The sequence below is a fragment of the Stomoxys calcitrans genome, chromosome 2 (genome assembly GCF_963082655.1).
Source record: "Stomoxys calcitrans chromosome 2, idStoCalc2.1, whole genome shotgun sequence".
NCBI classification, from domain to species: Eukaryota; Metazoa; Arthropoda; class Insecta; order Diptera; family Muscidae; genus Stomoxys; species Stomoxys calcitrans.
Genome location: NC_081553.1, coordinates 172,885,964 through 173,030,142, shown reverse-complemented (window position 1 = coordinate 173,030,142; position 144,179 = coordinate 172,885,964). Strand labels below are relative to the sequence as shown.

General features: G+C 40.8%; 1 protein-coding gene across 1 annotated transcript; it reads right to left on the bottom strand.

Moving 5' to 3' along the window:
- Positions 1 to 51,753: 51,753 nt before the first annotated feature.
- Positions 51,754 to 110,816, bottom strand: LOC106093496 (ankyrin repeat and sterile alpha motif domain-containing protein 1B). Its single transcript, XM_013260558.2, has 13 exons — positions 110,230 to 110,816; positions 73,235 to 74,318; positions 72,814 to 73,171; positions 72,655 to 72,734; positions 72,247 to 72,588; positions 65,939 to 66,143; positions 64,501 to 65,881; positions 64,224 to 64,447; positions 63,905 to 64,153; positions 63,608 to 63,782; positions 58,963 to 59,190; positions 58,711 to 58,842; positions 51,754 to 54,083 (listed from the first exon to the last, which is right to left on the bottom strand). Exons 2-13 carry the CDS (start codon positions 74,184 to 74,186, stop codon positions 53,904 to 53,906), a joined length of 4,506 nt encoding a protein of 1,501 aa, XP_013116012.2. The 5' UTR covers positions 74,187 to 74,318; positions 110,230 to 110,816; the 3' UTR covers positions 51,754 to 53,903.
- Between the last annotated feature and the right edge of the window lie 33,363 nt (positions 110,817 to 144,179).

The following is a 144,179-nucleotide window of genomic DNA, read 5'->3' as shown; positions in this document are numbered from 1 at the left end:
GGGCCCGCATTTATTGACCGATTTCGCCGAAATTTGGTACAGTGACTTATGTTAGGCTTTTCGACATCCATGTCGTATATTACCATTTGGACCTAATCGGATCATATTTCGATATAGCTGCTATGGGGCATAAGGTATGCATTTTTCAACGGATTTTGACAAGAAGTGGTTTTCATATATACCCGAGGTGGTGAGTGCGCAATATTCAGCCCGGCTGAACTTAACGCTTTTTATTTTTTTTTGTTGATATTCGATTATTTTGGATGTGTGTCAGTGCAGCCAACGTTAAAGTACGTTTTATTTATCCATGAGCTGGTGAATCCGCTGGATTGGTAAATAAAACAACCCAATTGTTATTTATTTAATGCCATGTTTTTGACTCCTTCGAATATAATGATGACAAGGATAACAGTTACTGCAGTAGCGGCAGCAACAACATTCGGCATCCGTAAATGCATTTGAGATTAATTCTTTTTTAATTTAATCATATCTTAAATTTCAACTTAATGACAAGGTTTGCATTTTTGTTCGTTGAATCGTTGGCCAATTCAATGTTCCAACCTTACAATTCAATTAACGTCTTGTGGCATCAACTTACACACAAATCAATTTTAGAAATTCCATTAATTAACATCAAGTGTAGACGTATTCGAGCCGACTCAAATCGATGCCAGGCGAATATGCGGCTTAATGCGTATTGGAAATGTTGGTTATTTTTGTGTAGTTTCAAAGGTAAACAGCGGATACACGGACGCATAAGCAATGGTGCTAAAGCCTGTGCCAGTACCAGTAATGGGCCCATGCATGCGTCCATTAAATATATCGATCGCATCGTTATAGATTTAAACAGCAACATCACGAATGGACCACATCAGCAAAAGGCTGCGGCAGCAGCAGCATCAGCAGCCAATACAGATTTAAGCTGTTTTTGTCGTTTTGCATAAATTTTGCGTGTATTACACGTTAACCTCGTGTTGCAAAGTTGTTAGCATAATTTATGGGTGTCTTGGCCTACGTCTGTGCACGACATCTATCATTTAGGCTAATGAACACAAGTCATCATCTCGGCATTTAAGCCGCTTTTTTCTTAGCATTTTCAATTTTATTGGCATGAAAAAAAATTTATTATTAAATTAAAAACTCTGGCAGCTATTGCTGGCCGAGTTGTCAATACAGGTGTTTTGATGCTTCAACTGAATGTTGGAATTCATTTGCCACTTGCGTATTCCCTGTAGAGTACGCAATCTACTCCAGTCCAATGTAGTCCAACTAAAACATCAATCATATGGTTGTTTATAAAAGGAATGAAAAGCAAAAAACTTGTCATCGTTGGCGGTTTGTTAATCCAAAATGTCCATTGCCTAGTGCTTTCAAAAGCTGCAAAGATATTGTTCCCGTTTTACACCATTTATATTGACAAACGACTGGAAGTAAGTTCCAGGTTTTAGGTTTTAGTTTGAATGGGAAGCCCCACCCCGAAAGGTGAGTTCACTCAGGGGCCAATCCGACCCATTGTGCCACTCTAGTAATAAAACGAAGAAAAGGAAAAAGTGAAAAGTTATGAAGATAAAATACACTGTCCCCGCTCCATCCCGAAGGGGAGACAAGAAGATGACGAGATGTGAAAAATACAAGAAACATAGCAATAGAATAGGGACCAAGCGCCTATCCCTCACGCTTCCCCTTGCTACCCCGGAGCGTAAGCCCACACTCACTCAAGTATTCACTCGATAAGTGCCTAACATTAGTGCTCCGCGCCAAGGCATGCCTGCCAGAGTGTCAAATATTTCATCATCATAGACCCGCGCATGAGCAAGGCTGGTATTCGATCATCTCCTCCCCATAATAAGTGTCCGTTTATGACTCCTCTAATCGTACTCAGTGACTCCTTATCAAGGCCAGCAACTCCTTCGTCCTCTTCCGGTCGAAAGCTGGCTAGAGTGTCCTGGCAATCCGTCATCAATTCACAGACTCCCACCGCGCCATCGCCTCCGCCATCTTCTCTTCTATATTCAGTAGTTCGACAAAAGGCATGTGAGCAAGACCGACCACAGATCTGCTTGCCGTGGACGATCCACTCTTGGCAGACTCATTCGCCTTTTCATTTTCCAGGACACCAATTTGTCCGGGAACCCAGGCCAACACAACGTCATGAGCCAGGAGCCAGTTCAGGGCCACCGAACACTCCGCTACGCACTTCAGCCTCATTTAAGGGCTTGAGGGACGCCATATTACCCACATATATCCTGAGTTTCAAAGGTGGCAGGTCCATCTTTCTGATGTCCTTTGCGGCCAATGTAATGGCACAGGCCTTAACCTGAAAGATAGTGCACTTGTCCAGCACTCTAAGTGACATCCCGATGTCGAGTGCCTCCGTCCCGTCGCTGACTCCATCCTAGAGCAGTAAGTGAAGACCAAGCTCTCATCCAACTCAAACACTTTAACCGCTCGAAAAGTCTTATACAACTCACTGTCCCAAATTTTGGCGAAATCGCACGATGAATGCGCATTTTATGGGTCCAAGTTCTTAAATCGAGAGATTGGTCTATACGACAGCAATATTTAAATTTGGACCGATCTGAGCCAAATTGAACATTGGTCTTTTTGGTGGGCATACCCAAATAAAGACCGATCTGAACCATATATGACACAGATGTCGAAAAGCCTAACATAAGTCACTGTGTCAAGTATGAGCGAAATCGGATTATAAATGTGCCTTCTATGGGGCCAAGACTTTAAGTTGAGAGATCGGTCTATATGGCAGCTATATCCAAATCTAAAACGATCTTGGCCAAATTGAAGAAGCATGTCGAAGGCCCTAACACTACTCACTGTCCCAAATTTTGGCGACATCGGACAATAAATGCGCCTTTTATGGGCCCAAAACCATAAATCGAGAGATCGGTCTTTATGGCGGCTATATCCAAATCTAGACCGATCTGGGCCAAAATGCCGAAAGTAATCGAAGAGCTTAACATAACTTAGTGTCCCAAATTTCGGCGAAATCGGACAATAAATTCGCCTTCCATGGCCCAAAGCCTTATATCGAGAGATCGGTCTATAAGGCAGCTATATCCAAATCTGGATCATTCTTAGCCAAATTGAAGAAATATGTCGAAGGGCCTAACACAACTCACTCTCCCAAATTTCGGCGAAATCGGACAATAACTGCGCCTTTTATTGGCCCAAGACCTTAAATCGAAGGATGGGTCTATATGGCAGCTATATCCAAATCTGAACCGATCTGGGCCAAATTGAAGAAATATGTCGAAGGGCCTAATACAAATTACTGTCCCAAATTTCATCAAAATTGGATAATAAATGTGGCTTTTATGGGCTTGAGACCTTAAATCGGAGGATCGGTCTATATGGCAGCTATATCCAAATCTGAACCGATCAGGGCCAAATTAAAGAAAGATGTCGAAGGGCCTAATACAACCCACTGTCCCAAATTTCAGCAAAATCGGATAATGAATGTGTCTTTTATTGGGCTAAGATCCTAAATCGGAGGATCGGTCTATATGGCAGCTATATCCAAATCTGAACCAAATTGACGAAGGATGTCGAAGGGCCTAACGCAACTCACTGTCCTAAATTTTGGCAAAATTAGACAATAAATGCGCCTTTTATAGGCCCAAGACCTTAAATCGAGATATCGGTCTATATGGCAGCTATATCCAAATATGAACCAATTTGGTGCAAATTGAAGATGGATGTCGAGTGGCTTAACACAACACACTGTCCCAAATTTCATCAAAATTTTATAATAAATGTGGCTTTTATGGGTCTAAGACCCTAAACCGCTATATCAAGATATAGCCCACCTTCGAACTTAATCTGCTTATGGCCAAAAAATCTGTGCAAAGTTTCAACTCAATATTCTCAATTTTTAAAGACTGTAGCCTGATTTCAACAGACGGAAGGACGGATAAGGCTAGAACGTCATAGATTTTTACGCTGATCAAGAATATATACACTTGATAGGGTCGGAAATGGATATTTCGATGTGTTGCAAACGGAATGACAAAATGAATATACCCCCCTCCTTTGGTGGTGCGTATAAAAACATGTAGACTCTCAGGTCGATATTTTGATGGGTTACAAACGTAATGACGGTGTAAGTATACCCAGGTCCTATGGGGGTGGGGTATAAAAGTAGAGGTTACATTGGGAGAACGGTATATATACGAAAACCTATGTGACCCAAGTTTGGCCCTGGATTAAAAAGGACTAATATACCTCATCTAATACAACCCTGGAGGCCACCGTAGAGCAGAGGTTAACATGTCCGCCTATGACGCTGAACGCCAGAGTTCGAATCCTGGCGAGACTATCAAAAAAATATTTTCGGCGGTGGTTTTCCCCTCCTAAAGCTGGCAACATTTGTAAGGGTACTATGCCTAATAAAACTTTTTCCAAACAGGTGTCGCACTGCGACACGCCGTTCAGACTCGGCTATAAAAAGGAGGCCCCCTATCGGACTGCACTCATTGATATGTGAGAAGTTTGCATTTGCAATACATCATTCATCGTTTGCATCGTTCTAAAGTTCAGCGAAATCGGCCATCTGGAAAACCTAGGCAGGCGCAGGCATGTGGATTTTAGCTTCACCGATTGAACCAACTACAGAGTTTGTCTCCTCTCCTTTACTCTAGATTTTCTAAAATTTTGGGCATCCGTCGACAAAAAAATGATCATTCTTTGTCTATGATTGTAGCAATACTTCAAGTAAGTTACCCATTAACTTCAATTAATGATGTTTCGGTCAAATTATACTACATCTTCATCAGGGCGTTATCAATTTAATACCATGAGGGCAACCGCTTCATAAATGCAATATTTAAATCATATAAAGACAATGAAAAACCATGGGTGGATGACCAGCGAAAAGCGAAGGACGGGCAATTATGGTTGAGAACCATGATATAACTTTATGTGAAGTCCGCTGTATAAACTTAAATTCATAGACTAAACATTTTATTAAGCATAGATTAACATCATAATTTGCTGCAAATTCGTTAGATATCCGAACAAAACAAATTGATGGTTTTATTTGTCTTTAAGCAGTTTCTCTAGCATTTAATGCTTACATTAAATTCAATTTACATTTCGATTTGGCATTAGGTTAATTTTCAGTTGCTTTTCATATCTACCAGTAACTCATGGATATTTTGTTATGTTTTTGAGTGACATTGAAATCACCAAATGATTGAAGGGAATTATTTACCAACAGAAATCAATAATAATGTAGTCGAATTTAGAAGATTGCACTTCGAATTGCAACTTTAGTATAACCGAATTTCAGTATTAATTTATATTGATGGTTATTAAAATATATTATTTAATTTTGAGTAATTTGATTACCTAAGGAATGTTTTTTATATACCCAACACCGAAGGAAGGGGTATATTAATTTTGTCATTCCGTTCGCAACACATCAAAATATTCATTTTCGACACTAGGTTTGGTTAGGTCAGGTTGAAAAGAGGGTGCAGATATTAATCCGCCCCATGCCACTATGGACATACACCTAAGCTAGTAATCGGCTTGTTGTGCGCTCTAAAAACTATAAAGAAACCTCTAAAAAGAAAATTTAAATTGTTTTCAATGCCACTCCCCTAAGTTGGTTCATGTCTGGTATTGTGTCTCCACCTAAGTACCGATATCTGTTGAACGCGAAGGCCGGGCAATGACAAAGGAAGTGCTCCAACGTCTCATCATCTTCCCTGCATGCCCTACACATGCTATCACTTGCCGCACCGATTTTACATAAGTGAGCTCGTAGTCCTATGTGTCCCGTTATGATACCAATAGCTATACTGACCTCCTTCTTGCTTCCTTTCAGTTATAGCCTCGTCTTCTCACGATCTGGATCCCCCCATAGGATTTACGCCGTCCTATCGACCGTTTCGCTGTTCCACAATGTTGCATGCGCATTCGTCGCCCACTCCCTTGGGTTGACCAAGTTTATTGACGGCACTCCTCTGGCCTTCATCGCCAAATCGTCTGCCCTTTCATTTCCCCTTACTCCGTTATGGCCCGGCACCCAAATGATGTGGATTTTGCCATCCTCAGAGAAGGCGTTAATCTCCTTCTTACACTGCAAGACTGTTCGTGACCTTACCGTCTTGGTTGTTATTGCCCTTATGGCAATTTTACTGTCTGTAAAGATGTTCAGGTGTGTTAGCACCACACCACTTCACGCATTCCGTGATCGCCCGGATCTCCGCCTGCAGGACCGTATTATGGTCAGGCAGTCTAAAACAGATGTCAGTCCTTGGGTTTTCAATGTAAACCCCCAGGCCCACTCTGTACTCTAGCTTTGATCCATCCGTGTAACGTGATCTTCCAGATGGCAATACTAGGGTTCCGTCAATCCAAGACTGTGCCGATGGCAGCAGTGCGTCGCACTCGACTTCAAGGTTCATCATAGGTATCCGATCGGAACCTTCTGCACTTCCTTCCAGGTTTCCAATCGTCTCCGCGATTATACCGCGATGGTATGAACTGCTCCCATCCTCAATACATTCTCCTATCGCCTTAAGTCTCATAGCCGTAGTGGCTGCCTCACGGACCACGCCCTAGTGGGCATGGTACACATCGCTCCGCCTATGCCAAGACAACATGTTCTCTGAACTTGTTGTTTGGTCCTTATGTTGCTCCTTTTCTCCATAGCAGTCCACCAAACTACTAAGGCGTAAGTAAGTATTGGTCTAATCACGTTCCTGTAGAGTCAGTGGATTATCTTAGTGTTCAGGCCCCATTTCGAGCTTACGGCCCGTCTACATACATGCCCAACATCTGTGAGCCTTCTCAGTACGCTCCTGAATGTGACACTTCCAATTCAGTTTCCTGTTCGAGATCACACCTACTAATTGACCTTGTCAGACATCGAAATCGTCTTATTGAGGAAACGTGGTGCGTTAAATTGGCCCACCTTCGTCTTCCTCGTGAACAGGCATATTTCAGTCTTCTCTGGGTTAACATTGAGACCTCTGGGTTTAGCCCAGTCATATGTCATATGCAAGACCCTTTCGGCCCTTCTGCATAGCTCGTTCGGATCCTTACCTCTTAGAAGTATTATAACATCGTCCTCAGTCAGCATCCGTAATAGGTCATTTATGGTGGTCACCAATAGGTTCTACCCTATAAAGTATATATACTATAGATCACAGGAAAAATCTTAGACGATCTTTCCGTCCGCCCGTCTGTCTGTTGAAATCACGCTACAGTCTTTAGAGATATTGAACTAAAACTTTGCACAGATTCTTTTTTTGTCCTCTATATATATATACAGGGTGGCTGATGAATATTGCTACAATGATGAATATTGCTACATTTTTTTTTCGGTGTATGGAATACATTTTTCTTTTATTCATGTTAAATTAAATTATTAAATTAATTATTAAATTATTATTAATTAAATTAATTAATTAATTAATTAAATTAATTATTAAATTATTATTATTAAATAGAAAAAAAGTTATTACATTTTTTTTTGGTAGCGGCTTTCATCAGCCACCCTGTATATATATATATATATATATATATATATATATATATAGGCCCCATATATACCGATCTGTCGATTGAAAGTCTAGCTCATTAAAGCTACATTTATTATCTGATTTCGCTGAAATCTGAAACAGTGGGTTGTGTTCAATACGGTTTAGGTCGGTCCAAATTTGGATATAGCTGCCATATAGACCGACCTCTCGATTTAGGGACTTGGGCCCATAAAAGGCGCATTTATTGTCCGATTTCGCTGAAATTTGGTAAAGCGACTTAGGCTCAAACATTTCAGCAAAATCGGGTAATAAATGTGGCTTTTATGGGCCTAAGACCCTAATCGGAGGATCGGTCAATATGTCAGCTATATCCAAATCTGGACCGATCTGGGCTAAACTGACGAAGGATGTCGAGAAGCCTAACACAACTCACTGTCCCAAATTTTATCAAAATCGGAAAATAAATGTGGCTTTTATGGGCCTAAGACACAAAATCGGAGGATCGGTCTATATGGCAGCTATATCCAAATATGAACCGATCAGTGCCAAATTTAAGAAAAATTTTGAAGGGCCTAAGACAACTCACTGTCCCAAATTTCAGCAAAATCGGATAATAAATGTGGCTTTTATGGGCCTAAGGCCCTAAATCGGAGGATCGGTCTATATGGCAGTTTTATCAAAATATCTACCGACCGGGGCCAAATTATCGAAGGGTGTTGAAGAGCCTAACACAACTCACTGTCCAAAATTTCAGCAAAATCGGATAATAAATGTGGCTTTTATAAGCCTAAGAACCCAAATCGGAGGATCGGTCTATATGGCAGCTATATCCAAATCTGGACCGATCTGGGCCAAACTGACGAAGGATGTCGAGAAGCCTAACGCAACTCACTGTTCCAAACTCCAGCAAAATCTGATAATAAATGTGGCTTTTATGGGCCTAAGACCCTTAATCGGAGGATCGGTCTATATGGCAGCTATATCCAAATCAAGACCGATCTGCGCCAAATTGAAGAAGGATGTCGATGAGCCGATCCCAACTTACTGTCCCGAATTTCAGCGAAATCGGATAATAAATGTGGCTTTTATGGGCCTAAGACCCTAAATCGGAGGATCGGTCAATATGGCAGCTATATCCATATTTGGACCGATCTGGGCCAAATTGCAGAAGAATGTCGAAGGGCCTAGCGCAACTCACTGTCCCAAATTCCATCAAAATCTGATAATAAAAGTGGCTTTTATGGGCCTAGGACCCGAAATCAGAGGATCGGTCTATATGGCAGCTATACCCAAATTTGAACTGATCCAAAATTTCAGCAAAATCGGATAATAAATGTGGCTTTTATGAGCCTAAGACCCAAATCGGCGGATTGGTCTATATGACAGCTATATCCAAATCGAGACCGATCAGGGCCAAATTGACGAAGAATGTCAAAGTGCCTAACTCAACTTACTGTCCCAAATTTTAGCAAAATCGGATTATAAATGTGGTTTTTATTAGCCTAAGACCCTAAATCGGCGTATTGGTCTATATGGGGGCTATATCAAGATATACTCCAAACTTAACCTGCTTATGGATAATAAAAGAATATGTGCAAAATTTCAGCTCAATATCTTTATTCTTAAAGACTGTAGCGTGATTTCAACAGACAGACGTACAGACGGACGGACATGTCTCGATCGTCTTAGATTTTTACGCTGAACAAGAATATATACTTTATAGGGACGGAAATGGATATTTCGATGTTGCAAACGGAATGAGAAAATGAATATACCCCCATCCTTCGGTGGTAGGTATAAAAAGAAGATTTTAAGTTGGGAATTACGTGCTATCTCAACTATCTCAATATCTAAGTTGTTGTTGTTATTGTAGCAGTGTGTTGCACACTGAGGCGGCAGCCCTTTCCGATGAAGGACTTCATCGGGTAAATCCTGTACGTACAATCAGCTGCCATGGGGTTGCAAGGCCGCAATAGCGCACTCCTTCAGTAAAAGCTACGTCTCGAACTCTCGTAGCTTTTCCTGGGGAAGGGAAAGTCTCTACCCACAAGGTAGTCGAGATGGCTTAAATATGGGTTGCTCTACATCGTCAATATTTTCACCCCATGAATTTTGTTTAAATGACGTTTATATGACGTGTACTACTTTCCCATGTGTCCATGTGACATGTCTATAACAAACACATGACGTGTGATAGCATCTTTAGGGAACCTTAATACAGAACGGTGACTTCAAAACCCTGCTTATGCTTATCAAAGTGGTTCTTTTTATATGATTGATTTTAATTATGGGCTGTTGATGGATTATTTCATTGCCATTGGCGCCATTAATAATTGTATAGGTTGGGTATATAGCCCAAACGAACTTTATTTGCGATTCAAATACTTTTGTAGAATATCACATGCCCGCAACTCTGTACTCTATGGCAATCGGCGCCTGAACTTGTTTTAAATTTTCAAACTACTTAAAATATTTCCCATGTCATTGGCTGATTTTAATCTCTTAAATTGTACAAAATTATGATAAAATAGTTTCAATTCTTCATTCAACCAGCAAACCGTGAGGCAATGATAAATGGTTAAATTCGATTTGTTACGTTCGAATGGATATAAGAGATTATCTCAACTAATTTTGTCATAATTTGATTGAAACCTACGAATCTAAGACTGTAGTCCAAAAATCAAAACACAGCCCAACATGGCCACAGCAAGTTGCCTCTGATGGCGCGAATTTGTACAGCAAATATTCAAAATAAACTCTAAAATGACACAAATTCGATAGACTCCAAAAAGAATAAAAAAATGTCAGTGCATTGAAAAAATAAACATCTCATCGATATAAATGCAATAAAACCAATACAAGCACACAAAGATGCAAAATGCCATTAACCATGGACACTATTTCATAATACATTGTCTGTGTGCCAGCTTGTGCGTGCAAATGTATTGGTATATAAAAAGATACACACACACGTATACACTTTTTTGTAGGTCTGTTCTCTTAAAATTACCGATACAATTAATTTAAATTTGTCAGATCTTTATCGAAATTTTCAATCAAATTCAGCAAAAACAGCGTTGGCTTTTATTCTATGGCCACGATATGGATTTGGCGGGATAAGTAAATAAATTTTTATCGCATTATGCATGAGAAACTTGAACCCAAATCTAGATGGATGTATGATTTTGTTTTTCGATTTTATTAGCCATAGGAGACAAATTGATTTGCATATTGTTTGCGGAGACTTGTTTACCAAGCGATACACTTGAACGATACACATGAATGGACTGCATGTATGGTAAAATGCATATGGTAAAAATTGCGAAGAATTTGGCAATACTTAAACAGAAATAAGTTATACATTGCTACAATGGTATAAATAGCAGAAAAAGTTAAATTCGGGTTGACTATAACTTCCTCAAAAATTTTCAAGGCTGGAGAAGCTTAATATATATCGTATACTAACTTCTCTCCTGATGCAGTCGACATTTGTGTGGTATTTAGCAATATTATCTACAAACCAAACAAATAAAAGTGAAAACATTATGCGAAAAAACTTTGCCGGTGGTCAACGGTACAGTACCGGAAATCTACCTGAAACCATGGGTTTGACAGGAACGCAATACCTTCAGGTCCCTAGCTCATGTGAAACAATTCATCAAAATACTTACTAACAACTAACATCACTCCGATTGGACTACACAAAATCGACTTGTCCACTTGCGAGAATACTTGTGATGGAATCTCGGGAGTTAAGGAAACTCAGCTTTATAAAACGAATGACAAGGATAAGGATGTTGTCCAACATAAACTGGATCCTCAACTCCTGATGGAGCGGCGAGCACATCGCAAGAAAATAAAAACAAGTAAAAAGGCGTTAAGTTCTTTGTTAACTTTGGATACCCACCACCTCGGATATATATGTAAACCACCTTTTGTCAAAATCCGGTGCAAAACTGACACTTTACGCCCCATAGCAGCTATATCAACATATGTTCCGATTTGGACCAAATACTAATATGTAAAAGTCATTGTTCAATTGTATATAACAAAATATTGGTCCTTTTAGAAGTTATATCCAAAAATAAACCGATCTGAACTATATACGACACGGATGTCGAAAAGCATAACATAAGTCAGTGTGTCAAATTTCAGTGCAATCGGATTAAAAATGCGCCTTTTATTGGGCCAAGACTTTAAATCGAGAGATTGATCTATATGGCAGCTATATGCAAATCTTGATCGATCTAGACCAAATTGCAGAAATATGTGGAGGGGCTTAACTTAACTCTTTGTCCCAAATTTTGGCAACATCGGACAATAAATGCGCTTTTTATGGCCCCAAAACCTAAAACCGAGAGATCGGTCTATACGGCAGCTATATCGAAATCTGGACCGATCTGTGCCATATTGCAGAAGTATGTCAAGGGGCTAAACTTAACTCACAGTCCCAAATTTCGGCGACATCGGACAATAAATGAGCCTTTTATGGGCCTAAGACCCTTATTCTGAGGATCGGTCTATATGGCAGCTATATCCAAATCTGGACCGATCTGAACGAAATTGACGAAGGATGTCGAAGGGCCCAACACAACTCAATGTCCCAAATTTCAGCAAAATCGGATAATAAATGTGGCTTTTATGGGCCTAAGACCCTAAATCGGAGGGTCCGTCTATATGGCAGCTATATCCAAATCTGGACCGATCTGGGCCAAATTGACGAAAGATGCTGAAGGGCCCAACACAACTCACTGTACTAAATTTCAGCTAAATCGGATAACAAATGTGGCTTTTATGGGCCTAAAACCCTACATCGGCGGATCGGACTATATGGCAGCTATATCCAAATCTGGACCGATCTGAGCTAAATTGACAGAGGACGTCGGAGGGCCTAAGACAACACACTGTCGCAAATTTTAGCAAAATCAGATAATAAATGTGGCTTTTATGGGCCAAAGACCCTAAATCGGCCGATCGGTCTATATGGGGGCTATATCAAGATATAGTCCGATATAGCCCATCTTCGAACTTAACCTGCTTATGGACAAAAAAAGATTCTGTGCAAAGTTTCAGCTCAATATCTCTATTTGTGAAGACTGTAGCGTGATTTCAACAGACAGACGGACAGACGGACGGACATGTCTAGACCGTCTTAGATTTTTACGCTGATCAAGAATATATATACTTTATAGGGTCGGAAGTGGATATTTCGATGTGTTGCAAACGGAATGACAAAATGAATATACCCCCATCCGCCGGTGGTGGGTATAATAACGTAAAAGTGTTCGTTTTTTTATTTTCCGAATCTTGGGAACCCACCACAATGGATTCTGCTAAAAATTTAAACGAACTTAATTTAGTTGAAGGGCATAATTGTATTCTACATACCAAACTTCTGTCAAATCAGTAAGAAATAAAGCTGTAGGAACCGAGAGCCAGAGACCGGTTTACATGGGAGCTATATCAGGTTCTTGACAGATTTGAAGCGTACTTGGCATAATTGTTGGAAGTCTTATTAGAACAATATGTGCGCAGTTTTAGCCAAATCGGATAAAAATTGCGGCTTGTAAGGGCTCATGGGGAGCTATAGCAGATTCTTGACCGTACATAACACAGTTGTTGGAAACTATTAGAACACTATGTGTAGGGCCTCAAGAAGTCAAATCGGGACTTCGGTTTATATGGGAGCCATATCAAGTTATAGACCGATTGAGATTGTAATTGGCAGTTATTGGAATCATAACAGAACACAAAGTGAAAAATGTCAGCCAAATCGGAAAAAATTGTGGCTTCCAGGGGCTCAAGAAGTCAAATCGAGAAATCGGTTTATATAGGAGTTTTATCCAAATTTGATCCGATATAGCCCATTTGCAATCCCCAACGACCTGCATCAATATTAAGTATCTGTGCAAAATTTCAAGCGGCTGGCTTTACCCGTTCGACCGCTATCGTGATTTCGACAGACGGATGGTCGGACATGGCTAGATCGACTGTCGAGACGATCAAGAATATATATATTTTATTGGGTCTTAGATCAATAGTTCGAGGTGTTACAAACGTAATGATTTGGTATGTATACCCCCATCCTACGGTGATGGGTATAAAAAAGACAGAAGACGGATGAGCAGAAACGGGAGGAAAGCATAAACCCTCATTACGATAACTGAAGAAGTTGGAAGGCCATCTATTTTAACGAGATATGGCAAGCGTTGGATGGGCAAAAAGAGGTTCCAAATCAGAATATTTGAATCAATGATTCATAGAACAGTCGTGGAACATATCCCTCGCACTGCTTCGTCGGACAAAACTTGAACAAATACAAACGTTAATGTGACTACTGGAACTACTGAAACTGCTGCAAACGCTACACACGGAAATGACACCGTACTGCCGAGTCCCTAGGCTCAAGGATTTGGGGAACATGAGCTGTTTGCTTCTAGTGCAGATTAATCTACACCAATCAGAGGCAGCTGCCGACGAGCTACTCAGAATTATGAGAAAATATGGTATTGACATGGCTCTAGTTCAGGAGCCATGGTTACGAGGTAACAAAGTTCAAGCATTCAGATCACAGAATCTTTAACTCATCTCTCCCCCGACACAAGGTATGATTGGAAGCTGTCGCGTAGCAAGTAGGGACCAGAGAACGACAAAGTTTATGGATTTGGATACAACAAATGTCTAAGAGTTCAATGGGTGCTAAATTGTTCATACATATTCACATACATCACAATACTCCAACCACCCTTTATAAACATCAACAAATACACATTTGCTACTGTTCGGTTGGGCACAAGTAGATGGTAGTTTGCATACACAAGCACATGATAACCTTCACACATGTTTGATAGTCTAATTTCACAGTTGTAACCCAAGCAAAGCGTTATATACTCAAATTATCCATGTATACTCAGAATATCCGTGTATATCTTTTTACAGCGGAATTGAGTAATAAGTAAAAGCGCGTTAAGTTCGGCCGGGCCTGACCTTATATACCCTCTACCAAGGATCGTTACATGCGAGTTCTTTGAAAGACTTTTCCAAATATATAAGATCTATATTAAGTCCGATATGGACCATACTAGTCATGGCTTTTAGAAGTCATAGAAAAATACCACCTCGAAAATATCTATCAAATCGAGTATAATTGCGCTCCCAGAGGATCAGGATGTACAATTGGGTGAACGGTTTATATGGCAGCTATATTAGGTTATAAACCGATATATCTTATAAACGCTACGTGCAAAATTTCAGCCAAATCGGACAAGATTAGCTACATCTAGAGGCTCAAAAAGTAAAATCGGGTTATGAACTGGTTTACACCATACTTGGCACAGTTGTTGGAAGTACTACTAAAACAACATGTGCAAAATTTCAGATAAATTGGATAATAATTGCGTCCTCGAGTCTAATTGGCAGATCGGTTTATATGGCAGCCATATCAAAACATGAACTGATTTGGTCCATTTACAATCTTAACTGACGTACACTAATGAGAAGTATTTATGCAAAATTTCAAGCGTTTAGCTTTACTTCTTTGAAAGTTAGAGTGTTTTCGACAGACAGGACGGACGGACGGACATGGCTATTTCAGTCTTGCGCAAATGCATATCTCAAGGGGAAGTCGGTGGAGAGAGGTCGAGATGTCTCTCCAACAGAAGGAGACTATGGAAGACCTGAGGACGGCAGCCAGATTCTTTTTTTTCTTTTGTACATAAGTAGCTTAAGTTCGAAGATGGGTTATATTGGACTATATCCTAATATAGCCCCCATTTAGACCGATCCGCCGATTTGGGGACTTAGGCCCATTAAAGCCACATTTATTATCCGATATGGCTGAAATTTGGGACAGTGAGTTGTGTTAGCCCACTCGAGATTCCTCTTTAATTTGGCCCAGATCCTGATTTGGATATAGCTGCCATATGGACCGATCTCTCGATTTAAGATTTTGGGCCCATAAAAGGTGCTTTTCTTGTCTGATTTTGCCAAAATTTGGGTGAGTGAGTTTACTTGGCCCCCTCGAAATCGTTCTGTAATATGGCACAGATCGGTCTAGACTTGTATATAGCAGCCATATAGACCGATCTCTCGATTAAAGGTCTTGGGCCTATTAAAGGTGCATTTATTGTCCGATTTCACCGAAACTTGGGAGAGTGAGTTGTGTTAGGCCCCTCGACATCTTTCTGCAATTTGGCTCAGATCGGTTCAGATTTGAATATAGCTGCCATATAGACTGATCTCTCGATTAAAGGTCTTGGGCCCATTAAAGGTGCATTTATTGTCCGATTTCACCGAATTTGGGATAGTGAATAGTGTTAGACCTTTCAATATTTTTCTTCAATTAGGCTCAGATCGGTCTTCGATATCTTTCTGCAATTTGGCTCAGATCGGTTCAGATTTGAATATAGCTGCCCTATAGACTGATCTCTTGATTGGAAGTCTTGGCCCCATTAAAAGCACATTTATAATCCGGTTTCGCTCATATTTGACAAAGTGACTTTTCGACATCTGTGTCGCATATGGTTCAGATCGGTCTATATTTGGATATAGCTACCAAAAAGACCAATATTTTATTCTGTAAAATTGAACAATGACCTGTACTTATACTTGGTCCAAATCGGACCATACTTCGATAAAGCTACTATGGGGGCATAAATTATGCATTTTTCTCTGGATTTTGGTGGTGGGTATCGAATGTTCGATCCAGCCAAACTTAACGCCTTTTTACTTGTTTATATCTCTTCTCGTCGTCTCCCTGCTTCCCCTTTGGTTGGAGCAAGGGTCAGGGTATTTCATTATAATATTTTTTTACCCAGTCTTCCTTATTTCTTCTCTTACCAGGGTATCGCAATGGGCCGGACTGTAGGTATCCAAAGTTCGGTCCTGTTCTTTATGCTTTTTATACCCTCAACCACATGTCCGTCTGTCCTTCTGTCTGCCGAAATCACGTTAACTTTCGAAGGAGTAAAGCTAGGCGCTTGAAATTTTGCAAAAATGCGTTTTAGTAGTATAGGTCAGTTGGGATTGTAAATGGGCCACATCGGTCCATGTTTTGATATAGCTGCCATATAAACCGATATTGGGTCTTGACTTCTTAAGTCTCTAGAGGCGTAATTCTTATGACTGAAATTTTGCACGTGGTGTTTTGGTATCACTTCCAATAACTGCGCTACCTATAGTTCAAATCGGTCTATGTTTTGATAGAGCTGCCATATAAACCGATCTTGGATCTTGACTTCTTGAGCCAATAGAGGACGCAATTCTCAGCCGATTTGGCAGAAATTTTGTACAACGGCTTCTCTTATGACTTTTAACATGCGTGTCAAATATGGTCTGAATCGATCCATAGCTTAATACAGCTCCCATATAAAGCGATCTCCCGATTTTGCTTCTTGAGCCCCTACATGGCGTATTTCTTACCGGAATGAACTGAAATATTACACAATGACTTCTACAATGTTCAGCATTCATTTATGGTCCGATACGGACTATAACTTGATATAGCTCAAATAGCATAAAAGTTCTTATTCATTACGCTTTGTTTGCCTTAAAAGAGATACCGCGCATAGAACTCGACAAATGCGTTCCATGGTGGAGGGTATATAAAATTCGGCCCGGCCAAACTTAGCACGTTCTTGTTATATTATGAACTCAATCTGTCAATTCTTCATTTATACAAGCGGCGCGTTTTTAAGTGTAACTATGCATTTCATAGGGTGATTGATAGTTATTGGCTTTAGACTTAAATTTAATCTTCAGATGTTTTCTTAATTGGGCATGTGCGTAGTGATTTTTTGCTTTTTGATATGATGTTCTAATATTTGTTCATACGTATGGATGTTGACACAAGACAGATGGGTGGTTAAATGGAGACACATGAATGCTCAAAGTTATCGCTTCTGAACTTTTGCATAATTTGAATAAACTGGAGCGTAAAAATTGTGAATACCAAATGTCAACGCTGCTATAGTTTATTATTGATAAGCAGGCTTATTGGTTGATGGTCACTTGCATAGCGTCGTAGTCCATTATATTTCAATGTAGTTGCGTTATTTCTGTGCCAAATAATTTTTAAATGCCACACGAAATGTTTATGCTGATATTTGGTTAATATGGCTCCGATATGTCTGCCGAATGATGAATGCAGTAGCAACCTTCAAACGAAGCTAAACACAGTGTTAAGATAGATCTACATATATTGGGTTGCCCAAAAAGTAATTGCGGCTTTTTAAAAGAAAGTAAATGCATTTTTAATAAAACTTAGAATGAACTTTAATCAAATATACTTTTTTTACACTTTTTTCTAAAGCAAGCTAAATGTAACAGCTGATAACCGACAGAAGAAAGAATGCAATTAAAGAGTCACAAGCAGTGAAAAAATTTGTCAACGCCGACTATATGAAAAATCCGCAATTACTTTTTGGGCAACCCAATTGTTGCAGTGGTCTCTGTATAAAATTAACTTTTGTCGCAATGTTATTAAAACTTGCTAGTCAAAGAAATTTTACAACTTTTAAAGTTTTGGTGGACTATAAAAATGGAATATGATTGGGACTTCCAAATTTTGTAAAACTTGATTGGGGACAGGGTAACATAAAAGATTTTAAGCATTAAGTATCGATGGCCTCTTTTTCACCTCAGTAGGGTACACTGGTCCTCTGCTATGACACCCATATAAAGTAATGAGGCAAGCATTCGCCTATTGACAAATTCTGTACACCAATCTGCCGATCTCCCCATTCGACTTTTAGATCCCCTGGAGGATCTTTTTCGCTGGACTTCCACTCGGCGATCTCAAGTCCATGGGGGAAGGGAGAACGAATGCTGAGAAACACAAATAGAGATACACCATAGAGCGATGAAAGACAGCAGAAACGAAAAAAAAGTTGAACCAATGTATAAGTCAACAAGTAAAAGCGTGCTATGTTCGGCCGGGCCGAATCTTATATACCCTCCACCGTAGATCGCATTTGTCGAGTTCTCTTCCCGATATTTCTTTTTATGCAACCAAAGGATGAAAGGAAAAAATTGCTATAATATTGGAGCTATATCAAGTTACGGTCCGATTCGGACTATAATTGATTTAAATGTTGGAGGCCATAGTAGAAGTCATTGTGTAAGATTTCAGCCAATTCGAGTAAGAACTGCGCCCTTTAGGGGCTCAATAAGTAAAATAGAGAGATCGGTTTGTATGGGAGCTGTATCAGGTTATAGACCGATTCGGACCATATTTGAGGCGTGTGTTGAAGGTCATGGAATAAACCCGTTGTACAAAGTTTCAGCCAAATCGGATAATCGTTGTACAAAGTTTCAGCCAAATCGGATAATAATTACGCACTCTGCAGGCTCAAGTAGTCAAGATCCCAGATTGGTTTATATGGAGGCTATATCGATTTGAACCATATTTGGAACAGTTATTAAAATTCATAATAAAACACGCCATGCGCCCTCTAGTGGCTCAAGAAATCTAGATTCAAGATCGGTTTATATAGCACCTATATCAGGTTATGGATCGATTTAGACCATACTTATCACAGTTATTGAAAATCATAATGTAACACGTCGTGAAAAATTTCAGCCAAATCGGATAGGAATTGCGCCCTCTAGACGCTCAAGAAGTCTAGACCTCAGATAGGTTAATGAGCTATATGAGGTTATGAACCGATTTCAACCATACTAAGCACAGTTGTTGAAGTCATAATAAAACATCTCGTGCACAATTTCAGCCAAATCGGATAAGAATTGTGACCTTCAGCGTCTCAAGAAATCAAGATCCAAGATCGGTTTATATTGCAGCTATATCAAAACATGGACCGATAAAGCCTATTTCAAGAAATCGAGATCCAAGATCGGTTTATATGGCAGCTATATCAAAACATGGACCGATAAAGCCTATTTACAATCCCAAGTGACCTACATTAAGAAGTATTTGTGCCAAATTGCAAGTGGCTAGCCTTGCTCCTTCGAAAGTTAGCGTGCTTTCGACAGACAGACGGACGGACGGACAGATGGACTGACATGGCTAGAACGACATAAAATGTCATGACGATCAAGAATATATACACTTAATGGGGTCCAAAACGCATTTCTTGAGGTGTTATAAACGGTGTTAGTATACTCACATCCTATGGTGGAGGGTATAAAAAAAGGAGTGAACCAAGAAAACCGGCAGAGTGTGGTCAAGTCATAAAGACAAGAGTTCTATGTTCCTGGAGAGAATCCAGACACCGAAAGGGGTGGTATCCCGTGTATTCTCGTCGTTATTGCGGTGCATTGACACATAAGTGCTTAATCATCTTCAACTCCTCCTCCTTATTGCATTCTCTGCAGATGCAAGTCATGTTTCCCCACCCCGGATAAGCGGCGTTCGGTGTTGTAAAATACTCTTCCACAGGAAAAGAGAGGCTTTACTAATCTGCAACAGCTTAGAAAACCCTACGTACGACAGCAAAGTGGGCTACCGAGAGTGGTATTGGCGAAACCTCACCTAAGAAGGAAGTTGCTTTTTTCAGCAAGAGAGAAGAGAATATCCCATTTCCTGGGAGAAGTGGTTGTTTCATTTACCGAAAGGGCAAAATACCCGGGTGTTTTGCTGGACATGAAATAGAACTTGACATCAAACAATTTGTAAAGGGAAGAAGGGCACTGTTTCCCAAGAGGCCTGCTAAATAGCCATTGGCAAAAGTTGGGGTCTTAAACCTCGTGTCATGCACTGACTGTGAACTGCAGTTGTCCGATCTATCATGCTATATGGCATTGTGGTCTGGTGGACAGCGCTTCAAAAGCCGAACTACTGGTCAATACTCATTCGGATCCATAAGATGGCTTGTTTATGCACTACAGCTCCATTAAGGACAACACCAGCTGATGTACTGAATGTAATGTAACACCTTTTGCCTCTAGACATTGTAGCTAGACAGATTCCTGCGACCACTACTGTGAGGCTAATGGAGCTTTTTATACCCTCCATCATAGGAAATATCTAACACGCCATAAGTTATATATTTTCTTGATCGTTGTGACATTTTAAGTCGAACTAGCCTTGTCCGTCCGTCTGTCCATCCGTCCGCCCGTCTGTCTGTTGAAAGCACGCTAACTTTCGAAGAGGTAAAGCTAGCCGCTTGAAATTTTGCACAAATACTTCTTATTAGTATAGGTCAGTTGGGATTGTAAATGGGCCAAATCGGTTCATGTTTTGATATAGCTGCTATATAAACCGATCTTAGGTCTTGACTTCTTGAGCCTCTAGAGGGCGCAATTCTTATCCGATTTGACTGAAATATTGCTCGTAGTGTTTTATTTTGACTTCCAACAACTGTGCTAAGTATGGTTCAAATCGGTTCATAACCTGATATAGCTGCCATATAAACCTATCGTGGGTCTTGACCTCTAGAGGGCGCAATTCTTATCCGATTTGGCTGTAATTTTGCACGTGGTGTTTTGGTATCACTTCCAACATTTGTGCGTATGGTATGGTCCAAATCGTTCTATAACTTTATATAGCTGCCATATAAATATATCTTGCTTCTTGACTTCTTTAGCCTCTAGAGAGCGCAATTCTCCGATTTGGCACACATTTTGTACAACGACTTCTCCCATGGCATTCAACATACACGTGCAATTTGGTCTTAATCTATCTATAGCTTGATACAGCTCCAATATAAACCGATTTCCCGATTTTGTTTCTTCAGCCCGAATTGGAATATAACTTGTTCTGGGATTATGTTGTCAGGAGACGACTCAGTAAGTGAACGCTGGTCTGAGGAACTACATCTCTAAAGTCTGGCGGATGGCAGAAAACTGAAAATCCTCCTGCTCTGATCGAAACAGGAGTGAAGGCTGTACTCGACAAACCCTAAGTGGGTCATCTGGATGGATTGGGCTCAAAGTGTGCGACTGCGGGGAAGGACGCAAATCTAACGGTTTTTCTACGGCTGCACCTATGTAGTTGAGCTTGCAAGGAAGAATCGCCAACACCGCAAATGTCCAGTCTCCTGAGGAAGAGCGGCTCCATTGATTTCTCAATTGCTCCTTGATGTATAAGAAAACTCATCATGACAAGATCGAACGGAACTTGTGGGGATGCACTCCTGGCGGACTCAGTAGACTAGACTAACGTCTACTGACTATGGTCCAGTATCTGGAGATACATCTGTATCACTGTGAGGCCGCTTCAGCGGTATTAAAGGTTCTTCTGATGGCAGGAGAATTTCAACCAGTAACCTAGGGTGTATGGAGGAATGGTTCGTAAACTAAGACTTCCTGGACTTAAACGATTCAAGGGTATGGGGAATGGGAGACTCAGAACCTGTATTTTTTCAAAGAATAGTCTCAATGTTTTTCTTTTTCCGTCTCTAAGCACTGAAGATTTATAAGTTGCCAGGATTTAAATGAATAAGTCTCATTACTGGCTGGCTTCCCTATATAAGGGACATGATTCAGAGACTAGCCCATATATTGTCCAAGATTATAGTGTAGCTCTCGCCCATTTAACCACAGTTAAGTTCTTATAGTGGAATTGGAAGTGTCACATTCAGGAGCGTACTGAGAATGCTCACAGGTGTTGGGGTTGGTTGGTCAGGCCCCACGAAATGGGGCCTGAATCCGAGGATAGTCTACAGGCTCTACAGGAGCGTGATTAGACCTATACTTACTTACGCCTCAGTAGTTTGGTGGACTGTATGGAGAAATAGTGCAACATAAGCACCATACAACGGGTTCAGAGAATATGTTGTCTTGCCATAGGCGGAGCGATGAGGACCACGCCCACTAGGGCACTGGAGACTATTCTAGATATCCGACCCATTGACATACAGATTAAGTGTGAGGCAGTCACTGCGGCTATGAGACATAAGGCGATGGGCGAATGGATTGAGAATGGGAGCAGTTCACATCATATCGGTATAATCGAGGCGACCATGGGAAACCTGGAAGGAAGGGAAGAGGTTTCCAATCGGAAATCAGAAATGAACCTTGAAGTCGAGTGCGACGCACTGCTGCCATCGGCACAGTCTTAGATTGACGGAACCCTTGTATTGCCATCTGGAAGATTATGTTACACGGATGGATCAAAGCTAGAGGACAGAGTGGTCCTGGGGGTTTACATTGAGAACCCAGGGACTGAGACCTGTTTTAGATTGCCTTACCATAATACGGTCCTGCAGGCGGAGATTCGGGCGATCAGGGAATGCATGAAGTGGTGTGGTGGTAACGCGAGGACGTCGAGTCTGAACATCTTTACCGACAGTAAGTCTTTCAGTGTAAGAAGGAGATAGACGCCTTCTCTGAGTATGGCAAAATCCGCATCGTTTGGATGCCGGGCCATAACGGAGTAAGGGGAAATTGAAGGGCCAGACGATTTGGCGGTGAAGGCCAGAGGACTGCCGTCAATAAACTTGGTTAACCCCAAGCCTTTCGGGTCGACGCAGTCCGAGTTAAGGGAGTGGGCGACGAATGCGCATGCAACATTGTGGAACAGCGAAACGGTCGGTAGGACGGCGAAAATCCTATGGGGGGATCCGGATCGTGAGAAAACGAGGCTATTACTGAAAGGAAGCAAGAAAGAGGTCAGTATAGCTATTGGTATCATAACGGGACACATAGGACTACGAGTTCACTTATGTAAAATCGGTGCGGCAAGTAATAGCATGTGTAGCGCATGCAGGGAAGATGGTGAGACGTTGGAGCATTTCCTTTGTCATTGCCCGGCTTTCGCGTCAAACAGATACCGGCACTTAGGTGGGGTTACAATACCAGACATGAACCAACTTAGGGGAGTGGTATTGGAAACCATTAAGGTTTTTGTAGGTAGCATGGAATTCCTAACTTAAAATTTTCTTTTTCGAGGTTACTTTATAGGTTTTAGAGCTCACAACAAGCCTATTACTGGCTTAGGTATATGTCCCTAGTGGCATGGGGCGGATAAATATCTGCACCCTCTTTTCAACCTTACCGAACCTAACCTAAGTTCTTATAGGAAGAAATATGGCAAGAGAAACTTTGTGAATACCCATTTTGTAATTGTAATATAGGGTTATCAAAATTTAGATTTTGCTTGACTTTAATCCTCCTATACTTATGTTTATTATAATCAAATTATGATTCTTTTGTATGAATACATTGTTGGGTATAAACTCATTCCTAATCTTCAAAAGATTATGAAAGTAGACTAGAAAGTTGAATTGGGGAATCATTGCAATTGTTATAATCAATGCTTATTGTGACCGATATCGGTATATAAATGTGTTTTTTTTTTAATAATATTTCACCTAATTGTTTATTCGCATTCAATGTAGAATCAGCAAAAAGCCAAAGAAAAACAAACATCAAACGATTTCACCACAAAGGCAAAATTAAAACTAAAGGCTGGTCAATGGCAAGAGCAGAAGTCTCAGTGGCTGAGACTAGTATAGAAATTCTTTTGTGTTTATTTTTTGTTTGATTGGCCCAAAGGATGTCGGGAAATTCGTTTTCTTTTGACCGGTAAAAATTTTCAGAAAAAAAACCAAACAAATATCCCAATTCAAATGAAACTAACTGAAATTGTATCGCAGCGATACCAACAATCGATGCGATACGATTTGAAATGGAAGGAGACCGCCGAAGCAAAAAATCGAGGGAAAAACTGTTAATTGGCTATTCAAGTGTCAAGTTCATTTTGGCCACATTAGCGTTAACTATAAAAGGGTTTTTGGACGAACTAAAAATGGTCAATGTTACCAGATGCTTTTGAGCAATGGCATAGTAGACTGGCCGGCCGTTCGGTCGGCGGACTAGTCTATCTATCGTTTGCTTGAACTGCTGCTTGTGTTGCATTTACTTTTTGGCTGATGGTGCATAAAATGAGATTTATTGCTTATGTTGGCGGTATTTGGTGCAGCGCATAAATTTTCTATTATTCCTTGCCCCGCTCTCTCTCTCTCTCCCTCTCCCGTCTTCCTGCATTGTCATGGGATGGCCATCTCACTCTCCCTCTTCTTCTCACTCTGGCAATTGGTCAAATCAGCCAAATGGAAAATAGCAGCAACAACAATAAATCGGCCAAAAGCATTGGCCATTGATAGGCATTTAAATGAAATGTGTTACCATTAAAACAAAAACGGTTTTTTATGTGTATCGAACGGAGCCAGGGGCAATCAGACTCAAAAGAGCGACAATAAAATGAAATTGTTGTTGTCTTAGGAGGCGGCAATGTTGGGGGCAATTGAAGCTGTTGATCGTGTTCAGTTAACAGCCGCTATCTCACAATTTGGTTGCACAAGCGTTTGTGCTGTTGGTGATACTTTTACAATTACACCGAGTGTATGTCCTTACGAGGCACTCCAATGTGAACTACTTCTAGCTGAATATAGTTCGCTGTGGTACATACTCGTATAGGAGCTTCTACTAAGGATACATTTGTAGTCAGTAGATCTTTTCTTTAGAAAATTTTGAGTATTCGAGCTGATATTATGTTCTGACTGATCTAACAGTGGATCTAACTTGAATAAATTTCAACTCAGCATCAACAAGTAAAAAGGCGTTAAGTTCGGCCAGGCCGAACTTTGGATGCCCACCATCTCGGATATATATGTAAACCACCTTTCATCAAAATTCGGTGAAAATTTTATACCTCATGTCCCATAGCAGTTATATCGAAATATGTTCCGATTTGGACCAAATACTAATATGTACAGTAGCTATAAATAAAAATAAACCGATCTAAACCATATACGACACGGATGTCGAAAAGCCTAACATAAGTCACTGTGTCAAATTGCAGCGAAATCGGGTTATAAATGCGCCTTTTATGGGTCCAAGACTTTAAATCAAGATATCGGTCTACATAACAGCTATATCCAAATCTGGACCGATCTAGCCCAAATTGCAGAAAAATGTCAAAGAGCCTTACACAAAGCTCTGTCCCAAATTTCGGCGAAATCGGACAATGTTCTCAATACCACTACTCTAAGTTGGTTCATGTCTGATATTGTGTCTTCAGCTCAGTACCGGCATCTGTTGCACACAAAAGCTGGGCAATGACAAAGGAAATGCTCCAACGTCGCATCATCTTCTCCGCATGCCATACACATGCTATCACTTGCCGCACTGATTTTACATAAGTGAGCTCGTAGTCCTATGTGTCTCGTTATGAGCTTTACTGACTTTTCTTCTTGCTTCCTTCCAGTAATAGCCTCGTCTTTTCACGATCTGGATCCCCCCATAGGATTTTCGTCGTCCTACCGACCGTTTCGCTGCTTCACAATGTTGCATGCGCATTCGTCGCCCACTCCCTTAACTCGGACAAAAGGCTTCGGGTTAACCAAGTTTATTGACTGCAGTCCTCTGGCCTTCACCGCCAAATCGCCTGCCCTTTCATTTCCCCTTACTCCGTTATTACCCGGCACTCAAACGATGCAAATTTTCCCATCCTCAAAGAAGGCGTTAATCTCCTTCTTACACTGCAAGACTGTTCGTGACCTTACCGTCCTGGTTGTTATTGCCCTTATGGCAATTTTACTGTCGGTAAAGATGTTCAGACTCGACGTCCTAGCCTCGTGTTCTCACGATCTGGCCAAATCGCCAAATCGTCTGCTCTTTCATTTCCCCTTACTCCGTTTTGGCCCGGCACCCAAACAATGCGGATTTTGCCATCTTTAGAGAAGGCGTTAATCTCCTTCTTACACTGCAAGACTGTTCGTGACCATACCGTCCTGGTTGTTATTGCCCTTATAAAAACTCGACGTCCTCGCGTTGGCACCACACCACTTCACGCACTCCGTGATCGCTGGGATCTCCGCCTGCAGAACTGGCGCCTGAAAATCCAAAATTTTCGTTGTTTTTAAGTAAACTCTTAAGGTTAGGTTAGGTTAGGTTAAAGTGGCAACAACTTGTTAATGTTCAAAATGCAAATTTTGCATCTGAACATTCCACTAACGAACATGGGCAAATTTCTCACATATAAATGAGTGCAGTCCGATTCAAGTTTAAGCTCAATGATAAGGGGCCTCCTTTTGATTGCCGAGTCCGAACGGCGTGCCGCAGTACGACATCTCTTTGGAGAGAAGTTTTACATGGCATAGTACCTCACAAATGTTGCCAGCATTAAGGGGGGAAAACCACCGCAGAAAATTTTTTTTCTGATGGTCTCGCCAGGATTCGAACCCAGGCGCTCGGCGTCATAGGCGGACATGTTCACATCCCCTAAATCAGAGAGGTTCTCAAAGAAATGAGAACCTAAAGTGGAACTCCTTTTGACTGGTAGTGCGGGACACACACACAGAAGGTGTTCTATAGTCTCTTCTTCTTCGATGTCCTCACAGCTTCTGCAAAAGTCGTTACTAGAAACCTAACAGTCGATTAGGCAGTTACTTGTCATGACGGACACAATGAAGTGGTAGACCTCTTCAAGTCTAGATTAGGCCACATTGTTTTGGAATGCTCACATACCTTTTTTGTGACCATCTATCATTCGTTGTCCTTCGGGCCTGAAAACTTAGCTTACATGTCACTATAGGCATACTCACAGATTCCAGCTTCCCTAGAATGTGTAAGGTAAATCCTAGTCTTGCCAGCTCGTCCGCTTTACAATTCCCTTGGATTTCTCTGTGGCCTGGCACCCAGAACAGGTGAATTTTGAACCGTTCATCCATCGCGTCGAGAAATCTGCGACAGTCGAGGGTGGTTTTTGTGTTCAGAAATACGTTTTCCAGGGGTTTAATGGCTGCTTGGCTGTCTGAGAAGATATTTAAGCCAATCGTCGTAATGACATTATATCTTAGCCATTCCACCACTTCCTTTATTGCAAGGATCTCTGCTTGATTTACACTGCAGTGGTCGGGTAACCTTTACGATATGATCAGTTCTAGATCTCTAGAGTACACCCCAAAGCCCAACTGGTCGTCTAGTTTGGAACCACCCGTATAGAAGTCTATGTAACTTCTGTTACCAGGGATATGGTGGTTCCAATCGGTTCTATCAGGAATAGTGGTACAGTACTTTTTATCAAAAAGCGGTTTAGGTAGGGTGTAATCCACACTGCCTGGAACATCGGATACTGTATCAAGGATACCACAGTGTCTGTAGCCGCCACATGACCAAAGAAAAAGCTCCCTTAGCCTTACGGCAGTGGTCGCAGCAATATGTCTAGCCATAGTGTCCAGAGGTATTAGGTGTAGCATTAAAGTCAATGCATCAGATGGTGTCATCCTCAGTGCGTCTGTGATGCACAAACAATCCATCCTTTGGATCCGGTTGACTATTGAACGGTAGGTGGACTTTTGATGCGTCTTCAGTGCAGCTGTGATACACAAACAATCCATTCTTTAGATTCGGTTGTCTTTTGAACGGTAGGTGGACTTTTGAAGCACCGTCCACCAGACTAACACACCATAAAGCATTATAGGTCTGACAAATGGAGAGTTTTTAATTGATATTGATATGGAGAGTTAATTAATTAAATTGTAGTCTAAAAGTTTCTTAAGGTTGCGTTTTATTATCATAGACAAAATAATGGGAAACGCAAATAGACATGGAGACAACAAAAAGTTTTGAAGAAGTACAACCTAACATTAACTGGGATATGCTAATAGCTTGCGGAAGTTCACATATGCTATTGCAGACTAGTTCCCAATGAAATATGAGCCTTCACTTGAACTTCTTCTTCTTCTTGCTAGTGCAGGCCAGGCACACAATAGATGTTCTACAGTTTCCTCTTCCTCGACGTCCTCGTAGATTATGCAAAAATTATTACCTGTACCCCTTGGTTTATCATGATGGACACGATCAGTGAGACGTCTGCTCTACACAATAAAAGTAAAGCGGTAGATAGCTTCGTGTTAACATTGGACCACATAACCACATTCACACCGTCTTATTTGTAAACCATCTGTCACGCATTGCCTTTTGCTCCTTATCTCGATGTATTAGCTACGTGAAGGTAGAGACGTACCCATTGATCCGAGTTTTTCCGGAATTTGGAATGTTGTTTCTCGTTCATGCAATTTTGTCTGCTCTATAATTCTCTGGTATATCTCTAAGGCCCGGCATCCGGTACTGGTGAATTTTCAACTGTTCATCCATCGCTTTTGTCCCTGCCCCTTTATGGTATGCTCATTGGCAAATTTCCATTCCATCCGTTTCGTAGAAAGTTCTACGACAGTCGGGAGTGGATTTAAAAAAAATGCGTTGTCTGGAAATTTAGTGATTGACAGACTTCCTGAAAATATACTTATGGGAACCCTTGTATATATTAATATATATATGATGCGGGTATACTAATCTACTCGTTCCGTTTTTAGCACCTCGAAATATTCGTCTAAGACCCTATAAAGTATATATATATATTCTTGATCGTCTCGACGTTCTGAGTCGATCTAGCCATGTCCGTCCGACCATCTGTCGAAATCACAATAACAGTCGAACGCGTAGCAAGCAGCTTGTACAGATGCTTGGTATTGATTTAGGTCGTTGGTGATTGCAAATGGACCATATCGGTTCAGATTATGTTAGAGCTCCCATTAAACCGATCCCCCGATTTGACTTCTTGAGCCCTTACAAGCTGCAATTTTCGTCCGATTTCGCTGAAATTTTGTGTGAGGTGTTCCGTTGTGACTTCTAATAACTGTGCCTAGTACGGTCTGAATTCGTGAATAACCTGATATAGCTCCCATATAAACCGATCTCCCGATTTTACTTCTTGATCCCTTACAAGCCGCAATTTTTGTCCGATTTAGCTGAAATTGAGCAGGTAGTGTTTTGTTGTGACTTCAAACAACTTTTTTCAAATACGGTCTAAACCAGCCTATAACCTGGTATAGCTCCCATATAAATCGATCTCCCGATTTTACTTCTTGATTCCTTACAACCGCAATTTTTGTCCGATTTGGCAGAAATGTTGCATGTAGTGTACTGTTATGACTTCCAATAACTATGCCAAGTACGGTCCAAATCAGTCTATAACCTGATATAGGTCCCATGAAAACCTGTCTCTCGATCATCCTTGTTCGGTGCCTAGAAGCTTTAATTTTTGCTGGTTTGACAGAAGTGTGGTATGTTTGGTCTTGTATGGGGGTGGGCTCTCAAGATTCGGCCCGGTCGAACTTAGCACGCTTTTAGCAGCAGTCATTTTCAGTAATCCACAAACTTTTCAGTAGTCAGCCTGCTGCTCTAAAATTGCAGAACTAATGCTGTAATAGCAGACACTGTTTGCTATTTTCAGCAAACCTTTTTCTATTGGTTTAAGAAAATAATCTCGAAAAAATCTAAGTTAAGAATTTCATGCTACTCACAAAGTTCCTACTTGTTCTCCATTTCATGCCCCTATGTTGGTTCAAGTCTCATAGTCTCATTGTGTCCTCAATTAAGTGATGGAGTCTGTTAGCAGCGTAAGCCGGGCAATGGCATGGAAAAAGCGCCAAGGTCTCATCATTTTCTTTACATGCCCTAAACACTCCATCACTTGGCGCACATATTCTCGTTCTGATTACAACAGCCATACTGATGTCCCTCTTACTTTCATTCACTATAAGCCACGGCTGCTTTCGATCCGGAATCCCCCAAAGGATTTTCTTTGTCCTAACGACCTTTGGACTATGTCGCAGTGCTACATGCGTTCATCACCCACACCCTTAACTCTGACTAGGTCGCCCCGAAAGCTTTCGGATTCACCAAGTTTTCTGACGGCAGTCCTTACGGTGAAATCGTCTGTCCTTTCATTCCCCTAACTCCGCTATGACCCGGTACCCAAACTATGCGTATCGTGCCATCCTTAGCGAAGGCTTAACTCCCTCTTACACTCCTAGACTGTTCGTGATCATAGCGTCCTGGTTGTTATTACCCCAATAACCATTTTACTGTCGGTAACGATATGCCTGCCGAATCGTTTGATGGCAAGGGAGTCGTAAATGATTAAAAGATCCTCATGCCTACCCTAACCCTTCCCTTTTCTTCCAATCCGCCAGTTGGAGGCCACGTAGAGCGGAGCTAAGTGTGTCCTCCTATGACGCTGAACGCTTGGGTTCGAGTCCTATAAAAAAAAGGAGGTTCCTTATCATTGAGCTTAAAATTGAATCGGAAAGCACTCATTGGTATGTCAATTGAATGTTCATGAATAAATTTGCATCACCAATTTAACCGGCTGTGGCAATGTGGTTGATAGCTCGTCAAGCAAATCATCGACTACAGTTGACGTCTCCTCAAGCAGTCAAGATCCCAGATCGGCTTATATGGCAGCTATATCAGGCTATGATCCGATTTGATCTATACTTAGCAAAGTTGTTGAAAGTCATAGCAAAATACTTCATGCAATTTCAGCCTAATAGGATGAGAATTGCACCCTGTAGAGGCTCAAGAAGCCAAGATACCAGAACGGTTTATATGGCACCTTTATCAGGTTATGAACCAATTAAAACCATATTTAAAAGCTCAAGAAGTCAAGATCCAAGATTGGTTTATATGGCAGCTATACCAGGTTATAAATCGATTTGAGCCATACTAAGCACATTCGTTGAAAGTCATAACAAAACATTTCGTGCAAAATTTCAGCTAAATCGGATAAGAATTGCGCCCTCTAGAGGCTCAGGAAGTCAAGATCCCACATCGGTTAAAATGGCAGCTATATCAGTGAACCAATTGAACCCAAACTTACCACAGTTTTTAGAAGCGATGCCAAAACACCACGTGCAAAATTTACAGCCAATGAATTGCGCACTTTAAAAGCTCAAAAGGTCAAGACCCACGTTCGGTTTATATGGTAGCTATATTAGGTTATGAACTGATTTAAACCATACTTAGCACAGTTGTTGAAAGTGATTTCAAAACACCACGTGCCTAATTTCAGTAAAATCGGACGAGAATTGCGCCCTCTAGAGGCTCAAGCAGTCAAGACCCAATATCGGTGTATATGGCAGATATATCAAAACATGGACTTATTTGGCCCATTTACAATCCCCACACTAACAAAAAGTATTTGTGAAAAATTTCTAACGACTAGCTTTACTCCTGCAAAATTTAGCGTGGTTTCGAAAAACAGACGGAAGGACATGGCTAGATCGACTTAACATGTAATGACGATCAAGAATATATACACTTTATGGGGTCTTATACGCATATTACAAAACATGGTGGAGGGTATAAAAACTGCATGACTATGGTTGGCATTAGCCCCTTTCCAACAACCGATATTTCTTCAATTGGATCTTGTGTTCAGGGCTAAAAAATTAAACATGTCTTTGGCCAAACAAACTTATATGCCATAGGTCTTAGCTTGATAAGTGTTTTTTAAGGACTAGAACGTAAGCAACATACAGGCGGTCGGACATTAGCTGCTACCCGACTGAAATATTTGCCCAATGTTAAAGACGACAATGCTCCTATAGCCGTGTCCGATAGGCGTGCCGTCGAGTGTTAACTCTTCGTAGAGAACTTTTTTATGGCCGATGCTAAGTGCCTCTTAAATAGTCTTCCGAGTACTAGTTTGGTCCATAGGACATTTTGATTTTCCTCCAAAACTAGCTCGTAACAAATTCGACCAACACACCACAAATAGAAATGATTATTCTTTTGAGGATTTTGGTGGGTATGTATTGCAATTGTTTGAATTATTGGCTGGTCGTATGGCTAGCAGTGAGGCTGGCTAGTTGGCATAGTTGTATTCGCATTTGTAGCAACTGCAATAAATTGCAATATCATTAGCCACATCATTTGCAAATTCGCATTGCATATTTTTGTTGCTCCTGCTGCACCACCACACCACCACAGCAGATAACCACCGAACTGTGGAGTAGCTGCAGGGCATGGTTCGAATATATATGCAACAAGAGGCTGCATAATTGTTTGCATTGCATATAAATTGTTGCACTGGCTGCAGTTGTTGTCGTTGTTCCCATAGTTGCAAGGCAACTCCTCCTCATCCTAGAGTATTCACCAGATTTCACACGATCGATAGAAATTTACAGTTTTTTAAGTGATAAAATATTGGGCTAAGAGGATATTTTGTATGCTAGTATAGCTAGTTTGTGATTTTTGTCGTGTTGCAAATAATCGTTTTCAAATTAGTTTGTTATTTTCCACAGCCTAAATGACTAGATGCAATGGAACTTGGACAGGGGAAAACAAAATCATTACGTTGAGTTGGGTTAGGCAAACGCCGTGGTCTGCCGTTAGCCAGCCTTATGAGTATCTTTGTATTTACTCTGCTGGTGCTAGGTAACTGCAGTTGTTGTTGTTGTAGCAGTTTATTGTGTTCTATCTTTCGTCTGCTTGATTCTGTTGAGTATCCAGATCTAGGAACTCTGCTACTATGATGGGATGCGTCCAGAGGTATCTGGGTCTGAGTCGAGTGGTTCTAGCTGGGTTGTTAAACAGGTGATGTGTGTCGTGTTGTCCCTGATCACATTTGGGACATACATCCTGCACGTCGACATCAATCCTTGGTCTGTAGGAGTTGGGGTGGCTGCATCTGTTGAATCGTAATTGAGCCAAAACTACTATGGTTTGCCGTGGGGAGGTCAATTCCTTTAAATGCAATGGGAGGTGGTCGTTCTGCAAGGACCACATTCAGCCAGCATCAGCTTCCGTGTCTGCATGAATGTTCTCTAGACCCGCTAGATCTAGAGGTTCTCGCATAAAGCGCAGAACCTCAAGTAAAGCGCAGAACCTCACCTCAGATCATGTAGATCTACTTTAAGGCTTCTGCGCGGTCGATACTTATCCACTAGATGATGATTTGGGTGGTCTCTGCGATAACAGCCCAGAAGGTATTGCTTAGACTGCAAGGATTCATGTCTTCGCACGGTTAGGACCTTTGTCTCCTGAATGTGGTGGTCCACATGAGAATTGTGGAGACATCCCGTCGCAGTAGGAAGGGCGGCATTCTGACAAATCTCTATATTATTGTCACAGAGCTGACGAGACCATACTGGCGCTGCATAATGCCGGGCAATTGCTTTGTAAGTGTTCAGTAAGATTTCTTTGTCAGCACCCCAAATACTGCCGGAAAGAGACATGAGGACCTTGCTTCTACTTTTGACTTTCTCACAAATTGCTGTTGCATATGGGATGAATGTGTAAGAGCTGTCAAATGTGACGCCAAGTATTTTGGGACTCTTGATGGTCAAAATCATTTCTCCATCGACCATCACAGGCATCTCACTATTCACCTCATGCGTATTTGTAGTGAACAATGTAGCTGAAGTTTTGGTGGCAGATATCTTCAGATCTCTTGCAGCAAAATATGGGGCAAGTTCGTTGAGGTAGATTTTCGACCTATCGCAGATGTCATTAATGGGTTGGTGGCCTGATGCCATGATCGTGCAATTGTCTGCATATGATACGATCTCTTTGCCGTCTGAAAGGGATGGAATGGAGGATTGGTAAAGGTTTAACAGTGCGGGAATATCAACCGGCCTTGGGGAACTCCCTGTTTCACTCTACGGTGCTTCGACTTCTAATTCCTTAATTCTACAAATCACTAGCGACCAAGTATATAATTCGCGACCAAATGTTTCCGGCCTGGCTGGAGGGACGTATTTGCGATGTCCTCAAATAGTTTTATGGCATGGTGTCGAGTGCTTTCGATAGGTCAGTGCCACGAGGACTGTCTTATAACATGGCCTGGGCTGACTGAAGCCACGGAAAATATGTGTGGTGATGGCATGCACAGCAGTTGTTGGGCTATGCAATTTTCTAAATCCATGCTGATGCCCGGCGAATGGAAATTCTCCAAAGAGGCTCGGGAGGAGTAGTCACTCTAGCGTCTTGGCTACTTGGGAGGGAGATCGGTCTGTACGTCTCGCCCATATCGGGAGGGACGTGTTGGCGATGTCCTCAAATAGTTTGGCATATTGTCGAATGTTTTCGATAGGTCAGTGCCACGAGGACCGTCCTATCACATGGCCTGGGCTAATTGAAGCCACGGCAAATATGTGCGGTGATGGCATGCACAGCAGTTGTTGGACTATGCAGTTTTCTAAATCTATGCTGATGTCCGGCGAATGGAAATTCTCCAACGAGACTCGGGAGGAGTAGTGCCTCAAACGTCTTGTCTACTGGTGAGAGTAGGGAGATCGGTCTGTACGATTCTCCCAAACTCAGGTCCTTTCCAGACTTCAGTAGTGGGATCACTCTGCCCATCTTTCAGACATCGGGAACTATAAGAGTGTTCAAAGACAAGTTGAAGATAGTTGTAAGGTACTTAACTCCAGGTAGATACAGATTCTTCAACATCAGTGTAGAGATTTCGACGGGGCCCAAGGCCTTGGATAATATGGCGCCACAGATAACATTTTTCGCCCACGTTAAATTGTGACGGCTGTTCATCGGCTCTGAGACCACGGATACGACAAATGGCTCTCCTCCCTGTCAATCTAGGGATGCACAATAAACTGACGGTTGAACAAGCTGGCGCATCTCCTCGGATCAGTCACAGTTACGTAGCCAAAACTGACTGAGGTCCTGTTATGCCATCTGCCGGGGTTCTAAAGTGACTTAACAGTAGACCACAGCTTGCCTAAACCGGTACATAAGTTACATTGCTCCAAGTGTTCCAGCCACAAATTCCGCTTATGTTCATTGACTACCCCGTTTATTTCATGAAGCCGACCCATTTGGCTTTCTTCTGATTGATAAACGTCCGGCGATCAGAGGTTATGAAGTCAGGTGGTCGTTCGATGGTGAGAATTATGGAGAGATGGTCTGATCCTAAAGAAATGACGGCTTGCCAGGATACGTCTCTGAGGAGATTAGGGGATACAATGCAAAAATCTGGCAAGCTGCTGCATCTCCTTGTTATCCTAGTGACGGGCACCCTCATTCATCATGCAAAACGTAGAACCTTATATCTGCTTTGCCAAAGCCATGCCCCGCTGTTCGTTATCTAGGGAAGAATGCCATGAAATGTGATGCGCTTTAAAATCTCCTAGAACCAAACAGTAGCCCACTTATATCGGACTTGTAAACATGGCCATTGACTGGGTCACAACTACCAACCGGCGGTATGTACTGGAGCTGGGGAAATATTGATCTTATCGATACTATCGATATTTTATTTTTGATCTGAATATCGATTGATATATTTCCGACTGATACTATCGCCAAAGTTCTATTTTTTTGCAAATTAAACAAAATCAACCGATGCCACACTGAATGTATCCTATAAGATACATTGCGCCTGTAGAGGGCGCAATTTTCTTCCGATTGAGCTACAATGATTTCCCTCTCACTTGGTTTTATTTGGTCCGTGTATTGATATTGCTTCTCTCTAAATCGGACTCATTTTATACCCTCCACCATAGAATGGGGGTATACTAATTTCGTCATTCTGTTTGTAACTCCTCGAAATATTCGTTTAAGACCCCATAAAGTATATATATATTCTGGATCGTCATGACATTTTAAATCGATCTAGCCATGTCAATCCGTTTGTGCGTCCGTCCGTCTGTCCATCCTTCTGTCTGAACATCCGTCCGTCTGGACATCCGTCCGTCTGGACATCCGTCCGTCTGAACATCCGTCCGTCTGAACATCCGTCCGTCGGAACATCCGTCCGCCTGAACATCCGTCCGTCTGTCCATCCGTCCGTCCGTCCGTCTGTCCATCCCTACGTCTGAAAAAGCAAAATTAGCCGCTTGAAATTGTGCGCAAATACTTTTTATTGGTGTAGATCGGTTGGGACTGTAAATGGGCTATATCGGTTCATGTTTTGATATAGCTGCCATATAAACCGATCTTTGATCTTGACTTCTTGAGCCACTAGAGGGCGCTCTTCTTATCCGATTTGACTGAAATTGCATGAAGTGTTTTATTGTGACTTTCAACAAGTGTACTATGTATGCTTCAGAAACTGTGTCAAGTATGGTTAAAATCGATCTATAACCTGGTATAGCTGTCATATACACTGATCTGGGATCTTTATTTCTTGAACAGGTAGAGGGCGCAATTCTTCAATTTTGAGGTGTTTTATTGTGACTTCCAACAATTGTGCTAAGTATGCTTCAAATCGGTCTATAACTTGATATTGCTCTCATATAAACCGATCTTGGGTCTTGACTTCTCGAACCTCTAGAGGGCGCAATTCGTATCCGATTTAACTGAAGTTTTACATGAGCAGGTATGTTATGACTTTCATAACTGTGCTAAGTATGATTGAAATCGGTACATCACTTGATATAGCTGCCATATAAACCGATCTTGTGTCTTGACTTCTTGAGCCAATAGAGGGCGCACTTCCCGTCCGATTTGGCTGAAATTTTGCACGTGGTGTTTTGGTGTCACCACCAGCAACTGTGTTAAGTATGGCTTAAATCGGTTCATAACCTTATATGGATGCCATATAAACCGATCTTGAATCTTGACTTCTTGAGCCAATAGAGGGCGCTATTTCCATTGGATTTGTTTAGTATTATGCATAATGTGTTTCGTTATGACTTCCAACAACTGTGCAAAGTATGGTTGAAATCAGTCCATAACCTGATATAGCTGCCATATAAACCGATCTGGGGTCTAGACTGCTTGAGCCTCTAGAGGGCGCAATTCGTATCCGATTTGGCTGAAATTTTGCATGAGGAGTTTTGTTATGACTTTCAATAACTGTACCAGGTATGGTTCAAATCGGTACATAATCTGATATTGCTGCCATATAAACTGATCTGGGATCTTGACATTTTGATCCTCTAGAGGTCGCAAGTAGTAGTCTGATGCTCATACTTGCAACAAAATTTCACCATAAAACATACTTTTTCTTTAAAGAAATGTTTGTTGAGAGCAAATTAAAGTTATACCACATACTCACCCCCTCGGGTCTGGTTTGAAAACAAAAGACTTAAGACACATACTCGTTTTGTTTTTAGATTGTTTATGTTTTATTTTTCTCACACCATTATTAAGTTTAATTATCTTTCTCTCTGTTTTTATTTTGGAGTTTACTTCTTTTCCTTTACTTCTTGCTACATATAATAAAAACTGTTTTTTTTTATATTCGTTTTCCATTCTTTATTTGTTTGTTTTTGTCGCCTTTTGTAAATACGCATTTCCACAAAATGTTAATGACAAATATTTTTTCATAAATATTTTTTTTTTTTCGTTATATTTGATGTAGAGTTTTTTTTTTTTAAATTTTTAATGTTATGCAATATTCTTTGTTTTTAGTAGTTGTTTTATGTTGTTTTCATTATTTATGCATATATATGTTTGTGTTTGTATAAATACTATATAACAAAGTGAATGAAGGTGAAATCAAAAAATTATTGTTTTTGTATGTAGTTTTACAATTAATGACACTTAATGACTTAAAGGTACTGATTCATTGAAATGAGTAATTTTCATAAAAAGTTTGTCTTTTTTTTCTTCAATTCTTGTTGTGGTTTTATTTTAATTGTTATTCAATTTTAAATGATATATAAAAATTATATCGGTACATTTTCAAGCTGGCTAATGTGTCAGAGTGACATCTTTTGATAAAGGATATGAATAAAAAAATTGAAATTGAGAACTATGAAATAAATACACAACAAATGTTAAACTTTTGAATAAATCTATAAAAAAATTTTGAACTTCTTAATAGCAATTGAGGCATGTGCTATATATTAAAAGTATTGCCGATTTTAGGCGATAATTTTTGGTTTAAAAGCATGAAAGAAACCAGTAATGAAAGGCAAATGTCGTGCGGGACCGACTATATAATACCCTACACCATCGAGCCTACATACTACTTTCAATACATGGACCCTATGTTGAAATCTAGTCAGACTTTAATATTGCATCTCTTTTGAAATATTGAATAGACCGTTGTTAGATTTCTAACGATAGGACCTAAATTGTGGCTGCTACTGCCTTATATCGGATGTTTGATATACTGGAGCTATATATGTAAATCTGGAACGAGTTTGATGAAATTTGGCACACATCTAGGACTTCAAATAAAACATCTTACGCTAAATTGTATAAAGATCGAACAAAATTGTAGCTTTTTCAGCCTTAAAAGGCCATATCGGATGAAAGATATATATGGGAGCTATATCTAAATCTGAACTGATTTTTATGAAATTTTGAAAGAAAGACGTTGAATGAAGCACCTCGTGCCAAATTTTGTAAAGTTCGGATCAAAATTGTGGCTTCTATAGCCTTAAAAGGCCATATCGGATGAAAGATATATATGGGAGCTATATCTAAATCTGAACCGATTTTTATAAAACCGATTTTATAAAAATGCACACATATGAGGACGTTAAATAAAACACCCCATGCCAAATTTTGTAAAGTTCGGATCAAAATTGTGGCTTTTATAGCCTTAAAAGGCCATATCGGATGAAAGATATATATGGGAGCTATATCTAAATCTGAACCGATTTTGATGAAATTTTGCACACATATGAAGACGTCAAATGAAGCACCTCGTGTTTTGTAAAGATCGGACCAAAATTGTGGCTTCTATAGCCTTAAAAGGCCATATCGGCTGAAAGATATATATGGGATATATATCTTAATCTGTTCCGAAATCAATAGCGTTCGTCCTTGGATTAAAAAACAGAGTTGTGCAAAATTTCATGACAATCGGACAACAAATGCGACCTATACCTTGATCACAAGAATACATGAATAGACAGACGGATAGCGGACAGACGGACAAAGCTAAATCTAATCAGGATGTAATTCTAAGCCGATCGGTCGAACTTTGGATACCCACCACCACGGAGGGTATTTTATTATAACTCCACTATCGTATCCATAGTTATATCCAAAGATATCGATAGTTTGGATATTTGTATACCCTCCACCATAGGAAGGGGGTATACTAATTTCGTCATTCCGTTTGTAACACCTTGAAATATCCATCTAAGACCCCATAAAGTATATATATTCTTGATCGTCATGACATTTTATGTCGATCTATCCCTGTCCGTCGGTCTGTCTGTCCGTCCGTCCGTCTGTCTGAGTATAGCTAGCCGCTTGAAATTTTGCACAAATACTTCTTATTAATGTAGGTCAGTTGGAATTGTAAATGGGCCACATCGGTTCATGTTTTGATATAGCTGCAATATAAACTAATCTTGGGTCTTGACTTCTTGAGCTTCCAGAGGGCGCAATTCTTATCCGATTTGACTGAAATTTTGCACGTGGGGTTGTGGTATCACGTCCGACAATTGTGCCAGGCATGGTCTAAATCGGTTCATAACCTGATATAGTTGCCATATAAACCGACCTTGGGTTTCGACATCTAGAGCTGCTAGAGGGCGCAATTCTTATTTGATTTGGCTGAAATTTTGCATAAAGTGTTCTGGTATGACTTCCAATATTTGTGCCTAGTATAGTCTATATCAGTCTATAACCTGATGTAGCCGCCATATAAACGGATCTCCCGAATAGACTTCTTGAGCCTCTAGAGGGCGCAATTATTATCCGATTTGGCTGAAATTTTGCATGCATCTCCCGAATTGACTTCTTGAGCCTCTAGAGGGCGCAATTATTATCAATTTTGGCTGAAACTTTGCATGAATTGTTTTATTTGGACTTTTAACAGCTGTGTTAAGCGTGGTCTGAATTTGTCTATATCCTGATATAGTCGCCATATAAACCGATTTTCCGATTAGACTTCTTGGGCTTTTAGAGGGCGAAATTCTTATTCAGTAGGGTTGAAATTTTTCATATGTTGTTTGCGTATGACTTCCAACAACTGTTCTAAGTATAGTCTAAATCGGTATATAATCTAAAATAGCTGCCATTTAAACCGATCTCCCAGTTTGACTTTTTGAGCCTCTGGATGGCGCAATTATTGCTCCATTTTCCTGAAATACTGTAGGTGGTGTTTTTTATGACTGGTGTTTTTCTATTCGAAAAATTCATTTAAAGAACTTGATAAATTCGTGGGTGGGTATAAAAGATTCGGCCCGACCGAACTTAGCACGCTTTTACTTTTTCTTCTTTACTTTGGAAAATATCGACAAATATGTTCCACATTTTAATAAACTTCCATACTTTTACAGAAAACATGTAAATTCGACTTCGGAGAACTTTTAATACCCACTACATACTGGGATATCTGTACGACAGCCAATCAGCTATACTAGAGCTATATTTGAGAGATTGGTTTACCCTATTTAGATCCAGGTTATATTAAAAGCGCCTTTCTAATGTTGGGTCTGAGGACTCTAACCCCTTTTTGGCCTTTCCCCTTATGGCCTAATACTTTCGCCCAAAGTTGGAATTTTCCACATCTAAGACCATGACCTAGAAACTGTTTCACAGTGTTGTTATGTCAGTTTCAGAAAGTAAACCATTACAGCTTTTAGCTATTCAAAAAGTGAAACCGCGGAGAAATTGGGAACTATTGTAGATTGTTGCCTACTGAAATATTGTTTAGCTACATTTCAATGGGCAAGACTTGTGGATTCTAGATACGTTAGTAGATGCGTAAGTAGTTAAATAATGCTTGATATTGCAGTACTCGACCTATCTAGGGCTTTTTATACCCTCCACCATAAGATGGGGGGTATACTAATTTCGTCATTCTGTTTGTAACTACTCGAAATTTTCGTCTGAGACCCCATAAAATATATATATTCTTGATCGTCGTGACATTTTATGTCGATCTAGCCATGTCCGTCCGTCTGTCCGTCCGTCCGTCCGTCTGTCTGTCGAAAGCACGCTAACTTTCAAAGGAGTAAAGCTAGCCGCTTGAAATTTTGCACAAATACTTCTTATTAGTGTAGGTCGGTTGGTATTGTAAATGGGCCATATCGGTCCATGTTTTGATATAGCTGACATAAAAACCGATCTTGGGTCTTGACTTCTTCTAGAGTGCGCAATTCTTATCCGATTGGAATGAAATTTCGCACGACGTGTGGTGTTATGATATCCAATAACTGTGCCAAGTATGGTTTAAATCGGTTCATAACCTGATATAGCTGTCATATAAACAGATCTTGGGTCTTGACTTCTTGAGCCTCTAGTGTGCGCGATTCTTATCCGATCTGAATGCATTTTTGCATGAAGTGTTTTGTTATGATATCCAACAATTGTGCTAAGTATGGTTCAAATCGGTCCATAACCTGATATAGCTGCCATATAAACCAATCTTGGGTCTTGACTTCTTGAGCCTCTAGAGTGCGCGATTCATATCCGATTGGAATGAAATTTTGCACGACGTGTTTTGTTATAATATTCAATAACTGTGCCAAGTATGGTTCAAATTGGTCCATAACCTGATATAGCTGCCATATAAACCAATCTTGGGTCTTGACTTCTTGAGCCTCTAGAGTGCGCGATTCATATCCGATTGGAATGAAATTTTGCACGACGTGTTTTGTTATGATATTCAATAACTGTGCCAAGTATGGTTCAAATCGGTCCATAGCCTGATATAGCTGTCATATAAACCGATCTTGGGTCTTGACTTCTTGAGCCTCTGGAGTGCGCAATTCCTATCCGATTTGGTCGAAAATTTTCATGAAGTATTTTATTATTACTTTCAACAACTGTGTCAAATAAGGTTCAGATCGGTTCATAACCTGATATAGTTGCCGTATAAACCGATCTGGGATCTTGACTTCTTGAGCCTCTAGAGGTCGCAGCTATTATCCGATTTGCCTGAAATTATGTACTATGGATCCTCTCATGGCCATCAACATACGTGTTTATTATGATCGTCTATAGCCCGATACACCTCCCATATAAATCGATCTCTGTATTTTACAATACTTGTTGAGCCCCCAAAGGGCGCAATTCTTATTCGAATTGGCTGACATTTTACACAGGTCTCCAACATATAATAATAGCAGAGCAAATCTTTTCTTATATCCTTTTTTGCCTAAGAAGAGATGCCGGGGGAAGAACTCGGCAAATGCGATCCATGGTGGAGGGTATGTAAGATTCGGCCCGGCCGAACTTAGCACGCTTTTACTTGTTATACCCTGCATCGTTACTTAGCGCCTGTGCATGTAACACCCAGAAGGAAGAAAGGTAGACCCATTGATAAGTGTACCGATCTACTCAGAAACACTTTCTGATTCGATTTAGCTTTGTCCGTCTGTCCATGTTAATTTGTGTACAAACTACCGGTCGCAATTTTCAACCGACCACCTTCAAATTTGGTACAGGCATGTTTTTCGGCCTAGAGACTAAGCCTATAGCAATAGGAAAAATCTGTTTAGATTTGAATGTAGATACCATATATATGATCGCCCGATTTTGAGAAATATTGCAATAAAGTGGTGATTTGTTAACCGATTCTCTCGAAATTTAGTAGAAAGGATTTTCTTATGATTCTTTACATTACTGGTGAATTTCATAGAAACCGGTTTAGATTCAGATATAGTTGTCATATATATATATATATATATATATATATATATATATATATATATATATATATATATATATATATATATATATATATATATATATATATATATATATATATATATATATATATATATATATAATATATATATATATATATATATCGGCCGACTTTCACTTCTATGGCCACTGCAAGCGAATGTATTGATCAATCTTCCCACAGTTTTGTACAACGCTTTTCTCGACGACTACCACAATATCTTAGAAGTTTTGCTCGACATAGGTACAGTTTTAGATATAGCTTCCATATATATATTGCTCCCATTTTGAGAAATATTGTAATAAAGTGCTTATTTGGTAACCGATTCGGTTGAGATGTAGATGTAGCTCCCACATAATTTGCAATAATGTTGTCAATTGTCAACCGTATTTATTACAGTTTCAACATATTTGCTTCATATTTTATACGGATTGTCTAATAATTCATCTGAAAACATCCGTCGAGGTCCATCAAAATTCAGAATTAGTTATAGTTCCTTCTTTGTACTTATAAGGAAGGTGTAGGGTATTATTAAGTCGGCACCGCCCGACTTTTGCCTTTCCTTACTGGTTTCTATTCTGCTCATGTGGAAATATCGACGGATACCACAAAATGGACAAATGTAGGACAAACTCGTACCATTTTGATATGTTATCTTAACTTAGAAAGTTTTCAAATCAAAAAGGGCTCATTTCACCAAAAATTTCATTTTACCAATAGTATCGATAGTGTTTGGAAGTATCGATATTGGCGAAAAAACTAAAATATCGTTTGTGCCGTCGATAGTTTGCCAGCTCTACTCTAAATTAGATGATTGGTCTATATGGTAGCAATATCTAAATATGGACCATATTCTGGTCGCATGACAGAAGGCTTAAAACAACACACAGTTTCGAATTTCTGTTCCGAATTTCTGTACATCTTCGGGCCGGCTTAAATGACAGCTATATCAAAATATGTCCTGATCTGGAGAATTTTTAGTTAGAATGTCGAGAGGCTTACTACAAATAACTGTTCCCAATTTAAGCTTAATGGGTTAATAAATGCGGAGGTTATGGGCTTAAGACCCTTAATTAGATGATCGCTCTACAGCTACATTTAAATACGTATGGTCCAATCTGGACCTTTTAATAGCTTAACATCCTAAGTCATCAGATCGACAGATATGTCACCTTTATCTAAATATAGTCCGATCTGGACCATTTCCGTTTCAAACAACGAGTGGCCAAGTCCATCTCACTGTTCTAAACTTAAGCAAAATCGGGTTTATTACCAAATTTTATAAAAATTAAGCAAACCTAGTAAAGGGCCTGTCCGAACTTTGTATACCCACCATCTTGGGTATATATGTGAACCGCCTTTCGTCATAATCCGGTGAAAAATGCATTATCTATGAAACCAAAGCAGCTATATCCAAATATGGTCCGATTTGGACCAAATTCGGCACGAACATTGAGTGGTCTAATAAATACAAGTCACTGTTCAATATTGGTCTTTTTGGAAGCTATATCCAAATATAGACCTATCTGAACCATACAGGACACAGATGACGAAAAGCCTAACATAAGTCACTGCGTCAAATTTGAGCGAAATCGGAAAATAAATGAGCCTTTTATGGGGTCATGACCTTAAATCGAGCAATCGTTCTATATGACAGATATATCCAAATCTGGACCGATCAGGGTCTGGGAAGGATATCGAGGGGCCTAACACAACTCACTGTCCTATATTTCAGCGAAGTCGGACAAAAAATGCGCCTCTTATGGGCCCCAACCCTTAAAGATAGAGGGGCTCTAGAAGCATAATCGGAAGATCGGTTTATATGGGAGCTGTATCAGGCTATAGATCGATCTAAACCATATTAGACATGTATATTGAAGGTTATGAGAGAAGTCGTTGTACAAAATTTCAGCAACATCGGATGAGAATTGTAGCCTCTAGAGGCTTAAGAAATCAAGATCTCAGATTGGTTTATATGACAACTATATCAGGATTTGAACCAGCCAGTTTTTTTTTCAGTCAGCCCACACGCAGGGGATGTCCCTTATGAATGCAGTGCATTGCGTTGGCGAGAGGAAATTAGGAATTGGAGGGGTGGGGGAAAGGATGTAGAGCTTATTGACATTTGTCTTAAATCTTTGGATGTCAAAGTGGGTTCGAAAAACATTAGTCGGAAGTCGATTCCACAAACGAACGGTTCGGGCGAAATAAGAATTCTCTCTATAATGCATTGTGCGGTCCGCTGGCCAATTAATTACAAATGGGTGTGAGTTCCTGGAATGTCTAGTATCCCTGACATACATCCTTACATCAGGAATAACAAGATGAATATCAGACGAACACACACCATGAAAGTACCGATGGAACAGCGCCAAACAACCCATATTGCGACGATGATGAAGGGAGGCAATAGAGTTGGATACCCCACTGTCCCCAATCGACGCCATCGCTCTCCTCTGTACATGGTCCAGGGATGATTTTGAAGCTCCAGCTCATAAGGCCATTTTCGGCCTTACAAAAGTGGTGTAGATGTTAAGAAGATCAGACGGAGTGAAGTAATTCTTACACCTTTTAAGGAAGCCTAAACACTTGAATGCTACTTTGACACTTCAAATACATGTTTAGCCCAAAGGACATCACTTTGTATTTTCATGCCCAGGACATTAAGAGCTTCTTATTGCTCAACATCTACACCGTTGATAGACAAAGATGATCGTAATGGGTCAGCGAATCGTTTGTGTGACAACAAGCAGCACGGAGTCTTTCGTGCATTAAAATCTACTCGATTCATTCGATCCCACTCAGAAATGGCAAGCAAATCATGGCAGAGTGTATCGTCCATAATCCGCCTCTTGTCCTCAATCTCTCGAAGACTTGGCCTATGGTCGAATGAGTACGAATGACAGAGATTACCGTCATCCGTAAATGAGTAGATCGGTTTCGATGTTTGACCCAACAGATCGTTAATGAAAATAAGAAAAAGAGAAGGAGAAAGAACAGAGCCCTGGGGTATACCTGCGGTCGTTGGAAGTAATAACAAACAACTTCATGCACAATTACAGCCAAGTCGGATAAGAGTTGCGCCCTCTATTGGCTCAAGAAGTCAAGATCCAAGATCGTTATATATGGCAGCGATATCAGGTTATCAACTGATTTGAACCATACTTGGCACACGTACTTGGAAGTCATAACAAAACATGCCAAATTTTAGCCAAACCGGATGAGAATTGCGCCCTCTATCGGCTCAAGAAGTCAAGTTCCAAGAATGGTTTATATGGTGGCTATATCAAAACATTAACCGACTTGGCCCATTGACAATCCCAACCTACCTACATTGATAAGATTTGAGTGCGTCTAACTTTACTTGTTCGAAACTTAGAGTGCTTTCGACAGACGGGCGGACGGACGGACGGTCAAGGCTAGATCGACTTAAAATGTCATGACGATCAAGAATATATATACTTTATGGGGTCTTAGACGCATATTTCGAGGTGTTACAAACGGAATGACGAAATTAGTATACCCCCCATCCTATGGTGGAGGGTATAAAAAATATGGCTTTAATAGGCCTAAGACCTTAAATCGGCAAATCGGTCTATATGGGGGCAATATCAAAATAAAGTCCGATACCTGGTGTGAACGTTCGCAAGTTGTTGGGCCTTCTCAAGTGATCTGGATGGTTTAACGGTAGGAACTAGAAGGCATATTTCTTCTTCTGTTCCTATGGTATCACAATGGACGAAAACCTAACGTCAAACTTAAACTGCCTATGGACATAAAAGATCAGCTAAAAATCTCTATTTTTAAAACTGGTACATGATATCAAGAGACAGACGAACGGACTGACAGACGGCGGAGATGGCTAGATCGTCTAGATCGGTGGTAGGTATAAACATTATTGCTAAATTTGTATTGTTGTAGAATTTGGTTCCCATTTCTGCAAAAATGAAGCCGGCGATAATGCTGTGGTCAATAGAGAGAGCCATAGAGCCATGATTAAAGATTTGTGCATTCTAGGAGGATGTTAGCTTTGTAAGAAAAACTATTAATTCTTGGTCATAATATTGAATTATATGCCCTTTTATTCTTCTTCTTGAAAACTGTAAGTAAAAAAGAAACATTCTGCAAGCTTGAACCATAGTGATTTAGAGTAGAGAATTTTAAAGTGATCCGTTTCGAGTATAACGCACTTTCAGTTGTTAGGCCTTGTTCTGCATAAAAAATTGCTGCTTATATAATTGAAGATATTGAGAATATTTGCCATCACTTAAAATTAAGAACAAAGGAAGTTTTCTTAGTATGTGGGAAAGAAATATGCATTTTATTTAAAAATTAAAAGTTTATAACATCAAGACTGATCCGCTTAATTTTAAAAATGAACAAAACATTATTAAAATATTTTAATTGCTTTTTTTTCTTGTTACCATCTTCACTCTTTCTATGCTAAAATATCAGACTAGTTGTATGAAACCAATAAATATTGCACTTAAAATTAATAACAAAAATATACACAAATGATAAAGAAAACTACAAAAGTTAGGTTAATTTAATTTTAAAACAATTTACAATTTGTTTATATCGAGATGTTTTGTAAGCATTGAGGGCTTATAACTTTGATTATTCTTTCTTTTGTTGTTATATTTTGTAATATTTTTTGTTGAATAAGTTTTCGTTACGATTTCCAATATTGTGGATTTAACATTAATATGTTTTTGGTTAATAGTATTTTTATTTTTTTTTTAAATTTCTCTAAAGCCGATTCAATAAATATGGTAGGGGTCAATTTGTGTTTTTTTGTTTTGTTTTATGATTTTAAGATATGATAACTAATTGCTAGAGTGGGATTTTGTTTTGTAGATGTAATTTTTGTTCCTGGATTTGCATATATATTTGGATTTATCTATGAGTCGAATTTCGTTATAGAATTAATTTTTGGTGTAATATTTTGTTTGTTAACAACATTTCATTCAGTTTTGTTTTTTGGATTAAACATTTGTGTTTTTTTTTTGTATCTTCAATTTTTGGTTAATATACATTTAAGGTTTTGTTTTAGAGTAAGAGTTGTTATTCTTTAGTCTATATATATTTATAGTAAATTTAATAAGGAATGTTATTTTGTCAAATATATTTGTTTGTTGGTTTATAGTTATTGTTGTTGTTGTTGTTGTTGTATATCTTAATGAAGGTTTATTTTTGTTTGTTTATTGTTAATATTGTTATTTGTTATCTTTTGTTGTTGTATTGTTTTTCTTAGTACCAGTATTAATAAATGCCTTTGTTTCAAAGATGTTTTGGTTTTTTTAAGAAAATTGTGTCTATATAGAATTAATTTTAATCTAGAGAAATGCATTAATTTTGGGTATGTCTCTCGCCATCTGGTGGGGTCAATTTTAAATACTTCATTGCTACTGTAGCATATAAAGACTACTGTGCTGAAAGTGAGTGCTTAAACAAGGGGACATGTTTTTCGTAAATCAAGAAGGTTAGACCATCCTTGAAGTCATAATCATAGAACCTGCGTATTAACTGCTAATAAAATAGCTAGGATATAAAGCCTGAACGAATTTAATCGCTTGAGAAAAAAGTTCTAAAAAAGTCAATGGCAAGCTTTTTGTATTTTTATACCCACCACCGAAGGATGGGGCATATTCATTTTGTCATTCCGTTTGCAAACCATCGAAATATCCATATCCGATCCTATAAAGTATATATATTCTTGATCAGCGCAAAAATCTAAGGCGATCTAGAGACATCCGTCCGTCTGTACCTGCTCAAAACACGCTTCAGTCTTTGAAAATTGAGATATTGAGCTGAAATTTTGCACAAATTCTTTTTTTGTCCATAAGCAGGTTAAGTTCGAAGATAGGCTATATCGGACTATATCTTGATATAGCCCCCATATAGACCGATCCTTCAATTTAGGGCCTTCGGCCCATAAAAGCCACATTCATTATCCGATTTTGCCAAAATTTGGGACAGTGAGTTGCGTTAGGCCCTTCGATATCCCTCTTCAATTTGGCTCAGATCGGTCCAGATTTGGATATAGCTGCCATATAGACCGATCCTCCGATTTAGGGTCTTAGGCCCATAAAAGCCACATTTATTATCCGATTTCGCTGAAATTTGGAGCAGTGAGTTGTGTTAGGCCCTTCGACTTCCTTCGTCAATCTGGCGTAGATCAGTTCCGATTTAGATATAGCTGCCATATAGACCAATCCTCCGATTTAGGGTCTTAGGCCCACAAAAGCCACATTTATTATCGGAATTTGATGAAATTTGGGACAGTGAATTGTGTTAGGCCCTTCGACTTCTTTCCTCAATTTGGCCCAGATCGGTTCAGATTTGGATATAGCTGCCATATAGATCGATTTCTTGATTTAAGGTTTTGGGCCCATATAAAGCTCATTTATTGTCCGATGTCGCCGAAATTTGGGGCAGTGTGTTGTGTTAAGCCCCTTGACACACTTCTGCAATATCGCATAGATCGGTCCAGATTTGGATATAGCTGCCATATAGACTAATATCTAGGTTTTAGGTTTTGGGGCCATAAAAGACGCATTTATTGTTCGATGTCGCTGAAATTTGAGACAGTGAGCTTGGTTAGGCTCTTCGACGTCCATCTTCAATTTTGCTCAGATCGGTCAAGATGTGAATATAGCTGCCATATAGACCGATCTCTCGATTTTAGGTTTTGGGCCCATAAAAGATGCATTAATTGTCCGATTTCGTCGAAATTTGGGACAGTGCTTTGTGTTAGGCTCTTCGACTTTTTTATGCTACTTGGTCCAAATCGGTCCAGATTTGGATATAGCTGCCATGTACACCGATATCTCGATTTAAAGTCTTGGCCCCATAAGAGGCGCATTTATAATCCGATTTCACTGAAATTTGACACAGTGACTTATGTTAGGCTTTTCGACATCCGTGTCGTATGAAGTTGAGATCGGTTTATTTTTAGATATAGCTAGTGTACTTATTAGTATTTGGTCCAAATCGGAACATATTTGGATATAACTGACATGGGACATAAGGTACGAAATTTTCACCGAATTTTGATGAAAGGTGGTTTACATATATACCCGAGGTGATGGGTATCCAAAGTTCGGCCCGCCCGAACTTAACGCCTTTTTACTTGTTTAAATATACATTTTCTTTTCTTATTTCCTTTAACCAACACGAAAGGTATAAAAGGTAAATTGAAATAGAATTCGTTGCAATACAAATTTTTCAATGCAAGACATTGAGATGACTTTGATTCCCCATAGAAACTATTCAGGCGAAAAAAGAATTCTTCCTTAAGTGCATGGTTGTGTCGCCAATTAAAAACCACGCAAATTTCCCTTAAATGTCTCATACATATGTGAGGTATATTCCTTTTCGGCCTGCTATGTATAGATATTAAGAGGCACCGAACAAAGCAAAGTAATTTTTGCTCTCTGGCATATCAACACTAATTGTAAAAAAATTTTTGACGTCTAGGATTTGTTTGCTACATCAAGTTCTCTCCTGTTTGCGCTGGAGTTCATTACTATAACCTGATATCGCTTATTTGAAATTATAGATAGAATATCGGACTTCATTTCAATTTAAATATTGTTCTCTACCATTTCTGCTGCAGCATTTGTATCATTATCTAGAAAGAAAATTGAAGTGTACAAAAAATTCGTTGAACTCTGTATTGTCAGTTAAGAATTGAAAGGGAAGTGGCAGGAGGAGGAGAATACAAACAAGCAAGAGCGTGTTAAGTTCGGCCGGGCCAAATCCTATATATACCCTCCACCATGGATCGCATTTGTCGAGTTCTATGCGCAGCATCTCTTTTTAGGCAAACAAAGAATATTGAATAAGAACTGTTGTGCTACAGGAGCTATATCAAGTTATAGTCCGATTCGGGCCATAAATGAATGCAGAACATTGAAGAAGACATTGCGTAATATTTCAGTTCATTCCGATAAGAATTGCTCATTGTAAGGGTTCAAGAAGCAAAATCAGGAGATCGGTTTATATGGGAGCTGTATCAAGCTATAGATCGATTCCGACCATAATGGACACGTATGTGGAAGGTCATGGGAGAAGCCATTGTACAAAATTTCTTCCAAATCGGATGAGAATTGCGTCTTCTAGAGGCTCAAGAAGTCAAGATCCCAGATCGGTTTATATGGCAGCTATATCAGGTTATGTACTGATTTGCGCCATACTTTGCACAGTTATGTGAAGTCATAACAAAACACTTCATGAAAAATTTCAGCCAAATCGGATGAGAATTGCGCGTTCTATGAGCTCAAGAAGTCAAGATCCAAGATCGGTTTATATGATAGCTATACTAGATTATGAACCGATTTGTATCATACTTAACGCAGTTGTTGGAAGTGACACCAAAACACCACGTGCAAAATTTCAGTCAAATCGGACGAGAATTGCGACCTCTAGAGGCTTAAGAAGTCAAGACCCAAGATTGGTTTATATGGCAGCTATATCAAAACATTGACCGATTTAATCAATACTTAGGGCAGATATTGGTGATACCAAAACAACACGTGCAAAATTTCAGTCAAATCGGATGACAATTGTGCGCTCTAGTGGCTCAAGAAGTCATTATCCCAGATCGGTTTATATGGCACCTATATCAAAACATGGTCCTATTTGGACCATATATAATCCCAACCGACCTACACTAACAAGAAGTATTTTGTGCAAAATTTCAAGAGGCTAGCTTTACTCCTTCGAAATTAAGCGTGCTTTCGACAGACAGACGGACGAACAGACGGATGGACATGACTAGATCGACTCAGAGCGTCGAGGCGATCAAGAAGATATAACTTTATGGGGTCTTAGACGAATATTTCGAGGAGTTACAAACAGAATGACGAAATCAGTATACCCTCATCCTATGGTGGAGTAACAAACATAATGACGAAATTAGTATACCCCTTCCTATGGTGGTGGGTAGAATAATGCACGGCTAGTGAAGTTTATGTTTTATAAATACATCTAATGGGAACAGCTCATACCATCGCGGTATAATCGAGGCGACGATAGGAAACCTGGAAGGAAGGGAAGAGATTTTCGATTTCGGATACCCGAGATGAACTTTGAAGTCGAGTGCGAAGCAGTGCTGCCATCGGCACAGTCTTGGATTGACGGAACCCTAGTATTGTCATCTGAAAGATCATGTTACACGGATGGAACAAAGCTAGAGGGCAGAGTGGGCCTGGGGGTTAACATTGCGAAACCCTGGGACTGACATCTGTTTTAGACTGTCTGACCATAAGACGGTCCTGCAGGCGGAGATCCGGGCGATGACGGAATGCGTGAAGTGGTGTGATGATAACGCGAGGACGTCGAGTGTGATCATCTTTACCGACAGTAAAATTGCCATAAGGGCAATAACAACCAGGACGGTAGGGTCACGAACAGTCTTGCAGTGTAAGAAGGAGATTAACGCCTTTTCTGAGGATGGTACTATCCGCATCGTTTGGGTACCGGGCCATAACGGAGTAAGAGAAATTGAAATGGCAGACGATTTGCTGGTTAAGGCCAGAGGACTGCTGTCAATAAACTTGGTTAACCCGAAGCCTTTCGGGTGAACGCAATCCGAGTTAAGGGTGTGGGCGACGAATGCGCATGCAACATTGTGGAACAGCGAAACGGTCGGTAGGACGGGTAAAATCCTATGGGGGGATCCAGATCGTGAAAAGACGAGGCTATTACTGAAAGGAAGCAAGAAGGAGGTCGGTGTAGCTATTGGTATCATAACGGGACACATAGAACTGCGAGCTCACTTATTTAAAATCGGTGCGGCAAGTGATAGTATGTGTAGGGCATGCGGGGAAGATGATGAGACGTTGGAGCATTTCCTTTGCCATTGGCCGGCTTTCGCGTGGACACAATACCAGACATGAACCATCTTAGGGGAGTGGTATTGAAAACAATTAATGATATTGTATTGTAAGTAGCACGGAATTCCTAACTTAAATTTTTCCTTTTAGAGGTTACTTTATAGTTTTTAGAGCGCACAACTAACCGATTACTGGCTTGGGTGCATGTCCATAGTGGCATGGGGCGGATTAATAACTACACCCTCTTTTCAACCTAACCTAACCTTAGTCGTCTAAGAATGAAAATCAGAGATTTCATGACTCCCTAAAATATGTAGAGCTTAGAAATAATTCGAAATAAGTTTCAATCAATACTAAAATTCGGCTTACCCTTTAAGAGAATAAAAATGTTCTTTGACTAAGTGAATGTCCGAGTACACCAATTGGGTGGAATGTGTAAAATTTTCCTCAATAAAGTCCAAATCTTAAGGTATGACGAATGAAAGAAGTCAACATGAGTGGAGGTTCTAAAAAAGTCGTAAGAGAATATGGGGAGAGACAGAGACAAAGAGAAAGGGAGAGAGTGAGAGAGAGAGAGAAAGGGGAGAGTTTGGTAAGTTGATGATCTACTTTAGGTATCGTGAATTAGGTGTAACCCAAAAAAAAAAAAACATCCAAATTCATGCATTTCTCTCTACGGCAATGGAATAGCAAAACTTAAAATTTCATTTGATTGTTTCAAGCTCAACTTAAAAATAACAATAAATTTACATATACATATTATTTCATTTCATTCAATTCAATTCATTTCATTTCATTTCGTAAATGGTGTAAACTTTGTGCATTTGGAAAACCAGTAAAAAATTTGTGCATAAAAAATTCCTTCGGTAAAAAATCTTTAGAGTTTTTTTTTATTATTTTGTTTCTATTTGTAATAAGTTTATATAAAAAAATTTGTTGTTTTGTTGTGCTTAATTGTTTCGAAATTTGTTATGGTATTTGCTGTCATCCTTAGCTAAACTGAGAAAAAAAACTTTGGGAATTACATTTTCCCTACTACAGAGACTAGAATCGTTTTGTTTGCTGTCGATTGTTAATGATTTCTTTTGTTTTTCTTTTGCGAGCAAAAGAAATATCACTCACCGACTATTGGTCTATTGTCTTAAGACTATTTTGTTATATTGTTAATAGTTGTTTTTAGTTCGTTATATTTTTTATGAAAACAAATTCTGTTAAAAAGTCTTTGAAAGTAGTGTTTTGGTCGTCTTACGCTTCTTGAGTTTTGCTATTGCTCGCCGATGCGGTCTGCTTCGAGTAATCCAAGCCCTGTAGAATGCTGTGATTTAGCGTTGACAGGGGTGTTGAAGAGATGCCATCACGCAGGGCTAACTGGTAGGCCACCTCAAATGCTTGTCCAATGGTTAAAATGATGTCTGAGGCCAAATCCTGGGGTAGAGAATATACAAAAGTTATTACAATAACGAAACAAACTTTAATAAAATAAACAATTAACAAATAAGAGCGTGCTAAATTCGGCCAGGCCGAATCTTATATACCATCTTATATACCATTCACCATGGATCACATTTGTGGAGTTCTATTCCCGGCATCTCCTCTTAGTCAAAAAGGGGTATAAGAAAAGATTTGCTCTGCCATTAGCGCGATATCTAGATATGGTCCGGTTCGAACCACAATTAAATCATTGTTGGAGACCTGTGTAAAATGTCAGCCAATTCGAATAAGAATTGCGTCCTTTGGGGACTCAAGAAGTAAAATAGAGAGATCGATTTATATGGGCGCTGTATCGCGCTATAGACCGTTTCAGTCCATAATAAACACGTATGTTGATGGTCATGAGAGGATCCGTCGTACAAAATTTTAAATCGGATAACAATTGCGACCTCTAGAGGCTGAAGAAGTCAAGACCTAAGATCGGTTTATATGGCAGCTATATCAAGTTATAAACCAATATGAACCATACTTAGCACAGTTGTTGGAAATCATAGCGAAACACGCCGTGCAAAATTTCATTCCAATCGAATAAGAATTGCGAACTCTAGAAGCTCAAGAAGTCAAGACCCAAGATCGGTTTATATGGCAGCTATATCAAAATATGGTTTGATTTTAACCATACTTAGCGCAGTTATTGGAAGTGTTATCAAGACACCACGTGCAAAAGTCAAATCGGACCAGAATTGCGCTCTCTAGAGACCCACGACTTCAAGACCCAAGATCGGTTTATATGGCAGCTATATCACAACATGGACCGATATGGCCCATTTACAATTCCGACCGACCTACAATAATAAGAAGTATTTGCGCAAAATTTCAAGTGGCTAGCTTTACTCCTTCGAAAGTTAGCGTGCTTTCGACAGACAGACGGACCAACGGACAGACAGACGGATGGACATGGCTAGATCTTTTTGACAGCCATATCCAAATATAGACCGATCTGAACCATATACGACAAAATTGCAAATTTTGCCCTTAAACATTCCATTAAGAAACAGGGGCAAACTTCTCAGATATCAATGGGTGCAGTCAGATTCAAGTTTTAAGCTCAATGAGACGGAGCTTCTTTTTTATAGCCGAGTCCGAACGGCGTGCCGCAGAGCGACACCTCTTTGGAGAGAAGTTTTACATGGCATAGTACCTCACAAATGTTGCCAGAGAAAACCACTGATGACAAATTTTTCTGATGGTCTCACCAGGATTCGAACCCAGGCGTTCTGCGTCATAGGCGGGCAGGCTAACCGCTGCGCTACGGTGGCCTCCATATACGACACGGATGTTGAAAAGCCTAGCATAAATAACTTGGCAAATTTCAGCGCAATCGGATTATAAATGCGCCTTTATGGGCTCAAAACTTTAAATCGAGAGATCTGTCTATACGATCTGTGCCAAATTAAAGAAGGATGTCGAAGAACCTAACACAACTCAGTGTCCCAAATTTCGGCGACTTCGGACAATAAATGCGTCTTTTATGGGCCCAAAACCTTAAATCAAGAAATCGGTCTATGTGGCAGCTATATCCAAAACTGAACCGATCTGGGCCAACTAGAAGAAGGATGTCGAAGGGCCTAACACATCTTTTTTACTTACTTCAATTGACTATGATAGAATATTTATTTCACTAGCCGAACGTAGAATAGCGTGTCAAGCCCCAAGATATTCTGCGCTCATTCTAAAATTTCTGACACAAAGTTTTGAGGTGTCTCCCACCACTTGATCTTTCCATCGGGCTTTTGGTTTTCCCGGTTTGCGTGTACCACCGTGTTTGCCTTCAAAAGACTTCTTTGCTGGAGCTTCTTCATCCATTCTGACAACATGACCTAGCCAACGCAGCCGTTGTTTTTTGATGCGTGTAACTATGCTATCGTCGTCACACAGCTCATACAGCTCGTGGTTCATACGTCGCCTACATTCTCCATTAATGCAAACTGGTCCATATATTTTACGAAGAATCTTTCTCTCAAATACTCCAAGCACTGCCTCATCTGCTTTCACAAGTACCCATGCTTCAGAACCATATAACAGCACGGGTAGTATCAGTGTCTTGTATAGTGTAATCTTCGTCTGTCGAGAGGTGGCCTTGTTTCTAAACTGCTTACTTAGTCCAAAAAGTAGCATCTGTTTGCCAGTATTATTCTTCGCTTTATCTCGAAACTGGTGTCATTCGTTTCGGTTACGGCGGTGCTGAAGTAGATAAAGTTACTGACTATCTCAAAGTAGTGGTTCCCAACTTTCTCCATGTTCTTTATCTGCTCGGTTGTACAAGGCTTTTTGGGAGTGGAAACCATTCATTTCGTCTTATCTCCATTTACTGCCAGACCCATTTTCAATGACTCTCTTTCGATTCTTTCAAAGGCTGCAGTTACTACTTCCGGTGACCGACCTATGATATCGATGTCGTCGGCATAGGCGAGTAGCACGTGTTCTCTTGTGATTAGTGTGCCATATCTATTCACATCTGCATCTCGTATAATCTTCACCAACAGGATATTAGAGAGATCACACGATAGGCTGTCTCTTTGTCTGAAACCTCGTTTGGTATTAAATGGTTCGAAGAGATTCATTCCTATTCCTACTGAGGAACGCGTATCAGCAAGTGTTATCCTGCAGAGTCTTATTAATTTTGCAGGGATACCAAACTCAGACTTGGCTTGAAATACCTTTGAACGTAAAGGAGTATCTAAAGCGGCTTTATAGTCAACAAAGAGATTGATTTGTCCTTCTCAGGTCTTTTCCAGGATTTGGCGCATTGTGAATATCTGGTCCAGGGTGGATTTACCAGGTCTAAAGCCACATTGATAGGGCCCAATTATCTCATTGACTTTAGGCTTTAATCTTTCACAAAGTACAGTCGAGAGTATCTTGTGTGCGATGGGGAGGAGACTTATTCCTCGGTAGTTGGCACATTCCGTCTTGTCTCCTTTCTTGTGTACGGGACATAGTATGCTGAGGTTTCAATCATCGGGTATGCGTTCTTCTAACCGGATTGCGCAGATAAGCTAATGCATATGCCTTTTCAGAATGTCACCTCCGGTCTTAAATAGTTCAGCGGGTAACCTGTCGGCTCCTGCTGCTTTGTTGTTCTTTAGTCGGGTCACTGCTACTTGGACCTCAATCTGACTAGGAAGTAAACATTCTATACCATCATCAGGGATTGGTTCTGCGGTATCCTCTTCGCCGCCAACGTCGAACACTAGCAGTTGGGTGAAATGTTCTTTCCATATCCTCAGCATGTTATCTGTATCAGTTACCAGATTTCCTTCTTTGTCTCTGCAGGAGGATGTGCCTGCACCAAAGGCATCGGTTTGAAGTTTAATTCTTTGGTAGAATTTCCGAACTTCATTCTGACTCCTGTACATCTCAATTCGCTCACACTCACGTCTTTCCATTTCCGTTTTCTTTCTGCGGAATAGACGTTTCTCCTCTCTCCTTTTCTCCCGATACTCTCCTACATCTGGCGCGTTGCTACTGATTGCAGGGTTGCTCTATATGCCGCATTCTTGACTTCAGTAGCATCTCAACACTCTTGGTCGTATTATGGGTTTCTTGGTGGAGGCTTCCGGTACCCAAGTACGAATTTAGAGGCCTTTTCCATGGAGTGGGCAATAGTTTGCCCCTGCGCCATAATATCATCGCAACAAGGAGTGCTTTCATCAAGCAGTTGGGTCAGTCGAGTGGATTATGCCGCTGCCATTTGTTGTGTTTGCAGCTTTTCAATGTCCAGTCCATTGACTATCCCAATACAATTGATCCTAGGTATACAGCCCCGTTCTTCTTGAGCCTGTAAAAGCAGCGTTAATTAACCGATTTCTCTGAACGTTGGCACAGTGAGCTTTGTAATGCCATTCGATATACGTGTTCAATAAAGAATATATTGGGTTGCCCATAAAGTAATTGCGGATTTTTTAAAAGAAAGTAAATGCATTTGTAATAAAACTTAGAATGAACTTTAATCAAATATACTTTTTTCACACTTTTTTTCTAAAGTAAGCTAAAAGTAACAGCTGATAACTGACAGAAGAAAGAATGCAATTACAGAGTCACAAGCTGTGAACAAATTTGTCAACGCCGACTATATGAAAAATCCGCAATTACTTTTTGGGCATTTGAATATGATCTTCCGATTTAAGTTATTGGGTCCATTAAAAGCGTATTGGTTAAATGCTGAAATTTGGTACAATGATTGTATGAGACTCTTACATACCCTTCCCGAATATGGTGAAGATCGGAGTATATTTGGATATAGATGCGAGTGAATTATATTAGACCTCCCCCCGACCGTGCCGAGTTATGCCATGGATCTTATTTCGATATAGCTGCCATGGGTTCATAAATAATGCATTTTCACCGAATTATGAAAAAAGGTGGTTAATATATATCTGAGATGGTGGGTATCCAAAGTTCGACCGGGCCGAACATAGTGCGTTTGTACTTTCAACACGACCTTCATAGCTGAATAAATGTATGTTGTTTAGCTTTTTTATTACGGACACCATGTCGTCTGCTTCACTAGAATTCCCTCCATGACGCTTGTAGTGCAATTTTATACCCCATTACTTACCAAACTTTCGACATAGAACACGTGACAGTAGTGGACATCATTCTCCTTAGTTATGTAGGCGAAATGTCTTAAATCATCGGAATCTTGACAAGCACAATTTATATTCTGTATCTCATGTTCACAAATAGTGTTCTGTGAACGAAACAAAAAACAAAAAAAAAAAAACATAATAAATAAATATTTGTGGTGTCACTTAATTTAGTTTTTTGGCCAGTGCGGCGTCATTGGTCTGGCGTTTGTGCACTCGCTTACCTTGGTGTTCACATCCAAAAATTCGACACCGTGATGTGAGATGGCCAGGGCAACGAGTATGCGTTTCTGTTTGTTAAATGATTGATTACGGGCAGCATTGGTTTCGGACTGGGAAGACATTAACATGTTGGTAGCAGTGGTGTGTTGGGCGTCTTGTTTCAATTTTTGTATGGATTTTCGCGTTGATTCAGTGCCGCGTAATTCCTTCACAACCGTTGAGCCTAAATACTGAAAATGAAGTGGGAGACAAAAGGAATTCATGACATTTTGTGTTCAACCTAAAATGACGTGTAATAATGATTAATCGCCGAACTTATTAGATTAGGATGGCATACTAAATGATTTGCACAGAGGACTTTTTGAGATTTCGGTGAAAGTCAACAACAAAAACACATGGTGTCGGACTTCAAGGGAACGTGTATGTCTTTCCGGCAATGCAATCAGCAACTGGTATTTGGGTCATAATTCTTAAAACAACATAAAAGGATTAGAGTATCAACATTGACCACAAAGGCAACGTGTTTGGTGTACCTTTATGGCTTAGTAGGGGGAGGGGTATTGTCTTCGTATTGCTTGCATTAAATTTTACCATTAAATTGTCAACGAATTTTAAGAGTTATCTTTGTGTAGCACACATAGCAGAATATATAGCACTAGAAAATACAAGGCATACACAACAACACTAAAAAGTGATGCTTGGTATTTTAGTTGCTATGATACGAGATTTGAACTCGGAAGTGTGGTTGGTCAGACTTGGACTATATTTCATAGTTGAGAGGATTGTCACATTCAGCACAAGGTAAAGGCCAAACGATAAATATCAGTCTCATTTATTCCCGTTGACCCGACAGCAGACATGGACGAACAGACCAAGGATATATGTTATGAACGCGTCGAGAGAACATAAGAACGATGTCCCCCTTATGATATTAAAATAGTTCTGGTAGACTTTAATACCGATGTTACCCAAAAGAGTAACTTCCACAAGAGAGTGTCCGATAATTTATTGAGTCTAATAGACTTAGAGGCCACCGTAGCTCTGTGGTTAGCATGTTCGCTTTAACGCTGATCGCCTAGTTTCAAATTCCGGCGAGAACATCAGAGAAATATTTCAGTGGTGATTATCCTCTCCTAGTACTCCCGACACTTGCGAGGTATTTTCCTTAGGTAATTAGCCCTGTAAACTTCTCTATTAAACTGGTTTCGCTCTGCGGCAAACCTTTCGGAGTCGGCCATAAAAAAGAGTTCATCTATCATTGATCTTAAACTTGTAGCGGGCAGCACACATTAATATAATAAAAGGATGTGTGGTGTTCATCGTTATCACGGAAAGCTGAGCTGTAGGCTACCGGGCGCGTCCACAGGCTGCGGATATTGGAAAGCTTAGTTTTTAAGCGGAGTAGCTGCAAATGCGGTGGTGGGCAGTCAGCAATGGGGCTACTAAGTGCCAATGATACTCGTGTTATTGGCGCCTTCAAATAACCAATGGCCAACACCAGTGTCTGTTCCTAGGTTAGAGCGGCTGAAGCGTCGGATCTTGGAGTAAGCGGCTTGGTGACATCTAGGGATACATGTGCGATTCCACAAAACCCAACCGGTTGGAGCCCTGGGCTATTAAGCCGCCCCCGGAAAATTATAAGAATTTCTTTGAGAAACAAAAGAATAGTTAGAACGGATTCCGCTAACATTGACGACCCAGCACGCGTAACAATGGACTTATTGAGGGGCGAGTTTGGTGAGCATTTTATTTCAAGTTCGGGACCGGTCAATTGTGGGGCTATGTTAAAGGTGGGGCTATTTAAAAAAGGGCTATGTTAAAGGTTATGTATATACAGACAAGCCCGCTTCAAGTAACGGATTGGAAGACAACAAATGTGAATTTTGCCCATGAACATTCCACTAAGGAACAGGGACAAAGTTCTCACATATCAATGAGTGGGGCCTCCTTTTTATAGCCGAGTCCGAACGGCGTGCCACAGTGCGACAGCTCTTTGGAGATAAGTTTTTACATGGCATAGTACCTCACAAATGACTTTAGTATCCATGCTTTATGAAGTGAGAATATCTTAGGTCCAATGGTCGAAAATGCATCATCCGTTCGGACCCATGCAAAAAAAAAAAAAACAAGTAAGAGCGTGCTAAGTTCGGCCGGGCCGAATCTTATATACCCTCCACCATGGATCGCATTTGTCGAATTCTTTGCGCGGTATCTCTTTTTTGGAAAACAAAGAATAATGAATAAGAGCTGTTATGCCATTGAAGTTATATCAAGTCATTGTCCGATTCGGACCATTCGTGAATGCTGAACATTGTATTGTAGTGTAATATTTCAGTACATTGGGATAAGAATTGCGCCTTGTATGGGCTCAAGAAGCAAAATCGGGAGATAGGTTTATATGGGAGCAGTATCAAGGTATTGATCAATTCAGACCATATAAGACACGTATGTTGAAGGTCATGAGAAAAGCCGTTATAGACATTTCTAACAAATCGGTTAAGAATTGTGCCGTCTAGAGGCTCAAGAAGTCAAGATCATAGATCGGTTTATATGGCAGCTATACCAGGTTATGTACCGATTTGCGCCATACTAAGCACAGTTATTGGAAGCAATACTAAAACACCACGTGCAAAATTTCAGTAAAATCAGGTGAGAATTGCGCCCTCTAGAGGCTCAAGAAGTCAAGACCCCAGATCGGTTTATATGGCATCTATATCAGGTTTTGGACCGATTTAGACCATACTTAGCACAGTTTTTGGAGGTAATACTAAAACACCACGTGCAAAATTTCAGTAAAATCAGGTGAGAATTGTGGCCTTTAGAGGCTCAAGAAGTCAAGACCCAAGAACGGTTTATATGGCAGCTATATCAGGTTTTGGATATGGATACTTAGCACAGTTCTTCTTCTCAAAATTTCAGTAAAATCAGGTGAGAATTGCGCCCTCTAGGGGCTCAAGAAGTCAAGACCTAAGATCGGTTTATTTGGCAGCTATATCAAAACATGGACCTATTTGGCCCATTTACAATCCCAACTGACCTACACCAATAAAAAGAATTTGTGCAAAATTTCAAGCGGCTAGCTTTACTTCTTCGAGAGTTATCGTGCTCTCGACAGACAGACGGACGGACGGACATGGCTAGATCGACTTAAAATGACAATCAAGAATGTATATACTTTATGGAATCTCAGACGCATATTTCAAGGTGTTACAAACAGAATGACGAAATTAGTATACCCCTATCATGTGGTGGAGGGTATAAAAACAAGTTCCAAACAATCATTGAGCTTAGAGTTATATCGGGCAGCACACATTAATAAGGGGTGATTATACCCTAAACTACCACTGTGGTACAGGTATTATAAATGTGTGCATTTGTTTGCAACGCTAAGCAGGAGAAGAGCTTGACCCATTGTTAAGTATACCGATCGGCTTAGATGCATTTCCTGATTCGATTTAGCTACATCCGTCCGTCTGCCCATGTATTCTTGTGATCATGGTATCCCTGCAAAGTTAATAAGACTCTGCAGGATGACACTTGCTGATACGCGTTCCTCAGTAACAACAGGAAAGAATCTCTCCGAACCATTAAATACCAAACGAGGTTTCAGACAAGGAGACAGCCTATCGTGTGATGTCTTTAATATCCTGCTGGAGAATATTATACGAGATGCAGATGTGAATAGATGTGGCACACTAATCACTAAAGAACACATGCTACTCGCCTATGCCGACGACATCCATATCATAGGTCGGTCACCGGAAGTACTAACTGAAGCCTTTGAAAGAATCGAAAGAGAGTCAGTGAAAATGGGTCTGGTAGTAAATGGAGATAAGACGAAATGGATGGTTTTAACTCCCAAAAATCCTTGCACAACCGAGCGGATAAAGAAAATGGAGAAATTTGGGAACCACAATTTTGAGACAGCCAGTTACTTTATCTACCTCGGCACCGCCGCAACCGAAACGAATGACACCAATGACACGAAGGTTACACTATACAAGACACTGATACTACCCGTGCTGTTATATGGTTCTGAAGCATGGGTTCTTGTGAAAGCAGATGAGGCAGTGCTTGGAGTATTTAAGAGAAAGATTCTTCGTAAAATATATGGACCAGTTTGCGTTAACGGAGAATATAGGCGACGTATGAACCACGAGCTGTATGAGCTGTATGACGACGATAGCATAGTTACACGCATCAAAATACAACGGCTGCCTTGGCTAGGTCATGTTGTCAGAATGGATAAAGAAGCTCCAGCAAAAAAGTCGTTTGAAGGCAAACACGGTGGTACACGCAAGCCGGGGAGTCAGAGATTTTAGAATGAGCTCAGAAGATCGAAGCGCTTGGAACGCTATTCTATGTTCGGCTAGTGGGACAAATATTCTGATATAGCCAAATAAAGTAAAATAAGTTCGTTGTATTTTGATGATATTGCCAGATTTCGAACCCAGTCATTTAGCGTGAATAAAAGATCAGTTGATTAATTTGAGCCGGCTCATCATTATTTATAATACCAACAGAGTTCGCTCTACTACAGAATAATTGGCGAATCACAAGGGCTAGTCCATTTCAGTTGTACTACAAGGTATAATGCAAATCTCTATATGTATATATCCTCACTCAGAGTAAGAATGCTGTACTTACATAAACTTCATATTTAATTTGATCGTTGAGCAAATCATTCGCCGAATGACGCCATTTTGTGCGCAGATTATCGGGTAATCCTAAAAGCAATTCCGAAGGTGCACGAATCTCCAATGATTGTGTTGATGTGGGAGTTTGTTGGGTTGCTTTCTGGGTAGGTGGTTGGGGTGCAGGTCTAAAATGGAAATGGGAAAAGCGAAAAATTTATACTTCACCAAAAAGAGAAATTATGCCCCACAAATTTCCCAGTCCATATTTATTTCGGAGGGTTTCTTTTTAAATGACTCCATAACGTACCTATTTTTACGATATGATGTTATCGATTGTCTCTGACCACCACCGCCACCTCCAGAGGCAGGAATTTTATTGGTTTCATTATTTTCACCCAAAGGAGTTTTTGCGGACTTGGGTTCACGCATTTGTTTGATAAATGCAATTGACTGCAGGATGCGTCGTCTATGACCAAGTTTATTTATTTCCAATACCGTTTGCAGTTCCACATCCCAGACTCCGCAGACACTATCCAAAGTGTTGTAAAGATGTTTACTGAAAATTACACAGAAGATTCAGATGAGTTTTACGCTGATTTAGTTTGCCGTTTCTCTCTCATGCTTACTTAAATGATTCTATGTACTGAGGCAATTGAATGGTATTAAGCCATTGATTCAGCGAGGAGACCCCCTTTAGTTCGCCACTCGATTTATTTTCCTGTTGATTCTTCAACGGTACTTGAGGTGGAAATTCTGCTTTGGGTAATGTGGCAATAAATCTTAGTAACTTTGCACCATCAGTTTTGGAAATGCTCATGGCTTCCAGGTCGCTTTCCTCTAAAACACCATTCTGCAAAGAAGATTCTGTAGTCACCTTTCATTTTTTATTTCTAAGCAACTTACCATGAATTTGTAATTGTCATAGCCCTGATCCAATAACTTCTTCTCTAGGGGTCCCAGGCCAGCTCTTCGCAAACGACTTACCAACTCTTGTCGCTCTACAGGAACTTCTGTGTCATCAAAATCCAAGTCGTTGGTTGGTGATATATCCGAGTTTAGGATGCTGCTGCCAAAGGATTCCAAAATCTCTGAAATTTTCTTGCGGGCCTCCTCGGCATTGAAGGGACTCAAAATGCTGCTCTCATGCGAGGTTGTCGATGTTGAGTTATTGTTGGTCGTGGAACTGTCTTCATTGGAACTCTCTGTGGTAGGTTGCGAAGAAGTCTGCGTTGTCTGTGATTGTTCCTCATTCGAAGAACTGTTTATGGAACTTTGATGGCTTAATATATCATTTGTGGATGATCCAGCTGGCTTAGTGGTGACATCCTTGTTTTCCGTAGCGGCGCTGCTATTCGGAGTTTTGGGTATATTGTTTTCCACCACCGTTTTGGGTTCGTTAAGCTCTTCGTACAAATCATCCGAGTCGTTGGTCATTTCATGATCCAAATCCAGTGCATTCGTTGTCTCAATTGTTGTCATGCTGTCACGATTTGATGGTTGCTCCTCCGAGGCGGGTACTTGTGGTACGGGTGTCTTAAATAGTCTTCTCTCTGGTATAACGGGTTTGGCGGGTATGGGAGGCCTAGGCTTTGGCGCCGTCTGCTCTGTGCTGCTGCTATGGGCTGTGGTGGAAATTCCACGCTTCTTGTGTATGGTCGCATAGACGGGCACCTGTGTTTGCGGAGGCAGTTGTTGTTGTGGTCGCGGAGGGGGTAGTTGAACTTGAGGTGGGTTTATTTTAGAAGCTTTGTTAACCGTTGCATAGGCAGGTTCTACCTTCTGCTTATTGTTGATGGCCGCCGACGAGCCCTTCATAAGACCCGCCAAAGGCTGATCGCCCACAAACTCTTCGACATTATCGGTGGATCCACTGTGATCGGATAACGATATGCTGGAACTTAAGGAAGCCATTGAACCGCGTGCAGCCCCCGATCCTATGGTGGAATAGATATTGGAGGAAATAGCATCCAGATTGGCTGCATTCGGTTGTATGTAGGCATAGTCGTAATGTGATGTGGGTTTCGCATTGGAATTCAATTGTCTCAGTGGCGAGGTGGCCATATCGATGAGAAGTTGCTGCTGTTTCTGCAATTGCAGCAAGGCCGAACGACGTTTGTATTCCTGGCTCAGGGGTCTAATCCGTTCATGTATAACCTTCTCAGCATGACTGGACGAAGGTGGAGGATGATCAGGTGTGGGCGGTTGCTTATAATTTGTGGGACTTTGTGGTGTTTGAGGTTTGTGCGCATTCTCGCCATCATCATTATCACCCAAAGTTATGGAACTGCAAAGAGGGAAGGTATTCATTGGGGACACAAATCTTTTGTTTCAGCATACTTACTAGCTATTACGATTTCTCTTTAGTTTACGATTGGGATTATACGATTTCAAGGTAGGATTATCACTTTTTATTGTATCCGAAGTAACGCTATTGAGATTTCTGGGAGCTGGTTTTGGCCTCTTCATTGAATTGGTGATATCCTGATTCGAGTTTGGCACAAGATTTTCAATGTCTCCCGTGTGATGACGTTTTTCCAGCATATCAGCTAACAAAGACAAATTAAATAAAGCGAAGAATTCAAGGGTTGTAATGAAAGTTGTTTGTGAGTTAAATGGGAATATAAATAATTTTAAAATTTGGACCATGTTAAAAGGGGCCGCATATACTTATAGGTGTAGATTGGCACACCGGGCCAGCTAGTTTATTACAAAACCAGTAAGGAAAGGCAAAAGTCGGGCGGTGCCGACTATATTATACCCTACACCACCTCGTGCATGTAGTACTTTTTATATGTAGAACTTATCTCGAAATCTAGTCAGACTTTAATTTGGATACCAATTGAAATAGCAATTTAGAACCATGTAAGATTTTTCTACCATAGTACAAAAGATTTGGATTTCCACATATTTAAAAGGCCATATCGGATAAAAGATTACATGGGAGTTATATCGAAACCTGTGTCAATTTTAATGACACATACTGGGACATGAAATAGAACATCTCACGCCCTATATTGTAGAGATGCGATAAAAATGTGGATTTTACTGCCTTAAAAGTCCATATCGGATGAAATATTCACATTGGAGCTATGTCTAAATTAGAACTGATTTTAATGAATTTTTGCTCACGTATTGGAATGTCAATTTAAATGACTCATGCAAAATCGGAGGAAAATTGTGAATTCTACGGCCTTAAAAGGCCATATCGGATAAACGATATATATGGGAGCTATATCTAAATCTTAACCGATTTTGATGAAATTTTCCAGATATATTAAGATCAGTAACAAATTTTGTGCAGATCGGTTGAAAATTGTAGTTACTACGGCCATTTTAGGGCAAATCGAGCGGTACATATATATGGGAGCTATATCTAAATCTGGGCCGATTTTTATGAAATTTTGCACACATATGGAGACGTCAAATAAAACACCCCACGCCAAATTTTGTAAAGATCAGTAAAAAATTGTGGCTTCTACAGCCTTAAACGGCCATATCGGATGAAAGATATATATGGGAGCTATATCTAAATCTGGACCGATTTTCATGAAGTTTTCCACACATATTAGGACGTAAAATAAAACACCTCGCGCAAAATATTTTAAAGATCGAACTGAAACTGTGGTTTCTACAGCCTTTAAAATGATTACTCTTTATACCCTCCACCATGGGTCATTCTGTTTATAACACCTCGAAATATGCTTCTCAGACGCCACAAAGTATATATATTCTTGATCGTCATGTAATTTTAAGTCGACCTAGGCATGTCCGTTCGTCTGTCCGTCCATCCGTCCGTCCGTCAGTCTGTCGAAAGCACACTAATTTTCGAAGCAGTAAAGGTAGCCGCTTGCAATTTTGCACAAATACTTCTTGTTAGTGTAGGTTGATTGGGATTGGGACCGATTGTAAATCGGTCCATGTTTTGATATAGCTGCCATATAAATCGATCTAGGGTCTTGACTTCTTGAGCCACTAGAGTGCGCAATTCTCTTCCGATTAGACTGAAATTTTCCACATGGTGTTTTGGTATCACTTCCAACAACTGCGCTAAGCATGGTTAAAATCAAATCACAACCTGATATAGCTGTCATATAAACCGATCTTGGGTCTTGACTTCTTGAGCCTCCAGAGGGCGCATTTGTCATCCGATTTTACTGAAAGTTTGCACGTAGTGTTTTGGTATCACTTTCAACAACTGTGTTAAATATGATTCAAATCGGTTCGTAATCTGGTATAGCTGTCTTATAAACCGATCTTGGATCTTGACTTCTTGAGCCAATAGAGCGCTCAATTCTCATCCGATTTGGCCGATACGTGTCTAATATGAACCTATCTTCGGATTTTGCTTCGTGAGCCCCTACAAGGCGCAATTCTTATCCGAATGAACTGAAATATTATACAATGACTTCTACAATGTTCAGCATTCATTTATGGTCCGAATAGGACTATAACTTGATATAGCTCCAATAGCATAACAATTCTTATTCAATATTCTATGTTTGTCTAAAAAGAGATACCGCGCATAGAACTCGACAAATGCGATCCATGGTGGAGGGTATATAAGATTCGGCCCGGCCGAACTTAGCCAGCTTTTACTTGTTGACTCTACATAGTCATATCCGTCGGTCCGCATATCCTTTCTGTGCAATTTGTCGTTTGCAATGAACGTAGAGATCGCACTTGATACCCAATCTTCACAAAATTTTCCACGTATAGTGGTCAGGTTGTACGGCTGTTATATCAAATTATTGTTCGATTCGGACCACCCCTATCTGGACCATTTTCCACGCCGATATCAAGGAGTCTTATTCGTCGAATTTGTCGAAATAGAGAAAACGCCGTAAATAAGTCTAAGACTACGGAAGTTCATTGTATTTGGTAACTATATTTAAATATTGTCCGATCTGGAACACATACAGCTGGTATTTTGAGATACTTGTCCGATATGCATATTTGCCCACGAATATTCCATTCACGAACAGAGGGGAAACTTCTATTTAATATATCAACCATTAATGCTTTTAAGCTTAATGATATGGAACATGTTTTCAAAACCTAAACCTATTACGATTAAATTTAGCACATGCTTTCAGATGGATAATTAAACATTGCATACCAAATTTCGATTGCATATTTGTAGTAGTCACGTCCTCATAAGTGTTAATGGGGCGATCTATCTAAATGTGAACTGATTTTCACCAAATTTGTTGCGAAATCGGACAATAAATGCGCCTTTTATGGGGCCAAAACCCTCAATCGAGAGATGGGTTATATGGCAGCTATATTCAAATCTGGAGCGATCTGGGCCAAATTGATGAAGGACGTCGAGGGGCCCCACTAAACTCACTATCCCAAATTTCAGCGACATCGGACAATAAATGCGCCTTTTATGGGGCCAAAACCCTCAATCGAGAGATGGGTTATATGGCAGCTATATTCAAATCTGGAGCGATCTGAGCCAAATTGACAAAGGATGTCGAAGGGCCTAAGACAAATCACTGTCCCAAATTTCAGCAAAATCGGATATTAAATGTGGCTTTTATGGGCCTATGACCCTAAATCGGAGGATCGGTCTATGTGGCAGCTATATCTAAATCTGAACCGATCAGGGTCAAATTGACGAAGGATGTCGAGTGGCTTAACATAACTTACTGTCCCAAATTTCAGCAAAATCGGACAATAAATGTGGCTTTTAGGGCCTATGACCCTAAATCGGCGGATCGGTCTATATGGGGGCTATATCAAGATATAGTCCGATATAGCCCATCTTCGAATTTAACATGCTTATGGACAAAAAAAGAATCTGTGCAATGTTTCAGCTCAATATCTCTATTTTTAAGGACTCTAGCACGATTTCAACAGACAGATGGACGGCAGATTGACGGACATGGCTAGATCGTTTAGAGGGTCGGAAATGGATATTTCGATATGTTGCAAACGGAATGACAAAATGAATATACCCCCCATCCCTCGGTGGTGGGTATAAAAAAGGAGAAGGCTTAATATCGAACCTAGTGGGACACCTCGTGAAACTGGAAGGCATCTAGAATTACGATTTCTAACTGATACTGATTGGCTACGATTAGAAAGATAGGAATGAATCAGTTTTGTTGAAGATTCGGAAAATTTAAAAAAATGTTTAAGTTTAAGACAGAGAATTTTGGAGAGTCAACAGAGTCAAACGCCTTAGAATGATGTAAGAGAACCAGAAAAGTGATTTTATTGGGGTCAATATTACTTCTTATATCTTCAACAACTTTCAAAAGTGCAGTAGTGCAACTGGGCTTCGGCCGGAATCCTGATTGGAGGTTGGTTAAAAGTGAGTTACCTTTTGTTCAAAAGGTGTTCAAATATCTTCGGAATAAATGGAAGTATGGCTATAGGTCTAAATTCTTGATTGTTTTTCGGTACTGGTACTACTCTTGCCTGTTTCCAGGATTATGGATAGCAGCTCCTTAATATAATATTGTTAAAGAAATAACAAATGTAAGGCAGAATATGGGGAGAAATTATTTTTAAAAATTTAGAATCAATTATTTCAGATACTTGTTAATGTAGATCGTCGGGGATTGCAAATGGGCCGTATCGGTTCAGATTTAGATATAGCTCCCATATAAACCGATCTTCCGATCGATTTCACTTTAGCCTCTGGAAGCTACAATTTTTGTCCCATTTGGCTGAAATTTTGCACATAGTGTTCTGTTATGACTTCCAACAACTGTGCTAAGTACGGTCTAAATCGGTCTATAACCTGATACAGCTTCCATATAAACCGATGTCCTGATTTGACTTCCTGAGCTCCTGGAAGCCGCAATTTTTGTCCGATTTGGCTGACATTTTGCATATGGTGTTCTGTTTTGACTTCCAACAACTATCCCAAGTACGGTCTAAATCAGTCTATAACCAGATATAGCTCCCATATAAACCGATGTCCTGATTTGACTTCCTGAGCTCCTGGAAGCCGCAATTTTTGTCCGATTTGGCTGACATTTTGCATATGGTGTTCTGTTTTGACTTCCAACAACTATGCCAAGTACGGTCTAAATCAGTCTTTAACCTGATATAGCTCCCATATAAACCGATCTCCCGATTTGATTTTCTTGAGCCCCTGGAAGCCGCAACTTTTGGCCGGTTTGGCTGAAATTTTGCACATAGTGTTCTGTTATGACTTCCAAAAACTGTGATAAGTACGGTCTAAATCGTCTATAACCTGATATTGCTGCCATGGTAACCGGTCTCTTGATCATCCTTGTTCGGTTCCTAGAAGCTTTAACTTTTGCTGGTTTGACAGAAGTTTGGTATGTAGAATAAAATTATGCCCTTCAACTAAATTTTTAGCAGAATCCATGGTGGTGGGTTCCCAAGATTCGGCCCGGCCGAACTCAGAACGCTTTTACTTCATAATTACTGCAGCGTGATTTGAATCTCGGCTGATACGGAATAACTGTGAGCACCGCACAGGCTGGAACTTTGAGCTTTGACTTGAGTGATGTTTATCGTTATCACAGGAAACTTTGTTGTGGAACTTTTCGTATTTATGCGAAGCAACTGTAAATGGGGCCTCGGGCCGTAATCGATTTTAAGAGGAGGGTCTTAATGAGTTGCCAGGTGGCACTGACTTTTACATAAATACTGAGTGAGCCCAAGATATCGAAGGATACATGTGCGATCCCAAATAATCCATGTGGTTGGGGCGCTGGGTCAGTAACAAGTAAAAATGCGTTACGTTCGGTCTGGCCGAACTTTCGATACCCACCACCTCGGATATACACTAACCTCATTACGTCATGTACGGTGAAAAATACATCATTTATGAAACTTTAGCTATACAGAAATATGGTCCGAACCAGACCACCCTCGCCAGGGACAATTTACTGTCTTAGACCATTAAACAGGTGATTGATCAATATGGGAGCAATAACGGTTTGTTCCGGAATTCACTGGAATACACATATGCCGGAAGTGAAGGTGTTTAATACAGCTCATTGCACCAAAAATTTTGCGAAGTCATTGTGTCAAATTGCCAGCGAAATCGGATAATAAAAGGGCCTTATATGGGCCCAAGACCTTACATCGTGACATCGGTATATATTTTTAATATACTCCAATTGTATATAAAGGACTCCTCCCCAAAAATTCCTCAATTTTCAATTCGAGTCCCCACAAAGTCCTCATTTTTGAAAAAAAACCCCAATTTCGGGAGAATTCCCCAATACTGACAACACTGCCTAAACTTTATAAGACTCTGCCCAAACTCGTATTCTCACACGGCATATTTTTTACTAGTTTTTTTTTTTCGATTTTCTCCCACTGTGGGTTGCACGAACAACGAACTGTATGACGACATTATCTTAGTTAAACGCATCAAAACACAACGTTTGCTTTGGCTAGGTCATGTTGTCAGAACGAGTGAAGAAGCTCCAGCGAAGAAGTTTTTTAAGTCTTTTGACAGCAAGCACTATGGGACGACCAAAACTCCGATGGAAAGATCAAGTGGTGAGAGACATATCCAAACTTGATGTCAGCGATTGGTAAAAGGCCACAGAAGATCGAGCCGCTTGGAAATCTACTGTAAGTTCCGCCAATGGGACAAATGTTCCGTCATCGCCAATTAAAGTAAGTAAAGTAATATTGGAGTTAAAAACTTACTACTTGAACTCAATGAGATTCCAGCCGATGATCTTGTTGTCTCTCTAGCACTGGCAAATAGGCGACTACCTCTTTGTCTTTCTGACAATTGTGTCTCATCAAAACTCATACCACCCACACTGCTATGACTCTGGTGCGAGTAGGGGCTATCGTTGGAGGGACTGCGTGCTTGACGTCGACCATGAGTACCCTGCTGCTGGTGATTAGGAGAAGTGTAACTGAAGGGCTGGCCACTGTTGGTGGGTGAGACAGAAAGATTGCGACGTGGTGGTTTCTTGGGTGGTGCGGCTGGACCGAAACTGCTTAACATGGGAGTATTGGCAACAAAACTGGAAACGCCACCTGTGGGGGATTTAGACAAATTGGTTGAGCAACATCACTCATTTGGTTTGTAATATGCTAGAATACCTGTGGAACATCTAGAGCGGGGTGATACCGAGGAAGGTTCAAAACTGCTCATAGATGAGGATGGACTTATGCCCATTTCGCTAAAATAGAGAGTTATACGGAATAAGTACGCTCTAATTGTTTACCATGATAGACAAAATTGTGCCTTATTTATCTTACTTTTGCGATGTATTTGACTGACTTCGTACCGGTGAGTTCAAGGTATCGTGATAGAACCTATTTCCTCCACCTCCTCCTCCCGTTCCAGTACTACTAGATGTTTCATCCAGTTGCAAACCACTATCCAAAGACTTTCCGCCACCATTAAATGTTGCACCGGAACTAAATCTCTGTTTGTTGTACGAAGACTGTTGCATGGACAGGGAATGATTTAGAAGATGGTTGTTCGAATTGAAGTGATAATGGTTATTATGTTGCTGCTTCTGATGGTGGTTGCGTTGTAAGGTGGTGTTACTGGATTGCTGATGGCGATAGATGACCTCTTCGCCATCATCCGTGTCCATTTGATTGCGGAAATCTGTAAAACACAAAATTATATTGATGGGCATTTCTAAAAAAAATGTCAACCATTTGAACTTACTATTGATCACATCGATAATGTGTTTGGTGACATGCGGCGGAAATTCTTTTAAAATATCCAAAACTGTGCGTTCTTCAGAGTCGGTGGCATTGAGATCTATGCCCGCCTTTAGTAGAGTTCGTACCACCGTTTCTTTGCCGCACAGCGCTGCCTCATGCAGTGCCGATCCTGAGGGTGTCAGGAGATTGACATTCACCCCAGAATTTAGCAGAACTTCAACAACGGGCTTATGGCCATTTCGACTGGCCAAATGCAGGCATGTGTGGGGAAATACACATCTTATAGGCGTGGCTGGCGATGACAGAACCGAGGGCGAAGATGGGGAGGGCGTGGACATTGAGCCCGAATTTGGTAGTGGAGATGAATGTCTGGATCTATTATTTCCTTGGTTTTCTGTGGCCTGTACGGTATAGGGGGCTATCAGTTCGGGATGGGCTCGTATCAATATTTGCACTGCCTGCAGGCGACCATATTGACATGCCAAATCCAGGGGAGTTTCTCCTCGAGTATTTCGCATATTGGGATCTGCCTCATGGGCCAGTAGAATGGAAAGCGCCCCCGTATGCCCATGTTGTGCAGCACAGTGAAGTGGCGTTTCTTTCTCTATGGTCTGTAAATCTGGATTGGCTGGCCTATAGGGATGTGTGAGCAGAAGTTTGACAATCTCCTCTTCTCCAGCCCAAGCCGCCAAATGCAATGGCGATGAACCACGCATATCCGGTAGATTTGGTGATGCCTCATGACTGAGTAGCAAGCGCACAATATCTGTGTGCCCATTTAGACAGGCATGATGTAGTGCTGAATATCCTCCACTATCTTGAACATTGACCCCCGTACCCCGACGTAGACTTGCTAGCGGACCTGCTCTCTTTGCTTTGGCATTAAGTACTTTTTCGATGTGGGAAATATTGCCATTGCGTGCAGCCTCTAAAAATTCCTGATCTTTACCCATTGCGAAGAATGCTGATGATAAAGTCTACTAAAGCCTCTAATGCTTGGTAGGATGTAATTGTGCGCTGTTTTGGAATGTAAGTGATTGGTGAGCGTCGTTGTGATGCTGAATGGCTGAGATATTGAAGGTTATCTGCAAAGGAGGAAAATAAAATTCAACATTTAATGAAAGGTATTCTAGCAGGCATAAGGTGGTTTATTTTAAACATGGGGTTATGTTAATACGTTTATTAGGGTTGGGAGATTAAGACATCTTAAGGGGAGCTTCTGATTTTTGGGATGGTACAGAGCAAAAATGTCTAATAGACCATACGTCTACGGTGAAATAGAGCTACCAGATTTTGACTTGCAGTTTTTATATTTTTGGAAAATTTTCAATTCTTTTTGGGCCCATATTTTGTAAACTATTGAAATTTTGACTTATTTCCGTAAGAAGAGTTGTTTGTTATTTTCTATGATTTTGCGCTATGAACAATATTTTTACGAAAAAGGTGCACTTTCATGTGGCCAAAACTTCCCAAAGACGTCCCAATGCTTTCGCAATTTTTGTCTTAGTATTGGATCGAAAATCTCAATGGTTTGGTTGTTATAGTCCAAAATGTCAAAAAAAAAAAAAAAACAAATAAAAAGGCCGGGCAGAACTTTGGATAACCACCACCTCGGGCATATATGTAAACCACCTCTCCATATTGGATTCGTATATTGAAGGTCATGAGAGAGCCGTTGTACAAAATTTCTGCCATATCAGACGAGAATTGCGCCCTCTAGAGGCTCAAGAAGTCAAGATCCCAGATTGCTTTATATGGCAGCTATATCAGGTAATGTACCGATTTACGCCATACTTAGCACAATTATTGGAAGTCATAACAAAACACCTCATGCAAAATTTCAGCCTAATCGGATGAGATTTGCGCGCTCTATTGGCTCAAGAAGTTAAGATCCAAGTTGGGTTTTTATGTCAGCTATATCAGGTTATAAACCGATTTCTATCAAACTTAGCACAGTTATTGGAAGTCAAAACAAAAGATCACTTGCAAAACTTCAATCAAATCGGACGAGAATTGCGACCTCTAGAGGCTCAAGAAGTCAAGATCCTAGATCGGTGTATATGGCAGCTATATCAGGTAATGTACCGATTTACGCTATACTTAGTATACTTAGCACAGTTATTGGAAGTCGTAACAAATAATTGTAATGTACCGATTATTGGAAGTCATAACAAAACACCTCATGCAAAATTTCAGTCAAATCGAACGAGAATTGCGCCCTCTAGAGGCTCAAGAAGTCAAGATCAAAGATCGGTTTTTATGGCAACCATATCAAAACATGGACCGATTTGGCTCATTTACAATCCCAACCCGACCTACGCTTATCAAAAGTATTTGTGCAAAATTTCAAGCGCATAGCGTTACTACCCATGGCAGCCGGTTGTACGCACCGGATTGACCCGATGGAATCTTCATCGGCAAGGGCTGCCGCCTCAGTGTACGTGTTCGTCTTTTTTTCGTCATGGGAGAGGCACATCCCGGAGTGCCTTCTCCGTATGCTTCTGGTCCGTTCCGTTTGCCAGAACCGCCTTCATCATCGGTCAGTGTCGGTGAGGTGTAACCGGTGCTTGGAGTGGGTACATTTCCGTTCTTGCTCTGGCCTAACTTCGCTACGGGAGTATAGTCATACTGGCTATGTCGCTAGGTGCTGTGCGAACATAGCCAGCAGTGGGTCACAAGCGTCGCCGTCGTCGCCTTCGGCGTCCTCGTCGTCGGACTATGTGACCCCCCCGACCTCTCCCGTACGGCAATTTATGCTACGACAGCACCCTAGCCCTACTATTGCCAGGCCAGTGCCGGGAAATGTATCGTTCTTGCAGTTAAACTGCAATGGACTGCGAGCCAAGATGGATGAGATTGTAGATTTTATGAGTCGGAAGAGCATATCGGTCGCAGCGATCCAGGAGACAAAGCTGACTAACACCTGCAGCTTGCACAGTTGTCACGGCTACAATGTGCTACGTAAGGATCGCTCAAGGAATGGAGGTGGGGGATTGGCCTTCGTTATACACCATTCCGTGCAGTATAGACCTATCTCGCCTGCGCTTGACGCTAGTGACCCATACATGGAATATATGGGGGTAGCAGTCAGGTCTGGTACTGCCGAGATAGAGATATACAACGTGTATATACCGCCGGTTGGTAGCTGTGTCCCGATTAATGGCCAGGCCTACAGCCCCGACATAAGTGGGTTGCTATCTGGCCATAGTCGTCTGGTTCTGGGGGATTTTAATGCACATCACTCGTCATGGCATTCTCCCCTAGGTAACGACCAGCGTGGCATAGCTTTGGCAGAGCAGATAGATAGCTCCACGTTTTGCACGGTGAATGAGGATGCCCCCACTAGGATTACGAGGAGGTGCAGCAGCTCGCCAGACATCTCAATCGCATCCCTTGATCTCCTGAGTGACGTATCCTGGCAAGCCGTCATCTCCTTGGGGTCAGACCACCTCCCCATAATCCTCACCATCGACCGACCACCCGACTTTATAACCTCTGAGCGCCGGACGTTAATCAATTACAAGAAGGCCAATTGGACTGGCTTGAGAGAGTTACCAATCGCCGCTTCAATGAACTGCCACCGCCCTCTGATGTGCTTGTGGCCGAGAGGAAATTCCGAGACATCATCAACGCAGCAGCCGCTCGCTTTATACCAGCCGGTCGAATACCGCAAGTGCGACCCAATTTCCCGGCGCAAGCAGTGGTACCCGCAGACGAGCGTGATGGGATTCGTGCTATGGACCCCGCTAACCCCAGAATCAGCGAGCTGAATCTGGAAATAAACAGGGTAGTCAACGAACATAAGCGCAATTTGTGGCTGGAACACTTGGAGCAATGTAACTTAGGCACCGATGCAGGAAAACTGTGGGCCACTGTTAAGTCTCTCTCGAACCCCGGTAGACGGGACGACAGGACCTCAGTCACTTTTGGCGAGATAACCGTGACTGATCCGAAGAGATGCGCCATGTTGTTCAACCGTCAATTTATTGTGCATCCCGAGAGAGACAGGGAAAGGAGGAGAGCCATTTGCTGTATTCGTGGTCTCCGAGCCGATGAACAGCCATCACAATTTACCGTGGGCGAAGTTACGAATGTCATCCGTGGCGCCAAATCTTCCAAGGCGTTGGGCCCCGACGGAATCTCTACATTGATGCTGAAGAATCTTGATTCACCTGGAGTTGAGTACCTTACCACTGTCCTTAACCTGTCATTGAACACTCTTATAGTTCCCGATGTCTGGAAAATGGGCAGAGTGATCCCGCTACTGAAGCCTGCTAAAGACCCGAGTTTGGGGGAGTCGTACAGACCGATCACATTACTCCTCCCGAGCCTCGTAGGAGAATTTCCATTCGCCGAGCATCAACACGGATTTCGGAGACTGCACAGCACAACAACAGCTTTGCATGCCATTACCACACACATTTGCCGTGGCTTCAATCAACTCAGGCCATGTGATAGGACGGTCCTCGTGGCACTGGACCTATCGAAGGCATTCGACACGGTCAGCCATGTCAAATTATTTGAGGACATCGCCAACACGTCCCTCCAGCCAGGCCTGAAACGTTGGGTCGCGAATTATCTGTGTGGCCGCCAGTCATTTGTGGAATTTAGGGATAAGAAGTCAAAACACCGTAGAGTGAAACAGGGAGTTCCCCAAGGTGGGGTGATATCTCCGGCTCTGTTTAACCTCTACCTATCCTCCATCCCACCTCCTCCAGACGGCATAGAGATCGTATCATAAGCGGACGATTGTACGATCATGGCATCAGGCCCCCCACCCATTATTGACATCTGCGATAGGTTGAACGTCTACCTTAACGAGCTTGCCTCATATTTCGCTGCTACAAATCTAAAGATATCCGCCACCAAATCTTCAGCCACACTGTTCACTACAAATACGCGTGAGGTGAATTCTGAGCTGACTGTGATGGTCGATGTAGAAATGATTCCGACCATCAAGTGTCCCAAAATACTTGGCGTCACATTTGACAGCTCCTTCACTTTCTCCCCACATGCCACAGCAATCTGCAATAAAGTCAAAAGTAGAAACAAGGTCCTCAAGTCACTCGCTGGCAGCACTTGGGGTGCAGACAAAGAAACCTTGTTGACCACGTACAAAGCAATTGGCCGGTCTGTGGTAAGTTATGCAGTGCCAGTGTGGTCACGTCAACTTTGTGACACGCAGTGGAATAATATTCAGATCTGTCAGAATGCCGCCCTCCGAACTGCGACGGGCTGTCTCCTTAGTTCTCATGTGGACCACCTCCATCAGGAGACAAAGATCCTACCAGTGCGAAGACATAACTACATGCTGTCGAAGCAATACCTTTTGGGCTGTTATCGCAGAAATCACCCAAATCATCATCTTGTGGATAGATACCCACCGCCCAGAAGCCTTAAGGTAGATCTACACGATCTAGAGCGTGAGGTCCAGCGCTACAAGAGAGAACCTCTAGATCAAGCGGGTCTGAACAACATTAATGCTGACACCGTAGCAGACGCGCTAATTGGCTACCGGTTGAATGTAGTCCTTGGAGAACTACCGCCACCTATTGCACCCGAAGAAATCGACCTCCCCCGGCAAACCAGAGTGGTTCTGGCTCAATTACGTTCCGGCAGATGCAGCCGCCTCAATTCCCACAGAGCTAGGATTGATGCCGACGTGCAAGATGTATGTCCCGATTGTAACCAGAGACCGCACGATACACGTCACCTGTTTAACTGCCCGGCCAGACCCACTCGACTCAGACCCAGATCCCTGTGGACGCACCCCATCTTAGTCGCGGAGTTCCTAGGTCTTGATACTGAATAGAATCAAGCAGACGAAAGATAGTACACAATAAACTGCTACAACAACAACAACAACTTCGAAAGTTAGCGTGCTTTCTACAGACGGACGGACATGGCTTGATAGATTTAAAATGGCATGACGATCAAGAATATATATACTTTAAGGGGTCTTAGATGCATATTTCGAGGTGTTACAAATTAGTATACCCCCATCCTATGGCGAAGGGTATAAAAATAAACCGATCTCAATACCATATATGGCACGGATGTCGAAAAGCGTAGCATAATTGACTTTGTCAAATTTCAGCGACATCGGATTATAGGCGTCTTTTATGGCCCTAAGACCTTAAATCGAGAGTTCGGTCTATATGGCAGCTATATCCAAATCTGGACCGATCTGAGCCAAATTGAAGAAAAATGTCGAAGGGCCTAACACAACTCACTGTCCCAAATTTCGGCGACATCGAACAATAAATGAGCCTTTTATGGCCCCTAAACCTAACACCGATAGATCCAAATCTGGGCCAAATTGACGAAGGATGTCGAAGGGCCTAACACAACTCACTGTCCCTAATTTCAGCAAAATCGGATAATAAATGTGGCTTTTATGGGCCTAAGACCCTAAATCGGCGGATCGGTCTATATGGGGGCTATATCAAGATATAGTACGATATAGCCCATCTTCGAACTTAACCTGCTTATGGACAAAAAAGAATCTGTGCAAAGTTGCATGTCAATATCTCTATTTTTAAAGACTGTAGCGTGATTTCAACAGAAAGACGGATAGACGGACGAACGTGTCTAGATCGTCTAAGATTTTTACGCTGATCAAGAATATATATACTTTGTAGGGTCGGAAATGAATATTTCGATATGTTGCAAATGGAATGACAAAATGAATATACCCCCATCCTTCGGTGGTGGGTATAAAAACATGACAAAAGTCTGAGAAAACTGTTAAGCCAACATCTGGAAGCATGATTTTTTCAAAAGTTTCAATTATTTCCTGATTTGGCTAAAATATATACAAATCCTTCCACTACGTTCCGTTGCGCACCCGAATTTATGGTGGTGAGATCCATAGATTGGGCCCGGCCGAGTTTTACCTGTTACTTGTATTTGCTATATGTTATACCGGCCGCAATAGGATAGGGGGTATAATCATTTAGTCATTCCGTTTGCAACACATCGAAATATGCATTTCCAACTCTACATAGTATATATATTCTTGATCGCCGTAAAATTCTATGACGGCTTAACGATGTATGTGTGTATGTCCGTTTGTTTTAATTACTCTACAGTCTTCAAAAATTAAGATATTTAGTTGAAATTTTGCACAGAACAGTTTTTCCTCAAAACGCAGGTTACGTTTTGAGTTGATCAAATCGGGTGACATTTAAATATTGCTGTTATATAGACCGACCAACCAATTAAGGGTCGTTTTAGTATTTAGAGCGAATAACAAGCCGAATATTGGCTTAGGTGTATGCCCATAGTGACATGGGGCGGATTAATATCCACACACTCTTATCAACTTAATCTAATGTAACCCAAGGTAAAAATTAACATGGAAATGTCACACAATGCTACAAAAATGTAAACATAGAATTCGGAGACGTGGGCTCGCAGTTGCAAAACAAGGAATGATATCAGGTCTTATTTAAATATAGCTGCCATATTGACCGATATGCTTGTTTAAGGCCTTTAGCACATAAATAGTGTATTAAGTACCAAATTTGGTTGTAAATTTTTGAAATGATTTGCGCTAGTCCAAGTCTTAACCCTAGGAGTGGCGAACATTTTTTTCTACGTTGTGAAGCGGACGTGGTCTAGCCAGACCACAATTTTAAAAGAGCTGTAAAATGTTAATAGATGTTTTGAAATTTTATTTTTGGTTTATCTTGTAATATTAACCAATTTTTTAATCGAAATGTTTCAAACGAAAATTGAGGACAAGCAATCGACCACAACGGCGGCTTCTAGAGGCTCAAGAAGTCAAATCAGGAGATCGCTTTATATGGGTCCATATCCATTATGAGGGAAAACCAACGCTAAAAACAAGTTTTCAGCGTTATAGACTCACATGTTACCCTCTGGACAACGGTTGCCTTCAACTCACTGTTCCAATGTGCCTGTTAGGGCTATTTTCGATTTCATTGGGTCTATGGCCTTAAGACCCTAAATCGGCAGATCGGTCTATATGGCAGCTACTAGCCGAACCGGGTCCGCTCCGCTGCTCCTTCTTTAACACTCTAATAACTTTTTAGGGTGGGGACACTTCGTCCTGAATGTGGACATTGTAGCCTTTGACGCTGAACGCGTTCAAATCCTGCTGAGAACATTGGACAAAGCGGTAATTATCCCCTCTTAATGTTGTCGACATTTGCGAGGTACAATGCCATGCATGGTCATTCAAAAATTTTCCACAAAAGGTGTCGCACTGCGGGACGCCAAATCTAATTCGTTTTCTACTCCCAAATACCTTTTATTTAGGTCTCATATTGTCATAATGGGTCAAATAACCCATTTGACATATCTTTAGGAGGAAAAGCGACACCAAGACTTGAACGATGGAGTCACTGGGTACTTGGACCCAAATTTTAATACCATTTTCGTTTTCTGGTCTCCAATAACATTCATTTGATTCCCTTATTGTGCCCATTGGACCAGTCTCGGGTATGGGTGGCGTTTTTGGGTTAGGGGGATATCTAAAAATTATATAGCCTATGTTTCCTTCCAGACAAACGTACACAGTCTATGAAAATTTTTAAAAAATCAGTGCAGCCAAGTATCAAATAGTCATAATGGGTCTAATAACGTTTTTGATGGCTGGCGTGACCGCCTATACTTCGATCCGATTTTTTATGCCAGATTCGAAATCTTCCCCCGAATACCTTTTATTTGAGCCCCATATTGAAATGAACGTCCAATATGTCTGTATGGGAGAGTTTTGGTGTTGGGGCGGCCCGATGGGTACTTAGACTCAAATTTTAATACCATATTCGAATTCTACTCCTCAAACCTTACATTTGATACCTATATTGTCCCGGTCGGTCCACTTTTGATTTTGGGCTGTGTGTTATATTGCCTATGTTTCCTTCCAGACCAACCTACACAATATACGAAAATTTCGAGAAAATCGGTTCTGCCGTTTTTCAGTCTATACGGAACAAACAAACCGAGTCCCATGTATGCGTGATTGGCTAATGTGTCCATTTTGGGCGTTTTTGTTAGGGTGGGGTGACCCCCTATACTTCGACATGAATTTGTTTACCAGATTCGCTATCTACTCCCGCATTCTTCTCATTTGATACCCATATTGTCCTTTTCGGTCCAATTTTGATACAGGGTGTTGTTTTTGGGGTAAAGGTGGAGGGTCCGACCCCTTCCGGTATCAAGGAATTATAAAGCCTATTCCTACTTCCTGACCATATTCGTAATCTACTCCCGAATACCTTTCATTTGAGTTCCATATTGTCATGATCGTCAAATAAATCTATTTTCAGGGCCTTTGGGGCTGGGGCGGCCCCCCAGGTTCTTGGACCCAATTTTTATTACAAAATTCGTACTCTACTCTTGAATACCTTTCATTTGAATTCCATATTGTTCCGATCGGTTCACATTTATTTTGGGTAGTACTTGTGGGGTAAGGGGGAGGGTCCGCCCACCCTCCCTAGCCTACGTTCGGTCAATATAGCAGCAATGTCCAAATGTGAACCGATATTGTCCATTCAAACACTTAACCTGCCTATTGAAGATATACGGACCTGTACCAAATTTCAACTCAATAATTCAGTTTGTGAAGCTGTAGAGTGATAACAACTGTCTGCTAGCCAGACGTACATCGTTGAATTGTCTTAAAAGTTTGCGACGCTAAAAATCGTATATCAAAAAGATAAACTACATAGAATATTAAGAAGTTTCTGCGAGGAAACCAAGTATCTAAAATAAAATCCTAATCCGAGCCTCTCGACTTCAAAATTTTTTCCGAGTTCTTTCGATATTCCATAATCTTGTGACCAAGGTACAGGTCGCATTTCTTGTTTGATTATCGTAAATTTTTGCTCAAGGCACTTTTTTGGTACAAGGACGAACGCTATTAGTTGTGAACAAAATCGGTTCAGATTTAGATATATCTCCCATATATATCATTCATCCGCCTGTCCTCTGATGGTGGTTATAAAAATATCAATGCAAATTTTTGTATATGTCTGTCAAAATGTCTGACAAAGTCAAACTGAAGTGTGAAATTTAACGTAATTGTTGACTTTCTTTAATGGTCCTTATATATCCCACTGCTTTCGGAGGTCTTAAGCCACCCACCTATAAAACACTTCTACCAACGAACTCACACACACTACTAAAAGTATTGGCATTGAATTTCCGATTAGTTACCAAGCAAATTTCCTTTCAACACCATAAGCTGCTTGGGCTCTGTTAAATACCTTGCCCTTGGCCACTTGGCTCTTTGTTTGGTAACTGAAAGGGTCTTAAAGTTGATTTATGGCACTCACTTTTCCAAGTACATTTATTAACTATCAAGTGCATCACCACTTGCATGAAAGTTGTCGACGTCTTCTTTGTTTTATTTCAGTTTGTGGCACCTCAGTTGCCACAAACTAACATGGCGGTTTGCAACAGCCACGCGATAAAAGGAAGAAGGGGCTGGTCCTATTCATTTGCATATTTTCTCACGCCAAATCTTTAAGTCTTTATCTCATTTTGCAGCCCAGTGTTGCCATGAAGCCATTGGGATAGGTGGTGGCAGTGGTGTGGAGTTAGCAGAGTCCTCGACTTACCCTCTTCCCACCTGGGGTTATTGTACAAAATTAATTGCCGTCATAACCTGCAGAGTAGTAGTAGTAGTTGTTGTTGTTGTTTTTGTTCACAGGTGAATAATCAAAGGCTTTGTTTGCCATCGTCACAGAATCACCACAATGATGAAGGTTGCAAATAAAACGTCAAACGTTTCGATTACAAAAGAAAGAAACTAAAGCGCCATATATATGAATAAATTCAACAGCAAGACAATCTGGAAACTCAACTGTAAATCACAACAATGAAATGTATTTCCCATTGAGTGATGGTGAAGAGTTTGTGAGTATCTTGAGAATAAAAAGGCCTTTTAAAGGTGGTTTAATTTAATTTTTTTTTTAATTAAGTTTTGCTGTTGCTTGTTTTATTATATGGAAAGGTAATATTAAAAAATATTTACGAGGAACCTTCGTGTTCTAATATATAAAGACCATGGATTCCTACAACTTTAGAAAAGAGTTTATTGTTTGGTTTTATAAGGAAACTATAGATCTTGAATGGCTTCACAATTGAATTAGCCAGAACGCTTTTAATGGTCGAAGGTGGTTATTGAATTTGGAAAAACGTTTTCCGGAAGATATTTATCCCAACTGCCGTTTAGGCAGTTCCACTCCAAGCCACTCAAACAAGGATCTTCGCTTTGTACAGACTACAAAGTACACCCATATCTTCAAAGAACACCCTAATGCTCAATATGGAGCCATTCGTGTAAAAGCCGTTCCATTACCACGTGTCTGTATGAATGTTATCTAGACCTGCTTGATAGACCGCTTGATCTAGAAGTCATATAGATCTACCTTAAGGCTTCTGAACGGTGGATATCTTCACAAGGTGACGATTTGGATGGTCTCTGCGATAACAACCCAAAAGGTATTGCTTATTGTCTTCGCACTGTTAGGATCTTTGTTTCCTGAGTGAGGTGGTCCACATGAGAACTGAGGAGACAGCCCGTTGGAGTTCGGAGGGCGGCATTCTGACAGATCTGAATATTATTCCACTGCGTGTCACAAAGCTGACGAGACCACACTGGCGCTGCATAACTTACCACAGACCGGCCAATAGCTTTGTACGTGGTCAACAAGGATTCTTTGTCTGCACACCCAGTGCTGCCAGCGAGTGACTTGAGGACCTTTATTCTACTTTTGACTTTATCGCAATTTGCTGTGGTATGTGGGGAGAATGTGTAAGAGCTGTCAAATGTGACGCCAGATATTTTGGGTCTCTTGATTGTCGGAATCATTTCTCCATCGACCATCACAGTCAGCTCGGTATTCACCTCACGCGTATTTGTAGTGAACAATGTGGCTGAAGATTTGATGGCAGATATCTTCAGATTTGTAGCAGCGAAATATGAGGCAAGTTCGTTGAGATAGACTTTCAACCTATCGCAGACGTCAACAATGTGTGGGGAGCCTGATGCCATGATCATACAATCGTCCGCATATGATACAATCTCTATGCCGTCTGGAGGGGGTGGAATGGAGGATAGGTAGAGGTTAAACAGGTGATTCAACTCCTTATCCCTAAATTCCACAAATGACTGGCGACCACACAGATAATTCGCTACCCAGCGTTTAAGGCCTGGCTGGAGGGACGTGTTGGCGATGCCCTCAAATATTGGGTTGCCCAAAAAGTAATTGCGGATTTTTTAAAAGAAAGTAAATGCATTTTTAATAAATCTTAGAATGAACTTTGATCAAATATACTTTTTTTCTAAAGCAAGCTACAAATAATAGCTGATAACTGACAGAAGAAAGAATGCAATGACAGAGTCACAAGCTGAGAAAAAATTTGTCAACGCCGACTATATGAAAAATCCGCAATTACTTTTTGGGCAACCTAGTTTGGCATGGCTGACCGTGTCGAATGTCTTCGATAGGTCCAATGCCACGAGGAACGTCCCTCACATGGCCAGGGCTGATTGAAGCCACGGCAAATGGGTGCGGTGATGGCATGCAAAGAAGTTGTTGAGCTATTCAGTCTTCGAAATCCATGTTGATGCTCGGCGAATGGAAACTGTCCTACGAAGCTCGGGAGGAGCAATGCCTCCAGCGTCTTTGCTTCTGGTGAGAGAAGGGAGATCGATCTGCACGACTTCCCAAACTAGGGTCCTTTCCAGACTTCAGTAGCAGGATTACTCTTTCCATTTCCCAGACATCGGGAACTTTAAGAGTGTTCATAGACAGCTTGAGGATAGTAGTAAGGTACTCAACTCCAGGTAAATCCAGATTCTTCAACATCAATGTAGAGATTCCGTTGGGGCACAAATCCTTACTCGTAACTTCGCCCACGGTAAATTTTGATGGCTGTATATCGGCTCGGAGACTACGGATACGACGAATGGCTCCCCTCCTTTCCCTGTCACTCTCGGGATGCACAATAAATTGACGGTTAAACAACCTGGCGCATCTCTTCGGATCAATCACGGTTACGTCGACAAATGAGATTGAGGTCCTGTCATCCCATCTACCGGGGTTCTTGAGTCACTTAACAGTAGACCACAGTTTGCCTACACCCGGCCCTACGTTACATTGTCCCAAGTGTTCCAGCCACAAATTCTGGCTATGTTCGTTGACTACCTGGTTTATTTCCAGATTCAGCGCGCTGCTTCTGGGGTTAGTGGGTTTCGTACAACGAATCCCATCAGGCTCGTCTGCGAGTGCCACTGCCTGCGCCGGGAAATTGCGCCGCACATGGGGTATTCGACTGGCTGGTATAAAGCGAGCGGCTGCTGCGTTAAGGATGTCGTAGTGTAGTTTCCTCTCGGCAACTAACACATTCTAGGGGGGTTGCAGTTCCTTAAAGCGGCGATTGGTATACTCTCTGAAGCCAGCCCAATCGGCCTTCTTCTGCTTGATAAACGTCTGGCGCTCAGAGGTTATGAAGTCCGGTGGTCGGGTGATGGTGAGAATTATGGGGAGGTGGTCTGAAAATGTCTGACGAGCTGCTGCACCTCCTCCTTATCCTAGTGGGGGCACCCTCATTCACCGTGCAAAACGTGGAACCTTCAATCTGCTCTGCCAAAGACATGCCACGCTGGTTGTTACCTAGGGGTGAATGCCATGAAACGTGATGCGCATTAAAGACTCCTAGAACCGGACGATTTTGGCCAGATCGTAACTTAATTATGTCGGGGTTGTAAGCTTGCTTATTAATTGGGACACATCCACCAACCGGCGGTATGTACATGTTCTATAGCTCTATCTCGGCAGTACCGGATCTGACTGCTATCCCCATGCACCCCATGTAGGGGCACTAGCGCTAGGCGTATGCGAGAGTGGTGTATCACGAAGGTCAATCCCCCACCTCCATTCCTTGAGCGATTGAGTGCAAGCTGCAGGTGTTGGTCAGCTTTGTCCCCTGGATCTCTGCGACCAATATGTTCTTCCGTCTAACAAAATTCACAATCTCATCGATTTTGCGACGGTTTGCAGTTTGGTTGCAAAAATGATACACTTCCTGGCACTGGCCTGGCAATATTGGGGCTGGGATGCTGCTGTTTCGTATCGTAGGTCGGGGGAGTCAAAAAGTCCGACGACGAGGAAGCAGAAGGCGACGATTACGACGCTTGTGACCCACTGCTGTCTATGTTCGCACACCGACTTGCCAGAACAAGATCGTCGGATTAAAGTGGACCTCCATTAGGCTGCCAGTGCGGGACAGACACACACTGCAGATGTTGTATAGTCTCTCTTTCCTCGACGTCCTCATAGCTTCTGCAAAAGTCGTTTCTGTGACTTGTCATGAGGGACACATAGCAAAGTGGTAGAACTCTTCAAGTTTAGATTAGGCCACACAATTTTGGATCCTTCGGACCTGATGCGGAAGGATTAGCTAACATGTCGCTAGAGGCATACCCACAGATTCCAGTTCCCCTGGAATGTTGTAGCTAGTTCCTAGTATCACAAGCACGTCTACAATTCTCTAGAATATCTCTGTTGTCCGACACCCAGAACAGTCGAATTTTGTTCCCCAGTGATATAGTGGCTGACTGGCTCTCTGAAAAGATATTTATGCCGATCCACTTAATACATATTTCAGCAGTCGGATTACCATCTCGATATGGCCAGTCTTAGTTCTTCAGAGCACACCCTAAGTAATAGAAAAGTCTATGTAACTTCTTTACCAGAGATATTGTAGTTCCAATCGGTCCTATCAGAAATAGTTCTACAGTACTTTTTGTCAAAAAGCGGCCCAGGAAATATGTAATCCACACCATCTGGAACGTGCGACAATAATATCAAAGATAACACAGTGTCAGAAGCCGCCGTATGACTAAAGGCAAAGCTGCCTTAGCCACACAGCAGTGATTGCGGTGCCACAAAGTCCAGAAGCATAATATGTAGCATTAAATTCAGTGCATTCTTTGGATTTGGCTGTGTATTGAATAGTAGGTGGGCTTTTGAAGCGCCATCCACCAGATCACAACACCATACAGCATAATAGGTCTTGCGGCAGAGTTTATGTCTAGAACCTCCAGCCCCTTCATGAGTGACGTCGGTTTTACATTATTAAAAGCACCCCCCTTGTTAAGAAATGCTACGATTGTACAGGGTGGCTGATGAATATTGCTACAATGATGAATATTGCTACATTTTTTTTTCGGTGTATGGAATACATTTTTCTTTTATTCATGTTAAATTAAATTATTAAATTAATTATTAAATTATTATTAATTAAATTAATTAATTAATTAATTAAATTAATTATTAAATTATTATTATTAAATAGAAAAAAAGTTATTAAATTTTTTTTTGGTAGCGGCTTTCATCAGCCACCCTGTATATTCCTTTCTAGCGAGAGACCTCTTTAAGTAGGCAACTAGGTCATGAATTGCTGTTTCAGTGGACTTGCCTTACTATATTTATGCTACTACCGAGACGCGGGATCTCCAGAGATCTTTGCCCTAAGATATGTTTGTATTAATCTCTCTAGAATCTTAAACATAATCGATGGCAGAGTTGCTAAGCACTATCAAAATTCCAATAAACATTTCATTAAGGTGCTGGAGATACTTCTCTCACATCAATGAGTGTAGTCGGATTAAAGTTTAAGCTCAATGATAAAGGGTCTCCTTTTTTATGCCAAGTCCAAACGGCGTTCTGCATATCGACACCACTTGGTGGAGAAGTTTTAACATGGCAGGATAGCTCACAACAACAGCATTTGTACGGGATAACCATCGCTGAACATTTTCTTTGATGTTCATGCCGGGGCTTGAACTCAGGTTTTCGGCTTCAGAGGCGGATATGCTTATATGATGAAAATTCTTCGCTTTTGTATGGTACGGTTTCCCTGCTTTTGAAATTAAAATAACCTCTGTTTCTCTCCATCCCACGGGTATGTACGGCATGCTGATAAAAGCAGAAAACACAGCTTCTAAGTCAACCGGTGATACATCATCGGGGCCTGACGATTAAAGGGAGTCGAAACTTTTTATTGCCCAATGGATTTTCTACTCAGACATAATTTCGTCAACAGCCTCCGATGAATACATATCATGCATATCAGTGACAACTTCTTCTGGTGTCACGTTGTCTGGTCCACGTTGGATAGTTTCTTGGGAAATATGTATCAACGAGAAGTTCCAATGTTGTCTCAGTAGACATTGTCCATGCATTCTCTGACTTACGCATGTATCCTACTGTAAAAGGTTTTGAGGATAGGACCTTCCTTAGCCTAGAGACCTTTGATATATGCTACACGGAGCTGCGAAATTACAAGCAGGATATGCCTTGGGTCTTTTTCAGCTCGCGCTAGTATTTTCTTGGCTTAGCCTTATAGACTTCCAGGTCGTGAGGTGCCCTTGTGGCTTTTGCCGTGTTCAAGAGTTTCCTGCAGCCCTTCTTAAGACCAACCAGTTCTGGGATCCACCCTGGCGGTCGCTGTTTGCCTCTTTGTTTGGCTGTAGGACTTGCTGGCATAAGCGAGTCATTAAAGGCCTTCGTGATGCGATTGACCATTATGTCTATGTCCTCCGCAGTTTCCACACCCTATTCATAGGAAGGGTTACTCGTGTAGAATGTGTGTCGACATTTATTTCAATACGTCTTTCTTCTGTTTAGCCAAGGGGCCACTTCTGTAGTATTTTCTCCAAGTCTGAAGAGAATATAACGATGTTCAGAGAAGTTGTGGCCATCCACACTTCCTAGTCACATATCCATATGCTTCTGTACTCTGATACAAGGATAAAATCTTGTACCTACTGCAGCTTATAATAAATTCGATAATAATTATATTGGGTTGCCCAAAAAGTAATTGCTGATTTTTTAATAAAACTTAGAATGAACTTTAATCAAATATACTTTTTTAACACTTTTTTTCTAAAGCAAGCTAAACAGTAACAGAATCACAAGATGTGAAAATTTTTTTCAATGCCGACTATATGAAAAAACCGCAATTACTTTTTGGGCAACCCATATATATTCGATAAGCAGCTCGCCCCTTGCTTTCATATCAGATCTTCCCCATATTTGGTGATGTCCGTCAACATTACTTCCCACAATGGAGCACTTTTGAATACCTGACCGTAACAAGGTTTGTCTCGTTGGATCGCGCACAGTTTGACAATCGGTGAAAAAAGGCTCGTGTCGATTGATGCCAAGAAATGTTGAAAAAATACGATCACGGTGCTTGATAAGACGTTTGGAAGATCGTCACCGATGACGTGTAATGGATCTACCCGATAAGAATTACTCCCTTTATAAGCTCAAAAAGTCAAGACCCATGATAGCTGTCATATAAGCGATTTCAAAAGATGAACCGATATGGCCCATTTGCAATCGCAACCGACCTACACTAATAAGAAATATTTGTGCAAACTTTCCTTCGAAAGTTTGCTTGTTTTCGACAGACACACATGGCTAGATCAGCTTAAAATGTCACGACAATCAAGAATATTTATGCTTTACTAGCCGAACCGGGCTAGCTCCGATGCGTCTTCTTTAACTCTCTAAAGTCTTTTTGGGGTGAGCACACTTCGCGCTCAATGTGGATATCGAATTCGTACCACTGTAGGCTATGTCCGCTATGTGACGCAGAATGCCTGCGTACAAATCCTGGTGAGAATATCGAAACAATTTTAAAGCTGTGGTTATCCCCTCTTAATGTTGGTGAAATTTGCGCGGTACAAAGCCATGCATGGCTATGTAAATTCTCCCCAAATAGGTGTAGTACTGCGGCGCGCCGTTCGGACTTGGCTATAAACAAAGGTCCTTTTTACTCTACATCCAAATGCTTTTCTTTTGAGTCCTATCTTACCTCTTTGGTAAATATTTTCTGTTTACGGGGTATTTAGGGGGTGGTTGCATTTGGCAAAATGCAAATTTGCCCATGAACATTCCAACAGGGGAAAACTTCCCACATATCAATGAGTGCTGTCCGATTCAAGTTTTTTTAAGCTCAATGATAAGGGGCCTCCGTTTTATCGCCGAGTCCGAACGGCATGCCGCAGTGCGACACCTCTTTGTGGGGAAGTTTTTACTAGCTGTCATAGGAAATGATACAGTACCTCCCAAATGTCGCCAGGATTCGAACCCATGCACTTTTCGTTGAGATCTTGTGTTTTTAAAAATTAGTATAATGAGAAGTGCTTTTATGGGGAGGAATGGCACCTAAAACATTTCGACTCAAATATGGATGTCGAAGTGGTGCTGCACTTCCAATTCCCTTTAATTTGAGCCTCATATTGCCATGGTCGGTAAATATGAACTGTTTGCAGGGTGTTTTGGGGCTGGGCGGCCAATTTGGGATGAATTAAAATTGAAGCAGCATAAGCAATAAGAAAAATTCAAATCAAACTTTTTATAATCTCTTAAAACTTTTTCACATACCCAAAGAACTAATTTTTGTAATAGTCATTGTATGTTTTAAGTGATTCGAATGTTCTAATTCAATTTGTATTCACATGTGTAATGGAATACAAAAAAAAAAAAAAACACTTCCTTTTTGCAGAAAACTTCTAAAAAGTTTCATGCTGCATGAATACTATGTGCCACAATGAATACACCAACAACAATGGCAGCGTTAAGATGTTATGCTACCGCAACAGATAAAATCGTTTCATAAAACAGACGTGGCAGACACTCGGGCAGCCAGGAAGGCAGCCTTGCTGTCTGGCAGTCTCAAAACACTCTCAAAAAAAAAAAAAATATCTTAAGGATACTTCAGTAAAAACAAAGGTAGGTTATGTCCTGTAGGACAACAAAGAGTGGCCATTGTAATTCGGAGAGAGGTGAGCTGTCAAAAAGCAAGAGAACAAGAGCCGTCTCATTGAGAGCAAGAGAAGAGCAGCAGGACACAATATGATAGATGTTGTACACAAGCCGCCACAGTCGAACAACAAAACGTGAAATTGGGTTCGTTGTTGTTGGGCTGTTGTTTACGCGCAGCACGTTTTACTACAACACAACCGAAATAGATTTTCTAAGGATGTGGGATATTGACACGAGTATGGATGCCTAGCCTATGCGAAGTGCTGACAAGGACTCCATTAGACTACTGCTATGTTTGCAGAGTTTGTGCGTGTGTGTGTGTGAATGTATGTGCATAAGTATATGTTAGTTGTGAGTATTATGCTGGAGTAAAAGTTGTAGAGCGACTGCATGTATCCAACCAACCAAGCAAGCAAGCTGGAGTACGGAGACAACTCCCAAAATATGTATGCCTGTATGTATGTCCCATTGTGGTGTCCTGTTTTTCGTGTGTATCCATGGGCACACATTCACACTCCACGGCCGTAGTAAATATTCATGTGTGTTTTTCAACTTTTGTTTGTATTTTTGGTCTTAACTCTGGCCGACTGGCGTCACTGAAATTTCACATGGGAAAAGTCAACCAACTCCAAAGGGATACCAACTCAGAATTAAATGAATTTTGATGTGGTGTACTTTGGCGAGCGTGCGTGTATTGTAACCATGTATCTTGGAGCTCGTTCATTTCCCACAAAAACCCAGCAGAGGAGGCGAGAGGTGACCCAGGGAGTAACAAGAAAAAAAAATGTATTATCATAATTATGCTTGCAGAGTTTCCGCTTACCAGACATTTGGGTTGGGTTTTGTGGTGTCAGTTTCTTTGTTTTCGCGCAGAGCGAATAAACAGCCACACCATCTACTGCCAAATTGTCATAACACCAGACCGAGTGTCCATATCAAGTTTGCGCCACAATAATAATGCGCCCCAAAAGTTCAAGAGTCTATCGCCATTATTGTGATGGTTAAATGACATGTCACACAGTGCAGTCTTGTCCATTATATTGGTCTACATTTGTCGTTGTAATAAAGGAAAATTGTGTATTGGATTAATTTAAATAGACCCTGAAGGCAGAGTTAGTCAAATAGTTATTAGAATTAAATGTTTAAACTATACTAAAGTAGAAGTCTGCAACAAAACTATATTTGCAATTGGTGGCCAAGCAATCAGTAAGTTGAACATTTTTACGACATACTTCTGTAATATGGCACAGATCGGTCCAGATTTGGATATAGCCCCCATACAGACCGATCCGCGATTTAGGATCTTAGGCCCATAAAAGCCACATTTATTGTCCGATTTTGCTTAAATTTGGGACAGTAAGTTGTGTTAAGCCACTCGACATCTTTCTTCAATTTGGCTCAGATCGGTTCAGATTTGGATATAGCTGCCATATAGACCGATATCTCGATTTAAGGTTTTGGGGCCATAAAAGGCGCATTTATTGCCCGATGTCGACGAAATTTGGGACAGTGAGTTGTATTAGGCCTTTCGACATATCTCTTCAATTTGGCTCTGATCGGTTCAGATTTGGATATGGCTGCCATATAGACCGATCTCTCGATTTAAAATTTCGGGACCATAAAAGGCGCATTTATTATCCGATTTCGCCGAAATTTGGGACAGTGAGATGTTTTAGGACCTTCGGCATCCTTCTTCAATTTGGCTCAGATCGGTTCAGATTTGGATATAGCTGCCATATAGACCGATCTCTCGATTTAAGGTTTTGGGGCCATTAAAGGCGCATTTATTATCCGATTTCGCCAAAATGCCAAAATGACAGTGAGTTGTAATATGCTCTTCGACATTTTTCTGAAACTTGGACGAAATCGGCCCAGATTTGGATATAGCTGCCATATAGACCGATATCTCGATTTAAAGTCTTGGCCCCATAAAAGGCGCGTTTATAATCCGATTGCACTGAAATTTGACACAGTGACTTATGTCAGGCTTTTCGACATCCGTGTCGTATACGATCGGTTTATTTTTAGATAAAGCTACTAAAAAGACCAATATTTTGTTATACACAATTGAGTAATTATTTGTACTTATTAGTATTTGGTCCAAATCGGAACATATTTCGATATAGCTGCTGTGGGTAATAAGGTATGCATTTTTCACCGGATTTTGGCGAAAGGTGGATAACATATATATACCTGAGGTGGTGGGTATCCAAACTTAACGCCATTTTACTTGTTTCCTTTTAATCTCAATACGCAAAATACTGTTAGCAGAAAATAGCAAAACTTTTTAATTTAAAAAAAACGCGCCGAAATCCTTTTAACCTAATTATGCCCTACACCACTACTGTGGTACAGGGTATAATAAATTAGTGCATTTGTTTGTAACACCCGGAAGGAAGCAAGATGGGTCCATTGATCTACCCAGATCAAAGAGCTTTATCTAAATCTGAACCGATTTCGAGCAAACTCAGATATTATGATAGTCATTGAGGAAAGCGTTGTAGAAAATGTTGCCTAGATTAATGAGCTTGCAGTGGCCCTGGAAGTGAAAATCGGGCGATATATATATGAGAGCTATATCTAAATCTGAATCGATTGCAAGAGAGAATCCTTCCTACCAAATTTCTAGTTAATCGGTTTACAAATGACCATTTTATTGCATTATTTCTCAGATCGGAGGAACACAGATATGGGAGCTATATCCAAATCTGAACCGATTTTTTCCAACTTCAATAGGCTTCGTTTCTAGGCCAAATAACATGCCTGTATCAAGATAACATGCCTGTATTAAGACGATCGGGTGAAAATTGCGGCCGGTAATTTGTACGCAAATTAACATGGACAGACAGTTGAGAGGATTTTTACAACCAGTGAATTATTCAATAAACAAGTTCCATTAAATTTTGTGTGTGAAATGAAATTGTTGGTGCCGAAACGTTCAGAATCATGCAAAAGGCCTTCGGTGATAGTTGTCTGACGCAAGCAAGTGTGTTTGTTTAGTACTACTTACTCAAAAGTTCTCCCTTCCTAATGCTGGCAACATTTGTGAGGTACAATGCCATGTAAAGCATCTCTCCAAAGAGGTGTCGCTCTGCGACACGCCTTTCGGACATGACTATAAAATGGAGGCCCCTTATCATTGAGCTTAAACTTGAATCGGACTGCACTCATTGATATGTGAGAAGTTTGTCCCTGTTACTATTTACTCAAAGAGGGTCGAGAATGCGTTGACGAAGAATCACGTCCAGCAAGGCCATCAGCATCAACTCATTATGGTTTTCGAGAATCAACGATTACAGTCAGATACCTTGCTGATATCGTTGAAATATCGAAAGGAACCAGTGAAAAGTGAAATCACGATTGGTTCCAAAATCAAGATAATGCACCGCCAAAATTTCAGCCAATATCGTTCGACAGTTACAGCATTCGCCTGATTTAGCTCCGTGAAACTTCTGGCTGTTCAGCAAACTCAAACGACCGCTCTGGGAAAACCACTTTAAGTAAATTGCAGATTTTAAGCGTGAACCGCTACACACATGGCAGGCTATTCCCGAAATTAACCTGAACAATTAACAAGTAAAAGAGTGCTAAGTTCGGCAGGGCGGAATCTTGGCAACCCACCACCATAGAAGGGCATAATTTTATTCTACATACCAAACTTCTGTTAAACCTGTAAAAATTAGAGCATCTAGGAGCTGAACAAGGATAATCGGGGGACCAGTTTATATGGGAGCTATATCAGGTTATAAAACTATTTAGACCGTAATTGGCCAAATCGGACAAAAATTGCAGCTTGTATGGGCTCAAGAAGTCAAATCGGGTACTCAACCAATATCGTTCGCATGGGAGCTATAACAGATTTTAGACCTATTTAGACCGTCCTTGGCATAGTTGTTGGACGTCTTAACAGAACACTACCTGCAATATTTCGGTCAAATCGGACAAAAATTGCAGCTTGTAAGGGCTCAAGAAGTCAAATCGAGAGCTCGATTTGTATGGGAGCTATATCAGGTTATAGACCTATTTGGACCTACTTGGCATAGTTGTTGGAAGTCTAATCGGAACACCACGTGCAAAATTTCAGCTAAATTGGATATAAATTGCGGCTTGTAAGGGCTTAAGAAGTCAAATAGAGAGCCCGATTTATATAAGATTATAAACCTATTCGGACCGTACTTAGTACAGTTGTTGGGATTCAATACGGATCACCACGTGCAAAATTTCAGCTAAATCGGACAAAAATTGCTGCTTGTAAAAGCTCAAGAAGTCAAATCGAGAGATCGGTTTATATGGGAGCTATATCAGGTTCATGACCAACCATACTTGGCCCACTTGTTGGAAGTCGTAACATTACATTATGTGCAAAATTTCAGCCAAATCGGACAAATATTGCAGCTTTCAGGAGTTCAAGAATTCAAATCGGGAGATCGGTTTATATGGGAACTGTATCTGAAACTGAACCGATATGGCCCATTTGCAATTAAATATTAAGTATCTGTGTAAAATTACAAGCGGCTAGCTTTACACGTTCGAACGCTATCGGGATTTCCACAGACGGATGGACGGACGGACGACTGAGAACGTCGAGACAATCAAGAATCAGTACTTTATGGAGACTTGGACGAATATGTCGAGGTGTTACAAACGGAATGACTATATGGTGGATATAAATATCATTAAGTTAGGCCGGGCCGAACTTTGGTTACCACAGCACATTGTGCCTAATTTCAGCTAAATCGGGTGATAAACGCTGCTTTTATGGTCCCAAGGACTAAAATCGGGAGATGCGTATATATGGCAGCTATATCCAAATATAAACCGATCGGCTATAAACCGATAGGTCACTGTGCCAAATTTTAACGAAATCAGATAATAAATGCCGCTTTTATGGTCCCGAAACACTACGTTATGTTAGGTTGAAAAGAAGGTGCAGATATTAATCCGCTCCATGTTACTATGACCATACACCTAAGCCAGTAATCGGCTTGTTATGCGCTCTAAAAACTATAAAGTAACCTCTAAAAAGAAAATTTTAAGTAAGGAATTCTGTGCTACTTACAAAATCCTTAATTGTTTTCAATGCCACTCCCCTAAGTTGGTTCATGTCTGACATTGTGTCTTCACCTAAGTACCGGTATCTGTTGGACGCGAAAGCCGAGCAATGACAAAGTAAATGCTCCAACGTCTCATAATCTTCACCGCATGCCCTACACATGCTATCACTTGCCGCACCGATTTTAAATAAGTGAGCTCGTAGTCTTATGTGTCCCGTTATGATACCAATGCTATACTGACCTCCTCCTTGCTTCCTTTCAGTAATAGCCTCGTCTTCTTACGATCTGGATCCCCCCATTGGATGTTCGCCGTCCTACCGACCGTTTCGCTGTTCCACAATGTTGCATACGCATTCGTCGGCCACTCCCTTAATTCGGACTGCGTCGACCCGAAAGGCTTCGGGTTAACCAAGTTTATTGACGGCAGTCCTCTGGCCTTCACCGGCAATTCGACTGCCCTTTCATTCCCCCTTCTGGCCCAAACGATGCGGATTTTGCCATCCTCAGAGAAGGCGTTAATCTCCTTCTTACACTGCAAGACTGTTCGTGACTTTACCGTCCTGCTTAGTATTGCCCTTATGGCAGTTTTACTGTCGGTAAAGATATTCACACTCGACGTCCTCGCGTTAGCACCTCACCACTTCACGCATTCCGTGATCACCCGGATCTCCGCCTGCAGGACCGTATTATGGTCAGGTAGTCTAAAACAGATCTCGGTCCCTGGGTTCTCAATGTAAACCCCCAGGCCCACTCTGTCCTCTAGCTTTGATCCATCGGTGAAACATGATCTTCCAGATAGCAATACTAGGGTTTCGTCAATCCAAGACTGTACCGATGACAGCAGTGCCTCGACCTCAAGGTTCATCTCAGGTGTCCGATCGGAAACCTCTCCACTTCCTTCCAGGTTTCCTATCGTCGCCTCGATTATGCCGCGATGGTCCCATCCTCAATCCATTCTCCCATTGCCTTGAGCCTCATAGCCACAGTCGCTGCCTCAATGGGTCGGATATCTAGATTAGTCTCCAATGCCCTAGACCAATACCAATGTATTGGTCTAATCACGCTCTTGTGGAGCCAATGGACTATCCTCGGATTCAGGCCCCATTCAGGCCCGTTTACATGGTGCCCAACATATGTGAGCTTTTTCAGTACGCTCCTGAATGTGACACTTCCAATTCAGTTTCCTGTCCAATATTGAAATCGTCTTATTGAGGAAACGTGGTGCGTTAAATTGGCCCACCTTCGTCTTGCTCGTGAACAGCCATATTTCAGTCATCTCTGGGTTAACATTGAGACCTCTGGGCCTCGCCCAGTAACATGCAAGACCCTTTCGGCCCTTCTGCATAGCTCTTTCGGATCCTTTCCCCTTAAAAGTATTATAACATCGTCTGCGTAGCAGACGGGTTCAAATCCCTCCTCAGTCAGCATCCATAATCGGTCATTTATGGTGGTCACCCATAGGAGTGGCGATAAAATGCCGCCCTGTGGCGTGCCATTTCCTCCCTTATATTTTAATAATATGAGCTATAGGAAGTTATAGACGGATATGCTCATGTCAAGGAGGTAAGAAGTCATAGAAAAATTCCGCGTCAAAAATTTCAGCCAAATCGGGATAGAATTGCGCCCTCCAGAGGCTTAGGAAATCAAAATGGGAGATCGGTTTATATGGCAGCTATATCAAAACATGGAACGATATGACCCATTTACATTCCCAACCGACCTGCACTAATAAGAAGTATTTGTGCTCAATTGCAAGCACCTAGCTTTACTTCTTCGAAAGTTAGCGTGCTTTCGACAGACAGACAGACGGACAAACATGGCTAAATCAACTTAGAATGTCCCAAGTAGATTTTCGAAGCTTTACAAACGGAGCGACTTGAGATGTATACCTCCCTTCATATAGTGGTGGGTATAGAATTGATGGTTATATTTCCCCTAAACATTAACACAACATTTCTTTCGCTTCTAGTATCTGGTGTTCGTATTTTTTTACATAAATTAAAGACAATAAAACACATAACAAATCACTCATTATATGCTTTGGGAGGCTTAATCTACTCGAGCCGCAATGCATGCAACTAAATCAGAATGCATTATTTATTCAATTTCGTTTATTTTTGTCGCACCTGGTACTTGAAGTCTCCATAAATTCAATTCTGGATAAGATCTCGGTGGAGTCTCGCCGACTAAATTACCCAATTTAGTATGAAAACTCAGGCAATGGGTCGATCTATTTTTGTTGATGCCCACAACACACTGTGCGCCTATGGCCCATCAGCTGCTTTTGTTGATGCTACACAATGATCTATGAAACGCATTGGGGCAACTACGGTAAGAAGGGGGGAGATTTGGGGTGCGGCTGCCGCAGAGTAAAAAACAAAAAACGCACAAGCAGCATAGAGAGGCATCATCATCGACAATGGCAGCTGTATGTGGCTGGCAGCTTGCTGCACCAAAAACAAACATACTAAGCAAATTAAGCTTATAAAATGTTCACACACACCCGTATATGCAATATACATAGGAAATACTCACATACAATTGCAGATTGAGGACTTTTGTGTTTGTTTCTTTGTTGGTTTGTTTGTTTTCATGAATGTATGAATGTTTGTTTGAATGGTTCTCTGATTGTGGGGTTGTGTTTGTTTGAATGGATGCGATGATGCCAAGAGATGTGATGCGAGATATACGACTATGACTATGACGAAGAGAACTCATACACACACACACACACACACATACAAACTGCAGCACACACAGCCCAGAATTGACAAAATTTGGGTCAAAGGATATTGACCGAGGAAATGGTTGTAAATTTCTGTTAGCCATCGTCTTCCTTCTGTCCTTTTTGTTTGTGTACGAATGTGTCTCGGGCGCTCTTTTTTCGTCTCTCTCTCTCTCTTTCCCGCCTTCAACCACCCTCTCTTCTGTAATGGCTCGTTTTGGGTTGTTTGTTTCATTTGCTAATACCCGGAGATTTGTAAAGATTTCATAAATTTTGTGTTATTGTCAAGTTATTTGAACTAAAAATGTCAACCCTTTCCGCAATTTCGCGTTTTGGCAAATAGAGATGGTCTTGTTGTTGTCGGTGCTTTCCATACAAGTGCTGGGGCGGTTTTCTCTTGAACATTGGGAATAGTGTGAGCACAATGCCTGTAGTTATGAACCAGATTTGCCTTAGACTTTTGTGAAGATATTCGGCATTGGCAGTTAAGCCCAAAATTGAATGTGGTAAAGTAACAATGCTGTGGCAGGCAAATTGGAAAATGTTCCTGGTACTCGGCACACGACAATCCGGAACACTGAATCACAAATGTATCTCTCAAAAGAGGAAATGTTTAAACAAATTTTCGTTTACGTTTTGTCTTCAATGCCCTTAATACCTTTTTCTGAAGAAGGATTGAGAGAGGACTTACTGTTGATTAAATGTCTTTAGTGTGTTCCAATTGAAATAACTGCTTCATTGGAAGTTCATACTATTTACATACATTTGTTTCTATCTTAAATTTTCCTATTGTCATAAACATTACGCTGCATACTCTTAGGGGTTTGAACAATATTAACAGTGTCTACTGGTTTTTATACCCTCCGCCATAGGATGGGCGCATACTAACTTCGCTATTCCGTTTGTAACTCCTCGAAAAATTGATCTAAGACCTCAAATATTCTCGATTGTTTTGGCATTTTAAGTTGACCCAGCCGTGTCCGTCCGTCTGTCTGTCTGTCAGTGGAAAGCACGCTAACTTTTAACGGATTAAAGCTAGGCGCTGATCCAATCCTAGACACACCGATCCAATCCTTAGACCTGTACCGGTTGGAGCCGGTCCCTAGAGACTGGATAAAACATATGCTAAGGAACTGGTGGATAAATTGTGTGTTCCATGGCATGAATATAAGGGAGAAAGTGGCACAGGGCACGCCACAGGGGGGCATTTTATGGCCACTCCTATGGGTGACCACCATAAATGACCTATTACGGATGCTGACTGAGAAGGGATTTGAACGAACGAGCTATGCAGAAGGGCCGAAAGGGTCTTGCATATGGTATATGACTGGGCTGGACCCAGAGGTCTCAATGTTAACCCAGAGAAGACTGAAATATGCCTGTTCATGAGGAAGACGAAGGTGGGCCAATTTAACGCACCACGTTTCCTCAATAAGACGATTTCAATATCTGACAAGGTCAAATTCTTAGGTGTGATCTTGGACAGGAAACTGAATTGGAAGTGTCACATTCAGGAGCGTACTGCGAAGGCTCACAATTGTTGGGCACTATGTAGACGGGCCATAGGCACGAAACGGGGCCTGGATCCGAGGATAGTCCACTGGCTCTACAGAAGCGTGATTAGACCAATACTTAGTTACGCCACAGTAGTTTGGTGGACTGCTATGGAGTAAAAGTGTAACATAAGGACCATACAACAGGTTAAGGGAACATGTTGTCTTGGCATAGTCGGAGGACGATGAGGACCACTCTCACTGGGGCCCTGGAGACCAATCCGACCAATTGACATACAGATTAAGTGTGAGGCAGCCACTGCGACTGTGAGACTTAAGGCGATGGGAGAATGGATTGAGGATCGGAGCAGCTCATACCATCGAAGCTCATACCATAATCGAGGCGACGATAGGAAACCTGAAAGGAAGAGGTTTCCGATCAGATACCAGAGATGAACCTTGAAGTCGAGTGCGAGTATTGCCATCTGGAAGATCATGTTACACGGATGGATCAAAGCTAGAGGACAGAGTGGGTCTGGAGGTTTACATTGAGAGCCCCGGGACTGAGATCTGTTTTAGGCTGCCTGCCTGCAGGCGGAGATCCGTGCGATCACGGAATGCGTGAAGTGGTGTGGTGCTAACGCGAGGACGTCGAGTCTGAACATCTTTACCGACAGTAAAATTGCTATAAGGGCAGTAACAACTAGGACGGTAAGGTCACGAACAATCTCGCAATGTAAGGAGATTAACGCCTTCTCCAAGGATGGCAAAATTCACATCGTTTGGTTGCCGGGCGATAGCGGAGTAAGGGGGAATGAAAGGTCAGACGATTTGACGGTGAAAGCCTGAAGGACTGCCGTCAATAAACTTTCGGGTCGACGCAGTCCGAGTTAAGACAGTGCGCGACGAATGCGCATGCAACATTGTGGAACAGAGAAACGGCCGGAAGGACGGCGAAAATCCTATGGGGGGATCCAGATCGTGAAAAGACGAGGCAGTTGCTGAAAGGAAGCAAGAAGGAGGTTAGGATAGCTACTAGTATCATAAAGGGACTCATAGGACTACCAGCTCACTTATGTAAGATCGGTGCGGCAAGTGATAGCATGTGTAGCGCATGCGTGGAAGATGATGGGACGTTGGAGCATTTCCTTTGTCATTGCCCGGCTTTCGCGTCCAACAGATACCGGCACTTAGGTGGAGACACAGCACCAGACATGAACCGTCTTAGGGGAGTGGTATTGAAAACAATTAAGAATTTTGTAAGTAGCACGGAATTCCTAGCTAAAAATTTTATTTTTGGTGGTTACTTTACGCACAACAAGCCGATTACTAGCTTGGGTGTATGTCCATAGTGGCATGAGGCGGATTAATATCTGCAACCTCTTTTCAACCTAACCTAACCTAAAGCTAGGGGCTTCAAATTTTGCTCAAATACTTCGTATTAGTATAGGTCGGTTGGGATTGTAAATAGGCCATATCGGTCCATATTTAGAAATAGCTCCAATATAAATCGATCTCCAGATCTTCTATTAGTATATGTCGGTTGGGGTTGGAAATAGGCCATATCGATCCATACTTAGATCTGCCTCCCATATAAATCGATCTCCAGATTTTACTTCTTGAGCTGCAACTTACGTACCAAGTATGGTTCAAGCCAACCCAAAACCTGATTGGGTTCCTATATAAACCAACCTCCCGATTCGACTTCTTGAGCTTCTAGAGGGCGCAATTCTTATCCGATTTGGCTGAAATTTTCTACTATGATGTCTTCTATGACAATTAATGGATGTATCAAGTATGGTTTGAATCGACCTAAAACCTGATGTAGCTCCCATATAAACCGATCTCCCGATTTTTCTTCTTGAGCCTCTAGAGGGCGTAATTCTTGTCCGATTTTGTTGAAATTTGGCACTGTCACTGTGATGTCTTACAAACGTGCCAAATATGGTCTGAATCAGTCCACAACCTGATATAGATCTCATATAAGCCGATTTCCCCATTTTAATTCTTGAACTTTGCACAATTGGATCTATTATTGTCTTTTACATCCAAGCCAATTATGGTCCGAATCGGTTTAAAACTTGACATAGCTCCAATAGCATATCAATTCTCATTATCCTTGTTTGCCTATAAAGAGATACCAGGCAAAGAACATGACAAATGCGATCCATCGTGGAGGGTATATAAGATTCGGTCCGGCTGAACGAAGCTCGCTTTTACTTGTTATTCGTATTATTTTACTCGAGTTCAAATACCACATAAGACCTTAAACTTTATTGGAGTTTAAGAATCATCACCCACAACCTTGCATTCGGCTTATAATTTACACAAACTGGGCTTAGTTGAAAGGCATAATTTTACAAAATGTACCAAATTTCTGCTAAACCATGCAAAAAGTTGAGCTTTTAGGAGCTTCAGGAAGTCTAATCGGGAGATGAGTTTACATGGAAGCTATATAACACCATAGACTGACTTAAACAATATTTACCTTCGATGTTGGAAGTTATAACAAAACACTTCTTGCAAAATTTCAGCCAAATTGGTCAAACATTGTGGCTTCTAGAGGATGAAGAAGTCAAATCGGGGGTTCGGCTTATATGGGAGAAATATCGGGTTATTCGATTATGAACCATACTTGGCACTACCGTTGAAAGTCTTAACGGAGTATCACCTGCAAAATTTCAGCCCAGTCGGTTAAAAATTTCAGTATCTAGGGGCTCAAGATGTAAAATCTGGAGATTTAAGTGGAAACTATATCGGGCCACGAGTATAAAGCGATTCTGTTCTTCGGCAGACGGACGGACGTTGCTAGATCGTCTTTGATTTTTACGACGATCAAGAAATGAGATTCCATTGCAGGATATTGTCCGGCATTAGATGGGCGGAGCGATTTAAGCGAAATTTTGTGTGCTCTCATAAAGTACCCTAAAAATAAAAATTTGGTATCCAAATTTTGGATGGGGTACCTAAGGGGGGCCGCCCCACCCTAAAACCTACCAAACATATATTTAGACCAATCACGACAATATGGGACTCAAATGAAATGTATTTAGGATAAGAAAACGTATCTGATATCCATTTGCAAGGGGGACCACCCCAACTCCCAAAACACTCCTAAATCGGACATGTTTACCGACCATGGCAATATGGGACTCAAATGAAAGGTATTTCCTTCTACTTGCAAATTTGATATCCAAATGTGGGACCACGTTTCTGGGGGTCCACCCTTTCCCCACAACACCCACCAAACAGGACTTATTTACTGACCATGGGAAAATGGGGCTGAAATAAAAGGAATTTGAGTGTAGAATTTGAATCTGATATTCAAATATGAGACCAAGTGTTTGGGGGGCCGCCTCTCCCCAAAAACTTCCCCCAAAGGGGACACATTTACGACCATGGCCACATGGGTCTTAAATGAAAGGTATTTGGGGGTAAAGCACAAATCTGATATCAATATTTGGGAAAATTGTCTATGGGGCCATCCCACCCCCACAACACCACCCAACCTCCAAAACACCCCTAAATCGGACATACACCGATGATGGCAATATGGGACTCAAATGAAAGGTATTTGCGAGTAGAATACGAATCTGTTATCCATATGTGGGACCACGTTCCTGGGGGTCCACCTCTTCCCCAAAAAAAACACCCCCCAAACAGAACTTATTTACTGACCATTGGAATATGGGGCTTAAATAAAAGGTATTTGAATGTAGAATACGAATCTGATATCCAAATATGGGACCAAGTGTTTGGGTGGCCGCCTCTCAGCAAAAACCTCTCCCAAAGGGGACAAATTTACGACCATAGCAATATAGGGCTCAAATGAAAGGTCTTTCGGGAAAAGTGTCTATGGGGCCACCCCAACCCCACAACACCACCCAAATAGTAAGAGTTTTCTGACTTTTGCAATATGACGGTCAAATTAGAGGGTTTTTAAAGTAGAACACGAATCCTATATATATTTTCAAGGCCAACTCACTGAGTGGTCACCCATCCCACAAAATATCCCCCAAGCCGGTCATGTTTGCCGTCTATGGAAATATGGAGCTCAAATTAAAGGTATGTGGGAGAAGACCACGTATCTGATATAAACATTAGGAACCAACTGTCTAGCGGACGTCCCACCACAATAAAAACCCCCAAATAGGATGTATTTGCTCACCAAGAAAATTTGGGTCCTAAAGAGAGTGGAACTAAATATTCATAGTTTTTAGGGCCAACACCCCAAACCGGACATATTTGCTGACTTTTGCAATAAGGAGTTTAAATGAGATTAGAAAACGAATTTGATATCCAATTTTGAGGGCAATGGCAATATAGGGTTCAAATAAATGATATATAGATATATGAGAATAGAGCACGTTACTGATATATTTTCAGGGCTTGATGTTTGGGGGGACCACCCCACTCCCCAAAACACCCCTAAATCGGGCATATTTACCGACCGTGACAATGTGGGGCTTAAATGAAAGGTATTGGCAATTTTTTAGTGACCATCGCACCCACATTACGTGTGATGGCTTCAAGGGCCGTGCGTTGGTTTGTTGCATTTGAATCGTATTTATTGCAAAAACTCAATTATGATACAATAACCACATTAACCACGCTCGGAAATCCTGTCTATTAGCTGTACTTTTTCCCAATGCATGTGATTTTGTGTAATGACAGACTTTTTTCTGTGAAAATTACACTACTTCCGTGTTACACATGATTTTGTGCATCTGTTGGAAGTTGTATTGCCGGCTTATGACTTCCAACTGACTTTATAAAATTTTGTTTTATTCGGCCTGTATATTGATATTGGTTCTATATAAATCGATCTTCCGACTTTTATACCCACAATCGAAGGATGTGGGTATATTCATTTTGTGATTCCGTTTGCAACACCTGAAAGTATCCATTTCTGACCCTTTATAAAGTATATATATGAGTATTCTTGATCTTCGTTAAAATCTAAGACAATCTAGCCATGTCCGTTCGTCTGTCTGATAAGATCTCACTACAGCCTTTAAAAATTTAGATATTGAGCTAGAACTTTGCACTATTTTTTTGTCCATAAGCAGGTTAAGTTCTAAGATGGACTATATCAGACTATATCTTGATATAGCCCCCATATAGACCTATCTGCCGATATAAGGTCTTAGGCCCATAAAAGCCACATTTATTATCTGATTTTGCTAAAATTTGGGACAGTGAACTGTAATTAGCCACTCGACATACTTCATCTATGCGGCTCTGATCGGTCCAGATTTGGATATAGCTGTCATATAAAGCGATCTCCTGATTTAAGGTTTTGGGCCCATAAAAGGCGCATTTCTTGTCCGATGTCGCTGAAATATGGGACAGTGCGTTGTGTTACACCACTCGATATCCTCCTGCAATTTGGCTCAGATCGGTCCAGATTTGGTTGCAGCTGCCCTTTTTAAGGTTTTGGATCCATAAAAGGCGCATTTATGGTCCGATGTCGTCGAAATATGGGTCAGTGCGTTAAGTTAGGGCCTTCGAAATCTTTCTTCAATTTGGTCCAGATCGGTCCAGGTTTGAAATTAGTTGTCATATAGACCGATCCCTATATTTAAAGTCTTGTGCCCATGAAAGACGCATTTATTGTCCTATTTTGCCAAAATTTGGGACAGTAAGTTAGATTAAAGCATACGACATCCAAATTTGGTCCAAATTTGGATATAGCTGCCACATAGACCGATCTCTCGATTTAAGGTTTTGGGCCGATAAAAGGCGCATTTATTGTCCGATGTCGCCAAAATTTGGGACAGTGAGGTGCGTCAATCCCTTCGACATCCTTATTCAATTTGGTTTAGATCGGTCCAGATTTGAATATAGCTGCCATATAGACCGATCTCTCGATTTAAAATTTTGGGGCCATAAGAGGCGCATTTATTGTCCGATGTCACCGAAATTTGGGACAGTGAGTTGGGTTAAGCCCCTCGACATACAGGGTGGCTGATGAATATTGCTACAATGATGAATATTGCTACATTTTTTTTTCGGTGTATGGAATACATTTTTCTTTTATTCATGTTAAATTAAATTATTAAATTAATTATTAAATTATTATTAATTAAATTAATTAATTAATTAATTAAATTAATTATTAAATTATTATTATTAAATAGAAAAAAAGTTATTACATTTTTTTTTGGTAGCGGCTTTCATCAGCCACCCTGTACTTTTGCAATATGGCACAGATCGGTCCAGATTTGAAAATAGCTTCCATATTGACAGATCTCTCGATTTAAGGTTTTGGGCTCATAAAAAGCGCATTTATTGTTCGATTTCGCCGAAATTTAGGGCGGTGAGTTGCGTTAGTCCCTTCGACATCCTTATTCAATTTATTTCAGATCGGTCCATATTTGGATATAGCTGCCATATACACCGATCTCTCGATTAAATGATATGGGCCCATAACATTTTGCACAAATACTACCTATTAGTGTAGGTCGGTTGGGATTGTAAATGAGCCAAAACGGTCCATGTTTTGATATAGCTGCCATACAATACGATCTTGGGTCTTGACTTCTTGAGCCTCTAGAGGGCGCATTTCTCGTCCGATTTGACTGAAATTTTGCACAAAATGTTTTGATATCACTTCCAACAACTGTGCTAAGGATGGTTTAAATCGGTCTATAACCTGATATAGCTGCCATATAAACCGTTCTTGGGTCTTGACTTCTTGAGCCTCTAGAGGGCGCATTTCTTGTCCGTTTTGACTGAAATTTTGCACAAAGTGTTGTGATATCACTTCCAACAACTGTGCTAAGGATGGTTTAAATCGGTCTATAATCTGATATAGCTGCCATATAAACCCATCTTGGGTCTTGATTTCTTAAGCCTCTAGAGGGCGCATTTCTCGTCCGATTTGACTGAAATTTTGCACAAAGTGTTGTGATATCATTTTCAACCACTGTGCTAAGGATGGTTCAAATCGGTCTATAACCTGATATAGCTGCCATATAAACCGATCTTGGGTCTTGACTTCTTGAGCCTCTAGAGGGAGCATTTCTCGTCCGATTTGACTGAAATTTTGTACAACGGCTCCTGCCATGGTCTTAAACATACGTGTGCAATATGGTCTATCGATAGCTTGATACAGCTCCCGATTTCGCTTCTTGAGTCCCGAATCGGACTATAACTTGATATAGCTGCTCCTCCGTCCTTATGCATTATACTTTGTTTCCCTAAAAACAGATACTGCGCAAAGAACTTGACAGATGCGACCATGGTGGAGTTTATATAAATAAGATTCGGCCCGGCCGAACTTAGCACGCTCTTACTTGTTACTTCTCATTTTCGTTTGAAATATAGCTGATGGGAAATTAACGATAGTATCAATACTATCTATATTTAATTTTAGAAATATCGAATGTTGCTGTTATAGACAGTTTATCAGCTTTATCGAACTATGTTGAGCTTTTCAACATCCATGCCCTATATGGTTCAAATTGATATATTTTTGGATATAGATATAATATATACCGATCTCCCGATTTAAGTTCTTGTGTCCATAAAAGGCGCATTTATTTCGTTGATTCCCGAATATGGTGGTAGTTGGACTATGTATAGATATACCTGTCATAGACAACAATATTCGGTTTCACCGTATTGAAAAGTGAACTGTATTAGACTCTTCGACGTCAGTGTCGTGTTTGGTCCAAATGGGAGCATATTTCCATATAGCTGAATTTTTTATCGGACTATAACAAAAGCTGGTTAATATTTATATCAAAGTTGATGGGTATGCAAAGTTCGGCCGGCCGAATTTAATGCCTTTTTACTTGTTCTCAATATCAGCCATAGTAGAGCTTATGGAATTCGGGGTGATACAATTTTCGACTGTTTTTTTTTATTTTTTATTTTTATAATACGTGTTTGTAAAGCAAATATTTTGTTTTTGGGAATATTTATGTTTGCCCCATAATTTTGGTTATTTATTGAATAAACTTCTTCTCGGAGCTGTGATGATACACTTTTGCTCCACCTTCTTTCCCTTGGTAACAAAAGATTTTCGTGTGATTACGATGGATCAGTGGATTTTCCATTCGAATAAATAATAGTAGATTTTAGAAAGAAAATGTGTGCGATTCGAGGAAGCTATGAGTTGAGGGCACGTGACAAGATTGTAAATGTAAAAAAAATGTATTGTTGTGTTTCCTGGGGAGATTTACATGCAAAACATTTGCCTAGAATGTGGGCAAATGTTTTTCGAAATTTGTTTTGGTTTTTCTTTGTTTGAAATGCAAAAGAAGTTATTTTTCCAGAGTTTTTAACGAAGATGTGACAAAATTTTCCTGTGTACACGCTTTGCAATTTTTGTATACCACCTATATTTGTTTCGCATTCCGTTTGGCTTAGTTGCTTTGAAATAACACAAATTTCCTTATTTAGACAAAAATGACCAACATTTCGTTCCACATTTTGTTTTTAAGCTCCGATTTGCTTTTTTTTTTTTTTGAAAATTCCATCACTACCAACCGTTATTGCCATGAATCATTTCATGAACGGCTCACACCTTCACTTGCACTCACTTTGTTATGGGCTTTAACATTTTATGGCATTTTATCATAATTTGTTTAAACTTTTATTGTTGGTATTGCCAATAGTTTGGACGTTTTTGCCATATTTCCATAAAAGTGGTCGACCGATGTACATTCACCTAAGGTTCTAACGCTTTTTCGAGACCACCATTTCGATGTGTATGCACCTTAAAAGGCGTGTACCCCGTTGTGATTTTTTTTCTTGCTTTTCAGTTGGCGTTTCGTTTTGGGCTTTTCACTTTTCACTTCACAAACATTACACATACACACGCACACTGGCTGGGAAAATTTTCTCAAAGAGGCGCTAGTATAGCAGAATTTTTCTGGGAGCCTCTTGGGCCACTTTACCTTATCATTTGAACGATTTTTTCTATAACTCTGCAAAGAATCTCAGCAACATTTTTTAAGAATTTTTCAAAAATTTCATTGTTTGTTGATATTTTTTTTTTTAAATTTTTGCAAAAATTTTAATATTTTTTTGAATCTGTGATTTTTTCAAAAATTTGTCGCGTTTGCCACTTTTGTTGATGTTGAATTTGTTAGTTGTGTTTTGTATCTGCTGCCTTGCAATTTCGTTTGAAATTCTTGAGGCTAAGACCGACGTTCATCGACTCCATCTGAGGCGTTGACGATGGCAGCAGGCGCAGGCAGAGACAAAGAGAGCAGCACTCTAAAGTGGAAGAAGAGCAACCAGGCAGGCAGCTAGACAGAAAAACACAACCAATTTTGAAGTGAGACAGCCCGGCCATAGGCTCACACACTTTACAGTAGCAGCAGTCTAACAGTCAGTCCATGTATTATCTCACTCGATTCATTTTCCTTTGGATGGGTTGTCGTGGCACAACGGTTATTAGTAAACTTCAAAAAACAAAAAAAAAAATGATATTCTTTTCAATTGTTTAATATCCGTTTTTTGTTTGTTTGTTTGTTTGGTGTAGACCACTACTCCCGCACCCAACAACTGCCACGCACTGAGGATTACAGTGTATGAGGCGAGCGTTCAGTTTTCTTCGTCTTTACACGCGATACTAATTTCCATGGCTGGCTTTCACTCTTACAGTAGCTGTGAGAATTGTGGAAATTTTTGTACTTTGCGTCTCATTTCACTTGCTCAGTCTTTAATTGTCATTAGAGTGGCATTACAGCAAGAGCAAGACTCAGAGAATGCGTTCTTAACATGTGGGTGGTGGTGGTGGTTTTGGTTTGTGGGTGATGGGTGATGGGTGATGGGCGGAGCAGAGAGGGGTAAAACTTGCGTGCTTTATGCATTGAGAAAGAGCTTAGAAGTTATTACATTGTGTCAGAAGTGACATTTGCCAAGAAAACAAATGATTCAAACAAATGTGCGTGGGCGGTGTAATGAGTTTGGGCACTCTTAAACAACAATTTGTTGTTCGCTGTACGTAAGCATGCATTAAAAAGTGGCCACTACAAGCAATGCCAATGTTAAACAAATAAAAAGGCATAAAGTTCGTCCGGGATTCTAGTAAGGTTTTACTCAGTTAACCCTTGAACACCCAATTGATACATCGGCCTTCGAAGTTATGAGCAAAATACTATAGGTACCTCTATCTGCTATTGTAAGTTTTCGATTGGGTCCGTGGTACATGTAATGTGGCATTGTTTTATTTATTTGATACTAGCTGAACCGGACACGCTCCACTGCGCTTTCTTTCACTCTTGAATACCTTTTACTTGAGCCTTATATTGCCATTTTCGGTAAATAACTTCTGTGTGGTGGTTTTGAAGGCTGGACCTCGTTAGAACTTAAACCCGCAGATTGGTTCATATGAGATGAAATTTAATTTATAGGCCGATTTGGATCATATCGTATAAAAATTGCGCGCTCCAGGGGCTCAAAAGGTCAAATAAGGAGATTGGTTTGTATGGGAACTATTTCTTAACATGGTCCAATATAAACCACCGAAAGGGGTATATTAAGGTTTTTTGAAAAAAAAAAAACAAAATCTGACAGAATTTATTTTTGGGTTTTGTAAGAACACTTTTATCTGCAAGATTTAAAAAGAATTTGTTTTTTTTTTAATATTGGAAAGGAGACCACAAACGAAGAAATGGCAGCTCCAACAAATTTTCGAAAACCGAGGTGACCAATTTAAGGGGTCTGCCAAAAGGCGCCCGGACAACATAGGGCCTTGAAATTTTGCGCACGATATCGCTAGCACTTCAGTTCCAAATTTCAAAGAAATATCTCTACGTGTTCTCACCGTTCTCACACGGCATATCTTTGACTAGTTTTTTCGATTTTCTCCCATTGTGGGACGTAGAGAATAACACACTTCACAAATTTCAGCATAATCGGGTAATAAATGCGACTTCTATTGGCCTTAAACCTTAAATCGGTTGATCGATCTACACTCGATCTATATATCAAGACATTGTCCGATTTGCGCCATATTCGATATGGATGTCCAGAGTCCTTAGATATCTAACTTACTGTGCCTTAGTTCAGTGAAATCTGGGTAATAAATTCGACTGATATGGGCCTTAAACATTATATCGAAGATCGGAATATATGGAGGCTTTATGAAGATAATGTTTGATCTGGACCATATTCGATATGGACAACTCCCTGTGCCAATTTTTAACGCAATCAGGTATTGGCGACCTTTAAAGGAATTAGGCCTTAAGTCGGGAGATCGGTCCATATGACAGCTATATGAAGATATTTTCCGATCTAGACCATATTCAAAACGTTGACACACGTTCCAAAAAATCGGCGGCTATATCCAGATATAGTCCGATATAGACCATCTTCGAACCCAATCTGCCTATGGTAAAAAAATAAACTGTGCATAGTTTCAGCACAATATCTTTATTTTTTAAGACAGTAGCTTGATTACCACAGACAGACGGACGGACATGCCTATATGGTCTTATAATTTTACGACGATCAAGAATATATATACTTTGTAGGGTCGGGTATGGATATTTCGATATGTTACAAAGGGAATGACAAAATATAACTTTGCACTGATTTGTTTTGTCCAAAGGCAGGCTTAAGCTCAAAGATGGACAATATCGGACTATATCTTTAAATGCTTTCCATATAGACCGATCTCTAAGTTCTTGATCGTAATAACATTTTAAGTCGATCTAGTCATGTCCGTCCGTCCGTCTGTCGAAAGCACGCTAACTCTCGAATGAATAAAACTAGGCAATTGAAATTTTGCAGAAATACTTCTTATTAGTGTAGGTCAGTTGGGATTGTAAATGGGCCATATTGGTCCATGTTTTGATATAGCTGCCATATAAACCGGTCTGGGTCTTGACTTCTTGAGCCTCTAGAGGGCGCAATTCTCATCAGATTTGGCTGAAATTTAGCATGAGATGTTTTGTTATGCCACTCAACAACTGCGCTTAGTATGGTTCGTTTCATAACCGGCTATAGTTGCCATATAAGCCGATCTGGGGTCTAGAGCTGAAATTTCGGTCCGGCCGAACTTGTTGCCTTTTTACTTGCTTATCTTGCTTGCTTATGAGAATGAACATGAACATTCCACTAAGGAATTGCGAAACACTTCTCACATATCACTGAGTGCTGTCCGAGTTAAATTTGAATAGCCTAGTCCGGACGGCGTGCCGCAGTGCGATATCTCTTTGGGGAAAAGTTTTAACATGGCCTAATACCTCACAAATGTGGCTAGCACTTAAAGGGGATAACCACCGCGGAAAATTTTTGTTCTGGTGTTCTCGCCAGCATTTGAACCCAGAGGTTCTGCGTCATAGGCTGACATGCTAACCTTTGCGCTACGGTGGCCTCCACTCTACGCTACGTTGGCCTCCACTCATCACCATGAAATGTGCCAAAAATTTACAGATATCAACTAAGTTCATGTCTATTTTATGTCGAAGAGAGAGGACATGAGAGAACTCAACGTACCAAATTTTAACGAAATCCGATACAAGTTTAAGCTCTATGACAAGGGATCTTCGGCACCACTTAAGTAGAGATCTTTACACGGCTGATTACCAAAGGAGGATATAACCACCGCTGAATTTTTTTTTTCTGATGTTCTCATCGGGATTTGAACCCAGGCGTTCAGCGTCAAAGGTTGATCTAGTAAGCAAAGCGGTAGACTTCTACAACTTTAGATTGAACCACATGATCTTGGAGCGTTCACAGCCTCCGTTTGGGTCTGGCATCAGGTGCCCTATAGGCCTTATCTTGATAATTAAGCTTGCATCTCGATAGAGGTATACTAACTCGCAAGTCTTGCCAGTTCGACTGATGTACAATTCTTTGGGATATTTCAGGGACCGACATTTATAAGAGGCCAATTTTCAACCATTAAGCCACCTCGTTAAGAGTTCTGTAACATTCGAGGACTGTTTATTTTTTTAATTAAAAAATATGTTCTCCAGGGATGTTTGTGGTGTTTATACCCTGCATGGCAAGGTAAAAGACACCAAAGGCATATAGACCCATAAGCTTTATGTCATTTCCTCTCAAAACCATGGAACGTATAGTTCTGTGGGTGTCATACTCGTTATCATGGATAACGAGTATGACATCCACAGAACTGCTCAAATACAAACAGCATGCTTATGTCAAGGGAAGGTCGTTGTTGACTGCCCTGCACGTGTTTGTGCATAAAATAGAAGAGTCCTTCAATGCCAAAACGGGGGCTTTTAATGTGGGGCAATGTGTGGACCGACACACTGATCCAATCCTCAGACCAGTACCGGGTGGACCCGGTCCTTAGAGACTGGACAAACCATATGCTAAGGAACAGGTGGATAAATTGTGTGTCCCGAAAGGTTCTTGCGTATGGCATATGACTTGGCTAACCCCAGAGGTCTCAATGTTAACCCAGAGAAGACTGAAATATGCCTTTTCACGAGAAAGACGAAGGTGGGCCAATTTAACGCACCACGTTTGCTCAATAACAAGGTCAAATACTTACAATATCTGACAAGGTCAAATACTTAGGTGTGATCTTGAACAGGAAACTGAATTGGAAGTGTCACATTCAGGAGCGTACTGACAAGGTTCATAGATGCTGGGCACCATGTAGATGGAGGGAAGGCTCGAAATGGGGCCTGGGTCCGAGCATAGTTCACTGGCTCTACAGGAGCGTACTTAGACCAATACTTACTTACGCCTCAGTAGTTTGGTGGACTGCTATGGAGAAAAAGCAGTCCACCATACAATAGGTTCAGAGAACATGTTGCCTTGGCATAGGCGGAGCGATGAGAACCACACCCACATAGGGCACTGGAGACTGTTCTAGATATCCGACCCATTGATTTACAAACTAAATGAGAGGCAGCCACTGCGGCTATGCGACGTAAGGCGATGGGAGAATGGATTGAGGATGGGAGCAGCTCATACCATCGCGGTATAATCGAGGCGACGAAAGAAACCTAGAAGGAAGGAAAGAGGTTGCCGATGGGATACCTGAGATGAACCTTGAAGTCGAGTGCGAGGCACTGCTGCCTTAGGCAAAGTCTTGGTTTGACGGAACCCTAGTATTGCCATCTGGAAGATCATGTTACGCGGATGGATCAAAGCTAGGAGACAGAATGGGCCTGGGGGTTTACATTGAAAACCCAAGGGCTGAGATCTATTTTAGACTGCCTGACCATAATACGGTCCTCCAAGAGGAGATCTGGGCGATCACGGAATGCGTGCTAACGCGAAAACGTCGAGTTTGAACATCTTTACCGACAGTAAAACTGCCATAAGGGCAATAACAATCAGGATGGTAAGTAAGATCACAAACAGTCTTGCAATGTAAAAAGGAGATTAACGCCTTCTCAGAGGATGGCAAAATCCGCATCGTTTGGATGCCGAGCCATAACGGAGTAAGGGAAAATGAAAGGGCAGACGATTTGGCGGTGAAGGCCTGAGGACTGCCGTCAATAAACTTGGTTAACCCGAAGCGAAAATCCTATGGGACGATCCAGATCTTGAGAAGACGAGGCTTTGTTGAAAGGTAGCAAGAAGGAGGTCAGTATAGCTTTTGGTATCATAACAGGACACATAGGAGTGCAAGAGCAAGTGAAAGCATGTGTAGGCCATGCGGGGAAGATGATGAGACGTTGGAGCATTTCCTTTGTCATTGTCCAGCTTTCGCGATTAACAGATACCGGCACTTAGGTGGAGACACAATACCAGACATGAACCAACTTAGGGGAGTGGTATTGAAAACAATTCACGATTTTGTAAGTAGCACGGAATTCCTAACTTAAAATTTCCTTTTTAGAGGTTACTTTATAGTTTTAAGAGCGCACAACAAGCCGATTACTGGCTTAGGTGATCACATTATTATGCAATACATAGGTGAAATCTGGGAACTCCTCCCAGTTTCTGATATCAAATGTGGGTTTTTCCTTTATTATAAACAGCCAGAATGCAACTTAAATTGCAATTATTGGGATTGTAAATGGGAAATATCGGTCCATGTTTTCATATAGCTGTTATATAAACCGATCTTGGGTCTTGAATTCTTGAGCCTCTAGAGTGCGTAATTCTTATCCAATTGAAATTTTGCACGACGTGTTTTATTATGATATCTAACAACTGTGCCAAGTATGGTTCAAATCGGTTCATAACCTGATATAGCTGTCATATAAACCGATCTGGGATCTTGATTTCTTGAGCCTCTAGAGGTCGCAATTATTATCCGATTTGCCTGAAATTTTTACGACGGATCCACTTATGACCATAAACATACGTGTTTATCCTGATAAAGCAGAGCAAACCTTTTCTTATATCCTTTTTTGCCTAAGAAGAGATGGCGGGAAAAGAACTCGACAAATGCGATCCATGGCAAAGGGTATATAAGATTCCGCCCGGCCGAACTTAGCACGCTTTACTTGTTTTTAACTTTAAGATTTGTGAAAGGCTGCTATTTATTTAATTGATTTTTTTAAAGATCAAGATTAGTAGCTATAGCCATGGGCATTAACAGTTAAAATATTACTTTTATCTGATATTTTAAGTTAACGATCAAATCTTGTCTATGTTTTCATGTTAGAAAGTCTGAATTATTTTTGAAACAACTCTTGTGCCACCCTCGCAGAGATGTGAGATAGACAAACGAAAAAACACCAAGCACTTGACATTTTTTTGTAAGTGGCAAACATTTGGTGAAATTGTCAAATCATTCTTAATCAAAAATTGCTTTGTTCCTATTTCGAATTTTATGGTCATTATCTAATTAAATTTCTCCAGCTGGTTATCTCAATTCAAAGAGATTTACTCATTGTGGCCAAACAACAACCGCACCAATCAGACGAGAACACTAGATTTTGAATGTGAAAACACAATAACAACAACAATACGAACAGCAAGTAAAGTAATAATAAACATGTAAACAAAATACGAAGCAGGCAGGCAAACAAGCAGGCAACAAACAAGAAACATTAGAACATTGTTTTCTTTGGATGATGTTGTTATCTCTCATTCACCACAATACGCACCCGTGCTCATTATTTACACTGGCCAAGTATATCGCGGGTGCCTTTATTAAATAAAGTTTCTTTGCACCTTAGAGAATGTGTGCGTGGTGGTGGTGGGTTTTAATAAGTGAGAGTCTTCTTATTGTCAGGCATAAATATTTAGACATCTACCAGACTCACTGAGAAAGTGATGGCTCGAAAACTCTCACTTGATTACTGCGGCGCAGGTCCATTACAAAGTGGTATTGTCGTCATATACGAAGAATTAACTCTCCTTTGTAAACAGACAATTGTCAAACTCACACAACAACAAACGCCCATTCAATTGTAATAGCAGCCACCCCCCCACAAGGACCGTGTCTAACAAGCAGTGATGTCAATTATGTGAGTTTTTCAAAAGAAGTTAAAGCGTGCTAGGTTCGTCCGGGCCGAATCTTGGGAACCCATCACCATGGATTCTGTTAAAATATGGTAGCTATATCTAGTTATAGACCGAATTGGGCCGTACTTGGCGCAGTTGTTGAGAGTCATAACAGAGCACTATATGCAAAATTTTAGCAAAATCGGATAAAAATCGATGTTGATCGTTGGGGATTTCAAATGGCCCATATTGGTTCAGATTTGGATATAGCTCCCATATAAACAGATCTCCCGATTTGACTTCTTAAGCGCTTACAAGCCGTTGTCACCAACTACGAATTTCGCAGCATTTTCCATCGAAGCAAGGAGTGCTTCCATCAAGCAGTTGGGTCAGTCGAGTGGGGCGTGCTGTTGCCATCTGTTGTGTTTGCATCTTTTTAATGTCCAGCTTCCGAGCAGTGTCAGACCGTACGTTTCTCGCCATACTTAGACGTGTGTAAACCATCGCTGCAACACGGTTTTGATCGGAATCGAAGTTCGCCCTTCGAATCGGTCGTACATCTAATACGCTGGTTGAATGCTTTCCATCTATCTTAACGTGATTTATTTGGTTTTTCGTTTTTTGATCGGTTGATAGCCATGTCTGCTAATTGATGCTGCTAACTACCTTCTATACGCAGCGAAGTCTATAAGTCTCAATCCATTGTCGGAAGTTTCTGCACAAATCCACAGCCAAATTCATGCCTCATCTCAGGTAGCCTGGCGCCACCAGTCGGTGTTATTGTGGAGCCCTTCTCAACCATGTATGGCACGCTCCCTTTAAAACAGCGAACATTTCAGGTGCAGATACGCAAATCATGGTCCTTTAAACGTTTACGGGGCCGTCAACATAAGGGGGATCCGTTTTTTTTTCTTCGCTAGAGGCCGCAATTATTATCCGATTTGGCTGAAATTTTGCATGAGGTGTTTTATTATGACTTCCAACAACTCTGCTGAGTATAGTTGAAATCGGTCCATAACCTGATATAGCTGCCATATAAACCAATCTAGGGTCTTGACTTCTTGAGCATCTACAGGGAGCAATTCCTATCCGATTGGCTGAAATTTTGCATAAGGTGTTTTGTTCTGACTTTCAACAACTGTGCTAAGAATAGTTCAAATCGGTCCGTAACCTGATACAGCTACCATATAAACCGATCAGCGGTCTTGAGTTTTTGCGCCTCTAGAGGGCGCAATTATTAACCGATTTAGCTGAAATTTTGTACAACGGCTTCTCTTATGACCTTTAAAATGGCATGAATCGGTTTATAGCTTAATGCAGTTCCCTTATAAACCGATCTTCCTATTTTACTTCTTCAACCCCTAAAGTGCGCAATTCTTACTAGATTTGGCTGAAATTTTACACAATGACTTCTACTATGGTCCCAATATTCAGTTCAATTATGGTCCCAAATGAACCATAACTTGATATTGTTCCAATAACATAGCAATTCTTTTCTTTTATCATTTGTTTGCCTAAAAAGAGATACCGTGGCTAGAGCCCGACAAATGCGATCCATGGTGGAGGGTATATAAGATTCGGACCGGCCGAAATTAGCACGCTTTTACTTGTTCAAAGTAATTCCTGAAGGTTTTCCGGGTGATGGACTATTAACCCGACACCCCAACCTATCTTGGTATCGTTCTATAGGTGAACTCACTATCTTTTACGGATATTAAAGGTAGCTACCCAGATGACACCGCGCGGAGGTTTGTGCACAGAGTCAGAACCCTTGCTTGTTTTCCGACATCCCAAAGTCACCCCTTTGCCGGCCCGGCACAGGATAGCTGTTAGCACCACATAGGCTGGAACATTGAGGTCCGATCTGTGTGATATTCATTGCTGACACTAGAAACTGTGTCCGCATGTTGCATATAGTTGAATACTCCATACGGAGTAGCCGCAACGGCAGTCGCGGACAATCAGCGTTATCGAACGGAGAGTTTCAGCGAGAGGTTGGGAGGCATCGGCTTTTGCACAAATACTGAATGCCTTTGACGCTCGATATAACAAAGCGAGTTATTGGCGCCTTTAAATAATCAGTGGCCGCCCTGTTCCCGCGGCGAACGGTTATTCAGACCGGAACGAGCTTGCTCACCTCCACATGAAAATGTGGCTACAACTACAACAACCCCTTTGCCGGTGAGCTCTTTTGCAGCGGATTCGCAGTGCTTTGCTCTTCGTGAGACCTGGTTCTTCTTCAAGATTCCATAGCAGTGGTTGGTATGTAAGTTCTATCTCTACGATTATACTGCACTCTCCCGATTGCGCTGCCGGTACATACTCTTCAGTGTCTTTCGTCGTGCCCTGGATTGCATTCTCGGTCTACTTGTGAGCTCAATAAAGCTCTCGCTCACTACTGCTATCATTTAGTTTAAATTTAGAGTCTAAATCGGAAACACCACCTCTGCTTAAAGCCTAAAGATGAACTGGCATGCCTCTGGGTTATCTATCTCTTACTCATTTATTAATCTGGCGACTGGTTGTTCGCTTGACTTAATTTTATCCTTTTTTTACACACCACCGATGGACGGGGATATAATCAGTTAGCCATTCCGCTTGCAACACACCGATATATTCATTACCGACACTATGGAATATACATATATATATATATATATATATATATATATACTAGGTCGTCATAAAACTGTATGACGATCTTCCTATATCCGTCAGCCTGTCCGTTGAAATCCCGCTACAGTCTCTAAAAATGAGGATACTGTGCTGAAACTATGCACAGATTCTTTTTAGTCCATAGGCATGTTAAGTTCAAAGATAGACTTCATCGGAATATAATTTAAAACGAGTATAGTTCGAATATACCGTTGTTCTGAAGTTGTACAGAATAATCGTTTACGATTAAATTCCATTTTTGGGCGAGACTAATCTTTTAAGATACTGTAAACAACACAAATAGCGCTCGTATATCAAAACGTATAACCTCAAAAATGTCAAGCTTTACGATAGAGCTGTCCGTATAGCCCGAATATACCGATGTTCTGATTTAAGGTCTTATGCCCATAAAGGGCTCATTTATTACCCGATTTCGTTGAAATTTGACACAGCGAGTTGTATTAGATACCCCTACCTCCGTATCTGTTGCTTAAAAAGCTGCAGTATATACCGATCTCCCGATTTAAGGTCTTGGTCCCACAAAAGGCGCATTTATTGTTCTTCGTTAAAATTTAGCACAATAAGTTTTGTCGACATCTTTACCGAGTATGGTTCTAATTGGACCATATTTGAATTAAGTCTCCTATAGACCGATTACTCTATTGAAGGTACTAAATACTAAATGTCCTATGAACAGGGGATAAGTGTAAGTCTTTCACCCATAAATGGCTTATATATTAGCCGTTCTAGCTGAAATTTATTGAGTTGTGTTAGACCCTTAAACATTCTTCAGTTTATTTCCCAATTTGGCTGACATTCGGAACAGTGAGATAGACCCTTCATGGTCTGTACCGAGTGTGATCCAGAAAGATCGATGTTCCTATAAATGGAGAATTTTTCTCCGAATTTTGACGAAATGTGGAAAGTATATAAATCCTAGTTATTTGGATTTATATACTTATTTTATGGATTTATATACTTATTATATACCGAAATTAATGCACTTTTTACTTGTTTAGTTTCTGCCTGAAAAGAGAAACCATACAAAGAAATAATAAATGGGCTCTATGGTGAAGACTATATAAGATTCGGGCCGGTCCATATTATAATGTTTTCATACCCTCCACAATAGGATGGGGGTATACTAATTTCGTCATTCTGTTTGTAACACCTCAAAATATGTGTCTAAGACCCTATAAAGTATATATATTCTTGATCGTCATGACATTTTAAGTCGATTTAGCCATTCCGTCCGTCTGTGTGTCGGAAGCACGCGAAGTTTCGAAGGAGTAAAGCTAGGCGCTTCAAATTTAATATAAATACTTTTATTAGTGTAGGTCGGTTGGGATTGTAAATGGGCCAAATCTCTATGTCCATGTTTTGACATAACTGTCATATAAACCGATTTAGGGTGTTGACTTCTTCAGCTTTTAGAGGGCGCACTTCTTATACGATTTGGCTGTAATTTTGCACGTGGTGTTTCGTTATGACTTCGAACAAATGCATTAAGAATGCTGCAAATCGGTGCATAACTTGCCATATAAACGGATCTAGGATCTTGACTTCTTGAGCCTCTAGAGGGCGCAATTTTCGTCCGATTTGACTGAAATTTTGCACGTGGTGTTTTGGTTTCCTTTCCAACAACTGTGCTTAGAATGGTTGCAATCGGTTCATAGCCTGATAGAGTTGCCATATAAACCAATCCCGGGTCTTAAGTTCTTGTGCCGCTAGAGGGCGCAGTTCTCATCTGATTTGGCTGAAATTTTGCATGAGGTGTTTTGTATGACTTCCCACAAATACATTAAGGATGCTGAAAATCGGTGCATAACCTGATATAGCTGCCATAAAAACGGATCTGGGATCTTGACTTCTTGAGCCTTTAGAGGGCGCAATTCTCGTCCGATTTGACTGAAATTTTGCACGTGGTGTTTTGGTAGGACTTCCAATAACTTTGCTAAGTATAGTTCAAATCGGTTCGTAACCTGATGTAGCTGCCATATAAACCGATCACGGGTCTTGACTTCTTCAGCTCTAAGAGGGCGCACTTCTTATCCGATATCTGGCTATAATTTTGCACGTAGTGTTTTGGTATCCAACAATTGTGCTAAATATGGTTCAAAACGGATTAAAACCTGGTATAGCAGCCACATAAACCGATCTTGGGTCTTGATTTCTTTAGCCACTAGAGGGCGCAATTCTCATTCGATTTGGCTGAAATTTTGCACGATGTGTTTTGTTATGACTTCCAACAAATGCATTAGGAATGCTGCAAATCGGTGCATAACCTGAAATAGCTGCCATGTAAACGGATCTCGGATATTGACTTCTTGAGCCTCTGAAGAGCGCAATTCTCATCCGATTTGGCTGAAATTTTGTACAATGGTTTCTCCCATGGCCATCAACATAAGTGTCTAATATGGTCTGAATCGATCTATAGCTTGATACAGCTCCCGTATAAACCGATCTCCCGATTTTGCTTCTTGACCCCCTACAAGTCGCAATTATTATCCGAGTAGACTGAAATATTACACAATGACTTCTACAATGTTCAGCATTCAATTGTTTGCCTAAAAAGAGATTCCGTGCAAAGAACTCGACAAATGCGATCCGTAGTGTATATAAGAGTAGGGTATATAAGATTCGGCCCGGCCGAACTTAGCACGCTCTTACGTGTTTCCCATTATTATGTGTAAGGGATATGCATACGTTAGTCTGCCAAAAACACATGCAATTGTACGAACTTAAATGAAATTCTGTACGCACAATTAAAGAGGCTTTCTCATAGATTGGAAAAATATATTTCGAAATATTTAGAAAAAAGGAAAACAAAGAGTTAAAAGCGGTGAAAACTGCTTTTTTGAGTTGACTTCACTAATGGCTAAGTTGACAACACTGTTACCGGCAAAACAATAACAAGAACTGCTTCAACGAGACACAGCACATGCCATTGTTTTTGTGAAGCATAAGAAGCGAAATTCATTGAAGACAACAAAAAATCCATGATACTATGGCACTTAGTAAATTATTTTCAGTAGACGAGCAGACATCAAAACAACACTGAAGACAATAGAACATTAAAATGTGTGATGTGTTTATGACCATGTTGACGACAGCAACGACGACGTCATTGATAACGAAGACGAGCCAGCCATAAAGCATGACAGAATGGTTAGCCATAAACAGAGATGACAAATATGACTGAAAATAATGAATGCGATATGCGGGTATCGTTGCTTCAACCACCTATCATCAATTTTAAAAGGGGCTGAGCTGTGTTTAATAGGCATAGTTATGGAATTCATCGGGGTCTTCTTCTTCTTCGCGGACATGCACTATGTAGAAAATAAAAATGACAATTTTGTTTAATTGAGGAGAGCTTTCATTTAAATTCAAATGAGGGCTTTGTATGAAAGTATAAAAAAGCTTCAGTTTGAAATTTGGGTTGCGGTAAAAAGCTTTACTGTTATAAATTTGAATGAGTAGCTAGAAATAAAACAGAAGAAGAATACACTAATTTCAGCCGGTTCGGACCGTGGCAAATGCAAATTTGCCCATGAATATTCCATTAAGGAACAGGGGCAAACTTCTCACATATCAATGAGTGTTGTCCGATTCAAGTTCAAGCTCAATGATAGGTTAGGTTAGGTTTAAACGAGTAAAAAGGTTTAAAGTTGGGCTGGCTACAACTTTGCATACCCATCACCTCGTATACATATATATATATATATATATAAAACTTTTGTCGGGAGTTGTTAGCCCACCCCCCACCTTTCTACGCCTATGGTTCCCATAAACCGATCTCCCGATTTAAGGCCTTGGGCTCATAAAAGAGCCATTTATTGCCTTATTTCGCTAAAATTTGAGACAGTGAGTTGTGTTTACCCCTTCGACATAATTTTTTAAATTTGGCCCAGATAGGTCCAGATTTGGATATAGCTGCCATATAGTCCGATTTCTCGATTTAAGATCTTGGGCCCATAAAAGACTCATTTATTGTACGACTTTGATCAAATATTGGATGGAGGCCGACCTTCCCTTGACATAGACATGCTGTTTGTATTTGAGCAGTTCGCTGGATGTCATACTCTTTATCATGGTATTCACAATACGTTCCATGGTTATGAGTAGAAAGGACGTAAGGCTTATGGGTCTGTAGGCCTTTGGTGTCGCCGATGGATGTTTATCTCGATTACCTCAATCATTGGTCCTCCAGTATATGGGCATCTTGGAAGTAGGTGATGATCTCATCGTCTGCTCCCTGTTCTTTAGACGACATTGACTTTCCTGTCACTGCACAGCCTGATGTCATCGTTTTAGGTTCATTGCCTAGTCTAGTCTTCCGACTTTTTATAAAGTCGGTAATGGTTCCATCGTCGGGTCCCTGTTCGTTAAGCTTTATTGGGCTTCCATTCCCTGTTCTGCCTGGTGTTTCAATACTAGGATCACTGATTTTCTTAGCCTTCCAAATCTTATGTAAATGGGCTTCTTGGGAGTAGGTGATGGTTCCATCATCGGCTCCCTGTTCGTTGGGTTGCATTGAGTCTGCTGTAGCTGCACTGCCTAATGTTTAAATATTAGGATCCTTACCTATCCCAGTATTCCGAATCTTTAAGTCGGTGATGGGTCCGTCGTGGGGTTCCTGTTTGTTAGACTGTGTTGGATCTCTTGCCACTGCACTGCCTGATATTTTAGTATTAGGATTATTGCTTCTCCTAGTCTTTCCAATATTGAGAGATACCGTGATTGTCTCTTTGTCGGCCTCCTGTTTGTTGGGCGGTGTTTAGTCACCTGCCACTGCATGGGCTGGTGTCGCAGAATGAAAATTTCTGCCTATCCTAGTCTTCCCAATCTTGAAAAGAATAGCTTTGCTCCCGTAGTGCGCCATGCCTTTAGTCTTAGCCAAACTCGTCACGGAGACTTGATCAATGCCAACCACAAAGAGAGTTCCTTCCTCCTCCCTGTGGAAGACCTCCCACTTCTCTGCGACAAACCTTGGTTTTACTTGTCCAAGAATCCCAACATGCGTTCCGTCGCAAATTTACTGCCCCATCCCTTGATGAAGACCGTAGCCTTTGTGAGCTGCGGTATATCCACCTTTCTCACAAGGTCGAGCTTTGCGCCCTCCCAAGGAGCGTGAATACCTCTGACGAGCTGTTTGACGGTATCAATACATTCCGCCGACACGCAGCGTAAAGATGTCCCCTCTAAACTCGCAACTCATCATTTGTATGGGTGGACCCTCTACAGAGTTCCACACATGTTCAAAAATCCGATCTTTAACCAAATCCTCCACTTGGGACCGATGATTTGGTTGAATCCTACTGGATTCGCAGCCGAAATTGATGACTGCATAAGTCAGCTCATCTCTGTTGTGCTTCCTTGGCACTCTAGCGTAAGAGGGCGGCTTCTTACCATTCTCAGCGACCATCTTCCCCTTTCGTAATGACTGTGGCTTTTTGGAAGTCACAGTCCTCCATGAAGACTCAGCTGTGCGCGCTTCCTTCGTTTCTGTTCCAACTTTGTCTACCTCGCAGGACACAGTCTGAAGTCTCCATTGCGGGATGGCTGGCTTGGTTTTCCCAGAGTACTTGAAAGCGGGGAGCTCTTTTACTTCTTCAGTATTTTAGCAGTGTTATGCTCTTCGGGAGATCTGATTCTTTTCCAGCTTCCGTAGAAGTGCCAGAAATGTCAGTTCTATCCCTTCCAGCATCCTGCACTTTTGCCCGATTACGCTGCCGGTACATACTCCTCTGTCTCCTTCGTCGTGCAGCGGATCGCTTTCTCGGTCTGCTTGTGAGCTTAGCAAAGCCATCGCTTACTTCTGCTGTCATCCTGATGCCCTCATCTCTCGATTCGGCTGCGATGACTGTTTCATTGACACAGTCGCTGTCCGAGTCAGAAACTCCACCTTTACTTAATCCGACCCGCGGATTTAGGGTCTTAGGCCCTAAACGCCACATTTATTATCCAATTTTGCTGAAATTTGGGACAGTGAGTTGGGATAGGCCACTCAAATCCACCCAAATCCGTCTTTAATTTAGCTCGGATCGGTTCAGATTTGGATATGGCTGCCATATAGACCGATCTTTCGATTTAAGGTCTTGGGACCATAAAAGCATTTATTGTCCGATTTCGCCGAAATTCGGGACGGTGAGTTGTGTTAGGCTCTTCGGCAACTTTCTGCATTTTGGTCAAGATCGGTTCAGATTTGGATGTAGCTGCCATATAGACCGATCTCTCGATTTAAAGGTTTTTGGCCCATAAAAGGCGCATTTATTGTCCGATTTCGTCGAAATTTAGGACGGTGAGTTGTGTTGGACTCTTCGGCATCTTTCTGCATTTGGGCCTAGGTCGGTTCAGATTTGGATGTAGCTGCCATATAGACAGATCTCCCGGCTTAAGGATTTGGACCCATTAAGGCGCATTTATTGTCCGACTTCGCCGAAATTTGGGACAGTGAGTTGTGTTAGGGCCTTCGGCATCCTTCTTTAATTTGGTTTGGATCAGTTCAGATTTGGATATAGCTGCCATATAGACCGATCTCTCGGTTTAAAGTTTTGTCCCCATAAAAGGCACATTTGTAATCCGATTGCAATGAAATTTTACACAGTGACTTATGTTAGGCTTTCGACATTTGTGACGTATGTGGTTCAGATCGGTCCATATTTGGATATGGCGACCAAAAAGGCCAATATTTTGTTTTGCAAAATTTGACAAGTAAAACAGCGTTAAGTTCGGCCGTGTCGAACTTTGGATACCCACGACCTCGGGTATATATGTAAACCACCTTCCATCAAAATCCGGTGAAAATTGCAAACCTTATGTCTCATAGCAGTTATATCGAAATATGTTCCGATTTGGACCAAATACTAATAAGTACAAGTCATTGTTCAATTGTGTATAACAAAGTATTGGTCTGTTTAGTATTTATATCTAAAAATAAACCGATCTGAACCATATACGACACTGATGTCGAAGAGCCTAACATAAGTCACTGCGTCAAATTTCAGTGAAATCTGATTATAAATTAGCCTTTTATGGGGCCAAGACTTTAAATCGAGATATCGGTTTATATGGCAGCTATATCCAAATCTGAGCCGATTTGGGCCAAGTTGCAGAAAAATGTCTAAGAATCTAACACAACGCACTGTCCCAAATTTCAGCGAAATCGGACATTAAATGCGTCTTTTATGGCCCCAAAACCTAAAACCGAGAGATCGGTCTATATGGCAGCTATATCAAAATCTTCATTGATCTGTACCATATTGCAGAAGTATATCAAAGGGCACAACTTAACTCACTGTCCCAAATTTCGGCGACATCGGACAATAAATGCGCCTTTTATGGGCCCAAAACCTTAAATCGAGAAATCGGTCTATATGGCAGCTTTATCCAAATCTCAACCGATCAAGGTAAAATTGAAGAAAGATGTCGAAGGGCCTAAAATAACGCACTATCTCAAATTTCGGCGACATCAATTGGAGGATCGGTATATATGGCAGCTATATCCATATCTGGACCGATCTGGACCAAATTGACGGAGGATGTCGAAGGGCCTAACACAACTCACGGTCCCAAATTTCAGCAAAATCGGATAATAAATGTGGCTTTTATGGGCCAAAGACCCTAAATCGGCGGATCGGTCTATATGGGGGCTATATCAAGATATAGTCCGATATAGCCCATCTTCGAACTTAACCTGCTTATGGACAAAAATAGAATCTGTGCAAAATTTTAGCTCAATATCTCTATTTTTAAAGACTGTAGCGTGATTTCAAATGACAGACGGACAGACGGACGGACATGGCTAGATCGTCTTAGATTTTTACGCTGATCAAGAATATATACTTTATAGGGACGGAAATGGATATTTCGATGTGTTGCAAACGGAATGACAAAATGAGTATACCCCCATCTTTCCGTGGTGGGTATAAAAAAAGAATCTATGCTAGGTTTCAACTCAATATCTCTATTTTTAAAGACTGTAGCGTGATTTCAATAGACAGGCGGACAGACGGAAAGACGGACGGACATGTCTAGATCGTCTTGGATTTTATGCTGATACTTTATGGGGTCGGAAATGGATATTTCGATGTGTTTTAAACGGAATGACAAAATGAATATACCCATATCCCTCGGTGGTGGGTATAAAAACCCGATATAAAATTCTTCCACGAGGACTATTATCGCAGACTACAGCTAGTGTTATTCAATCTATTTTTTAAATAACGGCCAGGAATATGTTGCTTCATGTAGTTCACAGCCATAATATTAAAGAGGTTGACTTAGCAAATTTTAGCATTTTCGAAATAGCTAAAATAGATGGGCGAAAAGTTATTTGCACCGTTGTCTATATGTGAGCATGCAAAGACATGGGCTCCAATAATATATGAAAAACTCTTATTATTTTGTACATGACTAAGAGGTAAGAACTCTGTACATTCATTTGTTAATGTTTATTGTTAATGCATAATTATAATCGCATGTTAGTCGAAAAGTATTCAAATGTCTTTGTGAGCAAAATAAATTTGTTGCAAATCCTTTAATTGATGATAAATTGTTTCTACAATTACAATTGCTGTAACTTTATTTAATAAATGACACATTTTAGTCACACACTGCCACCAGGCCACCGTGACAAAAATTAAGAAAATAACTGATTTGCATATGCTAAATTCGTTAAATTCGCTAAATTACAATGACACAAATGTTGGGCGAGAAAAAAACAGAATTTACAAAAATATTTCTTTAAATTTATCAAAGCCAATTATTCGTATCGAGATATGGGGGACCAGGAAAACAACGAATTTTAGCGCAGTACCTTGGTCGACACGTAATTCCCACACTTTAATTGCAATTGAATAATTGCAAACAATTACATTTAAAGCGATTTACAAAACTATTTCTGTGCGATCAGACATTCGGGCAGGCAGGCAGGCGGGCAGCTAGACTTTGCATCTAGCGGGGTGCCACCCCATAAGCCCCACCCCAGGAAGAAACTGCATCGGCCCAACTGCATGGAGTTTGCTATCAAATCAGTAGTGACGGGCGGTAGTGTTGGCCATGGCTGTGGTGGCATTCAACATAAATTTGACAAATTAACAATGATACGAGTTCACTGCTGCCTGCTGCCGCCAATGTTGATGCAGCACCATGAATGGTTAAATATGCAAAAACATTTTCGTACCACAGCAAATTTGAAGTTTTTCACAAAATTTTACAAAAATCAAATCCGACATTTTTGGTCATACCTACCGGATAGATATTTTGTTAATGGCGTGCAGTCTTAATATGACTGATTGCCAGAAATAATCACTAAAATGAACAAAACCACTGAACGTGAAGTGGCAAGTGACACTAGTTGGGTTTAAGTCGATATAGCATATACCCTTTGTAAAGATTCATGGGAAATATTTCAATTGTACATAGTGCAATTTAATCAAGATTTAGGAAAAAGTCTTTACGCTTTGAATGACTGCAAACTTTCTTCATCATATCCGCAATAAGGTTTATTTGGAACGCTCTGATTATACCTACCACCGAAGGATGAATATTCGCTTTGTCATCACAAGGAAATATCAATTTTCGTAAAATTCTAAGACGTGGGCATTGCTGCATTAGCTGAATTTATTTCATACAACGAGATGAAGACAATAAAAAGAAGTGACAGACGACGGTCATTCCTATTGATGCTGAAAAAACAATTGGCACTACCAAACATAGAGGAACGAGCGCTGAAAACCCGTATAACCGCATATCCAAGGATATGGAACCCAATGGAAGCATTTGATGTAAAAACAAGAAAAACCAAGTAAATAGGCATTAAGTTCATCGGGGCCGAACTTTGGATACCCACTACCTCGGGTATATAAGTAAACCACCTTTCATCAAAATCTGGTGAAAATTGCATACCAGTTATATCGAAATATGTTCCGATTTGGACCAAATACTAATAGGTACAAGTCATTGTTCAATTGTGTATAACAAAATATTGGTCTGTTTAGCAGCTATAACTAAAAATAAACCGATCTGAAAATTAAACGACACGGATGTTGAAAAGCCTTACATAAGTCACTATGTCAAATTTCAGTGAAATCCGATTAAAAATCTGGACCGATTTGGGACAAAACATGCCGAAGAGCCTAACACAACGCATTGTCCCAAATTTCGGCGAAATCGGACAATAAATGCTTCTTTTATGGGCCCAAAACCTTAAATCGAGAGATCGGTCATTATGGCAGCTATATTCAAATCTGGACCGATCTGATCCAAATAGAAGAGGGATGTCGAAGAGTCAAACAAAACTCACTGCCTCAAATTTCAGCGACATCGGACAACAAACGCGCTTTTAATGGCTCCAACACCTTAAACTCAGGGATCGGTCTATATGGCAGCTATATCCAAATCTGAGCCGATATGTGCCATATTGCAGAAGCATGTCAAGACGCGTAACCTAACTCACTGTTCCAAATTTCGGCGACATCGGACAATAAATGTGCATTTTATGGGCCCAAAACCTTAAATCGAGAGATCGGTCTATATGGCAGCTATATACAAATCTGAACCAATCAGGGCCAAATTGAAGAAAGATGTCGAAAGGCCTAACATAACTCACTGAATTTCAGCAAAATCGGATAATAAATGTAGCTTTTTATGGGCCTAAGACCCTAAATCGGCTGATCGGTCTTTATAGGGGCTATATCAAGATATACTCCAATATAATCTTATCTTGCTTGCTTATGGACAAAAAAAGAATCTGTGCAAAGTTTCAGCTCAATATCTCAATTTTTAAAAAGTGTAGAGTGATTTCAAAAGACAGACGGACAGACGGACGGACATGTCTAGATCGTCTAAGATTTTTACGCTGATCAAGAATATATATAGCGTCGGAAATGGATATTTCGATGTTTGCAAACGGACTGACAAAATGAATATACCCCCATCCTTCGGGTGGTGGGTATAAAAACAAGTAAAAAGCATTAAGTTCGGTCGGACCGAACTTTGAATACCCACCACCTCGGGTGTATATGAAAATCCCCTTTCGCCACAATGTGGTGAAAATTGGGGTAACTTATGCACCCAAATTCGGCACGTCCATTGAGTGGTCCAATAAACAAAGGGTGATTTTTTTGAGGTTAGGATTTTCATGCATTAGTATTTGACAGATCACGTGGGATGAAATGAGCCTCATCGCTGAACAAAATTTGTCAACATTTGAACACATTTCGAACCGAACACTGATTTTGGTAATAAAATTCAATGATTTGCAAGCGTTGCTCGTTAGTAAGTCTATTCATGATGAAATGTCAAAGCATACTGAGCATCTTTCTCTTTGACACCATGTCTGAAATCCCACGTGATCTGTCAAATACTAATGCATGAAAATCCTAACCTCAAAAAAATCACCCTTTATAAGTCACTGTTGAATTTTGTATTTCAAATATCAAAACAATCGGGTTATAAATAAAGCTTTTATGATCATCAGAGCGTTAACCGGTATATCGGTCTATATGACAGCTATATCTAAATACAGTCCGATCTGTACCATATTTGGGTCGGGTGGCAGGTGGCAGGTGGCCTAAAACTACTGACTGTTTCAAATTTCAGCGAAATCTGATAAAAAATGTAGTTTTTATGGGCTTCAGATCCTTTATCGGCAGATCGCTCTGTATGGAAGCTATATCTAAATAATGTCCGATACAAATCATATTTGGGACGGACATCGGGAGACCTAAAACTACCCACTGATTCAAATTTCAACAAAATCGGGTAATAAAAAGAGCTATTATGGGCTTCAGTTCCTTAAACGGCAGATCGGTCAATATGGCAGCTATATCTAAATATTTTCCGATTTGAACCATATTTGGGTCTTATGGTGGGAGGCGTAAAACTACTCACTGTTTCAAATTTCAGCGGAATCGGATAAAAATACAGGCTTCAGACCCCTTAGATCGGTCTATATGGCAGATATATTTAAATATTGTCCGATCTATACCAAATTTGGATCGGATATTAAGAGGCTTAAAAATGCGCACTGTTCCAAATTTCAGCGAAATCGGGTAAAAAATAAAGCTTTTATGGTCTTTAGACCCTCTATCGGGAGATCGGTCTATATGGTAGCTATATCTAAATATAGTCCGATCTGAGCCGTATTTGGGTCAGTTGTCGGGCAGCATTAAGCTATTCACTGTTTCAAGTTTCAGCACAATCGGATGAGAAATAGAGTTAAAGTTTTTATCGAAAAAATGGTCTTTATAGCAGCTATATCCAAATATGGTCTGATTTGGCCCGTTCAAGAACTTAACCAGCGTGCATAAAAAAGGCGTATCTGTGCCAAATTTCAGCTCAGTATCTCAATTTTTGAAGTCTCTAGAGCGATTACAACAGACGGACGGGCAGACACACGGACATCGTTAAATCGTCTTTGAATTTTACGACGATTCGAAATATGCGTACTTTGTAGGGTCGCAAATTGATATTTCGATGTGGTGGGTATAAAAATATACATATTTTTAAAGAAAACGCGTCAGGTCTTCCGGTTCAGAACAGCAAGTTCGCTATATTAAAGTTATATATAAGAAGGCCATACAAATGTTTGGTCTGAGAACCCTAAACTCTTTTTACGGCCTTGCCCAATTGACTTTCTAACTAATACTACTACCCAATGTTGGAGTTTCCCTCATAGACCATGACCCTGAAATTGGTTCACAGTGACATTAGCTCAGTTTTCATAGTGATTATAATGAAGAAAGTAAATTGGCCAATGATTACAGCTTTTAGACATTTAAGAAGTGAAACCGTGATATTGGAGAAATTCTCGCACAAAATTTTAGCGTGATTGGCTAATGATTGAGGTTTCTTGGTTAACCCCCAATTAAACAAAAATTGAGGATTCTAGATGAGCAAGAAGTCAAGTTAGTATTATACTTGACTATCGAGTGCTTTTTCTATTCTAAATGCAAATACCAATGGATGCCACAAAATGATCACTTTTTGGTATTTTGTCCTAACTTTTCTATTACATTTCTTTGTATTAAAAGAGTAAAGTTTGCCTTATGAATTTTGTAATTTTTGTCGGTTAATAATAAGGGATGATTTCTTTCAAGGGAAATATTAATTTATCGATAGTGTTAAAAACTATGGATATTGACATAAAAAGTGAACTATCGATAGTGCTATCGATATTTTGCCATATAACACTGACCGTAACACTCTCTACTGCATGAGAGTGTAACGGTCAGACAGACGAAAACAGAACTGAATCTTTGCATCCTCAATATAGACGATCAGACGTGTTGGTAATGTCAGTTGGTAATATCGATCGGCCATCCATCCAAGAGTGGTCGCTGGCAAAAGCGTCTTGCACTCGACCTCAAGTATCCTCTCAGATATCCGATCAGAAAACTTTCCACCCAGGTCCACTTTTGTCGCCAAAATTTTCCCTAATCCTTATGTTATCGGATCCACAATATATCAATCTTTGCCTTAGCTGATGGCTTATCCAGTCTTTAGGTTAGGTTGGGTTGAAAAGAGAGAGATATTAATCCGCCCCATGCCACTATGAACATACACCTAAGCCTAAGGTGTATGTCCATAGTCTCCACAGAGTGTGTCAGGTCTCTGTGCTGGCCTAAGGATTGGATAAGTGTGTCAGTCCAATCATTGTTGAAAGCGTTTAGTACCGTGTCACCTTCCTTGACGGGTCTGAGAAAGAGCCCTTCCTTTGTCTCATGCCAAGCCTTCGGAGAATATGTGATTCCTAACCCCGTTGTGAACATAGGGGCTAGATCAGGCGTTAGAAAGTCCGCCTCCTTCTGTAGTATGTCGGAAATATTCCTTCTATCCCTGGTGACTTAAGCGGTTATAAGCTCTTCAAGGCCAGCTTACTCCTAATGCTAATACAAGTCTTTTTTTCGATTTTTTTTTACCTTTATAGCCGTATTGATTGCTGAAAAACAAGCAGGACTCTAGAGTTTAATGGCTCATTAATTGATCATTGGTTCTCCTTTCTGCTCATCAGTTATCTCGATTCACAATCATTTCAATCTTCAGCTGTGGCCTTGTCCGAGAAATATGACACATTTTCTCATTACATTAAAGTGGTCTCAATTAAGTTTTAGATTCCGTTTTGTGATATCGAAAACACAGTGACACTTATGTGTCATAGTCAATCGATATCTAAGATCATTTTATTGACAAATAGTTTGACAACTGTGGTATACCAACCAAAACTCGATCGCAGTAAATAGGGTGTCAAAACACTTAAGCCTGTGCACAGTCAAAGTGACACACAGAACCAAACCGAGTCTATTTGAATTACAGAATCTAATAGCATCTAAGTGGCTGTGAATGGGCGTTCGGGTGTTAAATGTGGAAGAATTTGTTTTATGACCGCTTCGAGACAAAACCGAAAACCGAAAAAAGAAAAAATCTGAAATCTTAGAAATTGCATAATTTGTATGGCAATGCATCCAGCCAGGCAGTCAGTCACTCATTTGGCCATACATGTAAAGCACTTGAAAATCTATTCTTGAGAATGAAATCGGACTGCAATGAATCAAAGCAAAAAAAAAAAAAACAGGCAATTTTGTAATGACAACATATGCTGCTGCAATACTTAAGGTTAACGTAAACGTTCTTACGCTCCGTCATATGGCCAAATGTATGCTTGCATATATGCTCAGATATGACAAAATCCATTAAAAATGGGTTATAGTCGTAGAACCAATAATCCAAAGTGGCCGCTATTGCTGCTGCTGCTGCCACAGTTGCCACTTTGTTGTTGCAAAGCAGTGGAGCTGGTGTTGGCTGCCAACCCCATGACTCACAAAATGGAAGCGGTTTGTGCAAGTAGTTGCCAAAAAAAAAAAAAAGTCCCACCGCCAAAAATATTCACAAATGAAAACATTTCAGAAACGCTCCCAAATTTTAAGCATTTTTTCTTGTTTCTTTGTTTTTTGACAATTTAAGTTATGTTTGACATGCCATTTGGGAGGTGCCGCTAATGCACTCCACACTATGGCAATCAATGTTGGCTGGTGGTACTCAACAATTCAATGGGAATGATGTGTCATGTGGTTGTTTGAAGGTGTTTGTGGGTTGCTTTTGAAACATTTTATATTTCCATCCATCTATCTGAAGTGTTTGCTTACTCCATGGTCATAGGCGAGAAAAGGATTGATGTTGAATTGGATTTATTATTAAGGGTTTCTGTATTGTCTCCGAAAGGGCAGTCATGGAAACAGTTTGTTCTTACTTTAGTGAAGGATAAACTTGTCAACTCCATAGGATGGGAATATTTTTATCATGACATTCAATGCGGGTTTGGCCATACGCGTCTTCTGTACGTCCAGCAACGTCCAGTACAGCAAATTGGTATATCTCTACCAATTTAGATTGGGCTACGTAAACTTGGAGCGTTAAGGCGACTGATTCGGGACCAATTGTCATCCATAACGCTTTGAGCACTATTTCGAAGAATGAGAATACCTGTCGCCGAAAGCATTCGCGCAGATTCCAGTTCTCCTGGAAATAAGTTCTAGACTTGCAAGCTGCCTGCTCTATAATTTTCGTGATATTTTCGCTACACGGCAACCTGACGAGGTACATTTTAATTGTTCATCAATCTTGTGTAGAGAACTGCGACAGTCAAAAGCGGTTATTGATTTCAGAAATATGTTCTCCAAAAATAACAAGTAAAAAGGCGTTAAGTTCGGCCGGGACGAACTTTGGATACCAACCACCTCGGGTATATATGTAATCCATGTAATCGGGTATATAATAATAATCAAAACCCTGTGAAAATAGCATACCTTATGTCCCATAGTAGTTATATCGAAATATGTTCCGATTTGGACCAAATTCTAATAAGTACGACTCATTGTTCAATTGTGTATAACAAAATATTGGTCTTTTCAGTAGCTATATCTACAAATAAACCGATTTGAACCAAATACGACACGGATGTCGAAGAGCCTATCATAAGTCACTGTGTCAAATTTCAGTGACATGGGATTATAAATGCAACTTTTATGGGACCAAGAATTTAAATCGAGATATCGGTCTTCATTGCAGCTATATCCAAATGTGGAGCGATTTGAGCCATAATGCAGAAGTATGTCAAGGGGTTTAACTTAACCCACTGTCCCAAATTTCGGCGACATCGGACAATAAATGAGCCTTTTATGGGCCTAAGACCCCAAATCTGAGGATCGGTCTATATGGCAGCTATATCCAAATCGGTACCGATATGGGCCAAATTGACGAAGGATGTTGAGGGGCCCAACACAACTCACTGTCCCAAATTTCAGCAAAATCGGATAAAAAATGTGGTTTTTATGACCATAAGACCCTAAATCGGAGGATCGGTTTATATGGCAGCTATATCCAAATCTGAACCGATCTTGGCCAATTTGACGAAGGATGTCGAAGGGCGTAACACAACTCACTTTCCGAAATTTCAGCCAAATCGGATAATAAATGTGGCCTCTATGGGCCTTAGACCCTAAATCGAAGGATCGGTCTATAAGGCTGCTATATCCAAATCTGTACCGATCTAGGCCTAATTGACGAAGGATGTCCAGGGGCGTAACACAACTCACTTTCCGAAATTTCAGCCAAATCGGATAATAAATGTGGCTTCTATGGGCCTAAACCCTAAATGGAAGATCGGTCTATAAGGCTGCTATATCCAAATCTGTATCGATCTGGGCCAAATTGACGAAGGATGTCCAGGGGCGTAACACAACTTACTTTCCGAAATTTCAGCAAAATCGGATAATAAATGTGGCTTTTATGGCCCTAAGACCCAAATCGGAGGATCGGTCTATATGGCAGCTATATTTAAATCTAGATCGATCTGGGCCAAATTGAAGAGGGATGTCGAGGGGTCCAACACAACTCACTGTCCCAACTTTCAGCAAAATCGGATAATAAATGTGGCTTTTATGACCCGAAGACCCTAAATCGGAGGATCGGTCTATATGGCAGCTATATCCAAATCTGGACCGATCTGGGCCAAATTGAAGAGGGATATTGAGGGGTCCAACACAACTCAATGTCCTAAATTTCAGCAAAATCGGATAATAAATGTGGCTTTTTTGGTCCTTATACCCTAAATCGGCCGATCGGTCTATATTGGGGCTATATCAAGATATAGTCCGATATAGCCCATCTTCGAACTTAACCTGCTTATGGACAAAAAAAGAATCTGTGCAAAATTTCAGCTCAATATCTCTGTTTTTAAAGACTGTAGCGTGATTTCAACAGACAGACGGACAGACGGACGGACATGTCTAGATCGTCCTGCATCGGTGGGATGCTGATAGCATGGATTTTAAAGACTGCACAGCAAAACAAAAGCTTAGCATGCCATCATTTGCCGTGGCTTCAATCAGCCCAGGCCATGTGACATGTCCTTGTGAAACTAGAATTATCGAAAGCATTCGGCCAGCCATGCCAAACTATTTGAGCACATTGCCAACACGTCCCTCCAGCCAGTCCTGCATCGGTGGGTTGCTGATTATTTCTGTGGTTGTCAGTCATTTGTAGCATTTAGGGACAAGAAGTGAAAACACCGTAGAGTGAAACAGGAATTTTCCAAGGCGGGTGATATCTCTGGCATTCGTATCTTATGCGGACTTTTGTACAATCATGGCATCAGACCCCCCAAACATTATGATTGTGGTCCTTGGAGACCGATCATCATCCATTGCACCTGTAGAAATTGACTTGCTCCGGCAAATAACAGTAGTTTTGGCTCAATTGCGATCCGGCCGATGCAGCCGTCTCATCTCCTACAGAGCAAGAATGATTTCTAATATCCTGCACGTTGGTATCAATCCACCCAGGTCATGTGGTAGGCGGGGCACGGGACCTATCAGAGGCATTCGACACGGGCAGCCATGCCAAACAATTTGGGGGCATCGCTAACACGCCCATTATTTAGGCCTGAAACGCTGCGTCGCGGATTATCTGTGTAGTCGGCAGTTATTTGTTGAATTTAGGGATAAGAAGTCGAAACACCGCAGAGTGAAACTAGGAGTTCCTCAGGGCGGTGATATCTCCGGCACTCATTTCATATGCGAACGATTGTACGTACAAGGCATCAGGCCTCCAACAATTTTTATACCCACCACCGAAGGATGGGGGTATATTCGTTTTGTCATTCCGTTTGCAACATATCGAAATATCCATTTCCGACTCTATAAAGTATATCCTTGATCGTCGTAAAAATCTAAAACGATCCAGCCATGTCCGTCCGTCAGTCTATTGAATTCACGCTATATTCTTTAGAAATTGGTCAAAAATTGCGTCTTCCAGTTGGTTAAGAAATCAATTTGGGAGATCGGTTTATATGGGAGCTATATCCAAATCTAAACCGATATGACTCATTTACAATACCCAATGACCGACATCAATACTAAGTATCTGTGCAAAATTTCAAGCAGCTAGCTTAACGCGTTCGTGTTTTCGACAAACGGACGGACGGGCATGTCTAGTTTTACTCCGAACGTCGAGACGATCAAGAATATATATACCTTATGGGGTCTTAGACGAATATTTCGATGTGTTACAAACGGAATGAATAGATAAGTATACCCCTATCTTATGGTGGTGGGTATACAAAAACTAGGGTAAGGGTGAGGGTCGGCCCCTCCTTCAGTTATCGATAAATGTTGTACTCCAGTTTACCCACAGAACCATTCCACACCATCTGCGAAAATTTCGGGGATATCGTTTCAACCGTTTTTAAGTCTATACTGAACTTACAATTAAACAAATAAATAAACAGATGGGGCCCGCCCCATCTCGTAGAAAAAATAAAGTTCGTGTACTCAAAAATTTCTGTTCGTTCGTTTTCCAGTAAGAGGGCGTGTGAGAGAGAACAAGTAAAAGCTTGCTATGTTTGGCCGGGCCGAATCTTATATACCCTTCACCATGGATCGCATTTGTCGAGATCTTTCCACGGTATCTCTTTTTAGGCAAACAAAGGGGAAAAGAATATTGAGTATTGGAGACCATAGTAGAAGTTATTGGGTACAATTTTAGCCAAATCAAGTGAGAATTCCGCACTTAAGTGGCTGAAGAAGTAAAATAGGAAGATCGGTTTATAGGGGAGCTTTATTAGGCTATAAACCGATTCATACCATATTCGACACGTATGTTGAAGGTCATGGGAGACGCCGTTGTACAAAATTTCAACCAAATCGGATAATACTTGCGCCCTTTAGAGGCTCAATAAGTCATGATCCCATATCGGTTTATATGGCAGCTATATCAGGTTATGGACCGATTTGAACTATTTTTAACACAGTTGTGGTAAGCCGTAACAAAACACGTCGTGCAAAATTTCAGCCAAATCGGATAGGATTTGTTCCCTGTAGAGGCTCAAGAATTCAAGATCCAAGATCGGTTTATATGGCAGCTATATCAGGTTATGGATCGATTTGAACTATTCTTAGCACAGTAGTTGAATGTCATAACAAAACACTTCATGCAAAATTTCAGCTAAATGGGATAATAATTTCTCCCTCTAGTGGCTCACGAAGTCAAGACCCCAGATCGGTTTATATGACAGCTATATCAGGTAATGGACCGATTTGAACTATTCTTAACACATATGTTGGAAGTCATAACAAAACACTCAGTGCAAATTTTCAGCCAAATCGGATAGGAATTGCGCACTTTAGACGCTCAAGAAGTCAAGACCCCAAATCGGTTTATATGACAGCTATATCAGATTCTATACTGATTTACGCCATACTGTTGTTAGAAGTCATAATAAAACACTTCACGCTAAATTTCAGCCAAATCGGATAAGAATTGTGCCCTCTAGCGGCTCAAGAAGTCAAGGCCCCAGAAAGGCTTATATGACAGCTATATCAGGTTATAGACCGATAGACCAAGCATACTTAGCACTGTTGTTGAAAATCGTAATAAAACACTTCATACGAAATTTCAGCCAAATCGGATAAGAATTGTGCCCTCTAGTGGTAGAAGTCAAGATCCAAGATCGGTTTATATGGCAGCTATATCTAAACATGGACCGATACAGCCAATTTACAATCCCCTACACTTATTAGAAGTATCAAGCGGCTAGCTTTACTCCTTCTAAAGTTAGCGGCTTTCGGCTTACAGACGAACGGACGGACAGACGGGCGTACATGGCTAGATCGACTTGAAACGTCATTACCATCAAAACTATATGGGGTCTTAGACAAATATATCGAGGAGTTACAAATGGAATGACGAAATTAGTATACCCCCATCCTATGGTGGAGCGTATAAAAAAATTACTTCAGTCTTTGAGCCTTTTCCCCTATGCGCACATGATATAAAACGATATATAATATTGATAGGACACATTCAGCGATGAGTTTATTCTATGACGTTTCGCACGTTATGACCTGAGGCTTTAGTTTCGTCCGACCACAGCGCACTAGGTTCACACTTTTACAATAGATGTTTATGGGCAAGCATTAGCGGTTTCCTATTGTATTGTTCTGAACTTCATTAATTTTAGCTTTTTACTGTTATTGTGAGTATTATTGTTATGGGGATTACTGCTTTTTTATTTATATATTTTTCCCGCTTAATGCTATTTGCACATGTGTAATTTACTTGAAATTTACAATGGAAACAATCTATCAAACTGTGGCACTCCATGGTGAAGTGTAGTGTAAATTTGGTCTAGAGATCGCAAATGGAAATCTGGTACATACAGTGGGATGACAAGTAACAAATTTCTTTAGATGAGACAAAGAAAACTATTACGTTTAAGCTTTCCCAAAAACTTATAAGAGTAGATATGGAAAAGTTCTGGGTAGATGTGGGCCAAATACTCATATGTAGAGGGTGATTTTATAAAAGCTTTAGGAATTCAGAAAATTTTATGAAATCTGTATTTGAATCCTTAGTCGGTCCATATAATTTAATGTTTGAAGATTATTGCATGCAAATGTTGACCGTGACTGTGCTTCAAATGGTTCATCCGCTTAGTTCTATTTTGGCATACTCTTTCCAACATTTCGGCCGGTATCTCACGAATAAATGCTTCAATGTTGTCTTCCAATGCATCAACTGAAGCGGGCTTGTCTGTATAGACATGAGCTTTAACATAGCCCTACAAAAAATAGTCCAAAGGCGTTACGATTCGCATTATCTTTGAAGAAGTACGGTCCAATGATGCCTCCAGCCCATAAACCGCACCAAACTGTGACTTTTCTGGATGCATCGGTAGCTCTTGAATCGTTAGTCGGTCTATATAATTCAATGTTTGAAGATTATTTCATGCAAATGTTGACCGTGACTGCGCCTCAAATGGTCCACCCGCTTAGTTCTATTTTGGGATACTCTTTTCAATATTTGGGTTGGTATCTCACGAATAAATGCTTCAGTGTTGCCTTCCAATGCGTCAATTAAAGCGGGCTTGCCTGTATAGACATAAGCTTTAACATAGCCCTACAAAAAATAGTCCAAAGGCGTTATGATTCGCATTATCTTTGAAGAAGTACGGTCCAATGATGCCTCCAGCCCATAAACCGCACCAAACTCTTTCCAATATTTGGGTTGGTATCTCACGAATAAATGCTTCAGTGTTGTCTTCCAATGTGTCAATTGAAGCGGGCTTGTCTGTATAAACATGAGCTTTAACATAGCCCCATATAAAATAGTCTAAATGATTCGCATTATCTTTGAAGAAGTACGGTCCAATGATGCCTCCAGCCCATAAACCACACCAAACTGCGACTTTTTCTGGATGCATCGGTAGCTCTTGCAATGCGTCTGGCTGATCCTCACTCCAAAATCGACAATTCTGTTTATTTACGTATCAGTGAGCCTAAAATGAGCTTCGTCGCTCAATGGAAGAAGCGCACGATGAGCTTTCCTAACAGAGCACGCACTTGATAATAAAGTTCAATAATTTGCAAGCGTTGTTCGTTTGTACGACGATTCATGGTTAAATTATAGACCGAACTGAAGATATGTGACAGTGAAACCACGTGAAACATGGGTGAGCTATTTAAACCAGTGTTGTCAAAAGGATAATAGCTAAAAAATCACCATTTAAAATTGTTCCAAACTGAAATGTTTGAGAACGACATGAGATCAGATACAATGGAGGACATGATGAAGCTTTTGATGAAAATACATTTTCCCCAGAATACAATGCGGCTCACAGAGACACTGGAACCTTGAAACAATGAGGTGGATCGAAAGTTTATAATTATAGATTTAATGGTAAAGGAAACCTTGAGGAGATTCCAACTATTTAAGTCACCTGGCGTTGCTAAAGAAGTAGTCGGACTTACTGAAGCGCCTTATTTGGCCGCTAGGACCTGCAAGATAGGGAGAAACTGGCACAAGGGCCATTTTAACGTTACACCCTTGGTTAACCAGCATAAATAAACTATTACGTACAGCATGCCTATGTCAAAGAAATTTCGATGGAGACAGTCCTGCACGAGGTTATGCATAAAATAGAAGAATCCTTCAATGCCAAAAGAACACATTGGTGGTGTGCATTGACTTTGAGGTGACTTTCAGCAATGTGGGCACCAACACACTAATCCAATCCATAGGTCAGTAGCTGGTGTATTGGATAAACCATATGCTAAGGAACAGGTGGATTAATTATGGGTCACAAGACGTATAGATAAGGGAGAAAGTGTGAGAAACGCAACAGGTGGGCAGTTAATTGCCACTTCTTTGGGTGACCACCATAAATAACCTATTACTGATTCTGAAGAGGGTTTTGAAACCGTCTGCAATGCAGATGATCTTTTAATACTTCTAAGGGGTAAAGATCCGAATCAGCCATTCAGAAGGGGCGTAAGGGACTTGGAGATGACATACGCCTGGGCTAAACCTCAATGTTACCCAGAGAAGACTCAAATCTGCCTATTTACGAGGAAGACCAAGTTGAACCAATTTGAGGTCAGATAATAAGCCGGTGGACAGGAAACTTAATTGGAAATATCACAGTCGGCAGCGTAACAAATAGGCTGACAGATGTTGAGAACTTTGTGGATAGGCCTTAAGCTTGAAATAGGGTCTGAACCCATTTGCGCTACAGAACCGGGATTAGTCCAATACTTACTAGTCCCTCAGTAGTTTGGTGGACTGTGAAGTAGAAAATGAGCCACGTATAGTGGATATCGAGTTCGTGCCCCAGTAGCCTATGTCCGCTGTGTGACGCTGAACGCCTACTTACGAATCCTGGCGAAAACATCGAAAAAATTTTAAAGCGGTGGTTATCCCCTCTTAATGCTGGTGAAATTTGCGAGGTTCAAAGCTATGCATGGCCATGTAACTAATCCCCAAAGAGGTGTCGCACTGCGGCATGCCGTTTGGACTTGGCTATTCGTCTCTTAAATTCCTTTCTTTTGACTCCTATCTTACCGATTTGGTAAATATTTCCTGTTTACGGGGTATTTCGGGGGTGGGATGACCACCCAAACACTTGGCAAAATGCAAATTTGCTCCAGAACATTCCATTAATAAACAGGGGCAAACTTCTCACATATCAATGAGTTCTGTCCGATTTAAGTTTTTTTTTTTTTTAAGCTCAATGATAAGGGGCCTCCTTATTACAGCCGAGTCCGAACTCCGTGCCGCAGTGCACCATTTGGCTGTCCAAATGGTACAGTACCGCCCAAATGTCGCCAGCATTAAGAGGGGATAACCACATCGAATCCAGGCGTTTAGCATCATAGGCGGACATGCTACACTTCTGCGCTACGGTGGCTCCCGTGTATTTACTTTAAGGGCCCAGACACTTGGCCCTTAAAGTAAATATAAGCCACGTGCTCCATTCAAATACATTTTATATGAGCCCCATATTGGCAGGATGGGT

What these genes read in the sequence shown, in the direction of transcription:
- LOC106093496 (XM_013260558.2), bottom strand. Translation starts at nt 74,186, where the DNA reads ATGGGTAAAGATCAGGAATTTTTAGAGGCTGCACGCAATGGCAATATT. An exon ending in AAGAGAAATCGTAATAGCTA is followed by an intron (nt 65,882 to 65,938) that starts GTAAGTATGCTG and finishes CCCTCTTTGCAG; the next exon opens with TTCCATAACTTTGGGTGATA. An exon ending in ACATCATATCGTAAAAATAG is followed by an intron (nt 63,783 to 63,904) that starts GTACGTTATGGA and finishes TTTCCATTTTAG; the next exon opens with ACCTGCACCCCAACCACCTA.